The sequence below is a fragment of the Silene latifolia genome, chromosome 2 (assembly GCF_048544455.1).
Source record: "Silene latifolia isolate original U9 population chromosome 2, ASM4854445v1, whole genome shotgun sequence".
In the NCBI taxonomy this organism is placed as follows: Eukaryota; Viridiplantae; Streptophyta; class Magnoliopsida; order Caryophyllales; family Caryophyllaceae; genus Silene; species Silene latifolia.
In genome coordinates this window covers 194,471,408-194,615,586 of record NC_133527.1, presented here as the reverse complement: position 1 = coordinate 194,615,586, position 144,179 = coordinate 194,471,408, and the positions used below count along the sequence as shown (strand labels likewise).

At 38.9% G+C, this 144,179-nt stretch overlaps 12 protein-coding genes across 13 annotated transcripts; 4 read left to right on the top strand and 8 right to left on the bottom strand.

The window, feature by feature from the left end:
• Nucleotides 1-3,070: 3,070 nt before the first annotated feature.
• LOC141632340 (indole-3-acetic acid-amido synthetase GH3.4-like) lies at nucleotides 3,071-5,190 on the bottom strand. Its single transcript, XM_074444896.1, has 2 exons — nucleotides 4,790-5,190; nucleotides 3,071-3,875 (listed from the first exon to the last, which is right to left on the bottom strand). Exons 1-2 carry the CDS (start codon nucleotides 5,107-5,109, stop codon nucleotides 3,305-3,307), a joined length of 891 nt encoding a protein of 296 aa, XP_074300997.1. The 5' UTR covers nucleotides 5,110-5,190; the 3' UTR covers nucleotides 3,071-3,304.
• Nucleotides 5,191-16,484: 11,294 nt separating this feature from the next.
• On the bottom strand, nucleotides 16,485-18,167 carry LOC141632334 (putative F-box protein At3g51171). The gene is made up of 3 exons (XM_074444891.1): nucleotides 18,068-18,167; nucleotides 17,896-17,953; nucleotides 16,485-17,775 (listed from the first exon to the last, which is right to left on the bottom strand). Exons 2-3 carry the CDS (start codon nucleotides 17,949-17,951, stop codon nucleotides 16,611-16,613), a joined length of 1,221 nt encoding a protein of 406 aa, XP_074300992.1. The 5' UTR covers nucleotides 17,952-17,953; nucleotides 18,068-18,167; the 3' UTR covers nucleotides 16,485-16,610.
• Nucleotides 18,168-44,174: 26,007 nt separating this feature from the next.
• On the top strand, nucleotides 44,175-47,118 carry LOC141632328 (uncharacterized). Its single transcript, XM_074444884.1, has 5 exons — nucleotides 44,175-44,373; nucleotides 45,486-46,069; nucleotides 46,177-46,248; nucleotides 46,433-46,652; nucleotides 46,762-47,118. The coding sequence occupies exons 1-5, from the start codon at nucleotides 44,322-44,324 to the stop codon at nucleotides 46,896-46,898; spliced, it is 1,065 nt and encodes a 354-aa protein (XP_074300985.1). The 5' UTR covers nucleotides 44,175-44,321; the 3' UTR covers nucleotides 46,899-47,118.
• Nucleotides 47,119-47,700: 582 nt separating this feature from the next.
• LOC141644176 (uncharacterized) lies at nucleotides 47,701-109,335 on the top strand. The gene is made up of 3 exons (XM_074453647.1): nucleotides 47,701-48,073; nucleotides 106,298-108,245; nucleotides 108,337-109,335. Exons 2-3 carry the CDS (start codon nucleotides 107,928-107,930, stop codon nucleotides 109,195-109,197), a joined length of 1,179 nt encoding a protein of 392 aa, XP_074309748.1. The 5' UTR covers nucleotides 47,701-48,073; nucleotides 106,298-107,927; the 3' UTR covers nucleotides 109,198-109,335.
• LOC141644175 (indole-3-acetic acid-amido synthetase GH3.4-like) lies at nucleotides 48,062-58,688 on the bottom strand. Its single transcript, XM_074453646.1, has 4 exons — nucleotides 58,259-58,688; nucleotides 57,869-57,970; nucleotides 49,234-50,031; nucleotides 48,062-48,660 (listed from the first exon to the last, which is right to left on the bottom strand). Exons 1-4 carry the CDS (start codon nucleotides 58,558-58,560, stop codon nucleotides 48,099-48,101), a joined length of 1,764 nt encoding a protein of 587 aa, XP_074309747.1. The 5' UTR covers nucleotides 58,561-58,688; the 3' UTR covers nucleotides 48,062-48,098.
• LOC141641895 (putative F-box protein At3g21120) lies at nucleotides 60,192-61,539 on the bottom strand. Its single transcript, XM_074450539.1, has 2 exons — nucleotides 61,469-61,539; nucleotides 60,192-61,365 (listed from the first exon to the last, which is right to left on the bottom strand). Exons 1-2 carry the CDS (start codon nucleotides 61,537-61,539, stop codon nucleotides 60,192-60,194), a joined length of 1,245 nt encoding a protein of 414 aa, XP_074306640.1.
• LOC141641894 (F-box/kelch-repeat protein At3g23880-like) lies at nucleotides 61,995-62,843 on the bottom strand. The gene has a single exon (XM_074450538.1). It carries the CDS (start codon nucleotides 62,841-62,843, stop codon nucleotides 61,995-61,997), a length of 849 nt encoding a protein of 282 aa, XP_074306639.1.
• Nucleotides 64,706-67,575, bottom strand: LOC141641893 (putative F-box protein At2g02030). The gene is made up of 3 exons (XM_074450537.1): nucleotides 67,519-67,575; nucleotides 66,189-66,271; nucleotides 64,706-66,081 (listed from the first exon to the last, which is right to left on the bottom strand). Exons 1-3 carry the CDS (start codon nucleotides 67,573-67,575, stop codon nucleotides 64,836-64,838), a joined length of 1,386 nt encoding a protein of 461 aa, XP_074306638.1. The 3' UTR covers nucleotides 64,706-64,835.
• Nucleotides 85,268-86,808, bottom strand: LOC141632323 (F-box protein CPR1-like). The gene is made up of 2 exons (XM_074444880.1): nucleotides 86,730-86,808; nucleotides 85,268-86,622 (listed from the first exon to the last, which is right to left on the bottom strand). The coding sequence occupies exons 1-2, from the start codon at nucleotides 86,801-86,803 to the stop codon at nucleotides 85,404-85,406; spliced, it is 1,293 nt and encodes a 430-aa protein (XP_074300981.1). The 5' UTR covers nucleotides 86,804-86,808; the 3' UTR covers nucleotides 85,268-85,403.
• Nucleotides 109,336-122,198: 12,863 nt separating the features above from the next.
• On the top strand, nucleotides 122,199-127,742 carry LOC141644173 (ubiquitin-conjugating enzyme E2 2-like). The gene is made up of 6 exons (XM_074453644.1): nucleotides 122,199-122,407; nucleotides 123,160-123,293; nucleotides 123,940-123,965; nucleotides 124,565-124,654; nucleotides 125,588-125,676; nucleotides 127,434-127,742. The coding sequence occupies exons 2-6, from the start codon at nucleotides 123,169-123,171 to the stop codon at nucleotides 127,560-127,562; spliced, it is 459 nt and encodes a 152-aa protein (XP_074309745.1). The 5' UTR covers nucleotides 122,199-122,407; nucleotides 123,160-123,168; the 3' UTR covers nucleotides 127,563-127,742.
• A 1,277-nt stretch (nucleotides 127,743-129,019) lies between these two features.
• Nucleotides 129,020-133,186, bottom strand: LOC141644172 (putative LRR receptor-like serine/threonine-protein kinase At1g14390). The gene is made up of 6 exons (XM_074453643.1): nucleotides 131,745-133,186; nucleotides 130,747-130,877; nucleotides 130,412-130,652; nucleotides 130,128-130,321; nucleotides 129,895-130,038; nucleotides 129,020-129,433 (listed from the first exon to the last, which is right to left on the bottom strand). The coding sequence occupies exons 1-6, from the start codon at nucleotides 132,970-132,972 to the stop codon at nucleotides 129,179-129,181; spliced, it is 2,193 nt and encodes a 730-aa protein (XP_074309744.1). The 5' UTR covers nucleotides 132,973-133,186; the 3' UTR covers nucleotides 129,020-129,178.
• Nucleotides 133,187-140,265: 7,079 nt separating this feature from the next.
• Nucleotides 140,266-143,931, top strand: LOC141644171 (uncharacterized). 2 transcript variants are annotated; one of them, XM_074453642.1, is made up of 3 exons: nucleotides 140,266-140,394; nucleotides 140,596-140,830; nucleotides 142,307-143,931. In XM_074453642.1, exons 2-3 carry the CDS (start codon nucleotides 140,600-140,602, stop codon nucleotides 143,672-143,674), a joined length of 1,599 nt encoding a protein of 532 aa, XP_074309743.1. In that variant the 5' UTR covers nucleotides 140,266-140,394; nucleotides 140,596-140,599; the 3' UTR covers nucleotides 143,675-143,931. The 2 variants fall into 2 exon arrangements, with proteins under 2 accessions (XP_074309743.1, XP_074309742.1); XM_074453641.1 differs by having other exon boundaries at nucleotides 140,380-140,509.
• The last annotated feature ends 248 nt before the right edge of the window (nucleotides 143,932-144,179 follow it).

Genomic DNA, 144,179 nt, shown 5'->3' with positions numbered 1-144,179 from the left:
CGACGGTGGATCTACAAAAAATTTACACAGAGCATCCATGTCACAATGCATTGACACGTCAGAAAGTCTGTCATCAGGAATGTCCAACGAACCGGCTAAATCCGAACCACAAGTTAGATCCGTACCAGTCTGGACCCTCTTAGTTGGAGGGCCGGCTGAGGCAGGCTTCTCCCCAGCAACGGTGGAAGCAGACGGTGGCTCTTTCCTCTTCTTCGGAGAAGGGCCCCTAGCAACGGTCACCTCCCTCTCAGTAATATCGATGACCTCCACATGATCCTTTTGGACCACTGGGGTCGAAGAGGGAGTCGTCATTGATACCGCCGCCAACTTGGACGCTGCCTTCTTTGCTCTCTTCGGCACGCCTCCGAGTACTTTTGCATGGGCCGTCTCCGGATCCAAGGCCCTCATCTGTTTCTCCATCAGTTCGTTGGGGGCCAGTCTGCGATCACGCCCGTCAGCCGTAGGATGCCGCTGGACAACCTTCCCGTCCTTATCAAGCCCTAACCTCTTCAAGTCCTTCTCAGACAGATCCTGACCAAACCGATCTGCAAGAAATCAAACAAGAGTTACATAAAAGAAGTAAAACAAAGCTCTAAAAAAGGAACATAACAAGCAAAGGTGGGCCTCACACCGACCCCACTCACCCCAGTTGAGGGCCGGTATGAGGCCGACGCGGCATAGCAGCTCATCCTGAAGAATAATCTGAGTCGGGGCAGCCATCCCTTCTCAAAGATCAAACAAACCGCATTGCCCGCTTCTCATCCGCAGTAAGAGGGACCAACGAAGCGTCCATCTTGACCTTACCCCGGGAGATACATTTCTCATATTCTTCCCGGGTCTCACACCGCAAGTAAACGGGGCTCTGGAAAGACCGAGGCAATGGATAGTCCTCCGGCACTCGGACGTATACCCATCGCTGTTGCCAGTCTTTGCAAGAAGTAAGCTTGTTCACGGAGACATATCCTGGCTCCGTCTGCACGCTGTATCACCCCACCTTACCGGCGATTGACGGCCGAAGACTATGAAGTCGGCGGAATAAGTTAACCGTAGGGGTATCCCCCTTAAAGAGACAGAGCCACACAAAGCCGACTATCGTCCTCATGGCCAACGGATGCAGTTGGGCCACGGCGAGGTTCATAGCTTTGATGATGGCCATGACGTGTTCATTCAAAGGAAACCGGAGCCCGTACTCCAAGTGCCTGATGTGCACGCCGATATGACCCGGGGGAGGGCAACAGACCGCCTGACCCTCCTCAGGGATAAAAATTTTGTACCCCTCACCGAAGGAGAAATGACCTCCGAAAAGAGTCCCTCCGGAACAGCTTGCGAATTTATTTGTCCAGACACGGTCGAGGCCAGTCGTGCAGGCCTCACCATGATCCGGGATAGTCGTCCTCTCACCATCAACAGGAGTCCTATCATCATCATTAGCATCATCAGCATCATCCTCATCCTCCAACTCCTCCAAAATGGGCAGATCAACTACGGGAGAAGGAGACCTAGGGCCCCCAAACCTTAGCGGGATGGCATCTAGTATCCCCTCCTCGTCAAAACGCGACGGGGAACCCCCCGGCGCAGAAGTACTAGTCCCGGCGTCAGCAGAAGACATGTTCGCAACAATTACTAACAAAATAAAAGAAAACTTGTTTGTTTACCTTGAAGAAAAACACTCGCCGGATCAAAGACTCTGAAGATTAGAAGAAAAGGAAGCCCTTGAAAGTTTAGAAAGATGAAGATTTTGGAGAAAATTTGAGAAAATGAAATTGGTGGCCAAAATCACGGAATAACTGCCCTATTTATAGGGAAAAGCCCATGAAGAAGGACCAATCAGGGCACAGCCCATGAAGCGTCAGCCAATCAGCGAACAGACACGTGTCAGACATGCAACCACGGAATGTCAATCGTTGCAACAGTTGAACGTCAATCAATGCAACAGTGACCAAGCGTCTTCAACACGCCCATTCACATCTCTTCGCCTATTCATCTTCCTCAACAAATTCCTAGGTATCTGCTCTCCGCCGGCCACATGATCAACCAAGCTAGGAAGCACCGGCCGGGGGCAATCAAAAACAACCGGCACTCTCAACCCTGGTCTCAGCCAGCGTCACTTTCTTTTCCACAACGGATGCCCATTACGCATCCATGTGGAGGGGGGATATGGTACGGCCTAATAAGAATCAGGCCGAAGTAGAAGAAGCCGATACAGTAGAAGAAGCCGATGCAGAAAAATTTTCAGAAATCACTTGCGCAGAATATACGCTCAACATACATCGGAGCCCATACCACGGCATAGACTACGCTGGGGGCAAATTGATGGGGCATATTCTGCACCGCTGACCAAGTCAACATATTGAGCAAGGTCAAGGGTATCCACAAAGAAAGTCAACGACTCGATAGTCTAGCCGATCAGACCCATCGGCTGTCACCTGGTCTCGGCATGACAACCGGACCAGTAGGGGCACATATCCGCGTGCTCATATCCAAGACCCCTCGGCCGGCCTGCCATAGGTCCATCGGCCGAGGGTAGAACGGTCTTTCCACCTGCTAGCCATCCCACCCCACTACGTGCCAAAAGGTGAAAGTCTATAAATACTCCTCAACCTTCATTGAGGAAAGGATCCACAATTTAACCTAATAATCACTATTCATCTGGTAATATCCTCCTTATCTCTCTACAATATACTCTTAGCCAAGTTATAACAACTTACCTCTCTAAGTTTACTGACTTGAGCGTCGGAGTGAGTACGCTCGGCCAAAGCCGAGCCCTCAGTTTGTTCATCGTTTCACGAGACCGAAAGGAGGATTCAAGCAAAGACGTCATTCTACAAGCTACGAGTGGTAACAAATATCTGCTCTGGAATCACACCCGGAACACTTATATTTACCGCGCATTTGGGCGGGATCTACACTAGTATGAGAAGACAAGGTTAAAAGGTTTATCAAGATTTATTTGTTTCAACACTAAAACTTAGAAGAAACGTCTTTTAATTAGTAGTCATGATTTATACCTAATTTATTACCTTTAATACCATTTTTTCTTAAAATTGTAAAATGATCTCTCAATAAACTTATTGAAAGACCGTCTCTCAGGAGACCTACTATTTTATTTTCATCTTACATCGAGGAAACACAAATTTATTATTATCATCATAAGACATACGTTGAGGCAACAGATTTATTTGTTTTCGTCTTACATTGAGGAAACACAAATTTATTAGCTCTCATCGATACTAAGCCAATAGCACGAACACAAACATTGGAACATGACTGATTGTTCGATTGCACCACATACGACATATTTCTTTTAAACGTCAGAAGAGCCCCAATTCGGAAAAGACGGGCTGAAGTGAGTCGAGATCACTCCCGAGTCCATCAATTGTACCATTGGCAATAGTTTCAAACATCTTGGCACCTTATACTGGCTAAGGGATGTCCCTTTTGATATAGCATACTCCCTCAACTTTTCAAAAGAACCATTTTTCACAACTCGAATTTCTAGTGGTCCAATCGACTTGAAAAGACCTCGACAACGACGATATAGAGTGTTTAAGGAATTCTCCATTGCCAAGCAACATTGTTCCAAGACTTCTTCAGTCAGCCCGATTTTCCGCGGGTCCTTCTTAGACAACAATTCCAAGTATATGACATAGTGGCCGGGGATGGTAGTCTTAATATGGGCGTAGCTTGTGTACTCTAGCACCATTGTATCAAAGGGCTTGAGTATGATGGATACATTTTCGATTGCTTTTAGCAACCCGGATTCAGTTGTTTCCTCTACATCAATGCTAAGTACCATATGCTTTCTCCCCATGAACTTGAATTGTGGGGTAGAATTGTAAATGCTCATTGGGCAAACAACGTCCTCTACTCGGTACCTATAATAATGTATATACGGATCGGAGTTATTTTTAATTGTATGCCAACAAAATTAAATTACCATAAAATTTACTTCCTCGGTTCACTCCAATTTCTTTCATTTGGGTAATTTACTAGAGGCATTGTAATCAAAGAATTTGAATTGGAGTTAACGGAGGTTGTAGTATTTATTAATATATATTTATACGACACTTTCATGGATTGGAAGTAGAGTTGGCAAGTCTGACTCGACCCGAACTCGAGCAAACCCAACCCGACCCGAAAATATTGCGACCCAAAACTGACCCGACCCGATTCAATGACAACCCGTAACCCGACACGACCCAATTATCAGCGACCCAAAACCGACATTGACCCGACCCGATGCTGACCCGATTAAATTGAAGACCCGACAATTATTAAGCTTAATTTTGATCAAAACGAAAGTGATTTTGTGTTTAGATTGATATGTTTGACTTAGTAATGAAGTAATTAAACCAAATAATAGGTTAAAAACTAAATTTAATGGTAAAAAATTGTAGTAGTGCGATTAAGTTATCGGACCCGATAATGACCCAACCCAAACCCGATACATTATTTGACCCGAAATGACCAGACCCGATAACGGCCCGAACCCGACCCGACTCAAACCGAAAGGGTATGCTGACCCGACTGACCCGACCCGACGTAACCCGACCCGACTGACCCGATTGTCACCTATAAGGCTATAATTGGAAGTGACCGAATAATTCTAAAGAGACACGAGGACAATTTGATATAACCGGGTTTTATTTAAGATCACGAGTATTATCTCATACGGAGTAGTATGTAGCTAACATCAAAGATATGACCCGATATCACTAGTTACGCTAAGGTCACTAGCTAACATCTGCAAAAATTGGCGGAAAAAAAGAAAATAGAAAATGAAATGTACCTATACAAACCGGTGTAGGTGGTCACCAAAAGCTCATACTCCTTACCAATTTCGACGTTGGCGAGGTCCACAGGTTGATCACATTTTACAGAACCCGACTCGGATCTGGATGAATCAAGAGGCATAAACTCAAAGTAGGCCATATTTGGTATCAATGTGAAAGTACGCCTTGGTCCTTGATCATCGGGCTTAAGATCCCGGTCGCAATGTCCCGACATATCTCCTTGTAATGTTCCTTGAGAAAGTGAATGACGGTGATAAGGGTCGGGGCAAAAGCGGTTCCAACCCGAACCACGTCGTGTCGTTGGTAAAACCCACATAGGAGTTGAGTGTAGATGGATTGGAAGTGATCAAAGCAATGGATGGATTCAATAGGACTTGAGTAAATGTCTCGGGCCGAGTCCATGAAATAATGGGTCCTATAGTAGGCTGTTGAGACAGGTCGGACTAATAAACCACCCGGAGTTGTTGATTGGATCCTTGAAATTAAAAACATCAATGATTTTCCTTTGTCTACTCCTTCAATATTTCTGCATCACACAATTATCTGTTATCATTAATTAATTCACTTGTAGTATGGAAACTTTTCACTTAGATGGTTTAGATTTTGTCCAAAATTTTTAGTAATTTATAACTGGAAAATGAGATGACATCATCGATTGTACCGAAACTCGGTACCATGGCTAGAGCTGGTAAGTTTGACCCAACCAAACCCGAGAATATTGCAAACAGAGACCGATTGGACTCGACCAGATGACGACCTATAACTCGACACGACCCGATGATCAGTGGTGGGCCAAACCCAAACCCGACCCGACTCCACATGAACCCGTCCTGATACTGGTCCAATTTAATTGACGACCCAACGATTATTAAACTTAATATTGATAAAAATGGAAATGATTTAATTTTTAGTTTGATACGTTTGACTTAATAACGAAGTAACTAAACCAAGTAATAGTTGAAAAGTAAACTTAATAGTCAAAAATTGAAGTAACGCGATAAAGTAACCCAAACCTGATAATGACCTATCTAAACCTGACTGACTCAATACATCATCTAACCTAAAATGACCCGACCTGATAACGACCCATTCCGAACCTGATGGACATATTTGACCCATCTTATCTATATTAATACAAAAGACAATATTCAATCCTAAGCGCGCCACGTCATTAATGAAGTTTTTTTTTTTTTTTTTTTTTTTTTTTTTTTTTTAAATTCATGTTATGGTGGGACCCCTGAGTGTGCAATATATTTATTTGTTCAGATTTCCGTCTTTTCAAACATGCGATAAATTCCGTCTTACACAAATTCTATGAAATAATATTATGAAAAAAAATTTATGAATTAATATTATGAAATAATTTTATACATTCCGTGTAAATAAAATTAATAACATATACGCAGATTGAATTACAAATGCGAGTAAATGAAATTGAATTACATAATTTTTAAAACAAAATTACATAATAATAAAATTACATAATTTCAAGAAGGAATTATATTTATATACGGGATCGAACGTAAAACGGAAATGAATTATATACATAATTTTTTAAAACTACATGGTACAATAATTTTTGTTAAAAAAATAAATCTTGACGGAGTATTTACTTGGAGTATAAAATATTCATTTATTTTGGTTAATATTATTGTACCATGCAACAACAACATCCCAACATAATTTTTTAAAAGTACATGGCACAAAAAATTTTGTTTAAAAAAAAAATCAATTATGACGGAGTATTTACTTGGAATATAAAACTCGGCAACTTAACTATCAGCCGCACACACCGAAAATGGTAGGTGACAATGATAGGCAACCGAGTTAATTTAGTCTTCAACTAGAATTTAAAGCAAATTTTATTTTTTTTTAACTGTAAAAAAACAAATGAATTTTAATTTAATTTACAAGTGATTAATTTTTTTTTTAATAAAATTTTTATAATAAATAATTCGCAATTGTTGTAATAAATATTTTTTTAATAATAACAACACGATAAGTTAACAGTCGAAAAACTTTAAAATATGTTCTTTTTAGAAAAAATAATCCTCTTAGATCTGTATAGAAAGCCGTTCATCACCGAGGATTTATGTACTTGGAGCAAAAATTCTGGCAATTTTACCATCAGTCTCGCACTCCGAATTCGGAAGATGACAATGATAGGCTACCGAGTAATTTCTACTTCTACAAGTACGAATGATAAGCAACGTTAATATCATCATGATAAATTATGTAGATCGTAGATTTAAACCAACTAGATAAGTACAATAGAAATGCAAAAACAAATATACATCCAAAAACATTAATACTGGCCCAAATACATATCCGTGCAATTTTGCACGGGTTTAACTAGTCTTAAACTTAAAGATGGATAAACCTGTCTTAAATCAATACTATATATTAATTCCAGAAACCAAGGGACTTCCATGTAATTAAATAAATCTATACACATTAATTATATTATATAGTTTTAAATCGCTAGCGCCGTGTGATGGACCTGAACAAAGGACTTCAATGTAAATATTATATAATTTTGGTTAAAAGTATAAATTTAGAGAATATTAGATTATGGCGATTTTCCTTAAATAAACGGGCCCACTTATGATATTAATTAGTATAAATATGTTAATTATTTAACATACATAAATATAATATAAATATATGTTATATTTTGGAAACTATTAAAAGGTAAGTAAATCAATTCAGATTTCCAAAAAATATAATATTCCATAATTCATTAGATTTGTAATTTAATTAGTAAATAATAATGATTGCTCTTAAATCAATACTATATATTAAATCCAGAAATCAATGGATTTCAATGTAATTAAAGAAAGTTATACAAATTAATTATACAATATAGTTTTAAATCACTAGCACCGTGTGATGGACCCAATTAAGGGATCTCAATGCAAATATTATATAGTTTGGGTTAAAATTAAATTATATAGAAGCTTGGTAATTTTCCTAAACATTTGTAAGAGACTAAAACATGGTCAATTTCCTTAAAATAAAATAATTTAATATGGTAAATTCCTTAAAATAAATAATTAATTAAGATGGTCAATTTCAAGGAGACTAAAATAAATAAGATGCTTGGTAATTTTCCTAAATATTTATAAAAGACTAGAAGATGGTCAATTTCCTTAAAATAAAATAATTAATTAGTATAAACATGCACACTTATGGTATTAATTATTATCATCATAAAATTATATATTAAATTTAAAATTTATGTAATTTTATTAAACTTTATAGTTTATTAGATGTATTAATTAATTATTTAACATAAAAAAATATAATATAAGTAGGTTAAAAATAATTCAAGTTAGATTCCATAATATATAATATTGCATAATTCTTTCGATTTGATTTAATGCATATATGTAATATATTTATATAAATATATAATCCTCTTAAAATTGCATGCCTAAGTAGTAAAAGTGATTTCGTCAGTAATATGATAGTAATCAGTCATTTGAATAGTAAAAGTAACAATATTATCAGCGAGATTAGTGAAAGTGGTAGAAACAACAACATGAATAGTAAAATAATCAATATTAATGCGACAATAGTGAAAGTAACAACAATAATTACGGCGGGAGTAGTGAAATTATCATATTAATGCGGCAGTAGTGACAGTAACAATAATTACGGCGGGAGTAGTGAAAGTAACAATGATTACGGGCAAGTAGTTAAATGTTATTACTGTTATTTCATTAATAAGAGTAAAATATTAATAGCGGGAGTAGTGAATTTGTCTCAAAATTTATTTCATCGTAATTTTAGGATATGTCATAGAAAAATATATTAATGATAAATTTATGGGTTATGCAACTTCAAGTAATTTTATTTAATGAAAAAAAAAAATAATGGTAAGTAGAGGTAGCCCGGGCGAAGCCGGGCACCAATACTAGTAATATTCTAATCTAATATTTCAGATTTATTTAAATATATAACTCTAATACAACTAGATAATCAACTATTATGATAGCAACATTCCATGTGAGTAGTAAAAGCAACAATAATATATAGCAACGGGAGTAGTGAAAGTCATACTAACAGCAACGGGAGTAGTGAATTTAACAATAATAAATGCGGGAGTAGTGAAAGAAAAAATAATGACGCCGGGAGAAGTGAAAGTAATAGTAGTCACAACACATGTAATGAAAGTAACAGTAAGAACAACGCAAAGAGTATGAAAAATTGATTAACAATTCGATTTTAAGAAAATATTAATTTATTTAAATATACGAGCTTGATAAAACTAACGGGTTAACCGTAAAAATAGCAGGAATAGTAAAACAAATAACAGTAACCGAACAAGTAGTGACGTAATAGTATTAAAAAGGGATGTAGTGAAAGTAATAATATTAATAGTGGGAGAGGTAAACGTGTCTTATAATAATTTGTTGATTAATTTACCTCTCATCATAATTTCAATATATAAATTGTAAATGTATGTGTTAACTAAATATAGAGAAATCATATTTCATAGAAAATAAAATTTAAATGTTAAATAAAGGTAGCCCGGGCGTAGCCGGGCACCAAACCTAGTGAATATATATTTCGTGTACAACAGCCTTATAGAAGAAGCGTTTATGTAGATCAAGTTTTTTCTAACCGGTTTTCAACTCTATACATAACGGTTTTACAAGAAACTAACTAAATAAATTCCGTGTTGAAAGAACTAACTTGGAGATAACAGGCAGAGGAAGGCTATAAAGCAAATGCCTCTTCACCATTGACTCCGCGGTTGTTGGTATTAGCTTTTGCACTCCTCCTGATGTCCCTGAACTTTATTTACTCATCATCAATAATCAATATTTCGTCTTTCACGTTAGTATTCATCCAATGAAATTAGTTGTGCACTTCGTCTCAGTCATTTGTTTATCTTTTTTTTTTTTTTTTTTTTTTTTTGTGAAAAGAGATTCGTTTCTCTCATATTATACTATTAGGAATATACTCCGTAAAATATACATATGCATGATAGCTTTTACTCCGTATTAATTTTGATAATCTTATGATGGTAAAACAGAATAAGGGTAATATGCTGTCTTGGTGCGTACTACGGAAACGTACCCGAGTAGCCGAGTATGATTCGAAGTCTATAAGTCATAGTCTTAGCCCTTAGCCTATAAATAACTTCTTCAAAATTACTGCTGGAGGAGCATTAAAATGAGACACTTAGAAATCTCATCTAATCATGATGGTAAGAAATGGCATACGAAATATATTTTATAAAATTAAAATTTAAAATGTAAAAATATAGGTAAATTGGACCACCACATCCAATACCAAAACTAATAACCATTATTAAAAAGAACGCTCTCGGGTCTCATTCCTCTTTCTTTTCCCTATCCTAATTCATCCCCCTCTATTAAATTCGCACATGTGCTTGGGTTGGATCCATCAAGGAGGAAAAATAATCGACTTCATAAGTCCAAAAAAGTTTCATCCAAAACCAAAATTACTTGTAAATTACTCCTATTATTGACCTTTTGTTTTTCTTTTACAAGTCAAAATCAGAAAGGAAAGTACATAGTCCATTTCCGAAAACGTGAAGCTATTAGTATTAAATAAATAAATATAAATACTCCGTACGTCTTAAACATAAGATAAATAGCTGTGCTAAGCTGTTCTCATTAATGAAAGAACAAAGCGTCTTGCTTGTGACGGACTAATCCCGTCACAAGCTGAAGACCTCTTACAAAAAGGGAGATGAGACAAGGTGTGGCACCCCCCATGTGCTGTAAAGAATAGGTTTAAAGATGATTGTATTGATGATTATATAAGTTACAGGAGCTTGGTATATATACTACTATACATTAACAAATAGCTAGGGTTAATGCTAGAATATAGGATAGTTACAACTACATTTGACTAGGTAAATAACATGTGCTACAATCAGTTTGTTAAGCTCTTGCGTAAGACTAGGATTTACTGACTTTCAATCATTGACTTGATTTTGTATTGTCAACATTCCCGCTCAAGATGGACGGTCGAAGACGGAGACCAATCTTGGATGACAGCTCGATAAAACGTGGCTTTGAGAGAGGCTTAGTGAGCGTGTCCGCGAGCTGGTCCGTGCCATTAATATGTTGTATTCGAATGGTACCTTGGCGAACTTGTTCTTTGACGAAGTGAAAGGCGATGGCAAGGTGCTTCATTCGCGAGTGAAAAACAGGATTTGCGGAATAGTTCGTGGCACTTAAATTGTCACAGTAGATGGATGGTGCACTTGTAGTCTTGACACCGAGTTCATGAAGAAGGGAGTGCAACCATAATAGCTCGGTAGTGGTAATTGCAATAGCACGGAATTCAGCTTCCGTTGAGGACTGAGAAATGGCTCGTTGCTTTTTAGAGGACCATGATATCGGATTGCTTCCGAGATAGACTATAAAGCCGGTTGTTGAGACATAGTCGGAGGGATCACCTCCCCAATCTGCATCACAATATGCGTGAAGTCGAAGAGGAGAGGAGCGATTAAGATGAATGCCTTGGTTGAGAGTCCCTTGAAGGTATCTAAGTAGTCGTTTTAGTGCAAGCCAGTGGGTTGATGTTGGGTGCGTTAAAAATTGGGCTAGCTTGTTGACTGGAAACGCTATATCTGGTCGGGTCAATGAGAGGTATTGAAGACTACCAATGATTGAACGATAGTCGGTCTCATTGACAGTTGGTTGTGTGGGTTCGGCGAGAAGAGGAGGGTGAGAAAGCATTGGTGTGGAGGCGGGTTTGCACTCTTGGAAGTTGTAGGAGTGGAGAAGGTCAGACAGGTATTTAGTTTGATTGAGGTGTAAGCCATTTTTTGTGGGTGTGACCTCAATCCCGAGGAAATACGATAGGGGTCCGAGGTCTTTGAGTGAAAAGGCTTTTGAAAGATGAGAAATAAAGGACATAATGTGGTTTTTGTTGGGGCCAGTAACAATTATATCGTCGACATAGACGAGGACATAAATTTGGACTGGTGGTTTGAGTAAGATAAAGAGAGATGGATCCGAGAGGGAGTTTCTGAAACCGTGAGTGACGAGGTGGGTTTTGAGAGCGGTGTACCAAGCTCTCGGGGCTTGTTTGAGACCATAGATGGCTTTATTTAGTTTGCATACATAGTCGGGGTTGTTTGTATAAGTGAAACCAGGTGGTTGAGTCATGAAAACGGATTCGCTTAAATGACCTTGAAGAAATGCGTTGTTTATATCTAGCTGGTGAAGATGCCAGTTTTGTGTGACCGCAATAGTGAGAACAAGTCGAATTGTTGTTGGTTTAATGACGGGACTGAAGGTTTCGGAGTAGTCGATGCCGGGTCGTTGATGGAAACCTTTGGCAACGAGTCTCGCTTTATGTTGTTTGATGCTCCCATCGACATTATATTTGACCCGAAATACCCATTTACATCCAACAATATTTGAGGCTTGAGTTCGGGGTACGAGGGTCCAGGTTTGGTTACGGGAAAGGGCTTGGTACTCCTCGGTCATGGCTTGGCGCCAACGAGGGTCGATAAGGGCTTGTTTAGTGGTGTTGGGGGTCGTGTGAGCTGAGGCAAGGGTCGCGGTTTTGGCAGTTTTGGTGTATTTGGGATTTGGTTTGATGATGTTGTTACAAAGGCGAGTGACGGGACGGCTACTAGAAGGTGGAGGTGGAGGTGGCGGTGGGGGGGGGGGGTGGAGAGGTGGCTGGGGAGGAACGAGGAGAGGTATGGGCAGGGGAGGGTGGAGTAGTGGGCGGGTTGGGTTCAGGTGATGGCTCGGTGTTGGGAGGAGGAGGAGGGGGTGGCGTGTGAGGTGGTGGTGTGGCAGCGGAGGTGGGTTCGATGAAGGGAGGAAGTAAGGGAAGTGTTAGGGTACACCATTTATCTGGAGAAGGAAGAGAGGAGGGTGTAGAGTTGGCGAGTTCGACAAAGGGGAAGACTGTTTCAACAAATTTCACATGTCGAGAGGTAAAGAGGCGCTTAGAGACGGGTTCAAGACAGAGGTAGGCACTTTGGGTGTTGGAATAACCCACAAACACGCATGGTTGGGATTTGGGTTCGAGTTTGTGGTGATTATAAGGCCGTAACCAAGGGTAGCACAAGCATCCAAATGGTCGAAGCTTTTGATAGTTGGGAGGTTGATGAAAAATGATTTCATATGGTGACTGATTATTTAATGTTGGGGTGGGTAACCTATTAATTAAATAGGCGGCAGCGGAGAAAGCTAACGGCCAAAACGTAAGGGGCATTTGGGCTTGGGTGAGGAGAGTGAGACCGGTTTCAACGATATGTCGATGCCGTCTCTCAGCAAAACCGTTGTGTTCGGGAGTGTGTGGTGGAGAGGTGAGATGGGCGATGCCCGTGTCTAAGAGGGTAGGGGTGAGTTTTTTGTACTCACCACCATTATCGGAGTAGAACTGTTTAATTTTTTGTTGAAAGTGATTTTCGAGAATGGCTGTGAATCGATTAAATGTTGTTAGGGAGTCGGATTTATTTTTTAACGGATATAACCAGAAGTAGTGAGAAAAGTGATCGACGAATATGATGTAGTACTTAAGCGAGTCATAGGAGGGTATGGGCGATGACCAAACGTCGGAAAATAGAAGGTCTAGGGGTGCTTTGGACGTTAAAGTAGAAGCGGAAAATGGTAGCTTATGACTTTTATTAATGGAGCAAGCATTACAGTGCATAAAATTGGAAATACGGAAATTAAATTTGGAATTCAATAATTTGAGAGAAGCTAGAGAAGGGTGTCCTAGACGGGTGTGCCATAAGCTGCTGAGGTTTGAGACGGCCGAGTGTGCAGTTGGCCGTGGTGGAGACGGTGTCCATTGATAGGAGCCTTCATGGTATGGCCCGAGAAGAAGGTTCGCCCCCGTCGTAATTTCCTTAAAACAAAAAGAATTGTGTGAGAATGTGACGGTGGCATGGTTATCAAGACAAAATTGGGAAACTGAAAGCAAATTGCGTGAGATAGTCGGAACTACAAGAACATTATTAAAAATAAGAGTATGAGTAGGAGTGGAAATAGAATATGAACCAATATGAGTTATCGGAAGCGAGGTGCCGTCTCCGATAATAAGATCGTCTGGTCCATCGTAGGGCTGATGCATAGAGAGGGTTTGAAGATCATTGGTTACATGGTGGGAGGTCCACTGTCGATTAAATAGGAGGAGGTAGGTGGGTGAGACACGGTTGCAGTGTTGGCGTAAGGGCGGTTTTGTCGAGTTGGTGGTGGAGGAAAGGTAACATTGGGGTAGTCACGTTTGAAGTCGGGACAATCACTTATTACGTGACCAACGGATCGACAGTATTGACCCCTTCCTTTAAACGGTTTTGGTTGATTGTTTGAGTTGTCACGGTTGGAGTTGTTGGAGTGGTAGGGTTGACGATTTTGGTGATAGTTGTTGTTGTGGGTGTTGTGGTAGGAACGGGTTTGGTTGGAGGTGGTATAGGGTCGGGTTGTGGCGGCATGGGCAGTAGGGATGACGGGGGTGATAGGGGCTTGGTTTTTGTTAATTAATTCTTGATTAATCAACTTCTCATGCAGTAGTTCGAAACTAATTGGTTCATCTCGAGCATGTACCGCATCGATAACGGATTTGTAAAGGGTTTGGTCGAGGCCATTGATAATGTGAGTGGTGATATCTTCTTGGTCCATGGGTTTACCTAGTTGGGCAAGTTGGGTAGTACAAGCTTTGATGGAGAGCATGTACTCGGAAATGGTTTTGTCACCGAGCGATATGTGTCGGAGGCGGTCTTTTAGTTGAAGGATATGGCCACGTGATGGGTTGGCGTAGGTTGTGGCGAGTGTTTGCCAGGCTTCATGGGATGTGTTCGCGTCAAGAATGATTGATGAGACGGACTCATCGAGTGTACCAGCTAAGGCACCAAGGATGAGCTGATCTTGACGGAACCATGTGTGGTAGGCCGGGTTGGGAATGGGGCCGGGGTTGGGTTTGGCATCGGTAGGGGTGGGAGTGATGGTGGAAGATGGGGCTCGGTTGGTGCCATCAAGGTACGAGAATAACCCGTAACCTTTAAGAAGGCGGGTAATTTGGTATTGCCAAGAGCGATATGTGGTGGCTGTGAGTTTCGTGCACGTGGGAAAGGAAAGGGAGACGAGAGGTCGATTGGGTTCGTCGGAGTTGGGGATGAGGTTGTTGGTGTTGGATGCCATGGGTGAAGCGAGAGCAAAAACGAGAGCAATAAGGGTGACGATGGGTTGGATCGAATAGGATCGTGATACCATGTAAAGAATAGGTTTAAAGATGATTGTATTGATGATTATATAAGTTACAGGAGCTTGGTATATATACTACTATACATTAACAAATAGCTAGGGTTAATGCTAGAATATAGGATAGTTACAACTACATTTGACTAGGTAAATAACATGTGCTACAATCAGTTTGTTAAGCTCTTGCGTAAGACTAGGATTTACTGGAGCAAGGATCCTCTCCATTTCCTTCTCTCCATTTCTTGTCCATTTCCTCTCACACTCCTATATTATATTAGTATTCCACATTTATCTCATCATTCACTTGCACCGTTTGATCGTTTTAAAATCTAATCTGAACCATTAAAAGGAAATGGAAGGAAATGGAGAGGAGAAGAAATGGAGAGAATCTAAATTGGATTTACTGACTTTCAATCATTGACTTGATTTTGTATTGTCAACATGTGCTTCCCCACTCACCTCTCATAGGTATTTTGTGAGAAAAAACGGTATCTGTCATAAGCTTGTGACAGATATCGCCATCTTCAATGAGATTTTGGGAGGAAAGAAAGGGTAGAGTTTAAGAATGTTAAGGGAATCCAAACTTCATTATAGAAGCCACGTGCCAGTATCAAAATATGATCTTCGTGTTTGTTTTCTCACAATTTGTACAGTTTCATTCGATTATTCATGAACACTTAGATCAACTGATAAAATAAAAAAAAAAGGTTATGATTACGGAGTACACCACTTTGTTTAAGAACATTTATTACTTCCTCCTAGTCGCTCATTTCTTCCCCTTCCATTTTGCACAAGAAATATGGAAATGATTTTGAACCATATAAAACACTCTACCTCACATGTAAATTGTGTAAATAAATTTGGACCACACAAAACCATTTAAGATATTTTTGGGCTTTTTTAAAAAAAAATCTTTAACTTTTAAATAATGATGTGTTTGGCCAAAAAAATATTTTTATGGCCAAAAGCATTTTTAAAAGTCAGACCAAACACACCGTATATGACTATATCCATGATTCAAGATACAATTTTAGGAGTTATTTGGTTTGTCAAAAAAAGATAAAATTTCCGGAAAGATTAATTTCATATGAACTTAAAAATCATGCAGCCCGTCTTGCTTCAGACCGCAAGTTCCGTCTGAAACAATAAGACCTCTCACAAGTGTGAAGCACATGGGTGGTGGGACACACCCATGTGCTTTCCCACTCACACCCTAAATGGGTTTTTTGTGAGAGGAAACGGTATCCGTCTTACATTTCAGACGGATCTTGCGGTCTGAAATAAGAATTTGTGAAAATCATGTTAACAAATAAAAACACTATGTTGTACAAGTTGAATAAAAGTAAATGTCTCGTCATAAAATTGATCAAGTTACTAACTCACATCTCATTAGTTAACGTATGAAATTAACTTGAACGGAAAGTACTAAATAATTAGCCAAACTAAATGGCAAGCAGTCTCCATAAAATTCTCATTTATATAAGCACTGTAATATCATCCAAAGCAACACTTTTTTTGAGAGGCTGATCATGCATTGCACCCTTTCGTTATAATTATAATAATACTTACAACCGTTATAAGCAAGAATTACCATCCTAATGAATGATTAATGAAGATGAATAATGCTTTCCTCGTAAGCACAAATGCCATTACACCAATAGTAAGGATCAGACTTACATACCTTTAAAACCCAACTTTTTAATGTGTCAAGGTTACAAATAATTAGATTTTGACAATCTTTACTTTCAAATATTAGAAGCCCATCTCTCCACTGGCCCAATGGTTTCCGGGCCATAAAATGAAGGCTCATTCTCAATTTCTCGACCCATTTTCTCTTCTTCAAAGCCCATACACAAAACAATCTCATTTTTTGATCAACCTTAACAAAAGCCATGTTTCCATGATACACCATTAGACACTCGTAATCGCAATCGTGTTCGTCGGACGGAGGCATCGGTAGTTGAATTTCACGACATTCATCGGTGGCCAAGTTGAACGCGATTATCGCTTGGTTACCCCAAGAACCTGGCTTAGATGCTAGCCAATAGAGACTTGTGTTTGCGAAAACATATGACTTGTTATCTCTCAATTCGTAATATTTAGGCAAATCAGCAACATATTTCCAAGAGTCGGTCCTTAATGAGTAGACTAACACACCAGGAGGCATTTCCAAGCAGTTATCGGACGCGTCCACAATATCTTTGATTATTACAACTTTGTAGTCTTGTGTCACGGGATCAAACCCAAACCCGTAATTATTATCCCAAAATGCAAAATATCGATTAGATGGAAGATCATGTTTGGAAACAATCGGAGGTAAAATTTTACGATGCTTCAAAGTCGGATTCCAGAGACGTCTACTGTCGTCCCTCCTATATGAGTTGCAAACGTAATATAATCCGTCACAAGGCCCACAAAATACATGACTACTTGGTGGGTGAGCATATATTTCGGTATCTGCTAAGACTCTCCGACGTTTCTCGTCGAGCAAATATTGATAATACCAAACTTCATTAGGAAGTTCGTTATATGCAACAATGAGGCAGTTGCGACATTTATCGTCTTTCTGGTAGTAGTAACGTTGTTGCATATGCTTGGATGCGAAACTCTTTGTTTTAATCATAATACGCCAAGACTTGCATACGGATTTAAAGCGTACCAAAGATTTTACAGGTAACCAAGATAGAATCTCGTAAATTAAACATTCGGGAAATTCTTTGGTAAATCGAATAGGGTTTACCTCGTTATGTCTCTTCCCTCGTTCTTTCACCCTGAAATTCAAATATTGATCGGAACATCGTTTAGAATCAATTATGAACTCTGGTACTTAATATTCGAATCGAATTGTCGAATGGATTTCAGTTATTAACAACAAATAACATAAATCTGACCTTTTTTGGATGGCTTCATAGTCCAAAAAGTCGTTACGATCCAACGAGAGAGCCATCCCTATCATACAAATAAACGTTTTGATTATTTTCCACGAAATATATTTTAATTCATGGAACGTGTAATTATTTAGAGAAAACAAAAGCAAAAAAAAAATAAAAAAAAATGACAAACCTGGAATGCCAAGATCAATTTTAGGTTCCCTCCGGCGTCGTAATCAGGTATAATAATGCCCTTTTGCGTCACTGGTTTTATAAGTGTCTTTGTACGATGCGAAGGTAGGTGTTGAACCCTATATATAAGGCATTGACCCTTTAAAAACCCATTAAATAAATCGATTTTTCTAACCTATGCCCACTAGGCATAGGATAAAAAATCAAAAAAGGAAAGAATTAAATGTGTTGGTTTGCAAATAGAAGTAAAAGTGATGAGATATTGCAATTTCTCATAAAAATAGCATTTAATTCTTTCCTATTTTAGTTTCTTATCCTATGCCTAGTGGGCATAGGTTAGAAAAACCCTAAATAAATAGTTAGGCATTGACTTAGGGATGGTAATTATGGCTCAAATCGAACAGAATCTGAATCGAAGGAAAAAATTCGATCCAAAATCACCCTTTAAAAACCCATCCCCGATCCACTATTTAAAAACCCATATCCATATCCACTATTGGAAAACCCGAACCAAATTCAAACATGATCCATTCATACCCCAAAAAACCCGATCCAATCGGATATTTTTGAAAATTTAGAATTATTAAACTTGTAATTTCAATCCTCCATTCCCCCTACGACTAAGAGAATAAAAATTCTCTTAGTTTTCCCTCCAAAAAACATCTACGTAAATAAGGTAATAAATATATTCTTATAAATAAACTCTAATTTTTTTTAAATAAATTCATAATTATGACTTTTTCATTAAAATAAAATAAAATTGATATTAAATTATAAAGTATAAGTTGCTAAAATTTTCAGTAATGTAATAATTATTACTGTAGATAATAACTTGACACATGCTTACTATTAGCTTTGTGACAAAAACCATTCGATAAAAAAATTCACAACTTAAATAATTTTTTTTATTAGTTTTCCATTTCAATTTTTTTATTTCATATCAAAATACAATGGAGTGAACTGATAAATATTATAAGGTGCAAATTTTAAAAGTATAAATCCTCTTATATATTAAGAGAAAATACAATTTCCCTAAAGTTTCCCTCTAGAGTGCTCAAACTTATATATGGAAATAAATTAGATTTTCATTTATCAGACTAATTTTCCATTTAAAATAATTTATACATAAAAACTGTATCTCCTATTATTATCTTCGTGACGAAAAAAGTTTTTTTTTTAAAAATTTAATGTAGTTAAATTATTTTTATAAAACCACAATTCATGGAATTATTCAATTCTTTTGATTAATTTTAATATTAGTTATCTTTTATAAAAATTCGCGAGATATAAATAAATCTATAACTAATACGGTAAAAATTAAAAAACCTATATTTACCGCGCATTTGCGCGGGATCTACACTAGTTTTCTTATATAAGAATATTTTTTTATATAGTCAAATCAAGTTTCGGATTGGGTTTTTGATTACATGGTGGATCGGGTATGGATTTGGAGTGGGTATGTTTTTAAAAAAAGTATAATGGATCGGGTATGGATTTTAAAATTTTGGATATGGATCGGGTATGAATATGGATGGCAATTATGGAGTTTACTATTCTTGTGAATTTCTATTTTATAAATTTTATGGCACATAATAACTTGTAAACCTAAATAGTGTTAAAATCATTAAGAAAAGACATTTGTACCTGTTCCGGGTGTAAATTCCAGAGCAGATATTTGATACCACTCGTAGCTAGTAGAATGATGTCCTTGCTTGAATCCTCCTTGCGGTCTCCTGAAACGATGAACAAACTGAGGGCTCGGCTTTGGCCGAGCGTACTCACTCCGACGCTCAAGTCAGTAAACTTAGAGAGAAGTTGTTGTAACTTGGCTAAGAGTGTATTGTAGAGAGATAAGGAAGATATTACCAGATGAATAGTGGTTATTAGGTCAATTTCTTGGATCCTTTCCTCAATGAAGGTTGAGGAGTATTTATAGGCATTCACCTTTTGTCACGTAGTGGCCAAGTGGCCAAGTGGCTTATTAGGTGGAAAGACCGTTGTACCCTCGGCCGATGGACCTGTGGCAGGCTCGCCGAGGGTCTTGGATATGAGTACGCGGATATGTGCCCCGGCTGGCAGGTTGTCAGGCCGAGACCCAAGTGACAGGCCGATGGGCTCCGTCGGCTAGACTGTCTGAGTCGTTGACTTTGCTGTGGATACCCTTGACCTTGCTCAATATGTTGACTTGGTCAGCGGTGCAGAATATGCCCCATCAATTTGCCCCCAGCGTAGTCTATGCCGTGGTATGGGCTCCGATGTGTGTTGAGCGTATATTCTGCGTAAGTATTTTTGCAAAATTTCTGGTATCGGCGTGGTTCTTGTTAGGCCGTGCCATATCCCCCCTCCACATGGATGCGTAAAGGGTATCCGATGTGGGAAAGAATGTGACGCTGGCCGAGACCAGGGCTGAGAGTGCCGGTTATTTTTGATTGCCCCCGGCCGGTGCTTCCTGGCTTGGTCGATCATGTGGCCGGCGGATAGCAGGTACCTAGGAATTTGCTGAGGGAGATGAATAGGCGAAGAGATGTGAATGGGCGTGTTGAATACGCTTGGTAACTGTAGCATTGATTGACATTTAACTGTTGCAACGATTGACATTCCGTGGTTGCATGTCTGACACGTGTCTGTTCGCTGATTGGTTGACTCTTCATGGGCTGTGCCCTGATTGGTCCTTCTTCATGGGCTTTTTCCTATAAATAGGGCAGTTCTTCCGTGATTTTGGCCATTACTTTCATTTCCTCAAATTTTCTAAAATTTTCTCCAAGATCTTCATCTCTCTAAACTTTCAAGGGTTTCCATTTCCTCTAATCTTCAGGGTTTTTGATCCGGCGAGTGTATTTCTTCAAGGTAATCAAACAACTCTTCTTTTATTTCGTTAGTAATTGTTGCGAACATGTCTTCTGTTGATGCTGGACCTAGTAAACCCGCGTCGGGGGGCCCTAGGTCTCCTTCTCCTGAAGTTGATCCTCAAATTCTTGAGGAATGGGAGGATTCTGATTCCTATGGTGATTTTGGTGATGATTTCGGTGATGAAGTGGAAAGGCCTCGTCCTAATGAAGGGAGGCGAAGACGTCCCGATCACGGCGACGCTTGTAAGGTCCGTCTTGACCGTGCTTGGACTCATAAGCTCGCCAGTTGTTCAGGCGACAAATTTTTCGAGGGCCATTTTTTCTTCGGTAGGGGATACAAAATTGTTATCCCTGAGGAGGGTCAGGCCGTCTGTTGCCCTCCACCGGGCCACACCGGCGTGTATATGCGGCATTTGGAGTATGGGCTCCGGTTTCCGCTGAATGGGTACGTTATGGCCATTATTAGAGCCACGAACGTTGCCGTTGCACAACTACACCCGTTGGCTATGAGGACCATAATTGGCTTTGTCTGGCTCTGTCTCTTCAAGGGAGAGGCCCCAACGGTGAATTTATTCCGCCGGCTTCACTGTCTCAAACCATTCTCTGGCCGCGTCGGATGGTACAGTGTGCAAATGGAGCCGGGTTATGTCTCTGTCGACAAACTTTCTTCTTGCAAGGACTGGCAAGGCCGGTGGGTGTACGTTAAGGTGCCGGATGACTATCCGCCGCCGCTTCTCTTTCCAAAGACCGAGTTAACTTGCGGTGTGAGACTCGGGCGAGCACGACGATGGGTTTCCCGAAAGAAGCTCAAAATGGATGCCAGCAGTGTCTATCTCAAGGAGGATGAGAGGCTGGCAATGAGGCTCTTTGAGGTGGACAAGAGTGGGGTGCCGAAAAGATGGATTCCCCCGACGCAGATCATCCTTCAGGATGAGCCGCTCTGCCATGTCGGCCTCATACCGGCCCTAGCACAGGGTGAGTGGGGTCGGTGTGAGGCCCATCGCCGCTCTTAATGATCTTGTTCCTCGAATTTCGATTTATTTCCTCTACTTTAACTCTTGCTTTGTTTCTTTCGCAGACCACTTTGGAAAGGACTTGTCTGAGGATATTCTCCGGAGAATGGGGCTGCACAAAGATGGAACCGTTGCTAACTTGCATCCCAAGGCTCTGGCTCACGACCGCAGGACGTCGCCGAATGACCTTATGGAACAACGGCTGAAGGGCTTGAGCGTGGAGGAGGCTCAGGCGAAGGTTATTAGTGGCGTAGTGCGCCGGACGCGGAAAACAATGTCTTCGGCGGCGAAGGCGTCGACGTTGGTTCCAGCTCCCACCCCCCCACCTAAAAAGGAGACGGTGGAGGTTGTTGATATTCCTTCTGAGGGGGACTCCGATGCGGAGGAATCTCCCCTTATCCGAAAGAGGAAAGAGACAGCCTCTACCGCTGGCAGAGAAGTGCCTCCTCCGGCCAAGAAGGCCAAGCATGGTACCCAACTATCCAGTGGCTCAAATTTGGCCAAGCTTTCTGATACGTCGGTACACGTTGATACTGATGTTTTTATTAAATTTTTGCAGACCAACCGCAGTCGGCTTTTGCTCTCGTTGGGCAGCAGTTGGAGGGGTCCTCTGCGCAGGTTGGTGATCAAGGTGCCACCGTCAACCCTTCATCCCAGAAGGCTTCCTTCTCCCAGCCGCAGGCTGGTGGTCAAATTGTTACCACCGTCCCTTCATCCCAGAAGGCTTCCGTCTCCCAGCTTATAGAGGAAGGCACGAAGCTAATTAGGGAGCTGGCAAGGTGGAACGTGGCTACCGATGCTCGTCTCAGGGAGCAGGAGAAGGCCGTGGCTCGAGCTGTTCATGAGCGTAATGCCACTAAGTAGGTGGCTGCGTCGGCGAAGCTGGATCTCCTCAAAGAGCGGGAGCTTAGGGGAGATGCTGAGAAGGCGCTCTTGGCTGAGAGAAAACTCAGGGAGGACGCTGAGAAGGAGGTCCTTGCTGAGAGAGCCAAGGCCGAGGCTGCGGCAGCCGAAGCTGCGAAGCTGCTGGGGAAGTGTGACCTTGTTCAGGGGCGTGCCGACCTCTATCTCCAGCAGAGGAATGAATTCAAGGGCCTGTTTAAAGCCCAGGCGGAGGTGATTCGGGGCAAAGAGGCCATCATCAAGCAGAAGGAGGAGGACATTGAGATGCTCCAAACCGTCATGCTCCCCAATCTGTGCGCTGAATTCCGGGACTTGGCCGAAGGAGCTGCTAGGGAAGTGATCGGGGAGCTTTTCCCTCTTGATGGTTCCTTTCCGTGGGGCAAGTATGACGAGCTGCTTGATGACAAGCTTGATGCTAAGGAGAAAGCCGTGGCGGAGAAGGCCAAGGAGGCGGTGAGGGCGAAGATGGAGAAGGAGGCGGCCGCGGAGAAAGCTGCTCTTGCTGAGAAGGCTAAGGCGGCCAAGGAGGAAGCTGAGAGAATGAGGGCGGCTGATGACGCCGAGGCCAAGGCTGAGGCTGCTAGGAAAGTTGCTGGTTTGCCTATTGAAGAAGATGCGGCTACCGCTACTGATGGTACGCAGCATCAGGCATAGGCTGCTTGACGAGAACAAGTTTACAGCAGATCTGCTTCAGCTCCTCACACGCCATCATGTGCTGCTTGATGAGAACAAGTTTACAAAGAGATCTGCTTTCACTGTCGGGGCCGATCATTAATCCCTTCCTCCCCGCCATCTTTTGGTGCTCCAAATGACATAATTGTAGCTTTTGCTTTTCTCCTTGTATTTTGTACCACTTTGGTAGGTTGTGTTTTGGTTTATCCTAATGGGGACGGTTGTCGTCTCCATTCTTTTCGCCTGAAAACTGTTATTATAAATAAGAGTTCGTTTCTTTTGCCTTCGGCATGGCCGAGGTCTTTACCTTATTCCTTTTGAGCGTCTCAACGGTATTTAGTGTTTCCACTTTGCCTCTGGCTTGGCCGAGGTCTTTTCTCGTTTTTGTCTGAGTTGCTCTCGCGTTATTAATTGAGCGTCTCTTTTTGTTTCCGCTTCGGGTTGGCCGAGGCAGTTTAGAGTGTGTATCTCAGCTGTTTTTAACGCTTTCAAAGCATTTTGATTTGTTTATTAACCGTGCTGGCCGCGACCGTCGCGGCATCTGCTTTCTGATGGAGACCGCCGCTCTTGTCGGTACGACAGCATGAGTCGGCGTTTGTTACCGGATAGCGTGTTACGCGGCGTCTACCACTTGGGTGACTGCCATAGCGCTACATTTCTTCATGGAGACCACCGCTCTTGTCTATGACAGTGTGAGCTGGCGTCTGTTACCGGATAGCGTGTTACGCGGCGTCTACCACTTGGGTGACTGCCACAGCGCTACATTTCTTCATGGAGACCACCGCTTTTGTCTATGACAGTGTGAGCTGGCGTCTGTTACCGGATAGCGTGTTACGCGGCGTCTACCACTTGGGTGACTGCCACAGCGCTACATTTCTTCATGGAGACCACCGCTCTTGTCTATGACAGTGTGAGCTGGCGTCTGGATAGCGTGTTACGCGGCGTCTACTACTTTAAGTGACTGCCAAAGCGTCTACTATTTGGGGTGACTGCCACAGCACTACATTTCTTCATAACGACTGCCGCTCTTGTCCAATTGACAGTGTGAGCTGGCGTCTGGATAGCGTGTTACGCGGCGTCTACCACTTTAAGTGACTGCCGAAGCGTCTACTATTTGGGGTGACTGCCACAGCACTACATTTCTTCATAACGACTGCCGCTCTTGTCCAATTGACAGTATGAGACGGCGTCGACCTCTTTCTTCATAACGACTGCCGCTCTTGTCCAATTGACAGTATGAGACGGCGTCGACCTCTTTCTTCATAACGACTGCCGCTCTTGTCCAATCGACAGTGTGAGTCGGCGTCGGTTTCTTCACAACGACCGCTGCTCTTGTCCAATCGACAGTGTGAGTCGGCGTCGGTTTCTTCACAACGACCGCCGCTCTTGTCCAATCGACAGTGTGAGTCGGCGTCGGTTTCTTCACAACGACCGCCGCTCTTGTCCAATCGACAGTGTGAGTCGGCGTCGGTTTCTTCACAACGACCGCCGCTCTTGTCCAATTGACAGTGTGAGTCGGCGTCGGCGTCTTTCTTCATGCTAGTGACTTATGGGGAAAATGGACATCTTCATGGAAGACTTGGTCGATTTTACATTAGATATAAACATGCGTCGGGGTGCCCACAACTGTTTTGGACACCTCCGCCGCTATACAAGGTCTACCAGTTTCCTAATGCCTCACTAGAGGCACTCCTCCCCCGTCAGCCGTCGGTCGCATCCATGAGGTCGCCCTCCCGCTTTGAAGACGAGCTCTTCCCCTTCTCCGATTGCTTTGCCACTTTGAGGGATTGCATGTTGCATCCTCTGGCAGATATCTGGACGTTGACTACCTCGTCCTTCTCTTCATTGGAGACGAGCTTATGCGCTTCCCCCCGGTCCGAGACGTACACCAGTGTGAGGGCCCGGATGGACATTACTGCGTCGGCATCGCTTAGAGTGACTCGGCCTATGAGAACGTTGTAGGCGGACGAGCCGTCAATGACTACGAACTCGGCTAAGACATTCTTAGCCGCATTCCCTCGCCGAACATCACCGTGTCCCCATTGAACCCGGGGGTACCCAGGCCACCCCGGAGAAGTCGTATAGTGGATTGGTGCGGGGCTCAAGTCCTTCATTCTTAGGCCGAGGCCGTGAAAGCACTCCCCGAACATGATGTTTGTGTAGGCGCCCGTGTCAATCGGGCACCTCTTTACCAGTGGTTGGATATGTCCAAGTTGACCACCGGTGGGTCGCCGTGGGGCGATGACTCCCTCGTAGTCCTTCCCTCCAATAGTCATATCGGAATGCCGGAGGCGGGGTCGCCGTGTTGGGCACAAAGTTGATGGCCCGATACGGCTCGTTCAGTGCCGTTTGTGCCCATGAGCCGACCCACCGTTCTCGTTTCCTCCGATGACTACATGGATAACTCCTATCCGTTGAAAAACGGATTTCTTATCCGAGCCGCCGGGCGTCGCTTCTGGCCTTTGGCCACATACTTGTCGAGGCTTCCTTCCGGATTAGCTCTTCAATGGCATTCTTCGATGCTTAGCTTGTCGATGAGGTGGCCGGTGCTACCGTGGTACCCGCAGATCGCGGCTTGAGTCACCGTCTCCTTTTTGGCTTGGGAGGCCGTTCCCACTTCCCCCTCGCTTCGCTCGGGCGAAGACCTCGGCGGCCGATCGACCGAGAGGGGTTTTGTCATGGTAATGCCTTTGGTAAAACATTCCCGAACTCCCCCGCGCCCGTCGAGTCCTTTCTTGGCGAGATCTATCCGACCGTGACCCGTTATTGTCACGGCGTTTCTCATCGGACCGTGACTGTTATTGTCACGGCGTCTCTCATCCGGCCGTCATCCCGGCGGCTTTTCTTCTCGAGGGCTCGGCCTCGCCGGGGCCTACCCAGTCTTGTGGTAATCTTCCACCTTGATGGCCTGGTCGGCCATCTTCCTCGCGGCGTCTAGGCCCGTGCCGCCGTGCTTGATGAGCTCGTCTTTTAAGTTTCCCTTTGGGAGGCCCTTCATTAGTGCGAAGCCGCCGATTCGGGGTTGATCTCCCGAATCTGTGCCACTGCCGTCGAATCTTTTCACATAGCTTCGTAGAGACTCGCCCTCCTCCTGTTTGATAGTTAGGAGGTCCGATGTCTCCACGGCCTTCCTCTTATTGCAAGAGTACTGGGCCAAGAAGGCGTCCTTTAGGTCGGCGAAGCAGTATACCGAACCGTCGGGAAGCCCCTTGTACCAACTCTGAGCCATCCCATGCAGAGTCGTCGGGAAGACCCGGCACCAGACCTCATCGGGCTGCTCCCATACCGACATGTAAGACTCAAAGGCCTCGACGTGGTCGGTTGGGTCACTGTCTCCTTTGTACGTGAACGCCGGCAACTTCAGCTTGGGCGGCACGGCGATGTCGAGGACATAATCGCTGAGGGGCTGCTTGACCACGTGTCGGATGATACGTGGCGACCGACTCCTCGCATTCCTAGTCCGGCCTCTCTCCTCGTAGCGGGAAGGACTCCTTCTCCGGCTTGGGCTTCTTCTCCGACTCTCCTGAGTCGGGCTTCGCTGGTTCCCCCGGGGTGTGCCTCGTCGGTGTTGCGGCGGCGATGTCCTCTCCCGAGTGCGAGAAGGACTTATGTTTACCACGAGCACCTTGGGCTCCTCCGGCGTCTTGATAGGGTCTGCTTCTGCCAGTGCTCCGTTCAAGTTTCTTGGAGTCACGCTCTGGGCCCTGGTCTCCTGGACGGCTTCCGCCGCTCGTGTCGGCGTGCCTGTGTGAGCTGGTGTACTCCCAATTAGGTCCAGGAGTGTCTTCAGTTTTGCCACGTCAACCACCTGTCCCATGGTGATGACCTGGTTGATGGGCGGCGGTGTGTCCGGTATTATCGGCATTCCGAATTCCGGTTGGACTACTCCGCCGATGGAGGGTTGCACTACTCCAGAATGGTGGAATGTATCATCTTGGTGTAGCTCGATTTCGTCGGTTACGACTACTTGTTGTTTTGACATCTTCTCAGCTTTTTGGGTGGGTTTTTTGTGTTTTTGTTTTTGTTGTTTGGGAATGGATATGACTAGCTTCTAGTGTCTTCCCCACAGACGGTGCCAATTGTTCCGGGTGTAAATTCCAGAGCAGATATTTGATACCACTCGTAGCTAGTAGAATGATGTCCTTGCTTGAATCCTCCTTGCGGTCTCCTGAAACGATGAACAAACTGAGGGCTCGGCTTTGGCCGAGCGTACTCACTCCGACGCTCAAGTCAGTAAACTTAGAAAGAAGTTGTTGTAACTTGGCTAAGAGTGTATTGTAGAGAGATAAGGAAGATATTACCAGATGAATAGTGGTTATTAGGTCAATTTCTTGGATCCTTTCCTCAATGAAGGTTGAGGAGTATTTATAGGCATTCACCTTTTGTCACGTAGTGGCCAAGTGGCCAAGTGGCTTATTAGGTGGAAAGACCGTTGTACCCTCGGCCGATGGACCTGTGGCAGGCTCGCCGAGGGTCTTGGATATGAGTACGCGGATATGTGCCCCGGCTGGCAGGTTGTCAGGCCGAGACCCAAGTGACAGGCCGATGGGCTCCGTCGGCTAGACTGTCTGAGTCGTTGACTTTGCTGTGGATACCCTTGACCTTGCTCAATATGTTGACTTGGTCAGCGGTGCAGAATATGCCCCATCAGTACCCATGGAACAAAAGATTTTTTTTTCTTTGATGGATAGTTTTGAAAAATAAATAAAAAGTAGTTTTACATTAAGGTAACTTTTATGTGAACTTAGCTTGTTGGCTCCGATATCGATTAAAGTCCCAACCAAAAGCTTAAGCTGAGGGTTCGAGTCTCAATATCGATTTTATACTCTAATACGATTGGCTCTGATATCATGATAAAAAAAATTAAAAATCTTCTCAAACAAAAACTTAAGCCAATGATTAAAATCACAAGATCAATTTTATACTCTAACAAATTCCACCGCATATTGTATCCGATTAGTCCCAACTCGGGAAAGACGGGCTAAAGTGAGTTGAGATCACCCCCAAGTCCATCAGTTGAACCATTGGCAATAGTTTCAAGCATCTTGGCACCTTATACTGGCTAAGGGATGTCCCTCTTGATATCGCATAATCCCTCAAATTTTCATAAAAATCCATTTTTCACAACTCGAATCCCGAGTGGCCCAATCGACTTATATAGGATACGACCACGCCGATATCTAGTGCTTAAGGAATTCTCCATTGCCAAGCAACATTGTTCCAAGACTCATATTCGGTCTTGGGATAAACTTAGCCTAAATACTATGTAATTACTACACGGCATTTTCATGGATTTTTCGCACCTTAAGCTATTATCTACTCGACTCCGTTGTGATTTTTCGCCCTCGTTAAAGTTACTTCATAGCTCTGCCACTCATTGAAGATGATACAACAATATAATAAGCATCGTCTAATTAGGAGACCACGTGTTGCAATCTATCTTTTTCTTTTTCATTTTTATAATCTAAATGATTGGTTAGAGATGAGCACAAATATAATTTTGTCATGACAAGATGAATAGTGGATACATATACATATACAAATTTTGTTATGACTACTTGACTAGGCGGATAAATACATACACTCATGACTCATCACCCCTGTTTCTAATTTTTTGAGACTCTAGAGTCTAGACAAAATAGTACGAGTATATCAAAGCCTTGTAGATGTACTAGCTATCACGGGGCCGCGCCAAAATGCTGATAGAACCAACTATCCATGACTACAGGTATTAAAGTGGTCGAAGACAACTGGACAAGCTGAAACGGCGTTGTAGTGATCATCCAGAAAGAGCTTGTGAAATGTCTTCTCAGGGGACGAAGACATGGACTTTCCAAACCCACCATTGCCAAGAGCTGAACTTGGAAGATCACATGATGTTCGGGAGAGTTTTTATCAAAGAGATCCGGGTTATTTTTAAAGGGACGAGCGACTCAAAATTGGTGTTGAGTATTCATTATACGATACCGAGTAGGGCTGGTCACTAGTGCGGGCCGGCCTTGCTAACCAGGACTCGGCCCCATGTGACCCATGGATGAACATGGCCCGTCTGACCCGGTCCCGGCCCGGCCAATATTCGGGCCGGTTACGGGTCCCCAAATGTCAAACCCGGCCCGTCGAAACCCCGGCCCGCCTATAAACCCGCCTCAACCCACCCTAGACCCGCCTCACGGGTCACTTTTGACCCGGACCGGCCCAACCCGCCTCAACCCGCCCCGTCCCGACCCTTAACCCGGGCCGGTTCCGGGTCTCCTAAACCCTGACCCAGCCCGGACCCGACCGAGCCACACTGATGACCAGCCCTAATACCGAGTAATGAAAACAAAACCAAAATACAAATTTAATTAAATGTTAACTCTGGGTTTTTCTCCTTTTAGGTAAGTTTTATGCTACTTCTTCTTATCCCATCCAAAGGTAATATGGACCCACTTTTTATAAGGAGAAAAGTAGATCCATGTTAGCGTAAGTCTTATGCTACTTCCTCTTATTCCATCCAAAGATAATATGGACCCACTTTTTATGAGGGAAAAAATAAATTCATGCTAGCGTTGGTTATTCGTAAGTTGTGGAGAGGGTTAAGGAGAACACTAATGATAGTTAAAATATTGAGTTCTTCTGAATAGTACCCTTGTGTCTTTTCCAAAAAAAATTGATGGTTCCCTCGTTTTTGAAAACATCACTGGTAGTCTGGTACACCTGAGCCTATTATTCAAAAGAAAACATTTTATTGAGGTTCCTATCCAACTCATGTTGATGGGGCATATTCTGCACCGCTGACCAAGTCAACATATTGAGCAAGGTCAAGGGTATCCACAGCAAAGTCAACGACTTAAACAGTCTAGCCGATGGAGCCCATCGGCCTGTCACCTGGGTCCCGGCCAGACACCTGGCCAGCCGGGGCACATTTCCGCGTACTCATATCCAAGACCCTCGGCGAGCCTGCCACAGGTCCATCGGCCGAGGGTACAACGGTCTTTTCACCTGATAGCCACTTAGCCACCTGGCCACTACGTGACAAAAGGTGAAATGCCTATAAATACTCCTCAACCTTCATTGAGGAAAGGATCCAAAAATTAACCTAATAATCACTATTCATCTGGTAATATCTTCCTTATCTCTCTACAATACACGCTTAGCCAAGTTACAGACTACTTCTCTCTAAGTTTACTGACTTGAGCGTCGGAGTGAGTACGCTCGGCCAAAGCCGAGCCCTCAGTTTGTTAATCGTTGCAGGAGACCCCGAGGAGGATTCAAGCAAGGACATCTTTCCACTAGCTACGAGTGGTATCAAATATCTGCTCTGGAATTACACCCGGAACAATTGGCGCCGTCTGTGGGAAAAGAAAACTAGAAGCTAGTCACATCCAATCCCAAACAACAAAAACAAAAACACAAGAAAAACCCACCCCAAAAGCTGAGAAGATGTCAAAACAACAAGTAGTCGAGAATGACGAAACCACATTCCACCAAGATGATACATTTCACCACTCTGGAGTAGTGCAACCCTCCACCGGCGGAGTAATCCAACCGGAATTCGGAATGCCGATAACACCGGACACACCGCCGCCCGTCAACCAGGTCACCATCATGGGACAGGTGGTTGACGTAGCAAAACTGAAGACACTCCTGGACCTGATTGGGAGTGCACCAGCACACACGGGCACGCCGACACGAGCGACGGAAGCCGTCCAGGAGACTATGGCCCAGGGCGTGACTCCAAGAAACTTGAACGAAGCGCTGGGAGAAGCAGACCTTATCAAGACGCCGGAGGAGCCCAAGGTGGTCGTGGTAAACATAAGTCCTTCTCGCACTCGGGAGAGGACGCCGCCGCAGCATCGACGAGGCACACCCCGGAGAACCAATGGGCCCGACTCAGGAGAGTCGGAGAAGAAGCCCAAGCCGGAGAAGAAGTCCTTCCCGCTACGAGGAGAGAAGCCGGACTAGGAATGCGAGGAGTCGGTCGCCGCGCGTCATTCGACACGTGGTCAAACAGCCCCTCAGTGACTACGTCCTAGACACCGCCGTGCCACCCAAGCTGAAGTTGCCGGCGCTCACTTACAAAGGAGATAGTGACCCAACCGACCACGTAGAAGCCTTTGAGTCACACATGTCGGTATGGGAGCAGCCCGATGAAGTCTGGTGCCGGGTCTTCCCAACGACTCTGCATGGGTTGGCTCAGAGTTGGTACAAGAGTCTTCCCGACGGCTCGATATACTGTTTCGCCGACCTAAAGGACGCCTTCTTAGCCCAGTACTCTTGTAACAAAAGGAGGGCCGTGGAAACATCGGACCTCCTAACTATCAAACAGGAGGAGGGCGAGTCCCTACGAGGCTACGTGAAGAGGTTCGAGGACAGGGTACAGCAGATTCGGGAGATCAACCCCGAACTGGCGGCGTTCGCACTAATGAAGGGCCTCCCAAAGGGAAATTTACAAGACGAGCTTATCAAGCACGGGGGCCTGGGCCTAGACGCCGCGAGGAGGATGACCGACCAGGCCATCAAAGTAGAAGACTACCACAAGACCTGGGTAGGCCCCAGCGAGACCGGGCCCTCAGAAAAGAAGAGCTGCCGGGGGGACAGCCCCGATGAAAGGCGCCGCGACGACAACAGGGCACGGTCCGATAAATCCACCAGGAAGCAGAACTCGGCGGGCGCCGGTGGGAGTTCGACACCGTACTACCGAAAGCAGTACAATGATCACACCCCCCTAGTCGTATCCGCCGCAGAAGTCTTCGCCATGAGCAAAAGCGAAGGCCAGAAGTGGGAAAGGCCCCCTAGGCCGAGGGGCGACGGTGACACAAGCCAATACTGCGAGTATCATAGCTCCACCGGCCACCTAACAAACGATTGCCGACATCTGAAAAATGCCATCGAGGAACTGATCCGGGTGGGGAGCCTAGGCAAATATATTGCCGGAGGCCGAAGAACAGATGCCGACGGATCAAACAAGAAACCCGTCTCGGAACGGAGAGGAGTAATTAATGTCGTCATCGGGGGCAACGATAACGGCGAGCCCACTCGTAGGTACAAACGACACTTGAATGAGCTATATCAAGCCATCAATTTTGTGCCCAACTTAGCGGCCCCCGCTACCAACACCCCCGACATGACCATCGGGAAGAAGGATTATGAAGGAGTCGCCGCTCCTCACAGCGATCCACTTACAGTCCACCTAGACATAGCCAACCACTTGGTGAAGAGGTGCCTAATTGACACGGGTGCCTACACAAATATTATGTACGCAGAGTGCTTCCTTGGCCTCGGTCTGAAGGTTGAAGATTTGACCCCCTGCACCAGCCCGTTGTACAGTTTCTCTGGGGCCGGCATGGTACCCCTGGGGTCAATCAGGCTGCCGGTAATGTTCGGGGAGCGAGGTGCAGCCAGGAACGTTACGTCGGAATTCGTGGTCATTGACGGTTCGTCCGCCTACAACGTCCTCATAGGCCGAAACACCCTGAGTGAGGCTGACGCGGTGATATCCATCCGGGCTTTGACATTGATGTATGTCTCGGACCGGGGGGAAGCGCATAAACTCGTCTCGAAAAACGAGAATGATGAGGTGGTGAATATCCAAGAGTCCGCCAGAGGGTGCAACCTGCAATCCTTCAAAACGGCGAAGAAATCAGAAAAGGGGAAGAGCCCATCCTTACGACAGGATGGCGAACATACGAATACCACCATCGGCATGGTAGGGGGAGCGGAGACCGAGGAAGTAGAAATTGACCCAGGCCGCACCGTGACTATCGGTGTCGACCTAGAACCAAAGTTCAGAGCCGCTCTCCTAGATCTGCTGAGGGAAAACAAAGACGTCTTCGCCTACTCAGCGGCCGAGATGCCAGGCGTGAGCCGGGAAGTAATCATTCACAAACTAAACGTACTCCCCACCGCTCGCCCTATCAAGCAAAGGATGAGAAACTCCTCAACCGAGAAAGATGACGCCATCAAGGCCGAGGTAGATAAACTACTTGAGGCGGGCTTTATTATGCCTTGTACTTATCCTGAGTGGTTAGCCAACGTCGTAATGGTGAAGAAGTCATCGGGAGCATGGAGAATGTGCGTAGATTTTACCAACCTTAATAAAGCATGCCCCAAGGATTGTTACCCTTTGCCTCGGATAGATAGCTTAATCGACGCCACGGCAGGCTACACCATGCTGAGCCTGCTAGACGCCTTCTCGGGATATCATCAGGTATTCATGGATGAGGAAGACATGCCTAAATGCGCATTCATCACCGCGAACGGCACGTACATGTACAAAATGATGCCGTTCGGTTTGAAAAACGCCGGTGCAACATACACCAGACTGGTGGACAAAGTGTTCCAAGGTCAAAAAGGACGAAACATCGAGGCTTACGTCGACGACGCTATTGTGAAAAGCAAGTCCGACGGCGAGCACCTGGCCGATTTACGGGAAACATTTTGTTCACTAAGGAAATACAAGATGAAGCTCAACCCAATGAAGTGCAATTTCGGTGTCCGGGCAGGTAAATTCCTCGGTGTGCTCGTCAGTGCCAGAGGCATCGATGCCAATCCAGATAAAGTCCAAGCAATCTTAAATCTGCCGGAACCAAGGAATCGAAAAGAGGTTATGATACTGACCGGGAGAATGGCGGCTCTCGCCCGTTTCATCTCTCGATCAGCCGACAAAAGCACCCCATTCTTCAAAGTGTTGAAAGGGAATAAAGACTTCAGCTGGGGGGAGGAACAGAGCGCGGCTTTCAAACAGCTAAAATATCATCTTCAGACTCTCCCGACTCTGTCCAGGCCGATACTAGGGGAGACGCTATACCTATACATAGCAGTTACCTCGGCCACGGTCAGCGCCGTGATCATCCGGGAAGAAGATAAACAGCAACATCCAATCTACTTTGTCAGCCACACACTGTTACCGGCCGAAAAGAATTACCCGCTGATTGAAAAAGCAGCTTTCGCCGTCGTCATTGCCGCAAGGAAGTTAAAACCCTACTTCGACGCTCATCCCGTGACGGTCCTAACCGACCAGCCTTTGGAAAAAGCTTTGGAGAAATTCGAACAATCCGGTAGGCTTATCAAATGGGCGGTAGAACTCTCTGGCTTCGGCATTCAGTACAGACCAAGACCTTCGATAAAGGGGCAAGCACTTGCAGATTTCCTGGCCGAGTGCACATATCAAGAGGAGCCAGACCCAGGCGTATGGGAGGTTTACACCGACGGCTCCTCCACGATGAACAGCTCGATAGCCGGCATCCTTATCATCAGCCCAAACGGAGACGAGTTTGAGTACGCCTTGAAGTTTACCTTCTCGGCCTCGAACAACGAGTCCGAATACGAAGCGGTGATAACTGGAGTCGAGATGGCCAGAGCCGCCGGAGCAGAACACGTTGTGTTGAAGACAGACTCACTTTTGGTTACTAACCAAATCAGAGGAGAGTTTGAGGCTCGGGATGACGGGATGGTAAGATACCTGGAAAGGGTAAAAGCTGACATAGCCAAATTGAAATCGTTCCAGATCCAATGTGTCCCCAGGTCCGAAAACAACCGAGCCGACGCTCTCTCAAAACTTGCCAGCTCAACCGTCAAGAACGTCAGCCGAACCGTGCTGGTAGACATCAGGAATGCGAAAAGCATCACTGAGACCATCGGCATGGTGGGAGACGTAGAAGCCGAGACGACGTGGATGACCCCAATAATGAAATACAAACTCACAAGTGAGTTGCCGGATAACCGCAATCTCTCGGCTAAGCTCAAAAGGATCGCCGCCAGGTACTTGGTGTTCGAAGGGGAGCTGTACAGAAGGTCCGTAATAAGACCACTCTTGAAATGTGTCGGCCCAACCGACGCAGAGCTAATACTGACAGAGATTCACGAGGGCATATGCGGACACCACATGGGGGCAAGAACGCTAGCCCACAAAGCTCTCCGAGCCGGCTACTTCTGGCCCACCATGCTTCAGGACTCCAGAACGAAGACCAAGAAATGCGCAAACTGCCAGATGCATGCCCCGGTGATACACGCTCCTTCCCGAGACCTGCAACCGGTGCTTAGCCCCCTCCCTTTCGCACAATGGGGGATGGACATGCTAGGGCCATTTCCAACGGCCTCCGGTGGAAGGAAGTTCTTAATCGTCGCCGTTGATTACTTCACCAAATGGGTTGAAGTCGTAGCGATGCGGCGAAGACCACAACGGCCGTCAGAAAGGTGATCTGGGAAAATGTTATAACCCGTTTCGGATTGCCCCAAGTCATGGTATTCGACCACGGCCGAGAGTTTTGGAGTGACCTGATAATGAACTGGTTAGAAGAGCTTGGCATCAAGTACGCATACTCCTCCGTCTGCCACCCACAGAGCAACGGACAAGCGGAGGCAGCCAACAAAACTATCCTCAACGGTTTGAAGAAGACAGTGGAAGACCTTAAAGGAAGGTGGGCCGATGAACTACCCGGCGTCCTGTGGTCCCTACGGACCACGGAGAAAGAAGCAACGGGGTACTCCCCTTTCCACTTAGTCTATGGATCAGAAGCAGTCCTACCAATTGAAGCGACGGTGCCAACATTCAGAACGGCCACCTTTAACCCGGTCGAAAATGAGGAAGGCCTTAAAGCCTCCCTAGATCTGGTCGAAGAAAGCCGAGATACAGCGCGCCTCAACTTGGCAGTATACCAAAACCGTATGAGAAGAGCCTACAACCGAAGAGTCCACAAAAGGGACTTAAAAGAAGGAGATCTAGTCCTAAGAAAGTCGGCCGCCACCAACAAAGGAAATATCCATGGTAAACTGACGGCCAACTGGGAGGGTCCCTACAAAGTGGTTGAAGAAATGAGACCGGGTACTTACCGGCTGACAGACATGGAGGGTGTGCCTTTGATGAGCCATTGGAACACCGACAACTTAAGAAAGTACTTTGTGTAGTGGCGGAGGTGTCCAAACCCAATGTGGACACCCCGACGCGTGATCCTAAATAAAGAAACAACCAAGTTTTCCATCCAAGTGCTTGTCCCCTCCATGGTTGCCACCCAAAGAGAAGAATTGCTGCCGAGCCATAACCCCGTTACCTTGGCAATTGGCCGAGAGCGACGGGGACACAATGACCGGTACGCTAGAAGATTTGCTGCCGAGCCATAACCCCGTTACCTTGGCACTGGCCGAGAGCGACGGGGACACAATGACCGTGTACGCTAGAAGATTTGCTTTGCCGAGCCATAACCCCGTTACCTTGGCACTGGCCGAGAGCGACGGGGACACAATGACCGGTCGTTGGAAGATTTGCTTCGCCGAGCCATAACCCCGTTACCTTGGCAATTGGCCGAGAGCGACGGGGACACAATGACCGGTACGCTAGAAGAATTGCTGCCGAGCCATAACCCCGTTACCTTGGCAATTGGCCGAGAGCGACGGGGACACAATGACCGGTACGCTAGAAGAATTGCCGCCGAGCCATAACCCCGTTACCTTGGCAATTGGCCGAGAGCGACGGGGACACAATGACCGGTACGCTAGAAGATTTGCTGCCGAGCCATAACCCCGTTACCTTGGCAATTGGCCGAGAGCGACGGGGACACAATGACCGGTACGCTAGAAGATTTGCTGCCGAGCCATAACCCCGTTACCTTGGCAATTGGCCGAGAGCGACGGGGACACAATGACCGGGACGCTAGAAGATTTGCTTTTGCGAGCCATAACCCCGTTACCTTGGCAATTGGCCGAGAGCGACGGGGACACAATGACCGGTACGCTAGAAGATTTGCTGCCGAGCCATAACCCCGTTACCTTGGCAATTGGCCGAGAGCGACGGGGACACAATGACCGGTACGCTAGAAGAATTGCTGCCGAGCCATAACCCCGTTACCTTGGCAATTGGCCGAGAGCGACGGGGACACAATGACCGGTACGCTAGAAGAATTGCTGCCGAGCCATAACCCCGTTACCTTGGCAATTGGCCGAGAGCGACGGGGACACATCGGTCGGCACGTAAAAGACGCCACTCAGTTAAATATGCATTCAAACCGCCTCGGCCATACCAAAGGTAAAAACGAAGGCACTCAATTAATAAAGCAAAAGGACAAACAACGGTGGTTGATCAAAGCCCCGGCCAAGCCAAAGGCCAAAAGGATAAAGTTTGTTAAAAGAGTTAAAAGAAGAATACAGACGACGGCCGTCCCCATAGGGGCAAGCCTAAACGCAACCTACCAAGAGAGTTTTTTACAAACAAGGAAAAAGCAAAAGCAAAAGATTACAAACATATCAATTGAAGCGCCAAAAGATGGCAGGGAGGAAAGGCTCAATAGTTGGCCCCCGAACAGCTAAGGCTATCCGAGACGCCGGGTGAATCTGGTGACGACCGCCCGTCTCCCTATGCCTGATGCTGCCCTCCATCGGAGGCAGCAGCGTCTACGGTGGCCGGCTCAAAAGAAGGCCCGACATTCTCAGCCTCCTTCTCGGCCTCCTTTGCCTCATAGGCCGCCTTGGCCAACGCTATCTGAGCCGCCTTCGCCGCCTCCTCTTTCTCAGCAGCCGCTGCTTCCGCAGCCTCAGCAATCTCATCAAGGAGCTGGTCATATTTATCCCACGGGAAGCCGTCGGGGACAGAGCCTGCCTCCACAAGCTTCCTGATTGCCTCCTTAGCCGCCTCCTCAGCCTGCTCCCGGAATTGAACGCACATTTTAGGAAGGAGATCATCTTGAAGCATTTCAATATCCTTCTCCTTTTGAGCAATGATAGCCTGTGCGTCCCCGAGCGCCTCCGCCTGTTTCTGGAACTGATCCTTCCACTCGTCCCTCTTGGCAACCATGGCGTCATAGGTTTCCTTATACCTATCCCGCTCCGCCATCATCTTGGCCGTGGCACCATCAGCCTCCTCAACTTTGGCCTTCTCGGCCTTCAGCAACTTCTCAGCCTCCTCCACACGCTTCTCGGCAGCAGCGAGATCGCGCTTAGCCTTCGCGGCTTCCCCCCTCGCAGCAGAAAGATCAAGCTTGAGCTTTGCAATCAGTGGCCCAGTTTGGGCCGCGGCCTTTTCCCCGCTCCGTGACGAGGAGCGGGTGAACGGATCCACCTCCCCAACTTCTTGTATAATCTCTCACCCTCCGCCACAAGCTCGGTGGGAGGAATTTGCTGAGCTGAGGAGTCAACGGTGATATTTCTATCACCCGCCTTTTCAGGGACCTTCTCAGGCTGCTTCTCTGATGGCCGTTCAGTCAGAACGCCGGCAGCCGATGGTGGATCTGCAAAAAATTTACACAGAGCATCCATGTCACCATGCATTGATACATCGGAAAGCCTGTCATCAGGAATGTCCAACGAACCGGCTAAATCCGAACCACAAGTTAGATCCGTACCAGTTCGGACCCTCTTATTTTGAGGGCTGGTGGAGGCAGGTTCCTCCCCGGCGACGGTGGAAGCAGGCGGTGGACCTTTCCTCTTCTTCGGAGAAGGGACCTTATCAGCGGCCACCTCCTCCTCAGTAATATTGATCACCTCCACGTGATCAATCTGGACCACCGAGGTCGAAGAAGGAGTTGGCGTCGATACCGCCGCCGACTTGGACGCTGCCTTCTTCGATCTCTTCGGCACGCCTCCAAGAACCCGTGCCTGGGCCGTCTCCCGATCTAACCCCCTCGTCTGCTTTTCCATGACTTCGTTGGGGGATAGCCTGCGATCTTTCGAATCGGCCGTAGGATGCCGGGTAACAACCTTCCCGTCTTTATCAAGCCCTAGCCTCTTCAAGTCCTTCTCAACCAGATCCCGCCCAAACCGATCTGCAAGAAATCAAACAAGGGTTACATAAAGGAAGGAAAACAAGGCTCTGAAAAAGGAGCACAACAAGCAAAGGTGGGCCTCACACCGACCCCACTCACCCCAGTGAGGGCCGGATGAGGCCGACGCGGCATAGCACTCATCCGAAGAATAATCCGAGTCGGGGGCAGCCATCCCTCCTCAGCATCAAATAGCCGCATTGCCCGCTCCTCATCCGAGGTAAGAGGGACAAACGAAGCGTCCATCTTGACCTTGCTACCCTGGGTGACGTGTCTCTCATACTCTTCCCGGGTCTCACACCGTAAGTAAACGGGGCTCTGGAAAGACCGAGGCAACGGGTAGTCCTCCGGCACCCGGACGTACACCCATCGTCCCGGCCAATCCTTGCAGGAGGTAAGCTTGTTCACGGAGACATAGCCTGGCTCCGTCTGTACGCTGTACCACCCCACTTTGCCAGATTTTGACGGCCGAAGACTATGGAGGCGACGAAACAAGTTAACGGATGGGACCTCCTCCCTAAAGAGACAGATCCATACAAAGCTGACTATCGTCCTCATGGCCAACGGATGCAGTTGGGCCACGGCGACGTTCATAGCTTTGACAATGGCCATGACGTGTTCATTCAAAGGAAACCGGAGCCCATACTCCAGATGCCTAATATACACGCCGATATGACCCGGGGGAGGACAGCAGACCGCCTGACCCTCCTTAGGGATAACAATTTTATACCCCTCACCAAAGAAGAAATGATCTCCGAAAAGAGTCTCTCCGGAGCTGCTTGCGAATTTATTTGTAAAAGCACGGTCGAGGCCGATCGTGCAAGCCTCACCATGATCCGAGATGATCATCCTTCCACCATCAACGGGAGCCCTCTCATCACCATCATCATTGACAACATCAACATCATCCTCATCCTCCAACTCCTCCACGAGGGACAAATCAGCTACGGGAGAAGGAGACCTAGGGCCCCAGTGTCTTAACGGGACGGCCTCTAGCATCCCCTCCTCGTCAAGGCGCGGCGAGAACCCCCGGCGCGAAGCACTTTGGTCCCAAAGATCGCGAAAGACATGTTCATAACAGATTACTAACGAAATAAAAGAAGTTGGTTTGATTACCTCGAAGAAAAATACTCGCCGGATCAAAGACCGAAGATTTGCAGAAAAGAAAGCCCTTGAAAGTTTGGAGAGATGAAGATTTTGGGAGAAAATTTTCGAAAATTTGAGGAAATGAAAGTAATGGCCAAAATCACGGAATAACTGCCCTATTTATAGGAAAAAGCCCATGAAGAAGGACCAATCAGGGCACAGCCCATGAAGCGTTAACCAATCAGCAAGCGGACACGTGTCAGACATGCAACCACGGAATGTCAATCATCGCAACAGTTGAATGTCAATCAATGCTACAGTTACCAAGCGTATTCAACACGCCCATTCACATCTCTTCGCCTGTTCACCTTCCACACCAAATTCCTAGGCATCTGCTCTCCGCCGGCCACATGATCGACCAAGCCAGGGAGCACCGGCCGGGGGCAACCGAAATAACCACTCTCGGCCCGGTCTCGGCCGGCATCACATTCTTTCCCACATCAGATACCCTTTACGCATCCATGTGGAGGGGGGATATAGTAGGCCTACGAATGATCAAGCCGATGCTGCAGAAGAAGCCGACGCAGAAAATTTTTGCATAACACTTGCGCAGAATATACGCTCAACGTACATCGGAGCCCATGCCACGGCATAGACTACGCTGGGGGCAAATTGATGGGGCATATTCTGCACCGCTGACCAAGTCAACATATTGAGCAAGGTCAAGGGTATCCACAGCAAAGTCAACGACTTAAACAGTCTAGCCGATGGAGCCCATCGGCTGTCACTGGTCCCGGCCGGACACACGGCCGCCGGGGCACATTTCCGCGTACTCATATCCAAGACCCTCGGCGAGCCTGCCACAGGTCCATCGGCCGAGGGTACAACGGTCTTTTCACCTGATAGCCACTTAGCCACCTGGCCACTACGTGACAAAAGGTGAAATGCCTATAAATACTCCTCAACCTTCATTGAGGAAAGGATCCAAAAATTAACCTAATAATCACTATTCATCTGGTAATATCTTCCTTATCTCTCTACAATACACGCTTAGCCAAGTTACAGACTACTTCTCTCTAAGTTTACTGACTTGAGCGTCGGAGTGAGTACGCTCGGCCAAAGCCGAGCCCTCAGTTTGTTAATCGTTGCAGGAGACCCCGAGGAGGATTCAAGCAAGGACATCTTTCCACTAGCTACGAGTGGTATCAAATATCTGCTCTGGAATTACACCCGGAACACATGTATTACCAAACCGCATCCTCCGCTTAGCGGAGTATCTCCAGAAGTTTTCATCAAGTGAGGGGCACTGTTGATGTTTGTAAAAAATGAGGGGTACCAAGGTGAATTTGAAAAAAATAAACCGAGCATACGACGTAAATAAACTCTAAAATATTTTTGGGTTGACGAGTATTCTTTAATTGGTGGTGCTATTAAATACGATACAATAACCGCTGGTAGCATCTTATGTACAACTAGCTTTGTGCCAGTTATTATATACAACTAATTATGGCCCGTACATGCTCGCTTGTGTCATGTGTTAGGAACCTAGGACTATAAATGCTTTTTATAATACATGACACACATCCACCCAGTTTTTTATATTTTCCGTTCTATGCTGTTTCTCCTGCTTTTGAATCCGCATTTATTGGCTGTACTAATCATTTTTTTTTTGGCCCTATGAGGATGAAATGACTGAGTTTGAATCCTTTGAGGTTGGCTCATCCATTGCTTTTAAACATAATTCGTTTATATAGTTATGTAATGTCGTGAATATTATGAGTAATAATGTTTATTCGTTTATCTTTGGTGCACCTTGGTCTGCAGGAAGCAAAGAAACCTTCCTCGCAGAGGCTTCGATATCTTGAGGGTCTGATGAAAAACAGGTAAAGTTGCTTTCTTACAATCTTTCTGAAACAATATCTGATTTACCAAGCGTGGGAACAACTCTTTGATTTTTACACTGAGAGGCCAAAGGCCATAGATTGTTGTTTAAGATGAGCATATCTATTTGAAACTTAAAATGAGTCATATAGAATAGATTAGACAAAAACAGAATACCTAGGGACTAACCTGCTAAAAGAAATAGGGTTTGAAACTCATAAACTGTATATATAGTCACACTAAATGTCCATTAATGAAACATAATTTTGTGAAATTAGGGACCTTTTCAGAATAGACCGGAGTTAATAATATATAGCTGAGTAGCTGATATATCTTTTACTTATTTCTAAGACTAGAAATGTTATTAGTAAGTTGTGGAGAGTGTTAAGGCGAACACTAACGATAGTTAAATAATTATTTCTGGTTGTCAAAGTATCATTTGTATTCAAATTAAAATGGAGAACATAATTTCTCATTTTCTATTGAAATTAAAAGAAATAGGGTTTGAAACTCATAAACTGTATATATAGTCACACTTTAGTTTCTTTCTATTGAAATTAAAATGGAGAACATAATTTCTCATTTTCATTCCATTCCAGAATGTATTCGTATCCTCTTGCATGTGTGTATATACAAACACAACTGTTGTGCTACGCTTCATCAATACAACAAAGATATGCAGCCTTTATCCTTTACGTAGTTGGCGATTATATTATTTCTGGTTGTCAAAGTATCATTTGTATTCAAGAAGGAATATGTGTTGATTTGCTTATACATTCGCTTAACTTCTTGCAGGAATAGGAATACATAGTTACTGGCAAGTCTCACGGTGATTCATTATCGGATCAGTTGTTTGGTTTCAAGGAGTAGCGGCTTTATTGAAGTTCTAGAGGCCTGAAGGGAATTTCACATGCTTGTGATTCGTAAACTTTGATCTGTTGCCTTTTCTGCCAACGCTCAGAAATTTGCGAAAACTTTACTCTTTAATTCAAACAGGTCAATCGAGTAAGATATCGGTTGGTTCAGTTCAAGTTCTGATAATCTTTAGGTAAAAAGAATACTGGTAAGATGGGGCTATTCTGGATGCAGGTCATTTTCGGTAGAGGTGAGCAAAACCCGATATCCGATACGGTTTCCTTGGAAACCGTATCGGATATCCGATTTTTAAAATCTCCTTTCTTAGTATTCTTATCCGATACGGTTTTTTCGTATATTCGGAAACCGTATTGGTTTTTTTAGTAACTTAAAATGTGTTAAAAAATTATAAGAGTAAATAACTTATAAAGTTTAATAATAATAAGGTTTAACCACCTACATATTGAATATTTTGTGATTTATATATATATTTTAATATTTTATTCTAGAAAAGAGGCAACCGTATCGAATACCGTATATCCGGTTTCATATTTTGCCGATCCTGATTCGATACGGTTTTTAAAGAACCGTATCTGAAATTCATATCAGAAATCCGTATAATTAAATCCGTTTAGCGTATCAGATGCGTATAATAAAACCGTATCGTATAATTTTGCCCAATCCTAATTTTCGGGCCAGTTATTATCAAGTTGTTTAGGAATAATAAATGATGTGCAACAATAAATATTCGAGTTAGGCTATTTTAATTGGGTCAATTCTAGAATCCTTAGTCAGGCAGGATTAGGGATGACATGTGACCCAAACCGAACCAAAACCGAATTGATCAAAAGGAAAAAAAAAACTCGACCCAAATCCGACGCTTATTAACCATACCCGGTCCACTATATAAAAACTCTTATCCGAATTTATTATTGAGAAATCCGAACCAAATTCAAATCCGGTCGATACGTACCCGAACCCCATCCAATCAAATATTTTTGAAAAATTAGGCAGAGTTGAACTTAAAATTTCAATTTTCTCATAATAAAATAATTTTTTTATATAGTAAAATTTCACACATGCTCGGATTCATACTTGTATTATGGTTACCAAAAAAACCCAATTAACATTGTAGTAGTACTGTATAAACCGATTGAGTTGTATTATGAAAGAAAGCAAGGATTACCATTGATTGAAATTATCAATCCCTCTCTTACCAAAAACCCTAAATATTCTCGAAAAATCATCGCCTAAGCATCAACTTTATGGCCGACGATCTTCAATCGAGAGTTGGAATTTCCGATTCTGAAACCAAACGTATGTATTCTTTTGATTATTTATTATTACTTCTACAACTCACTCCGTTTCTGATATCGCAATATAATATAATTATTCTAATAGTGATATTATTCCGATTACGGTATATTATAATATACCGTAATATCTTCTATCAGTTTCAATTATTTGTTAATTTATATACATGCATCATGCATGTCAATTAAAGTTCATGATTATGTTACCTTTAAATTCATGATTATGTTACCTTAAGATGTTGGTCGTAGATTGAGCGCGATTTACCAGAATGCAATTGAAGCCCCATCAGATAATTTGTTGTTTAAATTTGTTTCTCATAACTAGGGATGCAAACACGGATACATTACAATTTGAATTTGAAAGATGTTGAGCTACTTGAGTGATTTGTTTTGCCAGGGGGAATTCCAGATTTTGACTCATGTTACACGTACGGCCTAGGTTGAATCGCTTGAATAACAAAATCGTATTTGTGGTTGCTTCACACTAATACAAATTTTATGCCCTTTATAAAAAGAATATAATTTGGTATTGATTTTGTTCGATTAATGATTGATTATCTGGTCATATATTTGTTGTTGTTGTGATAGGTTTTGAGTTTCCCAAGGATTTCTTCGTAGATTCTTGTCACAGTCAAGAAAAATGTGAGTTTTTACAATACGAGTCTAAAGATCTATTGAGTAGTTCATTTGCGCTCAAAGCCACTGATTTTGAACTTGTCGTTGACAAACCAACTGATTACGGTGTATATTTTATTGACGACCAATATTACACCTTAACTTTGTGAGTTTTTAGAATACGAGTCTAAAGATCTATCGACGATTTCATGCTCTCCTAATTGATTATTGATTCATCTGGTTGTCATATATGTTGGGCATAGACTTGGAATTTATATAGAGATAGATTATTCCGCTTAATTAAGCGGATATAATTTGGTATCAATGTTTGATTGATGTTCGACGATTTCATGTCTCTCCTAATTGATTATTGATTCATCTGACAGTCATATATGTTGGGCATAGACTTGTAGTTTATCTTACGATTTGTAGTTTCAATGATGTTTGCTTATTTTTGGTCTGATAGCTTAATTTTATTTTGTCAATTTGTTGTTGTGATAGGTTTTGAGTTTCCTAAGGATTTCGTTGTGGGTTGTCGTCGTCATCACAGTGAAGAAAAATGTGAGTATTCAGAATCTGAAGATCTATTGAGTAGTTCATTTCCGCTCAAAGCCTTAGAATATTTCAATTCTAAGGAACAAACTGATTTTGAACTTGTCGTTGACAAACCAACTGATTACGGTGTATATTTTATTGACGACCCAATATTACACATTAACTTTGTCGCGCAATCGCGTAGTTCTGGACTTTCCAGCCTCTTCTATGCTGAAGTCCAAACTACCTCTTTCTCTCCTGGTGAAAATGATGATATCAAATTGTTTGGTTGCTCGATGTTACTTCGCGTTGATTCCCAAAATCCAATGGGATTTGGTTGCGATATTTGTGATTCAGAGACCCTTATTCATCCAGGCCCGTTAAGTGGCTATTGCGTTCAGAAAGGCGATATGTTTAAGGAATCTCTGTTTTGCAAATATAGATCTTATAGTACAATCAATGTGATTTCTTTCCGAAAAATGCTCGAAAAGAATAAGGAATTCTATACTGTTTGCTCGAAGAAAGCTATCCAGCTCCTTAACTCTAGGGTGGTAAGAATTTTTGAAACTTTTCTTTCTAGTTTTATAATTAAATTCACAATTACATTTCTCTAGTTTATATTTTCATTTATCCTTTAATTAATGCTTGGATTTTTTAGATGGATGCGATGACGGATAAAAGCGGTGCTAATGTATCTCATGCTACACTATTGGATGCGAGTTTAAAATCGGTGAGTACTTCCCGTATCCCTTTTTTTAGCATCTTTCTATTGTGTTGTTTACTTGTGGATGCATAGTCACGACTCTAATTATGTACATCAGCTACCTTTGTATTTTGTAACATGAACATGGCAGCCAGAAATGTAGATTTTTTTTAATCTATGGGACAATTTACAATTTTTTGTTGCATTTCAGATATGCAATTGGGAGCTTTTGGAAGTGGTTGCTGCTATGGATGGTGATGGTTCTGCTATTCATGTTAACTTCACAGTAAAGTCTAGCGAAATAAGTAGTCCGATGATGTGCTTTGCAGAGCTATCCCTCCCGGAAGAACTCTTTTATGCAAATTGGACTATGGACAAAGAGCCCCTCTTGGAAGTTCGCGGTTGCTGTATCATGAAGAAAATAAAACCAGGCAAGTGTTGGAAGAACTTTTCTACTTTTTTATGCAAATTGAACATGTACATTACATGCTTGTAATCTGTCAGAATGCATGGGTAGTAACTAAGTCTGATTTTGTGCAGAGACTCAATTTGGCAGATTATGTGGTATGTGCCTTGATCAGCTTATTCATCCAGGACCGGCGTACGATTATTGTAGTGTTGTTGGAGATGACTTTGCTGGAAAAGACTTCAAGCTCGTAGGTTCTGGGTTTTTTTAGAAGTCGTTTTAAAGACCCGGGTTTTGTTACTTTGTTGTCATCATGATTAGTGAGAAATGCTTGCACAATGCTTCGATTGTCATTTAAATGGAAATAGATGTATGAAGGATTTATTGAGATTGGTCGTATATTTTTGGATCTTGCATTGTTTTGAATGTATTAAACGAATGTAAATTCTGATTTATGCCCGGTAGAATGTGATTGTCAGTAAGTTTTAGTCCTACCAATTTGTTTTTACCCTATTCCAGGAAACTTTATTCATTGTCATTTGTCAATTTGATTTATGCCTGGTAGACGTGTGTATTGTGCGATGCGCCTCATTGACCCATAGTTTAACCTGCATTTCGGCCTCAAAGTTCCATCAAATGGCCTAGGCTCATCGGCCATCAACAATGGGTTGGGCATCGGTCAAAAATTGGACCGGACCGGACTGGGACCGAAATCGGCAAATATTGGACTGGGACTGGGTCGGATTACAAAAATTTGTCATTACATGCCAGTTTTTCAAATTCCGGTCTAAAACTTTCGGTCCATTGAACCGGATTAAAAAAATTTGCCCATCAAAATTTTGCATTATTAATTAAAAATGGAAATTTTAATTGCTTATTTTATTTATTATTTTAATTGGGTGATACCGAAATTCATGCCACCCGCTCGCGCCCTATCATCGTCCTAATTCTTTTTAAACATTTATTTGTCTCAAACTTCCAATCATACGTTGAGGAAACACAAATTTTTTTATTTTCATCATACCTCATTCGTTGAGGCAACCGATTTAATTTTCGAGGAAATACAAATTTATTTGTTTTCATCTTACATTAAGGATACACAAATTTATTAGCTCCCAACAATACTAAGCCAGTAGCATGAACACAAACACGAACACAAACATTGGAACATGACTGATTGTTCGATTGCACCACATACGACATACTCCCTCCCATCCAAACTAAAGGTTACATTTGACTTTATTACGCTTGTCGAGGCGCATTTTGCAACGTGAATATATTTAGTTACACATTATTAAAAATTATAAAAATTTGATATTCTTATAGCATTCATGACGATGAATCAAACAAGATCTCGCATGACTATGTTTTCTTTTATACATTACTAATAATACCAAAGATTCTCTACAATCATGAATAGTGCCAAAAAGTCAAATGTAACCTTTGGTTTGGATGAGAGGGAGTATTTCTTTTAAACGTCAGAAGAGCCCCAAATCGGGAAAGACGGGCTAAAGTGAGTCGAGATCACTCCCGAGTCCATCAATTGTACCATTGGCAATAGTTTCAAACATCTTGGCACCTTATACTGGCTAAGGGATGTCCCTCTTGATATCGCATATTCCCTCAATTTTTCAAAAAACCCATTTTTCACAACTCGAATCTCGAGTGGCCCAATCGACTTATATATGACTCGACCACGACGATATCTAGTGCTTAAGGAATTCTCCATTGCCAAGCAACATTGTCCCAAGACCTCTTCACTTAGCTTAATTTTCGGGTCCTTAGCGAACAATTCCAAGTATATGACATAGTGGCCCGGGATGATCTTAATATGGGCGTAACTTGTGTACTCTAGCACCATTGTATTAAAGGGTTTGAGTATCATCGATACGCTTTCGATTGCTTTTAGCAACTCGGATTCTGTTGTTTTGTCTGCGTCAATGCCAAGTACCACATTCTTTCTTCGAACGAACTTGAACTGCGGGGTAGAATTGTAAAACCCTGTTGGGCAAAGCACGTCCTCAACTCGGTACCTAATGAAAAATTGTATGTCAACAAAATTAAATTAACACGAGCGTATCTTATTATAGTCTTAGTACAGTTACACTACCTAACATCTCCAAAAGCTGGCAAAAAAAAAACGGAAATTTTACATGGTATCCCTTTAATTTTGTCAGATTTTCCACGGTATCCATGCTTTTAAGAATCTGCCTATGATACCTGTAAAGTTCTATTTTTGTACTCATAGTACCCCTAGTGTAACGGTTGTTAGATGGACGTTAAGTTTTGATGATGTGGCAATGAATTAGTAATTAAAAATTATTAAAAAAAAAAAATGGAAAAGTAAGGGTACCATGGAAAATCGGAAAAAATTAAAAGGTACCACGAGAAATTTTCATAATTTTTAATTACTAATTTATTGCACATAATGAAAACTTAAGGCACATTTAACGACCGTTACATTAGGGGTACTATAGGCACAAAAACGGAATCTCAAGGATACCATAGGCAGATTTTTAAAAGCGGATACTATGAAAATCTGACAAAATTAAGGTATATTATGGAAAATTATCGGGAAAAAAAAAGTTGTAGTAAAAGAAATGTACCTATACAAACCGGTAGAGGTGGTGACCAAAAGCTCATATTCCGTCCCAATTTCAACATCGGCAAGGGCGACAGGTTGAGAATCCGATTCGATTCCCGAGGAATCAAGAGGCATAAACTCAAAATAGGCCATGTTTGGTATCAATGTGAAAGTGGCCTCATCATAAGGCTTACATATTGGGTTTAAATTGACCCCACAAGCACACTCCGCCGAAGCATATCTATGGCTCACCAAAGGTAGCCCACTACTATAATACTCCAAGGCCGATATGTATTGGGCCATCGAGCCCGTTACCCGGGCCTCCAAATACTTAGTATTAGGCCAAATCTTCGGGATTATTCCTTCCCAATTCTCACCATTGCACGCCGAGTTTATAAACTCGGCGAGCTCAGTATTAGGCCGACCCATGAATGAGTCGGTTATCTGGGCCCGTAGGCCCGGGTCTGTAATCTTCGGGCTTAAGAGCCCGGACGTGATGTCCTGGCATATTTCCGAGTAATGGTCCTTGAGAAAGTGAACGACCGTGACAAGGGTCGCGGCAAAAGAGGCCCCGACCCGAACCACGTCGTGTCGTTGGTAAAACCCACATAGGAGTTGAGTGTACATGGATTGGAAATGATCAAAGCAATGTATGGATTCAATTGGGCTTGTGTAAGTGTCTTGGGCCGAGTCCATGAAATAATGGGTCCGAAAGTAGGCTGTTGAAACTGCATGGGTTAATAAACCACCTGGAGTTGTTGATTGATCCTTTGAAATTAAAAAGAACAATGATTTTCCTTTGTCAAGTCCTTCAATGCTTCTGCAACAAACATAGTCACAATTGTTGGTTTATTAACCCATTCATGAGCAAAATGGCTCATCTGAAATAATAAGACGAGATTTTTTAATCAATTTACAGTTAAATGTGATAACTATTTAAAAACAAGTTATCATAAGTTGTAATACTAATTGTACCATTGTGGTTACATTTAAGCATAAAATGGTCACATATGCCCGTCTAAAGTTTCAAACGAAAAGTGGCCGTTTGAAACAAGAATTTGCGTAGTCACAAAGGCACAATTTTTAGTTGATGTCAACTAGTTTAATTATTGGTAAAATTATGATAGTAATACTTATAACTTGGGTTCGAACTCCGTCAATATCAACATCATCATCCTTGAGGCTTTATAAAAAAAAAAAAAATTTATATTCACAATTTTCATTAATTCACTTGAGAGTATTGAAAATTTTCAGTTTGAAAAGCTCAGGTTACTTTAACATTGATTAATTATTTTATGTTTGTTTATTAAAGTTTAAATTGAGTTTGAAGGTGTATTTATCATTGTAAAAGTATATCTCAAATTAAAATCTAAATAGACTAGAAATGTTGCACGTAATTTGGTATCGAATTTCATTACGCAAAGTTTACATGATATGTCTTAGACTTGTTAAAATCACTTTGGATGTGATACCCTCGTTTTGAACTTGAAAGCTTGGTGTGTCATATCTCTAGGACTCTAGGCTAGAGGTGGTAAATGGGTCCAATCAAGTGGGGGTATAAGTCGGGTCATTTTAGGTCGGGTTGGCTCGGGTCAGGTCATTTTGAATTTCAGGTCAATTTAGGGTATGAGTCATTTTGGGTCGGGTTGTTTTCGGGTTAACGGTTAAAACACTTTAATTAGTACTATTTTGATTATGAAATACTATTTCACAAATTTAACTATTTATTAAGAATGGTTGTAACCAATGAAACTCTATTTTGATGCATGTAACATTAATATGATCTAGTACTTGTAGTTTCAGGTCATTTTGGGTCAGTTTTAGTCATTTTGAATCGGGTCATTTTTGGGCCGGATCTTTTCGGGTTGGGTCATCTCGGTCGGGTCAACATTGGGTCAATCAAGGTTTGGGTTGAGTTAATTTGAGTTTAAGGTCATATTCGTGTCAAGCAAGTTCGGGCCATTTTCAAGTCTCGAGTGAACCTTATCAGGCGGAGTCATTGGGGCGGGTTAGCTTTGTAAGATCTACTCTAGGCCATGAGTTTAGAATGGACAATTTGCTTTTTATAATCCATCGCTTTTACGAAAACTATGATTTGGAAAAAAAAGTTTGATGAATTATTAACTTGTGGTTCTCAGTCTAAAAAAATTTGACAAAGAAAAACTCCCAGCAACGAGTTCATTAGATAAGTCTTTTCAAATCATACTTCTCGAAAAAATATCGATTTAAAAAAAAATCATTATTCTTTGAACTTGTCTAGAAAAGTTATGGTCAATTACAACAAATTCTCAGTTTAGGTGGACACTATTCGACTAAAGCCGTAGTCGGATAGTGTCTCTCTCACAAAATGAGAGTAGATAGTGCAAATGAGTGGGAAATGAATATCCCCATTTGTATTTTATGAGAGGGCCACTATCCAGTGACGGAGCCAGGATTTAAACTTTGGGGGGCGAAAAATTTTAGAGGGAGCGAACGACTAATTTCATAAGGTACACTCGAATTTTTTTTGAAAAATTTAACTAAAAACTTCGAAAATTTCATCCGTCAAGGGGGCGACCGCCCCTGCTAGCGCCCTTCCCCCCCTACTATCTGTTTATAGCTATAGAGAGATAGTATCCGTCTACAATGAGACGGATGATTAAAATTTTTGGTTAAAAACTAGGGATATGACCAGTCATTTTCCGATTTAATTATGATAATGAGTTTTGACAATTGTTGTCCGTAGGACCGATGAAAATCAAACTAGAGTAGAAAATGGACCATTATAGATCTTGATGTAATAAAGGACATATAGCAACCCTCAAAATGAGACAATTATTGAATTGGAAAGACACAAAGTGGTCACACCACATTAACAGGATCCTGATGTTTAGGTTTTCATTTTATCATCAGATTATTTTTTTTTTAATTTTTTTTAAGGTAAGGAAACTAGGATGATTATATATCAACCTAGACCTGTACTCGGGCCGGGCTAGGGCCGGGCCGGGCTGGCCAGGGGCGGGCCGGGCTCTCCTGGTCAAACCCGGGCCAGGCCAGGGGGAAGGGACGGGCTTGGCGGCCGGCCGGCCAGATATCTTGGCCGGACCAGACCGAGGCTAAGGCTAAGGTCGGCCGGTGGCGGGCCTTACCATTTTATTTTTTTTATTTTTTATTTTTGCTAAATTGGCGGGCCAAGGCCGGGCCGGCCGAATTTCGGACCGGGCCAGGCCAGGGTTAACGGCGGGCTAAGGCCGGGCCGGGCCGGTTCAGGCCAGGCTGCATAAAATAACGGGCTAGGGCGGGCCGGGTCCGTGCCGGGCCGGGTCAGCCCGTGCTGATGGCCAGCTCTATATCAACCTATAACATTTTTGCGGATGTGAACGGTAAGCTAAATTCAAGAATTTCCATTTACCACGAGTAACCATGAGATAAAAGGGTCCAAAGAAAGACTTTCCTCCGGAAAGTACGCATTTTAATAACCCAATAAGGAATTAAAAAATAAACTTAGCTAAAACTTAAAACAATACAAAATTTTACATAAAAAAGAGCATAAATTATACTCCCTCCTATTCCGAATAACTGTCCCATTTGCCATTTCCGTCTATTCACATAACTGTCCCATTTGCCATATTTGGACATGTTTTTCGACTTTCCTACCCTTACTCTTTTCTTTATTTACCACCCAAACCACCCCTAAACCATCATAGTCAATACTTTTCATTATTTAACTCCTATATTCTTACCCCTATACAATACTTTTCATTATTTTAACTCCATTCCTTAATTTTCGTGTCATTGTCCAAATGGGACAGTTATTCGGAATAGGAGGGAGTAGTATAAGACGGTCTCACACCGTGAAACGGTGCTCAATTATTGCTAACAAATGAGTTATCTTTTTATATAATCTCTAGATCCACTTTTATCATCTTTTTTACGATCCGATCCCCTTTTATCATCAGATGTTATTTCTACCAATTTCAGAAATCTCTAAATTTCAACGAAATTTGAGGAAAAAGGTTAAACGTAGACATCACAATCAATGATCATTGATCCGACTTGAAAATTGGACATGTTAGGGATAAACGATTTGACTTATTTATGTTGTTGGGTTATTACAAAGACCGGTACATTATATATAGATTTTTACCTTTTATTTTATTGGGTTTTTCTAACGTGTGTCCTAAGGGCACACATTAAGAAACCATAAAAGGAAAGATTTTCAGGATAATTTCATTAAAAATGGCAACAATGAGTTCATCTCTAAATTTATCATGAAATTATCCTGAGAATCTTCTCTTTTATGGCTTCTTAATGTGGGCACACGTTAGAAAAACCCTTATTTTATTACTTGTAGATTTTAAATTGTCATTTTTCATTTATTTTCATATCTCACCTTATTATATTTTGATATAAGATAAATTGATCTGCAAATATCGAATAGAGTAATAATGAAATATTTACTTTAATGAAAATATTTATCTACATAATATAAAAGCTGAGTTTTTTCTTGACTTCTGATTGGCTGCTGAGTTTTTACATGTGGGTCCCTCATGTTTTCTTATTCTATTAATTACCCTCTCTCCTCGACACAATTCTTATTCCTATCTCTTATTCTTATTTTAATTATTATATTAAAACATAAGTTAAAATGTCACAATTTACATAAAACTAGTTTTATACTCGTACAAAAAATATACGGGTCGTAATAGCAGACGCTATCATTAGATACATGAGCATATAATTGAGAGTGATTAAGTGTTTAATACCGTGACAATATAAATAGTCATACTTGGAGATTCGAATATTTGATAAATATTAGATTTAAATACCAGATCATATACAACCGTATTTTATCAGAATTATATTAAAGGTATTTGACATGTTAGACCCGTTGAATGTATGTAAATTGTAACATTTTAACTTATGTTTTAACATAAGTAATTAAAATAAGAATCCCCCTACTACTAAGAGAATAAAAATTCTCTTAGTTTTCCCTCCAAAAAGCATCTAGCTAAATAAGGTAATAAATAATTTTTTTTTTTCATTACATTACTATCTTTTCAATGAATATATTCGTGTTAGTCCAGTGGTAGCTGGTTTAAACATTGAAGCTTGCAGAAATGCAGGAGTTGAGAGGTCCCAGGTTCGACTACCAGCTGGGGCGATGATCACTTGGCCACTGCAGCCCCCGAAGGGGGTGGCTTACATGGTCCATGTGGTGGTGCGGGAATGTATGGGCCCGGGGGGACTCAACCCCCTCGTCATCAAAAAAAAAAAAAAAAAAAACTCTAATTTTTTAAATAAATTCATAATTATGATTTTTCATTAAAATAATATAAAATTGATATTAAATTATAAAGTATATATAAGTCGCTAAATTTTTCATTAATGCAATAATTATTACTGTAGAGAATAATTTGACACATGCTTACTATTAGCTTCATGACAAAAAAACATTAACTAAAAAAAATTCACAACTTAAATAATTTTTTTTATTAGTTTTCCATTTCAATTTTTTTTGTTTCATATCAAAATACAATGGAGTGAACTGATAAATATTAATGATGTGCAAATTTTAAAAGTATAAATCCTCCTATATACTAATAGAATATAACTTTTCTAAAATTTTCCCTTCATAGTGCTCAAACTTATATATGGAAACAAATTAGATTTTCATTTATTAAACTAATTTTCCATTTAAAATAATCTATACATAAAAACTGTATCTCCTATTATTAACTTCGTGACGAAAAATGATTTTTCTAATAAATTTGATGTAGTTAAAACATTTTCATAAAAAACACAATTCATGGAATTATTCAATTCTTTTGATTAATTTTAATATTAGTTGTTTTTTTATAAAAATTCGCGAGATATAAATCTAAAATCTATAACTAATACACTAAAAATTAAAAGACCTTTATTTACCGCGCATTTGCGCGGGATCTACACTAGTATGAGATAGAAATAGGAATTGAGTTGAGGAGAGAGGGTAATTAAATAGAATAGAAAACATATTGGCCCACATGTAGAAACTCATCGACCAATGAGAAGTCTTTAAAAAACCCAACTTTTATACTATGTAGATGTTGCAATTTACATACATTTAACGGGTTTAACATGTCAAATACCTTTAATATAATTCAAAGAAAATACGATTGTACATTATCTAATATTTAAATCTAATATTTATCAAATATCCAAATCTCCAAATATGGACTATTTATATTGTCACGGTATTGAACACTTAATCACGCTAAATTATATGTTCACGTAATATAGCCCCTGCTATTACGAGTTTATGACCCGTGCATTTTTTGCACGGGAATAAAATTAGTTTTAGTTCAAAGTAGTGATTTTATTTTATGAATTTTCTTAAATCATTCTCACTCAAATAATAGCACCAAAGAACGGTTTAGCAGTTTGTAATTTATATTTTTACTTTATTTTAATTAAAATATTGGCTCTGTTTGGTAAATGACATATTAGCCAAATTTCAGCATATTGGAGAGGTTTAGCATGTTTGACTTACGAATATGTTATTTAGAGCGTTTGGTTAATGGCATATTGAAATAGCATATTGGGGTCCAATATGCTATTTTGCAATATGCTGCTACTACTAGCATATTAGGTTAGCAGATTAGAAAGAAAAAATATTGTCTTATTTACCCCTTAAAAAATACTAACCTTCCTTTTATATATTTAATAAATAATTTAATCATATCCTTATTTGTCATTTTACAAAGAATCTAAACAATCTGCTAATCTAAAACTGTCAATTACCAAACACCTCTAAAACAATTCTGCTAAATAAATCTGCTAGTCAAACCCGCTAAATCATTATGCTAGTCAAATCTGCTTTCTAAATCTGCTTCTGCTAATATTAATCCGCTGTTTACCAAACATGGCCATTGTATTTTTGATAATGAAAAGATTATATTTTAATTTTAATGAAATGATAAGAATTTAATGAAGAAAAATCTCATTTGTTTCCTTATTCGAGTGGATGCACTTAGAGGGAAAACTTTTCATAATCCTTATTCTTGCTATACAACTAGTGTAGATCCCGTGCTAAAGAACGATTTTTATAGATTTTTCTATTTTGTGATAGAGATGTCCTCAAGTACTTTTAATTTAATGTTATAATCTACTAAATATAATATTAGTAAGAGGTACAAAAAGAAAGTTTGCTACAATCGAAAGACAAGCTAGTTAAGTTAAGCTATTTTTGTCTTAATTTATATTATATTAAAAACAACTAGTGTAGCTCCCGTGTTACAGCACGGTATTTTTCAGATGTGATTGTTAGATATATTTGCATTTAAAGTATTACTTTCAAGTTCAACTCATTTTGAATTTGTTGAGGGCTCATATTGATAATATATCGTATTAGAAAGATCAACATTGTCGATCCGAATGAATTAATGAATTTTCCATAATATTTCGTATTTGAATGGTTGGTCATACCTATTTCATTTCTATAACTAAGTGATACATACTCGACCTATAATTTTTATACTTGACCTATATATTTTTTTTTTCTAGTAAAAGGTAAGTATTGTATTGATAAAATTATTGTAACCATATGAAGAATTTTCCAATAATATTTCGTATAGGAATGATGAGGGTTAACAATTTTAGAAAAGATTGCATAATATATTAGGGATATTGATTGTTTCTTTGAATCAGTAAAATATAAGTGTAATATAAATAGTGATTGTTTCCATGTAATTTTTATACTTGACAGGTGAAGTTGCAAATTTTATTTAATAAAACAAGCCTAACTTAGAATACGTTTAAATTAAGGGGCTATAATATAGTGATGATATTCAATAAGACAGACCCAACAAAGAGTAGTGAATGTTAGGCGGGAAAACTACTTTGAGATTTTATTCTCTTAGTAGTAAAGGGAGAAGGGAGATTCTACATCATTACATACAATTAATTTATGACATTAATAATACAATTAAGTTAGATGTAAAATATAATTAAAACGGGTACCGATCTTACAGCAAAAATAGGTAAAAACAGTATAGCACGCATCTACAAAGATGATTTACGAACTACTAAAGAAATATTTTCACTTTTACATTCATATAACCGATTGATTTTTTTAATAAACTCTTAGAGTGTTATAGTCAAAAAAAATATTTATATACAATAATTGCTATTTTTTTATGCTTTTCTACTTTTCAAACTTAGATTCATAATTTTAAAATTTGTAACACTTACTCCCTCTGTAGTCAATAGTTACACTTTTTTTGTGTGTTAATTTTACTCTACACTTACTCCCTTATAAACTTATGATGCAGAATATGGTAATATAGTGATAGTGTAGACTAAAATATACGGAGAAAATTTAGATAATATGGAGTAATTTAGAAATAATATAAATCCTAGTTGAGTGAAACTTCCAATGATACCAAGTTCAAGCTTATCAAGAGCAATTTTTGGATGGATTTATGGCTTGAGAGTTCTATCATCCCTTTAAAAAGATGGTTGACTTGGTATATTTGGTTTGTAAATTATCACATATATACTCGAGAGTTTACCCATGCGCACTGGAGATAACGATTGCGAATTCCTCTTCATCCAAAAAAATCTAAGTGGTAATTTTCTAGGTTGTGTCAAATATGTTATCAATTCATTGAAGAATTATTTTCTTAAAAAGAACTAACTTGGAGATAACAGGCAGGGGAAGGCTATATAGCAAATGCCTCTTCACCATAGACTCGGCAGTTGTTGGTATTAGCTTTTGCACTCCTCCTGAAGTCCCTGAGCTTCATTTACACCGCGAAAACAATCCAAGTTTCATGTTAGTAACGTAAAAAATTCGACGAAACAAGGTAAGCAAAAACAGAACAGTTTTAGTCTCTCTTTTAAACAAGCCAAATAACATCCCATTTGTATAAATATTACAAGTTTTTTTTTTCTAGTATCTAAACATTTTGCTTTCGTCTTATAAATGTTGTTTAACCCGTTTTAAATTTAAGACGGGATTGGATACTTTTCTTTTAAACAAGAATTTGTGAAAGAAGAAATTTAAATTTAAAAGGCATGCTACATACCTACGAAAAAATTCAGTGACACGATGAGCACAAAGAATAGGGGAAGTATCACCATTAGCGATACGTAGGATGTCCGGTTTCAAGTCTTCATAGGACACAATAGGTACCTTTGATTTGAAGGTCTCCTTATCTTTAGGACACCCATGTCGTTTCAAGTATTCTACCTCTGCGTTTTGGCTAAGTATCTCCGCCAACACCTTGTCTTGCTCTTCTTCGCATTTGCTAGTCACTTCCTCTATGAAATTCAGTAATGTAATTGCATCATTAGAGTCGGTAACGAGATCATTTTCTGTTCTCCCCATTGTTTGAACTACAAAATGATTTTAGAAATTGAAATGAATTGAAGTGAGTTTGATGATGAATTTAAGGGTATTTTACATGGTCTTGCTTTGTATAATAAGCTTTTATAAGGAAATTGAGGGTTGGGGTAGGTTGGATTGAGTGTAAGGGAAGGAGACAAAATTCATTAATTTTTGGAACTCGTAGACGCTATGTTGTCTTTGGTGCGTACTGAGAAAACGTACCCCGAGTATGACTCGAAGTCTAGAAGTCATAGTTTCAGGCCATAAATAATTTATTCAAAATTGCTATTGGAGGGGCTTTAAAACGAGACACTTAAAAATCTCGCTGAAGTTTTCATCACTAGACTTCAACCTTGCAGGCCGAATTTGCTCTTTGAGGGGCTTGATGGATGAATTTAAGGGTATCTTAATCATGATTGTCAGAAATGGCATACAAAATGTATTATAAATTTTAGATGTATGAATTATACAGCTATGGAGGCATGGAGCTATTAGTATTAAATAAATAAATATAAATACTCCGCACGTCTTAAACATAAGTCGAATAGCTGTGTTAAGCTGTTCTCATTAATGAAAGAATATGGGTAACGTATAAAGAATGTAAGGGATCCAAATTTCATTATAGGAGCCATGTGATAGTATCAAAATATGATCTTCGTGTTTGTTTTTTTACAATTTTGTACAGTTTCATTCGATTATTCATGAACATTTAGATCAACTGGTAAAAGGGGTTGTTGTACTCTGTTAAGCCGAGGTTCATTATCTAAGGAAGGACCTTTATTTTCCTAATTAAGCTTCGCAAAACTAAACTGAAAACAAAGTTAAAGCAGTCGGAATGAGCTGTGAGTTCGGTTATATATTAAAAACAATGTATAAATTATACACGGTAGAATAACACCGTCAAACATGGAAACTTAAACTAAAGTAAATCAAACAATTAAATCATAATACACCATAAGTTCATAAAACAATCGGACCGAATACAATCCGGTCCGGTCTCCGGTTCTACATAAATATTGTGACCGGTCACCGGTCCGGTCCAATCACAAAAAATCACCTTTAAAAATAGAACCAGTCCGGTCCAAACCCGACATAAAACGGACTTAAAGGGATCCGGTCCGGCCTCCGGATTTGGGAAATAGGGTTGTCCAGTCCGCGGGTCTATGTGGTCCGGTCCGGTCCAGATAGACTAACGCTAGCATGAGTATAGGTTGGGACAATCTCCATCGAGACCATCCCGTTCAAGAATGTTTTCTAAAATCGACTAACGCTAGTATGAGTAGCAGCGAATGTAACAAGTAACAACTCAGTACCTACAATTAAAATACAGATTACAGAGTAACAATTGTGAAACTAGACTAAAATTTGCTAAACTAGACTAAAATAATGAATGAAACTCAACTGAACCGAATTAAACAGAAATGAGTAGAAATTAAGTTTAAATGATTACTCTACAAGTAAACGTGGGCGGATGGAGCATATAAAGATGAAGGAATTTATAAAATATCGCATGTCCAATACAATGAAGAGAAAATTGACATTACTAATCCGGCGACAGGACATTCGGTACAGAAACATTGCTGAATCTTTCAATGGCATGCTTCAGCTCATAAGGATATCAGAGTCGGTCACTAGGTAACATTCTTCCCAAAATCCTTGATCGATACTAAACTTTCTTTGTACGCACATATATTTTCACATCCACTCGCTTGCGGATCATCAAGAACGAATATTTCTTTTGTGTTTGTGTCACACAAGACTAGTTTTCTGTATCTTTGGCTGAAAACAAGCATATTATCCCTCAAAAGGGTAAATGCTCCCATAACTCCAGAATCCAGTTTCATGCTAAATTTCCGTGTCCAAACCCCCTCGTTCCACGTCCATACACAACAAATTGTGTTATCCTTAGGAACAGAAACAAAAGCAATCGAGTCACGATAGACAATCAACTGACTTCCATAGGCGGGCCTAGTCTCGAATTTTGGCATTGGAATCTCTTGACATGTATCAGCACTAATGTCAAATGAAACTATCATATCGAAACTCCAACCACAAGGTAATAGCCGGGATGCAAGCCAGTAATAGCATCCGGTCACAAAAACATAACTTTTGTTCGACTCAAAATTGTAGGAACGGTCCATATCCCCCCAGTATCTCCAAGAATTAGTTCTCAATGAATAGATTAAGATCGACTTAGGATTATCGGTCGTTTCAGAATTTTCTTTTGTGGTGGGACTTCCATAACCCAAAATTATAATAACTTTGTAGTCTTTAGTCTTGGAGTCATATCCAAAACCATAGCCGTTTTCATAAACGTAAGCTGAATTAGTTGCGAGATTTGGGTTCCAGCAGGTGATATCCGGTAACCTCTTGAACTCGTTAAGTGCAGGATTCCATAAACTACGTTTAGGAATAGAAGAGCGAAAACTGCATACATAGTTCATCCCATCACAAGGGCCACACAAGTATGAATTGTCGAAAGGGGTGTCTATCCTGTTATACGAAAAAGCTCTATTCTTCGTATCGTCTATCAACAACTTAAACACGTCTAGCTTACCTAATTGTGTTACGGAATATTGAACAATGAGGCAATCACGCCAGTTGTTGGTATCGTAGTAGTTTCTCAAATGTTTTGATATAAAGTGAGAGCTTTTAATGATACCATACCATAATTTGCATACGCTTTTGAATTGCAGCAATGCTTTGACTGGTAACCGAGATAATATCTCAATTATCAAATGCTCGGGGATTTGATCTCCGTTCTTAATTGAAACCCCAAACAACTTCTTTCCTTGCCTTTTTGTCCTTCAAAAAAAGAAACTAAAAAAATAATCAGTATTTATTCTATAAAAACTAGTGCTCCGTATCTTCATATTTCATGGGAGAGCTGAGGTTTTAAAGAGTTCACCTTTTTGTAAGAATATCTTTCTCTGTATTTGCAGGCCTTCGAGTCCGATATTGTTCCGGGTAAAGAGCCATTTCTCCCGATTAAGGTGAAAGGCAACCGGAAAGCGATAAATGCGCACAAATTAAATCAGTAGATAGACTGAGATCTCATATAACAAGTAACAACCGTCGATGATATAATACTTAAAATCATAACGATTGCTATCAATCATCTCATTTGCGCGAAATGTACTTCAACTCCGTATCAATTTATGAAATACCGAGTAATTAACTCCGTATCAATTTGTTTCTAATCAAAAAAAGGGAAAGTAGAGTAAATAAGAGTACCTGAATCTCAACGGAGAGAGAAAATTATACTCCGTAGAAGTTAACATGGGAGCAGGTAATTGAGTAGAAGGATGAGAATGGAACGAGCTCTCAGCTCGGTCATATAATAAAAAATGTACTCCGTATAAATTATACTCCATAGAATAATACCGTCTTACAAAGAAAATTAAAATATAATAAATCAATCTCAAACAATTTAATCATAATACACCAGAGCCGTTATGCGTAATGTCCTTGCCAAAATCATTGATCGAGACTAAACTTTCTTTATAAGCACATATATTTTCACATCCACCCATTTGCGGATCATCAAGAAAGTATATTTCTTTTGTTTTTGTGTCGAATAAGACTAGTTTGGAAGGCGCTCGTCTAAAAACAAGCATATTATCCCTCCATTGACTAAATGCTCCACAAACTTCAAAGTCTAGTTTCATCTTAAGTTTCCGAGTCCAAACCCCCTCGTTCCATGTCCATATGCAAAAATTAGTGCGATAGTTTGGAAGAAGAGAAACAAAAACAAAAGCAATCGAGTCTTGATAGACAATCAGCTGACTTTCAAAGTCAGGCTTACTCTCGAATTCTGGCAATGGAATCTCTTGACATGTCTCAGCACTAATGTCGAAAGAAATTATCATTTGATAATTCCAATCAGAAGTTATTCGCGGGGATGCAAGCCAATAATAACACCCATTAACAAAAACATAACATTTGTTCAGCTTCAACTGGTAGGAATTGTCCATATCTCCCCAGTATCTCCAAGAATTAGTCCTCAATGAATAGATTAAAATCGACACAGGATTATCGGTCACTTTAAGATTTCCATATCTATATCCCAAAACTTGAATGACCTTATAGTCGTTAGCCTTGGAGTCATATCCAAAACCGTAACTTTCTTGTATGTAATGTAACTCAGTTGGAAGATTTGGCTTCCAGCAGGTGATATCGGGTAAGACCATGAACTCATTAAGCGCGGGATTCCATAAACTACGTTTAGGAGCATTATATGAAAAGCACCATAGAAAATAGATCCCGTCACAAGGGCCACACATGTGTGTATTGTAGACGGGGGTGTTTATACCTTTATATGATAAAACTCTATTTTTCTTATCGTCTATTAACAACTCATACACGTCGAGCTTACTTGCGAGTGGTATGGGATAGTATTGAACAATGAGGCGATCACGCCAGTTGTTGTTGTCGTCATAATAATTTCTCAAATGCTTTAATATAAAGGAGGAGCTTTTAATAATATAATACCATGACTTGCACACACTTTTGAATTGCAGCAATGCTTTGACGGGTAGCCAAGACAATATATCAAATATCAAATCCTCGGGGATTCGATTTCCGTTCTTCATTGAAACCCAAGGGAAATAGCCAAGTGAACTTCCTACAATCAAACAAGTTCATCTCAGAATTAGATCATCGTATCCGGAACTACAGAATAAGTTAATCTCAATCGATAGCGCCCCGTTTAAGAATGTGTTCTAAATCGACTAAGGCTAGAATGAGTCGCAGCGTATGTAAACAGTGATAATTTTCATTGAGACCGTCCCGTACAAGAATTAAAATAACAAACAAGTAACAACTCAGTATCCACAATTGAAATACAGACTTCAGAGTACCAATTCAGAAAGTAAAGTAAACAAAGTTACCTGTAACTCAATCGGTAAGATCGACGCAGAGCGAAAACTCGGTCCAAGTTGTTACCTCAACGGCAATTGTGCCTTCGCCTTTTCTTTTTCTTTTTTTTATTTTTGGTAAAAAAACTATTCTGACACAATTGTGATGGGTTTAATCGATTTTGGATATGGGTCAAGTAGGGGTTGTGCAACCCTGACCCGGTCCTACATACCTCAACCAACACTACAAAAAACGCGTCGATAGCTACAACCATATTTCGGGTGTGTTCGGCCTAGCTTGAAAAAGTGTTTTTGGGCTCAAAAACACTTTTTGGCCAAACACACTATTCTCTAAAAGTTAAACAAAAAATTCTCAAAAGCTAAAAATCCATATTTTTTCCCATAGAAATAGAAGCAGCAATTTGTTGTTTCTGTTTTTGAAAAACACTTTTGAAAAATTAAATTTGAAAAACAAACTCATTTTTGAGAATCGAGTCCAAACATGCTCTTCGTGGCAAACCAGGAAAAATTCGTCGTATAAGGCCATTTTGCGATGGACTTTTCGGTGAACAACGTTTGTCGTAAACTAGTTGCAAATGGCTCTTTTGCGACGGAATAGGTTGTCGTGACTCGTGAAAGAATTAGCTACAAAATTTTATTCAAAAAAGCAAAAAAAAAAAAAAAATTATTTTTGTGACGGAATTTAATTAAAAATAATTTGTTTTTTCAAGTTCATTGCTGACCAAATATCCTTATAATAAAAACCATATTTACAAACTTAAACATTAACGAGAACCAACATATATAAACATAGAAAATAATTTATTCTTTTTCCCTTCGCAAAAATCCGTAACTACTAATTTTTAATTTTTTTCTTATTTTCCGTCGCAAATTCCGAAGCGACCAATTTTTCCTTTTTTTAATTCCATTTTATGTTGCAAATTATTGATCCGGTCGCAAAATCTCTTGCAAAGAGCGCTTTTTTTTAGAGCAACTGATCTACTGTAGCTTGTTGTACACATAAGATACTTATAAATATTGTTATAATTTTTTTTAGCTCAACTCCATAAAGTTCAATTCAGCCGAAAAGAACAGGGCCTAAATTCGCCCATTCCTAATACCGCAACTTTTATCGTGAGAGCAGATTGTTGAGACAAAGGTGACGAAGGTATGATCTCTTAGTTCAGTTACTACATACGGAGTATTAAAGAAAACTTTAAAATTATACTTCGTAGAATAATAATACCGTCTTATATATAAGGAAAATTAAACTAAAGTAAATAAAACAATTAAATGATAATACACCAGAAGTCCGATCCATAGGACCCTAGGAACTCGAGACATGGATTACCAATCTTCTGCAATATCGATAACCGGAGATAATCGCATTGCTGATAAGTTGAATCATTGAAGACATGGTTAATCTAAGACGGGTACGTTTGGAAGCAGTTTGTTGTTCAAGTATCTAACATCCTCGCAAATTTGTCTTCTGCATAATGTCCTCCCAAAATCATTGATGGATACTAAACTTTCTTTGTAAGCGCATATATTGTCCCATTGACACGCTCGTGGATCCGCTTTTGCAAGAATAAATATTTCTTTTGTGTTTGTGTCGAGTAAGACTAGTTTCAAATCTGAATGTGTAAAGACAAGCATATTATCCTTCCATTGACTAAATGTTCCCCAAACTTCAAAGTCTAGTTTGATGCTAAGTTTCTGCGTCCAAACTCCGTTGTTCCATGTATATACATTAAATCTCGTGTTATCGTCATCAGGAACATAAACAAAACCAATCGAGTCTTGATACACAATCAGCTGACTATATTTGGGTTCACTTTCGAATTGTGGCAACGGAATCTCTTGACAGGTCTCAGCATTAAGGTCGAATGAAAATATCTTTGTATCCCAACCATGAGTTAATAAGCGGGATGCAAGCCAATAATAACACCCGTTAACAAAAACATAACTTCCGTTTGGTTCCAAATAGTAGGAATTGTCCATATCTCCCCAGTGTCTCCAAGAATTAGTCCTCAATGAATAGATTAAGATCGACATAGGATTAATGGTGATACGAGAAATATCATCTAGAGTATCACCATAATACAAAATTAGAATAACCTTGTAGTCGTCAGTCTTAGAGTCATATCCAAAACCGTAAGCTTCACCTATGTAAATTGGATTGGAGGGAAGATTTGGCTTCCAACAGTTGATATTAGGCAATATTTTAAACTCGTTAAGTGCGGGATTCCACAAACTACGTTTAGGATTAAAAACAGAAGAGGACCATACCAAGTAGATCCCATCGCAAGGGCCACACAACAAGGAATTGTAGACAGGGGTTTCAATCCTTTGATACGATACAGTTCTATTCTTCGTATCATCTATCAACAACTCATACGCGATTAGCGCACCTGCTTGTCCTACGGAGGAATACTGAACAATGAGGCAATCGCGCCAATTGTTGTTGTCGTCGTAGTAGTTTCTCAAATGCTTTGATATAAAGTGGGAGCTTTTAATGATATCATACCATAACTTGCACACGCTTTTGAATTGCAGCAATGCTTTTACGGGTAACCGAGACAATATCTCAATTATCAAGTGCGCGGGGATTTGATTACCAATGTTAATTGAAAACCCGAGTGCCTTCTTTCGCTGCCTCTCAATCCTTCAAACACGAAAATAATATCAACATTTTTGCTCAAGAAGAATTTAATCATATTTCACACGGTTTTATTATCTAGTAGTCATACAAGCTAGATTCGAAGAAATAACCTTTTTGTAAGAATATTTTTGATAGTTGGATTCTCTTTCCAAATATCTCGATATTGTTCAAGGGAAAGAGCCATCTCAGTTTCCTACAACCAAACAAGAAGCTCAGTATTAACAATGTCGTAAACTCGTAATAGGTCAATTTTAACAATGTCTATGTTTACCGCAACCTATTTTTGTATCGATCATATACATGTATGTACTCCAGGATTGATAGTAATAGCTCAATATTGGCCAAGTACGGTGTTGACGAGGAGTATCCTTTATTGATAGTCGGGCCAATCTTTTTCGAGTAATTAAGGCAACTTAATGGGTGAACCCTCCCAAGCTAAGTATAGTTACACATAAATAACAGCAAGGTTAGTTTATCTCATTATCTGTCACTTGTAACGGTCACAAGCTTGTGACCTCTCACAACCCTCCTCCCACTTACTCTCCCACTTGCTCTTTGTGAAAGGTCACAAGCTTGTGATGGAATAGTGTCGTCACAAATGAGAATTTGTGTATTGTATTAACCTAAGTGCACGCAACCCTAATTTTAAACTTTTCAAAATGTATTTCTTATATGTGACGGTCTGATATTGTATTTGTCGCAACAACTCGGTGCTATCTAGCATTGCTCATTCAAAAATCAGACTTTTCAAAATTTGTCTTATATGCGACGGTCTTATGTTGTAATTATCGCAACTACTCGGTGATATCTAGCATTGCTCATTCAATTCAAACTAGTATCTAGTTGGGACTTGGAGACTGACCGTTATGTACAACAATGTCTTCTAAATAGACTAACAATTAAAAGTACAGAGTAACAATTGAAAAATTAGGGTAAACAAAATTACCTGGATCGGAAGCGGTAACTGTTGACGGCGAGATAATAATTAATTCAAGGGAGAAAAACTAAAATACAAGGACAAGTTCGAGTTTTATATTAGAAGAATTTCACTTTCCTAATATTACTAGTTTTAAACCCGTGCAAAAAATGCACGAGTCGTAATAATAAACGCAATTATTGCATACAGGAGCATATACAGAATTGTATAAGTGAGCGTGATTAAAAATGTTCAATATTGTGACAAATATGATAGTTGATATACTAATAATTGTTGCATACAGGAGCATATACACATTAAATTGTTATGTCGTAATGTCATGAATTTTTAGTAGATTTATATATTAGACGAAATAATAAGCATATATGGATTAGATAAATCTCATAATATAAATTGGGTTACATTATCATTTTTTCCTGAACGGGCCGATCTGACAGAGGTTTCATAATCCGTAAAAACAATGAAACACTCGCCCCGTAACATAATACAATTTAAAACCATACCCATTTTACCCCATATATATGAATCTCACAGCAAACTCTATCTCTATCCCTCTCCATATTATTATTAAATATACACTTACTTCTCTCGTGATTTCTAAACGATTTTATCGTCATAAATAAACGGTGTTTTATTTACCAAAATAAAAATAAATAAATGACTAAAATGGTTAAAAATTGAATTTTTAGTTGTTGAAAATGAAAATGTGTCAATGTAGACTTGACTTTTAAAGTTGCTAATTAACTCGGTCAACGATTTATTAGATCTAGAAATCTTATTAATCCTTAACATATATTATGGGCCAAAAAACTTAAATAAAAGTAGCAACCCAAGACAAAATTAAACAATACAAACTTATTATCTACTCCGGTATTTCCCAGCCACCCTCAACCCCCAAAACAAACCCCAAGTACATACGGATTATTTACTAATGCATATCGTCTACCTTGTCCGCATCCCACTTTCATTCATTCCCCTCTCTTAAAAAACTCCAAATTAAACCCACGTATTTAGTGTCACTCATACCCTCACTCATCTTCCTCAAATATGGGTTTTCATTGTCTACCTTCATCCAATCGTCCTCCCATTTTTTTATTAAACCCATTTTTTTTATATATTTAAGAGGTTTTTGGTCAATAATGAAGATATTGGGTTAAAATATTGTAAAAAGATTCTTGTAAGTAATAACTTTAAATATTTTTAAAATCAATTTTTAAAGCAATAATTCATTTCCATGTCATTTAAAATTGTTAGATCTGCAGATAATTATGATCGTAACATTGTTATTTTCTTAAATAAATATACTATTTTATAAAAAAAAATTACAGTTATCGGGACGACTTTATTCAATTTATATATATGATTACTTTACTGATATTACTGATATCGTATTTATTTGACTCCTTATATCATTTTCTCGATTGTTATACATTTATGATTAATTTCTTTTTGTCCAACTATTATTTGTTTCGATTTTTTTTATTACGTTCAAATTGTAATTAAAGCCCAAATTTTTTCATTTTTTGAATTTATGGATTTGTAGTCATAGATCTAAAAATCTTATTTTTTTTAATTATGTTCGTATTGTAATTTACTGTTATTATTTAATATTTAATATTTATATATAATGATACTTGCAAAATATTATATATAAATCGGAGAGATATTAAGTTTTAAGAATTGAAGTATATATGATTTCAATTGAAGTATATATGATTTCAATTTACTATTATTATTTAATATTTATAAATTTTTTTTATTTTTTTGGTTTGAGATAATATATTCGTAGTATTTGATTTTTTTAATTTAATCTTGTATTTAATAGCTCATAATTTAATTTTCATGGAAATGTAATTTTGAGATTTTAATCTAATTTTGTTGGAGTTTAAAACAAAGGAGGAGAGAAATTGCTTATAATAACCAGTGAAATAATGGAATGAATATAAGTTAGGAGAGAGGATAATTAATTCACTCAATGATCATGGAGGACCCTACATCGCCAAAAAAAATTTCCAAATTCCTTAATTTCAGCAGCCAATCAAAAGCCAAGAAAAAACCTGGCTTTTATACTATGTAGACTAGTTTACTACGGAGTACTTTCTACGTGGTATCCTATTTTACACGATACTAGTATTGGTGTCCGGCTTTGCCCGGGCTACCTCTACTTACCATTAAATTTATTTTTTCATTAAATAAAATTACTTAAAGTTGCATAACCCATAAATATTTATTATTAATATTTTAATATATTTTTTTATGACGTATCCTAAAATTACGATGAAATAATTTTGGAGACAAATTCACTACTCCCGTTATTAATATTTTACTCTTATTAATGAAACAACAGTAATAACATTTCACTACTTGCCCGTAATCATTGTTACTTTCATTACTCCCCCTGTAATTATTGTTACTGTCACTACTGCCGCATTAATATTGATAATTTCACTACTTTCGCCGTAATTATTGTTACTTTCACTATTGCCGCATTAAATATTGATTATTTCACTATTCCCGTTGTTGTTTCTACCACTTTCACTAATCTCGCTGATAATATTGTTACTTTTACTATTCAAATGAGTGATTACTATCATATAACTATATCCAATGTTACTACAATTTTTTTCTTTACTGACGAAATTACTTTTACTACTCAGGCATGCAATTTTAAGAGGATTATATATTTATATAAATATATCACATATATGCATTAAATCAAATCGAAAAAATTATGCAATATTATATATTATGGAATCTAACTTGAATTATTTATAATAACCTACTTATATTATATTTTTGTATGTTAAATAATTAACATCTCTATACATCTAATAAACTATAAATTTTAATAAAATTGCATAGATTTTAAATTTAATATATAATTTGATGATGATGATAATTAATACTCCTTCTTATTCGCTATAATGTTCCCTCTTTCCCGAAACGGATTATTGAAGTAATGTTCTCATTTCCTTTTTTGGTAACTTTTATTCTTATTTTATTCATCCCTCTCTCCTATCACCAAACCCCACACAACTTTTTTACTCCTATTTTATTACTTTTCTTAATATTTTGGCCCCACAACTCCTTATTTAACTCATAATAAATCATCTCTCTCTCCTAACACCAACCCCACCAATGTCCTTTATTCATTTTTAATAGTATTCCTTAAGTATCGTGCCAAAGACAAAGGGGAACATTATAACGAATTGGAGGGAGTATTATAAGTGTGCATGTTTATACTTGATGGGGCATATTCTGCACCGCTGACCAAGTCAACATATTGAGCAAGGTCAAAGATATCCACAGCAAAGTCAACAACTTAGACAGTCTAGCCGATGCATACCATCGGCTGTCACACTGGTCTCGGCCAGACAACTAGCCAGCCGGGACACATATCCGCGTACTCATATCCAAGACCCCTCGGCCAGCCTGCCATAGGCCCATCGGCCGAGGGTAGAACGGTCTTTCCACCTGCTAGCCACTTGGCCACTACGTGACAAAAGGTAAAAGCCTATAAATACTCCTCAACCTTCATTGAGGAAAGGATCCACAAATTGACCTAATAACCACTATTCATCTGGTAATATCTTCCTTATCTCTCTACAATACACTCTTGGCCAAGTTACAACAACTTCTCTCTAAGTTTACTGACTTGAGCGTCGGAGTGAGTACGCTCGGCCAAAGCCGAGCCCTCAGTTTGTTCATCGTTTCAGGAGACCGCAAGAAGGATTCAAGCAAGGACATCATTCTACAAGCTACGAGTGGTAACAAATATCTGCTCTGGAATTACACCCGGAACAATTGGCGCCGTCTGTGGGGAAAGACACTAGAAGCTAGTCACATTCATTCCCAAACAACAAAAACAAAAACACAAAAAAAAAACTCACCCAAAAAGCTAAGAAGATGTCGAAACAACAGGTTGTAGTGACCAACGAAACCGCACTCTGCCAAGATGATACTTTCCACCATTCTGGAGTTGTGCAGCCCTCCACCGGTGGAGTAATCCAACCGGAATTCGGTATGCCGATAATACCAGACACGCCGTCGCCCGCCAACCAGGTCACCATCATGGGACAGGTGGTTGACATAGCAAAGCTGAAGATGCTCCTGGACCTAATTGGGAGTACGACAGCTAACACTGTCACGCCGACGGGAGCCGCGGAAACCGTCCAGGAGACCAGGGCCCAAAACGTGACTCCAAGAAATTTGAACGGAGCGCTGGGAGAAGCCGACCCTACCAAGACGCCGGAGGAGCCCAAAGTGGTCGTGGTAAACCTAAGTCCTTCTCGTACTCGCGAGAGGACAGCGTCGCCGCAGCACCGACGAGGCACACCCCGGAGGAACCAGAGAAGCCCGACTCAGCAGAGTCGGAGAAGAAGCCCGAGCCGAAGAAGGAGTCCTTCCCGCTACGAGGAGAGGAGCCGGACTAGGAATGCGAGGAGACGATCGCCGCGTATCATTCGACACGTGGTCAAGCAGCCACTCAGTGATTATGTCCTTGATACCGCCGTGCCAACTAAGCTGAAGTTGCCGGCGTTCACGTACAAAGGAGACAGCGACCCAACCGACCACGCCGAGGCCTTCGAGTCTTACATGTCGGTATGGGAGCAGCCCGATGAGGTCTGGTGCCGAGTCTTCCCAACAACTCTGCATGGGATGGCTCAGAATTGGTACAAGGGGCTTCCCGACGGCTCGGTATACTGTTTTGCCGACCTAAGGGACGCCTTCGTAGCCCAGTACTCCTGCAACAAGAGAAGGGCCGTGGAGACGTCGGACCTCCTAACTATCAAACAGGAGGAAGGCGAGTCTCTACGAAGCTATGTGAAGAGGTTCGACGGCAAGGTTCAGCAGATTCCGGAGATCAACCCCGAGCTGGCGGCTTTCGCACTGATGAAAGGCCTCCCAAAGGGAAACTTAAAGGACGAGCTCATCAAGCACGGGGGTTTGGGCCTAGATGCCGCTAGGAGGATGGCCGATCAGGCCATCAAGGTAGAAGACTACCACAAAACCTGGGTAGGCCACAGCGAGACTGGGCACCCAGAGAAGAGGGGCCACCGGGAGGACAGCCCGGTTGAAAGGCGCCGTGACGATAATAGGTCACGGTCAGACAAGTCCGCCAGGAAGCAGAACTCGGCGGGCGCCGGGGGGAGCTCGGCACCATACTACCGAAAGCAGTACAATGATCACACCCCCCTGGTCGTATCCGCCGCAGAGGTCTTCGCCCTAAGCAAAAGCGAAGGTCAGAAGTGGGAAAAACCCCCTAAGCCAAGGGGCGACGGTGACACGAGCCAGTATTGCGAGTACCACGGCTACACCGGCCACTTAACGAACGATTGCCGACATCTGAAAAATGACATTGAGGAACTAATCCGGAAGGGGAGCCTAGGCAAATATATTGCCGGAGGCCAAAGAACAGACGCCGGCGGATCAAATAAGAAATCCGTCTTAGAACGGAAAGGAGTAATCAATGTCGTCATCGAGGGCAACAAGAACGGTGAGTCCACTCGTGGGTACAAACGGCACTTGAATGAGCTATATCAGGCCATCAACTTTGTGCCCAACACAGCAACCCCCGCTTCCAAAATCCCCGATATGACCATCGGGAAGAAGGACTACGATGGAGTCGTCGCTCCTCACAGCGATCCACTTACAGTCCACCTGGACATAGCCAACCACTTGGTGAAGAGGTGCCTAATTGACACAGGGGCCTACACGAACATTATGTATGGAGAATGCTTTCTTAGCCTCGGTCTGAAGATTGAAGACTTGACCCCCTGCACCGGCCCGTTGTACAGATTTTCTGGGGCCGGCCTGGTACCCCTGGGGTCGATCAGGCTGCCAGTAATGTTTGGGGAACGAGGTGCAGCCAGGAACGTTATGTCGGAGTTCGTGGTCATTGACGGTTCATCCGCCTACAACGTCCTCATAGGACGAGTCACTCTGAGTGAGGCCGACGCAGTAATGTCCATTCGGGCTCTGACGTTAATGTATGTCTCGGACCGGGGGGAAGCGCATAAGCTCGTCTCGAAGAACGAGAACGATGAGGTAGTCAACGTCCAAGTATCCGCCAGAGGGTGCAACTCGCAATCCTTCGAAGTGGCAAAGAAATCAGAAAAGGGGAAGAGCCCATCCTTGCAACAGAAGGGCGAGCGCATGGACACCACCGTCGGTATGGTCGAAGGAGCGGAGACCGAGGAGGTAGAGATTGACCCAGGCCGCACCGTAACTATCGTTGTCAACCTGGAACCCAAATTCAGGGCCGTTCTCCTAGACCTGCTGAGGAAGAACAAAGACGTCTTCGCCTACTCAGCGGCCGAGATGCCAGGCGTGAGCCGGGAGGTAATTATTCACAAGCTAAACGTACTCCCCACCGCTCGCCCTGTCAAGCAAAGGATGAGGAACTCCTCAGTCGAGAAAGATGAGGCCATTAAAGCCGAGGTAGATAAATTACTTGCGGCGGGCTTTATTATGCCTTGTACTTATCCTGAGTGGTTAGCCAATGTTGTGATGGTGAAGAAGTCGTCGGGGGCATGGAGAATGTGCGTAGATTTCACCAACCTTAATAAAGCATGCCCCAAAGATTGTTACCCTCTGCCTCGGATAGACAGCTTAATCGACGCCACGGCAGGCTACACCATGCTGAGCCTGCTGGACGCCTTCTCAGGGTATCACCAGGTATTCATGGCTGAGGAGGACATGCCTAAATACGCATTCATCACCGCGAACGGTACATACATGTACAAAATGATGCCGTTTGGTTTGAAGAACGCCGGAGCAACATACACAAGACTGGTGGACAAAGTGTTCCAGAGCCAAAAAGGGCGAAACATTGAGGCTTACGTCGACGATGCTATTGTGAAAAGCAAGTCTGACAGTGAGCACCTGGCCGATTTACACGAGACATTTTGTTCACTAAGAAAATACAAGATGAAGCTCAACCCCATGAAGTGCAACTTCGATGTCCGGGCAGGTAAATTCCTCGGCGTACTCGTCAGTGCCAGAGGCATTGATGCCAATCCAGACAAAGTCCAAGCAATCCTAGACCTGCCGGAACCAAGGAATCGAAAAGAGGTTATGATGCTGACCGGGAGAATGGCGGCTCTAGCCCGTTTCATCTCTCGATCAGCCGACAAGAGCACCCCATTCTTCAAAGTGTTGAAGGGGAATAAAGACTTCAGTGGGGAGGAAACAGAGCACGGCGTTCAAGCAACTAAAAGCTCATCTTCGGACTCTCCCAACTCTGTCCCGGGCCGATCTGGGGAGACGCTATACCTATACATAGCAGTTACCTCGGCCACGGTCAGTGCCGTGATCATCAGGGAAGAAGACAAACAACAACACCCAATCTACTTTGTCAGCCATACACTGTTGTCGGCCGAGAGGAATTACCCACTAATTGAAAAAGCAGCTTTCGCCATCGTCGTTGCCGCAAGGAAGTTAAAACCCTACTTCGACGCACACCCCGTGACGGTCCTAACCGACCAACCGTTGGAAAAAGCTTTGGAGAATTCGAACAATCCGATAGGCTTATCAAATGGGCAGTGGAACTCTCTGGCTTCGGCATTCAGTACAAACCGAGGCCCTCGATAAAGGGACAAGCACTTGCAGATTTCCTGGCCGAGTGCACATATCAAGAAGAACCAAACCCAGGTGTATGGGAGGTTTACACCGACGGCTCCTCCACGACGAACAGCTCGGGAGCCGGCATCCTGATCATCAGCCCAAGCGGAGACGAGTTTGAGTACGCCTTGAAATTTACCTTCTCGGCATCGAACAACGAGTCCGAGTACGAAGCGGTGATAACCGGAGTCGAGATGGCCAGAGCCGCCGGGGCAGAACACATTGTGTTGAAGACAGACTCACTGTTGGTTACTAACCAAATCAGAGGAGAGTTTGAGGCTCGGGACGACGGGATGGTGAGATACCTGGAAAGGGTAAAAGCTCACATAGCAAAATTGAAATCTTTCCAAATCCAATGCGTTCCCAGATCTGAGAACAACCGGGCCGACGCTCTCTCAAAACTTGCCAGCTCAACCATCAAGAATGTCAGCCGAACCGTGCTGGTGGATATCAGGAATACGAAGAGCATCACCGAGGATGTCGGCATAATAGGCAACGTAGAGGCCGAGACAACGTGGATGACTCCGATAATGAAATTCAAAGTTACAAGTGAGTTGCCGGAGGACCGCAATCTCTCGGCCAAGATAAGAAGGATCGCCGCCAGATACTTGGTGTTCGAAGGAGAACTGTACAGAAGGTCCGTAATAAGACCACTCTTGAAATGTGTCGGACCAGCCGACGCAGAGCTAATACTAACAGAGATTCACGAAGGCATATGCGGACACCACATGGGGGCAAGAACACTAGCCCACAAAGCTCTCCGAGCCGGCTACTTCTGGCCCACCATGCTTCAAGACTCCAGAACGAAGACCAAGAAGTGCACGAACTGCCAGATGCATGCCCCGGTTATACATGCTCCTTCCCGAGACCTACAACCGGTGCTTAGCCCCCTTCCTTTCGCACAGTGGGGGATGGATATGCTAGGGCCGTTTCCAACGGCCTCCGGAGGAAGGAAGTTCTTGATCGTCGTCGTTGATTACTTCACCAAATGGGTTGAAGCTGTAGCAGTACCGGCGAAGACCACAGCGGCCGTCAGAAAGGTAATCTGGGAAAATGTTATAACCCGTTTTGGATTGCCCCAAGTCATGGTATTTGACCACGGCCGAGAATTTTGGAGTGACCTGATAATGAACTGGTTAGAAGAGCTTGGCATCAAGTATGCATACTCCTCCGTCTGCCACCCACAGAGCAACGGACAGGCGGAGGCAGCCAATAAAACGATCCTCAACGGTTTGAAGAAGACAGTGGAAGACCTTAAAGGAAGATGGGCAGATGAACTACCCGGCGTCCTGTGGTCCCTACGGACCACGGAGAAAGAAGCAACGGGGTACACTCCTTTCCACTTAATCTACGGATCCGAAGCAGTCCTACCAATTGAAGCGACGGTGCCAACATTCAGAACGGCTACCTTTAACCCAGACGAAAATGAGGAAGGCCTTAAAGCCTCCCTAGATCTGGTCGAAGAAAGCCGAGACACAGCACGCCTCAACTTGGCAGTATACCAAAACCGGATGAGAAGAGCCTACAACCGAAGAGTCCACAAGAGGGACTTAAAAGTAGGAGATCTAGTCCTAAGGAAGTCGGCCGCCACCAACAAAGGAAATATTCATGGTAAACTAACGGCCAACTGGGAGGGTCCCTACAAGGTGGTTGAAGAAATGAGGTCGGGTACATACCGGCTGACAGAAATGGAGGGTGTGCCTTTGATGAGCCATTGGAACACCGACAACTTAAGAAAGTACTTTGTATAGCGGCGGAGGTGTTCAAACCCAATGTGGACACCCCAACGCGTGATCATAAATGAAGAAACAGCCAAGTTTTCCATCCAAGTGCTCGTCCCCTCCATAATTGCCACCCAAAGAGAAGAATTGCTATCGAGCCATAACCCCGGTTACCTCGGCAATTGGCCGAGAGCGACGGGGACACAATGACCGGTACGCTAGAAGAATTGCTATCGAGCCATAACCCCGGTTACCTCGGCAATTGGCCGAGAGCGACGGGGACACAATGACCGGTACGCTAGAAGAATTGCTATCGAGCCATAACCCCGGTTACCTCGGCAATTGGCCGAGAGCGACGGGGACACAATGACCGGTACGCTAGAAGAATTGCTATCGAGCCATAACCCCGGTTACCTCGGCAATTGGCCGAGAGCGACGGGGACACAATGACCGGTACGCTAGAAGAATTGCTATCAAGCCATAACCCCGGTTACCTCGGCAATTGGCCGAGAGCGACGGGGACACAACGACCGGTGTGCTAGAATAATTGCTATCAAGCCATAACCCCGATTACCTCGGCAACTTGTCGAGAGCGACGGGGACACATCGGTCAACACATCAAAGATGTTACGTAGTTGAGATATGCATTCAAACTGCCTCGGCCATACTAAAGGTAAAAACGAAGGCACCCAATTAATAACGCAAAAAGACAAACAAAGAATTGTGATCAAAGCCTCGGCCAGGCCAAAGGCCAATAGGACAAACTTTGTTAAAAATGATTGAAAGAAGAATACAGACGACGGCCGTCTCCATAGGGGTAAGCCTAAACACAACCTACCAAGAAAGTTTTTACAAACAAGGAAAAGAAAAGCAAAAGATTACAAGCATGTGAATTGAAGCGCCAAAAGATGGCAGGGAGGAAAGGCTCAATAGTTGGCCCCCGAACAGCTAAAGCTATCCGAGACGCTGGGTGAGTCTGGTGACGACCGCCCGTCTCCCTATGCCTGTTGCTGCCCTTCATCAGAGGCAGCAGCATCTTCGGTGGCCGGCTCAAGAGAAGGCTCGACATTCTCAAGCGCCTTTAGCCTCTCAGCCTCCTTTTCGGCCTCCGTTGCATCATAGGCCGCCTTGGCCAACGCTATCTGAGCCGCCTTCGCCGCCTCCGCCTTCTCAGCAGCCGCTGCTTCCGCAGCATCAGCCATCTCATCCAGGAGCTGGTCAAATTTATCCCACGGGAAGGAACCGTCGGTGATGAGCTGTCTGATTGCCTCCCTGGTCGCCTCCTCGGCCTGGTCCCGGAATTGGACGCACATTTTAGGGAGGAGATCATCTTGAAGCATTTCAATATCCTTCTCTTTTTGAGCAAGGATAGCTCATGCGTCCCCCGAGCGCCTCCGCCGCTTCCTCGGAATGATCCTCCCACTCGTCCCTCTTGGCAACCACAGCGTCGTAGGCGCCCTTATACCTCTCCAGCTCCTCCATCATTTTGGCCGTGGCGGCATCAGCATCCTCAACCTTGACCCTCTCGGCCCTCAGCAGCTTCTCAGCTTCCTCCACACGCTTCTCGGCAGCAAGGAGATCCCGCTTAGCCTTCCCGGCTTCCCCCCTCGCAGCAGAGAGATCAAGCTTAAGCTTTGCAGTCAGTGGCCCAGATTGGACCATGGCCTTTTCCTGCTCCATGATGAGGGAGCCGGCTAGACGGGTCCACTTCGCCAATCTCTTATATATTTTCTCACCCTCCGCCACGAGCTCGGTGGGAGAAATCTTCTAAGCTGAGGAGTCAACGGTGACATTTCTATCACCCGTCTTCTCAATAGCCTTCTCAGGCTGCTTCCCCGATTGCCGTTCAGTCAGAACGCCGGCTGCGGGTGGTGGATCTACAAAAAATTTACACAGAGCATCCATGTCACCATGCATTGACACATCAGAAAGCCTATCATCTGGAATGTCCAACGAACCGGCTAAATCCGAACCACAAGTTAGATCCGTACCAGTTTGGACCCTCTTAGTTGGAGGGCTGGTGGAGGCAGGCTTCTCCCCGGCAACGGTGGAAGCAGACGGTGGATCTTTCCTCTTCTTCGGACAAGGGACCTTAGCAACGGTCACCTCCCCCTCAGTAATATTGATGACCTCCACATGATCCTTTTGGACCACTGGGGTCGAAGAGGGAGTTGGAACTGAAACCGCCGCCGACTTGGACGCTGCCTTCTTTGATCTCTTCGGCACGCCTCCGAGAACCCGTGCTTGGGCCGTCTCCCGATCCGGCCCCTCGTCCGCTGTCCATAATTTCGTTGGGGGCCGCCCTGCGATCACGCACCTCAGCCGTAGGATGCCGCTGGACAACCTTCCCGTCCTTATCAAGCCCTAGCCTCTTCAAGTCCTTCTCAGACAGATCCTGACCAAACCGATCTGCAAGAAATCAAGCAAGAGTTACATAAAGTAAAACAAAACTCTGAAAAAGGAACATAACAAGCAAAGGTGGGCCTCACACCGACCCCACTCACCCCTGTTGAGGGCCGGTATGAGGCCGACGCGGCATAGCATCTCATCCTGAAGAATAATCTGAGTCGGGGGCAGCCATCCCTCCTCGATCAAACAGCCGCATTGCCCGCTTCTCATCCGCAGTAAGAGGGACAAACGAAGCGTCCATCTTGACCTTGCTACCCCGGGAGACGTGTTTCTCATACTCTTCCCGGGTCTCGCACCGTAAGTAAACGGGGCTCTGGAAAGACCGAGGCAATGGGTAGTCCTCCGGCACTTGGACGTACACCCATCGCCCTTGCCAGTCTTTGCAGGAAGTAAGCTTATTCACGGAGACATAGCCTGGCTCCATCTGTACGCTATACCACCCCACTTTGCCGGATTTTGACGGCCGAAGACTATGGAGTCGGCGGAATAGGTTAACCGTAGGGGTCTCCCCCTTAAAGACACAGAGCCACACAAAGCCGACTATCGTCCTCATGGCCAACGGATGCAGTTGGGCCACGGCAACGTTCATAGCTTTGATGATAGCCATGACGTGTTCATTCAAAGGAAACCGAAGCCCATACTCCAGGTGCCTGAGATGCACGCCGATATGACCCGGGGGAGGGCAGCAGACCGCCTGACCCTCCCCAGGGATAACAATTTTATACCCCTCACCGAGGGAGAAGTGATCTCCGAAAAGAGTCTCTCCGGAGCTGCTTGCGAATTTATTTGTCCAGACACGGTCGAGGCCATTCGTGCAGGCCTCACCATGATCCGGAATAGTCGTCCTCCCACCATCAACGGGAGCCCCCTCATCATCATCATCAACATCATCAGCATCATCCTCATCCTCCAACTCCTCCAGGAGGGGCAGATCAACTACGGGAGAAGGAGACCTAGGGCCCCCAAACCTTAGCGGGATGGCTTCCAGTATCCCCTCCTCGTCAAGACGCGACGGGGAACCCCCCGGCGCAGAAGTACTAGTCCCGGCATCAACAGAAGACATGTTCACAACAATTACTAACGAAATAAGAGCTGAGAATTTGTTTGTTTACCTCGAAGAAAAACACTCGCCGGATCGAAGACTGAAGATTGGGAGAAAGAGAAGCTCTTGAAAGTTTAGAAAGATGAAGATTTTGGAGAAAATTTGAGAAAATGAAATTGGTGGCCAAAATCACGGATGAACTGCCCTATTTATAGGGAAAAGCCCATGAAGAAGGACCAATCAGGGCACAGCCCATGAAGCATCAACCAATCAGCGAACAGACACGTGTCAGACATGCAACCACGGAATGTCAATCGTTGCAACAGTTGAATGTCAATCAATGCAATAGTGACCAAGCGTCTTCAACACGCCCATTCACATCTCTTCGCCTATTCATCTTCCTCAACAAATTCCTAGGTATATGCTCCCCGCCGGCCCCATGATCAACCAAGCTAGGAAGCACCGGCCGGGGGCAATCAAAAACAACCGGCACTCTCAGCCCTGGTCTCGGCCAGCGTCACATTCTTTTCCACATCGGATGCCCTTTACGCATCCATATGGAGGGGGGATATGGTACGGCCTAACAAGAACCACGGCGATGCATCAGAAGGAGCCGATGCAGAAAATTTTTGCAAAAATACTTACGCAGAATATACTCTCAACATACATCGGAGCCCATACCACGGCATAGACTACGCTGGGGGCAAATTGATGGGGCATATTCTGCACCGCTGACCAAGTCAACATATTGAGCAAGGTCAAAGATATCCACAGCAACGTCAACAACTTAGACAGTCTAGCCGATGCATACCATCGGCCTGTCACCTGGGTCTCGGCCAGACAACTAGCCAGCCGGGACACATATCCGCGTACTCATATCCAAGACCCCTCGGCCAGCCTGCCATAGGCCCATCGGCCGAGGGTAGAACGGTCTTTCCACCTGCTAGCCACTTGGCCACTTGGCCACTACGTGACAAAAGGTAAAAGCCTATAAATACTCCTCAACCTTCATTGAGGAAAGGATCCACAAATTGACCTAATAACCACTATTCATCTGGTAATATCTTCCTTATCTCTCTACAATACACTCTTGGCCAAGTTACAACAACTTCTCTCTAAGTTTACTGACTTGAGCGTCGGAGTGAGTACGCTCGGCCAAAGCCGAGCCCTCAGTTTGTTCATCGTTTCAGGAGACCGCAAGAAGGATTCAAGCAAGGACATCATTCTACAAGCTACGAGTGGTAACAAATATCTGCTCTGGAATTACACCCGGAACAATACTAATTAATTATTTCATTTTAAGGAAATTGATCATATTCTAGTCTTTTATAAATATTTAGGAAAATTACCAAGCATCTTCTTTGTTTTAGTCTCTTTGAAATTGACCATCTTAATTAATTATTTATTTTAAGAAAATTGGCCATCTTAATTAGTTATTTTATTTTAAGGAAATTGACCATGTTTTAGTCTCTTACAAATGTTTAGGAAAATTATCAAGCTTCTATATAATTTAATTTTAACTCAAACTATATAATATTTGCATTGAGATCCCTTAATCAGATCCATCACACGGTGCTATTGATTTAAAACTATATAGTATAATTAATTAGTGTAACTTTCTTTAATTACATTCAAGTCCCTTGGTTTCTGAAATTAATATATACTCCCTCCTATTTCCTTATATCTTTCCCTTTCTTTTGGGCACAAAAATTAAGAAAGGGGAAGAAAGAAGGAATAAAGTATTGTAAGTTGTGAAATTTATAGGTGAGAGAAAATAATAAAGAATGAATGATGAATAAAGAATAGATAAAGTAATGAAAATTGTTGATTTTTTAGGAGAGATAAATTAATAAAAAAAATGAATGAAACTTACCAAAAAAGGAAAGAGGGAAGATAATCAAACTTGTGTGAAAAAAAAAAGATGGAAGATAATAGAAAATTGGAGGGAGTAGTATTGAAAAGTTTTCCTTCTTCTTTTTATGTCGTTACTTTATTATGCATTGACTGACGAAACTAAATTCAAATTCTACATGGGGCAAAAATATCAATCTTAACTACATTTCTAATCATAATAATTAATTTTTTTTAAGAAAAAGTTATAGTTTAATATTTTTACCCCCAAAACTCGCTCGAGGCATGGCCTAGTCAGCTTGTTCTTAATTTTGCTCCTTTCTACATTCCAATTTTTTGTGCCCCCTTTTCCCCTTAAATTTATCGGATACTAGCAAAGAAAAGTTGTAATCTCCAATATTGCCCCTAGATAATTTAGGTACAACCATCCTCATCCCAGTGATAGTCTCCATTGCCTTTCATTCAAGGGGTAAATTTCGTATTAAAATATCTTTTCTTAAATCATCAAAAAATGGAACGAGAACAATAAAAGTGAGATGGAAAGAGTATTTCATTTTTTTAGAAAATTATAAAAATCCCAAAATTATGATTATAGCTCGCTTAAGAGGTTAAAATATCTACATAGTATCTACATAGTATAAAAGCTGAGTTTTTTTTAAACTTCCTCATTGGCCGAGAGATTTTAAGAAAACATGCATTTGTTTTGTTAGTGGTGAGCCCCATTTGAAAAAACAAATTAATTAATTTCAGTTCTTTTCTTTTGTATGTTTTACAAATTTATATATCTATTCACTAAGTTTTACGAAACAATATACCAAGGTTGCATTATTATATTAATAAAATTGTTATTTCAAATCTACTTTATGCGCCCCGCACTATAAATTTTAAGAAATTACTTTACAATACCCAACAAAAAATCTACTTTTAATTTTGTACAAATTTAAGTCAACAAATAAGATTAACTTGTAAAAGGAAAATCGATTTTTGAATATAAATAATATAATGTGATTTCAGATTATGTATAATATATATTTTACAATTTTGTAAGTCAAAATAATTCAAAATCCGAACTTTAATTTAACTCAAAATAAATCATACTATTACCATCTTCTTCTCATACTACACTTACGTCTTTTTTAACCTGTGAAATCCAGAAAACTAGCAGGTCATCCCCATTTTTTGTTTAGGCCTCCTCCCTCCATTAATAAGCCTTATTAGTTATCACCAATCACCAACCGACAACCACCACCATCACTCCAGCACCTCAACCCAGCCAATTACTACGACACAAATACGATACCGCACCACGCACCTTCACCATTACAGCATGTTGACCAATTTTTGAGCCGCCGAAAATCATATATCTTCTGATATCTCCCCCTCTAAACCGCTAACCTGAATGAATACAAAACTAATTTAATCTCATAATTTACCCCTAACCCGAATGAATTTTGTGGAGTTCATACAATATCGATCAGAAGACATTTAATCTCCTACTAGTATAGATCCCGCGCGAATGCCCGGTTTTTAGATAGGAATATTAAAGAAAAGTGTAATACGAAGTAGTAACAATTATAAAACCTGATACTCAGTATAACTCAATTTGATATTTAATTGTAAAATTTTTTATTATTATGATTTTGTATTAATCAGTGGAAAAGAAAAAGTTCAGCATAATCTAGTTGTAGATATAATATAATGAAAACCCAATTACAAATATGATATAAAAAAAGCCCAATTACAGATATGATATAAAGAAAGCCCAATTATAGCCAAATTCATTTAGGCGGGAAAATTTGGAGATTTCTTATTCTTGTAGTATAAGGGGAATGACAAAATAAAATTGAGAAAATTTTAGAAATTGAAATCATTAATTTATAGCATAAAAATAAAAATAATTTCATCCATTTCAGCTTATTGCTCAATTTTTCTTGATTAATTTTCAGTTTCAACATTTTTTTAGAAAACAATGATAATAAATATATAAATAATTAAAAAAGTGCCAATTTTATACAAGTAATTTTGTAAAAATAGAAAACTCTATATAAGCACGTATTTTTCAAATCACACCCACCATAAGACTAGTCGGGGGGAGCATCTAGCCTTTGTGTCAAATAAGGGGGGCTGATTTATATCGACGACGTTTTAGTAAATATCGATGACGTTTTTTTTAAAAAAAAAGACGATAACTGCCCTTTCACTCATCCAACCCTTTCTCTCTCTAAAAACTTTCCTCTCAACTTCAACTAAATTAAAAAAAAAAAACAATTAACAACACGACGGATCTCGAATCACCGGTACTTGAACAACTTAGTCGCTTCATTATTTGGTTAATTATTTTTGTTTGCGCACCGTTAAATCTATTCGATAATTGATTTACGTAACGTATTGTCTAAGTAATAACAAACATTGAGATTTTTCTGCGTAAATCTGAAATTTGTACCCCCAAAATTGAACCATGGACCAAACTTTGAGATCTAACGTTTTGCCATGGACCAAACATTGGAAACCAACGTTTGTCGTGGTCCAAACGTGGGAAACCAACGTTGGCCGTGGTCCAAACGTTAGAATCCACGTTTGGCCACGGAGATTTTTTTTTTAAACGTATTAAACTAAATGTTGAGATTCAACAATGCGACCATGGACCAAACGTTGAAAACCAACGTTTGCCATGGTCCAAACGTGGAAAACCAACGTTGGCCGTGGTCCAAACGTTGGAATCCCACGTTTGGCCACGGAGATTTTTTTTTTTTTTTTGCCGATTTTTTTAATTTATTTAAGTTTTCTAGTCGATGTGCGTTAATTTCTAACATCTTTTAATTGGTTTAATGCAACGAGAGATCGAAATGTAGTTGATTTTTAGTAGAATTTGAGAGAAAATTGTTTAGAGAGAGAAAATAGTGTAATTATGCAAAGGGTATTATCGTCTTTTGGAATGAAAACGTCGACGATATTTACTAAAACATCGACGATATTTACAAATTGGGCAAATAAGACTAGTTTCCTGTACCCTAGGCTAAAACCCACCATATTATCCCGCCAAAAGGCTAAATGTTCCCCCACTCCGGAGTCTAGTTTTATACTCCATCAGTCTTGATAATTTGATCTTTCACATTCAATTTGGTTTACTTGTCCTTAATAATTGGTTCTCTGTTCTTTTCTCGGTCTTAATCCACTTATCATTAATAATTGGTTAACCAAAGGATAACAATTGATCGGAACGAAGAGTGTACCGAATTAAACTAGCGTAAATAAGAATTTGAGAAAACAAAAAACTTTGGAAGTTAATGTGGGAGCAGATTGTTGAGTGCACTTTGTGTAAATTAAGACAAGTTCAGTTACTCCCTCTGTCCCAGTGATTTGTTTATCTTTGTTTTTTTGGCCCAAAAACCAAGGAAATAGGAAGGGGTCGATTGTTAGATAACATGTGAGCCAAATAGAGTGTGTGTAGGTTCAAATTACCCATCAAAGCATAAGACATTCCTAGAATAGAAAGTTAGAAACGTAAAGAATTGGCTGAGACGCCCCAAAATAAAATAGGTAAACAAATGACCGGGATAAAGAGAGTGTATAATAAAGAAAACGTATAAATTAAACTCTCGTAGAATAATACCGTCTTACAAGGAATTAAACTAAAGTAAATCAAACAATTAAATCATGATACATCAGAAGTTCGATCCATAAGACCCTAACATTGCTGATAAACAATTAAACAAATGCGGTTTATTTGCTGGTCAAGTACTTAACATATACTTGGAAATTTATCAGGTTTTTCTTCCCTTACGCTAATTTCCTTTCCGAAATCATTGATCGAGACTAAGCTTTCTTTGTACGCACATATATTTCGACATGCTCCAGCTCGCGGATAATCAAGAACGAATAATTCTTTTGTGTTTGTGTCGAGTAAGACTAGTTTCGAACGTGCTTCTCTAAAAACAAGCATATTATCCCTCCATTGATTAAATGCACCCCAAACTTCAAAGTCTAGTTTCATCTTAAGTTTTTGTGTCCAAACCACGTTGTTCCACGTCCATATGCTAAAATTAGTGCGATCGTTTGGAGGAAGAGAAACAAAAGCAATCGAGTCTTGATAGACAATTAACTGACTCCCCAAGACGGGCCTACTCTCGAATTCTGGCAATCGAATCTCTTCATATGTATCACCACTAATGTCGAAAGAGACTATCATTTCATAGTTCTTAACATAATTTAACTTGCGGTATGCAAGCCAATAATAACATCCATTAACAAAATCATAACTTTTGCTCCATTCTAAACCGTAGGAATTGACCATATCTCCCCAGTATCTCCAAGAATTAGTCCTCAATGAATAGATTAAGATCGACAAAGGATTATTGGTGTATTCAGAATTGTCATCTCGAGTATCAATATAATACACAATTAGAATAACTGTATAGTCATCAGTCTTGTAGTCGTACCCAAAACCGTAGCTTTCTACACACATCATGTTAGTTGAATCGGATGGAAGATTTGGGTTCCAGCAGGTGATATCGGGTAATGCTTTGAACTCGTCAAGTGAAGGATTCCACAAACTACGTGTAGGACGATTAACAGAAAAACAATTTAGATAGTAGATCCCATCACAAGGGCCACACATGTATGTATTGTAGACCGGGGTTTCTATCGCTTGATACGACAAAGCTCTATTCTTCGTATCATCAATCAATAACTCATACACGTTTAGCTCACCTGCCTGTGTTATGGCATATTGAACAATGAGGCAATCACGCCAGTTGTTGTTGTTGTCGTAGTAGTTTCTCAAATGCCTTGATATAAAGTAGGAGCTTTTAATGATATCATACCATAACTTGCACACGCTTTTGAATTGCAGCAATGCTTTGACAGGTAAGCGAGACAATATCTCAATTATCAAGTGCTCGGGGATTTGATTACAAATGTTAATTGAAAACCCAAGTGCCTTCTTTCGCTGACTCTCAATCCTTCAAACACGAAAAAAATATCAACATTTTTGCTCAAGAAGAATTTAATCATATTTCACACGGTTTTATTATCTAGTAGTCGTACAAGCTAGATTCGAAGAAATAACCTTTTTGTAAGAATATTTTTGATAGTTGGATTCTCTTTCCGAATATCTCGATATTGTTCAAGGGAAAGAGCCATCTCAGTTTCCTACAATCAAACAAATTCATGAATTCAAGACATGACATCTAATTAAATCGACTAACTCTCGCAAGAGTCGCAGCGATTCTAACAACTAGCAACTCAGTAACTACAGTTCAATTATTACCTGTAACACAATCGGTAACCGGTCAACGGAGAGAAAAAATTAGGTCGGAGATATTTATACGTGAATGATTAATGATAATTAGTTAGAACAACGGCGGAGGAGAAGAGTCCAAGAACAACTACGAATTTTATATTAGAATAGGTTAATTGTGCTTTGACGTCTAAGGCAATCTCGTAATTTTTTTTTTTATTTTGTTATTTAAATAATATAGTCTGGAGCTCTTCTTCCCCTCTTTTAAATGACATGAGGGATCTTATTTACCAATAATAATATGTAATAATAATATGTATTTCGAATTTAATATGAATAAATATAATAGTTGGCCTTCAATCATGCATGACCTTAAGATTTTGGTTGAGATGATTCATATATCATGATATTAGAGCCTTTGTGACCGAAGGTCAAGGATTCGAATCTTGGCAACTCCAATAATTCACGAAGTGGAATTTCAGCACACGGTACGGGGGAGCGAGACTGTGCATTAACCACTCTTCAAGCCCAATGGACATTCGAGTGTGGGGCGTAATAGAAATAAATATAACAGTTGAGCCTTAATCATACATTAACCACTCTTCAAGCTCAATGGACATTCGAGTGTGGGGCGTAATAGAAATAAATATAACAGTTGAGCCTTAATCATCGCCTCTCTTCGAGCCCAATGGGCATTCGAGTGAGGCGTAATAGGAATAAATATAATAGTTAAGCCTCAACAATCATCTTAAGATTTTGGTTGAGATGGTTCATCTATCGGAATTTTGTCCAAATCCAATGAGTTTGATTCAGGCCAATATTTTGGATCTGATGGATAAATGGATCTAATTTATACCAGAAGCGAATATGAATATATGAAGGGTTTTCTAACATGTGCCCTAAAGGCACATGATAAGAAGTTAAGAGGATCCTATACAGATTTGGCCTTTTGCCCTCCATTGCTACCACCCTAATCGCCCGTTCACCGACGGCTTCTCCTAATGCCACCCCGTTAAACACAACAAACTCACAACCTTGCAAAACCCTTCACCAAACCCAAACTCCTCTACCTATCCCCCACCTTCGTCACAATCCCCCACCCACACCCCTCCGCCTCGGTAAAGACCCACATGCCCAAAACTCGTAACATCACTAACTAATTGCCTGTATTTTATTTATATTGACCCAGGCAGGACTTTTAATTGGCCCGGGTACGGGTTAAGGGCCGGTCGAGACAAATTCAAGGTTATTTTAATTATTAAAGTTTTTTTGGAATGAGGTTAATAGATACCTAAATGGATTTCTAAATTCTAACCCAATTCCAATTTTCTTGATTAGTTTGGCAATTCAATTTTTTTTTTTTTTTGAGGGAATTGGCAATTCAATTTTTTACTCATATCAAAATACAATGTCCTCCTCCTCCTCAACCCTCAGCTCGCCACCCCCCACGAGCAGTGGCGGATCTACCTTGTAGAAGTACTAACATATTAGCTATGGATTAAGTGAAATACATGGTAAGTAATAAGAATATAATTTGAGAAAGGACAAAACTTTCGAAATACAAAGGGGACAACGGAACGATCTCTGAGTTCAGTTATATATTAAAGAAAACGTATAAATAAATAATAATTCGTAGAATAATATTGTCTTACAAGAAAAATTAAACTAAAGTAAATCAAACAATAAAATCATAATGCACATGAAAGTTCAATCCATAAGACCCTCGGAACCCGAAACAGGGATTACCCATCTCTGCAAATCTGCAATATAGATAGCCGGAGACAATAACATTGCTGAGAAGTTGAATCCGAGAAGGCTACCTATCAAATGCGGTTTATTTGCTGGTCCAAGTACTTAACATATACTCGGAAACTTATCAGCTTTTTCTTCCCTTATATGCTATAATGTCCTTTCCGAAATCATTGATCGAGACTAAACTTTCTTTGTACCCACATATATTTAGACATCTTCCAGCTCGCGGATCATCAATAACAAATATTTCTTTTGTGGTTGTGTCGATTAATATGCTCCCACATAAAACAAGCATATTATCCCTCCATTCAGTAATTGCTCCCCAAATTCTAAAGTCGAGTTTAATGCTAAATTTCTGCGTCCAAACCACCTCGTTCCATGTCCATATGCTAAAACTAGTGCTATCGTCAGGAATATAGACAAAAGTCACAAAAGCAATCGAGTCTTGATAGACAATCAGCCGACTTCTATATTTAGATTCACTTTCTAATCTGTGATTGCTTAAACCTGCAATTTATTTACTTGTTGAATTAGATATACAATGAATGGTAAAAATCATGAATCGACGAAAGTATCTCAATATATACTGAGTTCATGGATTATTTATTTCCTCTAGTATGCATGTAATCTGGTAGCCATTCTGTACCATTTTTATTACTCCAAATTTTTTACCAATATTGTGCATTCTATAATCTATATGCAGATGGTAAACTATCAAGTATGAATGTATAATTTTCGAGATTATGATTACATTATGCATTTAGAAACATTTTTGAGAATGAGATTACATTCATCCACTTGAAAATTGCATTATGTACTTGTCAACATATCGGAAGTATTACTCATGAGCTCTTAGATCAACCGGTAAGGGGGTTGTAACTTAGCTAAAGGCCTCGGGTTCGAACTTGGGAATGCAGCAACATTAAAACTAATAAGGAAGAATATTATACCATCTTAGTGGTCCTATCAAGCTCGAATGACACTAAACTCAGATAAGGGTATGACACTTGGACTTTTTTAAGTAAAAAAACTGCACCAACTTGAGGTTTTTAAGTAAAGCAATCGAGTCTTGATAGACAATCAGCCTTTTAAAAATCACTTTTTGAAAATTACAGCCTTATATAATTTTTTTTGAAAATTACATCCAAAATATTACTTTTCTTCTAAAATTGCACCAACTTGAGGTTTTTGGTGATTTTTGATGATGTTTTTATGATGTATCCTTTATTATTTGAGAGCCTACTTACCCAGATTTCTTACCTCTCCTTGATACAAACCAATTAATCACCCCAAACATCATAAAAACATCATCAAAATTCACCGAAAACCTCAAGTTGGTGCAATTTTAGAAGAAAAGTAATATTTTGGATGTAATTTTCAAAAAAAATTATATAAGGCTGTAATTTTCAAAAAGTGATTTTTAAAAGGCTGTAATCAACAATTTTCTCTAATATATATAGATTATTCATGTTCCAAGTATAATAAACCATGGAGCGAAACCGAAATTATTTGTAAACGGCAATATTGCGAGTCGTTTTTTGCACAAACCATGAAGCTAATAAGTCAAACAACAATGTGGATTTGATAAGGGAAGTGAGAAGAAGAGAATGGTGGTGGTATTTAATTATTTGGTAGTCGGAGCAAGGAGAACGGAGACAACGAAAGTAGCATGTCAAGTAACTTAATATGAAAGCAGCTGTTGCATTTTTGCCCTCTGTAGATTCTCGCTGTCCCGGACAGCGAGATATGGTGAATTTCTTAAAATAAAAAAGAAAAACGCGGAAATGATGACGTGGACCCATTTTTGGTAAATAGTTTGGAAGCCGCCCTATTTTGTTAAATAGTTTGCGTTTGAACCCCATTTAAGCAAAAAGTTCTTGGTTAAGAGTCCGTTCAAAGTTAAGACCTTCAAGATAAAGTAAAGTTAGAATTGAGTTAGGGGACGTGAACGAAGGGTAAGGTTAAGTAGGGGTTGTGAAAACCAGACTCTGACTCGGCCCTGGTTGGGACGTGTATAACAAGGTTAAGTAGTTTTCTACTGTATGTATTTTTTTTTCTTTGTACCCATAATAAAACACATATACTTCAAATTGCTTGGACTTTGTCTTGATTATTCTAATTAACAATTTAATTGTACGGTTAGTTATACGCTATTCGTATGTGACTTATTTGATTTATGATTGGGGGTGGCCTAAGGCAATCAATTTATGGCCATCAGGCTAATTTATGGCCTAAGACTATTTCTTCTAGCCTTCAACCATGTCACCCTCGCAAAAAAAATGTGGTTGACCTGGTACACACGTTTGAAGGCTACGAGTTCTCTTGTCATAAAACAATATATAACAATTTGGTTTTGATGAAACAATACTATATACTGATGACTATACATGAAAATGTATTGGTCATCTAAAAATATTTAAGTTATGAAAAAAATTAAAATTTGAATAAATATTATCGATTTTTAATTGAACCTTCTATTGTTATTTTGGCCTTACTCATACGACCTCTTCTGAACCAATTTATAAGCAATCAAATCAAGACTATGCTGTAAACTTGGATCGACTAATTAAACTAAATTAAATCAAACAATAAATCATGATAATGGTATCAAATCGGTTTTCTACTCAAGAACCTAATATCCTCCGAAATTTATTAGCTTCTTCTTCCTTTATGCCTAACATCGTTCCCAAAATCTTTGATCGAGACTAAACTTTCTTTGTACGCACATATATTTCGACATGCTCCAGCTCGCGGATCATCAAGAACGAATATTTCTTTTGTGTTTGTGTCGAGTAATATGCTCTCACGTAAAACAAGCATATTATCCCTCCATTCAGTAAAGGGTCCACAAACTCCAAAGTCTAGTTTCATGTTAAGTTTCTGCGTCCAAACCTCGTTGTTCCATGTCCATATGCTAAAACTAGTGTTATCCTCAGGAACAGAAACAAAAGCGATCGAGTCTTGATAGACAATTAGTTGACTCCAAAAGTCGGGCCTACTCTCGAATTCTGGCAATCGAATCTCTTGATATGTATCACCACTAATGTCGAAAGAGACTATCATTTCATAGTTCTTAACATAATTTAACCGGCGGTATGCAAGCCAATAATAACGTCCATTAACAAAATCATAACTTTTGTTCAATTCCAAATCGTAGGAATTGTCAATATCCCCCCAGTATCTCCAAGAATTAGTCCTCAATGAATAGATGATAATTGACATACGATTATTGGCGATTTCAGAATCGTCATCTGGAATCTCATTTTTATAATCCAGAATTAGAATAACCTTATAGTCGTCAGTCATGGAGTCATATACAAAACCGTAACGTTCACGAGTTTCCTTCAAGGTGATATTAGGTAATTCTTTGAACTCGTCAAGTGCAGGATTCCACAAACTACGTTTAGGACCACCAGAACAAAAGCGCCATAGATAATAAATCCCATTGCAAGGGCCACACATGTATGTATTGTAGACGGGGGTGTTTATCTCTTGATATGATAAAACTCTGTTTTTCTTATTGTCTATCAACAACTCATACACTTCAAGCTCACCTGCCTGTGTTATGGAATATTGAACAATGAGGCAATCACGCCAATTATTGTTGTCGTCGTAGAAATTTCTTAAATGCTTTGATATAAAGTAGGAGCTTTTAATCACATCATACCATAACTTGCACACACTTTTGAATTGCAGCAATGTTTTGACAGGTAATCGAGACAATATCTCGATTATCAAATGCTCGGGGATTTGATTTCCATTCTTAATTGAAAACCCAAGTGCCTTCTTTCGCTGCCTTTCAATCCTTCAAACACGAAAAAAATAATCAATTTTTTTACCCAAGAATTTAATCATATTTTACATGATTTTCTTATCTAGTAGCCGAACAAGATTCATAGAAATAACCTTTTTGTAAGAATATTTTTGATCGTTAAATCCTTATAAAACGTATCTGTATATTGCTCCAGGGAAAGAGCCATCTCAGTATCCTACAATCAAACAAGCAATTCATTAACAATGTCTATGTTTACCGTAGATGGAGTTTAGAAGGAAAACTTTTGAAAATTTTTATCTCTTAGTCGATAGAAGATTGGACAAGTGCGAGTTGTATATGTCTTTTTGGTTATATTATCCGATTTGATTCAGATTCGAGTAGTATCAATTACTTGGGACAATCTATTTCGAAATGGTCCCGATCAAGAATGTGTTCTAAATCGACTAACGCTCGCAAGAGTTGCAGCGATAATAACAAGAAACAAGTCCGTACGTACCAAAAATTAAAATTAAAATTAAAATACAAAGTAACAATTGATAAAGTAAGAGAGTAAACAAAATTACCAGTAAATCGAGACGGTAACGGTTAACGACACAGGAAATTACGTGACTGAATAGTGATAACTATTAGTTCGACGGCCAAGGACAAGAGTCGAGTTTTATAATAGGAAAAGTCGACCGTGCCTTGGCGTTCAAGGAGAACTTAAATTGCTTGAGATACCAAATTTCTGTTGGGAGAACTATCAGATAAGATCTCGTTTTGGAAACTTATACTCTTTATATTTAAATTTCTGTTAGGAAAACTATCAGCAGGTTTGGACCAAATTAATTACACAATCCGATCCTATTTTTGGTCCAGACTACCAGATGAACATTCCTAGCCGCGACCAACTAATTCTATGGGTGAATTGGGTCGAGTTAAGTTAGCATAGGCAAGATTTTTACTTGGCCCACAAGACGGTTCCTAGTAATTTCTTTTTTATTTTATTAAAACATTCCATTAAAAATTTAGAAACGACTCAAACGAGTTAGGGGAAGTGAAGAATTAGGTCGGATTCAGATCCGGGTTAAGGGTTATGTAACCCTTACTCGACCCTAATTGGGAATTGGGACGGGGTAAGCGAGGATTTATGTGAATCATTTGAGTAATTAATCATGCATGTGGTAAAATAATGCTTTAAAAAAATATAAGCATATTTTATTTTGAAATTTTAGCTTATTTTAATCAGTTTTTTATCATTTTTTTATCTGTTTTCGAAAAATTACCTATTTAAGGGTCCGGTCAGGGATTAGACGGGTCTTAATTGAAATTCTACGGATTATTGTCTGTTCGAGTAGTTTCCGGGTTAAGTGTTTGTTTGGCAAAAATAAAGGTTTCATACCCATACCTCAAACCCATGAGGTATGGGTTTCTCATACCTAAGGGAGGCGGGGGGGTGGGTATGAGATTGATACCCATGGGTATTGGGTATCAAGTAATAAAACCAAAAAACATGAAAAAAAAACTTAAATGTAACATTTTAAATGAATTTCTTTACATTTATTTGATCAACTCTTCATTTTCATGATTTTTTAGTATAAAAAATAATTATTAATGTTGTATTTTAGATTTTTTTAACTTTGATGAAGTTCGATCTCATTCCACCCAAAACTAAAACAAACACATGATATGAGGAATCAAGTTCCAAATCCATACCACCCGAGTATGATTCCTGATTCCAAACCATACCCACACGCGAACCAAACACCCCCTTAATAACGACTAATATAAAAGGCGCACAAAATTCATGTAAAACGAGTAAGAAGTAAGAACGAGAAAATGGATAGCGATCATATATGGATCAGGTTGATTAGTCTTTTGATTAAGCGTAACTTTAAATATGCTACCAATGTTGTTTATCTTGAAATATCCGCAAATACTATCCTACAACCAGTTGTAAAATAACATTGTACAATCGGCTCAAAGTTGTTGAGCTCTTACACAAAACTGATGAGCTATTTTACAAGTTATTAAGCTATTTTACGAAACTATTGAGTTTAATAATTATTCTGTTAAACTCAATAACTTTGTACCGTAGCTCGGTAATTTTGTTAATAAAGCTCGACAACTTTGTAATAAAACTCAACTACATTGAATAAGTTGTATATACAACCGGTTGTATAATACATTAACTGAAAATATCGGGTTATCAAAATAACATTGAACTATTAAAGTATCCTCAGGGGGACATGCTTCATCTAGGAATGGTATCCTTGAAATTTATTAACTCGATTTTCCTTCATGCTTATTATATACAGTATCCTTCCCAAAATCCTTGATCGAAACTAAACTTTCTTTGTAAGCACATATATTTCTACATCTGCGTAACCCTTGCGAATCATCAAGAAAGAATATTTCTTTTGTGTTTGTGTCACATAAGACTAGTTTCTGGTAATCTTCACGGAAAACAATCATATTATCCCGCCAACTGCTAAATGCTCCCCAGACATCGTAGTCTAGTTTGATGCTAAATTTCTGTGTCCAAACCACCTCGTTCCATGTCCATATGCTAAAACTTGTGTTATCTCTAGGAACGAAAACAAAAGCAATCGAGTCCTGATGGACAATTAGCTGACTTACATGCATGGGACTACTCTCGAATTCTGGCAATGGAATCTCTTGATATGTATCACCACTAATGTCGAAAGAAATTATCATTTCATAATCCAATTCGCGAGATGCAAGCCAATAATAACACCCGTTCACAAATGCATAACTACTATTCAAATACCAATTGTAGGAATTGTCCATATCTCCCCAGTATCTCCAAGAATTACTCCTCAATGAATAGATTAAGATTGACCTACGTTCATCATCGGTGATTCTAGAATTACCATCTCGAGTATAATAATCCAAAATTAGAATAACCTTATAATCGTCAGTCTTGGAGTCATATCCAAAACCGTAATTTTCATCATTGAGATAAGCTGAACAAGGTAGAAGAGTTCCCTTGGTGAAATCGGGTAATATTTTGAACTCGTTAAGTGCAGGATTCCACAAACTGTGTTTAGGAGCAGCAGAGTAATAGCACCATAGCAAGTAGATCCCATCGCAAGGACCACACAAGTATGAATTGTCGACAGGGGTTTTTATCCTTTGATGCGATAAAGCTCTATTCTTCTTATCGTCTATCAACAACTCATACACGTTGACCTCGCGTTGGTCTGTTTCCTCATATTGAACAATAAGGCAATCACGCCAGTTGTTGTTATCGTCGTAATAGTTTCTCAAATGCTTTGATATAAAGTAGGAGCTTTTAATCACATCGTACCATAACTTGCACACACTTTTGAATTTCAGCAACGTTTGGACGGGTAACCGAGACAATATCTCAATTATCAAATGCTCGGGAATTTGATCTCCATTGTTAATTGAAACCCCAAGTATCTTCTTTCGCTGCCTTTCAATTCTTCAAACAGTAAAAAAAGAAAACATCAATTTCACATGGTTTTTACTATCCGTCATTCCATCACGTTCAGTAATGCGACGAACAATAACGTCTATGTTTACCGCAATTGTCGGCAACTGATTTTTGTATCGGTCATATTAGTCTAGTCTGAGATCGGATCTAACAACTCGGCATTAACAACTCTTCCTAGAAAAGATAAAAAAATAAAAAAAACATTCGACACCTTTAAGTAACAATTGAGAAAGTAGATGAGTGAACAGAATTACCTTAAGAATGCAACTCAATCGGTAACGGTCGACAAAGGGCGAATTACGTGAATGAACAATGAAATAAAGATGATTGTTGTTTCGAGTTTTATATTAAAAATAAAGTCAACGGTGCCTTGACGTCCAAGGAGAACTCACATTGCTTGTGAATTGTGATACCAATTTATTTTTTTATACGTCCAAGAGAGGGTCGGTCGATTTGGATTTACCCAAGTGCGGCCTTAAGGGCTGGTCGAGACAGTTCAGGACTATTTATTTATTTTTATTTTTATTTTAACCTTCAAAATTAAATTAGGCAAGGTTGGAAACGAGTTAGTGGTAAGGTCGAGATCAGATTGGGGTCTAGGTCAAGTCGGGGTAAAGTATATCGATAACATTACTAGTCATTAGTAGAGAGTCGAGATCCATGAGTAGTACATTACCACAAGATAGGAATAGAATAAATATTATGCTCTAAGCTTACAGCAACTTTAAACTAGAATAAATCAATTAATCAAACAATTACGTCGATAACATACTTCGAACAAAAATACGGATTACCAACCTCCGGCGATATAGATAATTCAAGACAGTAACATTGCTGAATCAAAAGGTATCAAACCATTTGTTAGCTTGTTCTTCCTCTATGCTTAACATCGTTCCGAAAATCCTTGATCGAGATTAAACTTTCTTTGTAACCACAAATATATTGACATACACCCGTCGGCCGTCCATCAAGAACGAATATTTCTTTTGTGTTTGTGTCACATAAGACTAGTTGCTGATTAATTGATGTAAAAACAAGCATATCACCCCGCCAAACGCTAAATGTCTCGTTCCATGTCCATATTCTAATAAAACTACTACAGTAATCATCTCTAGGAACCAAAACAAAAGCAATCGAGTCTTGATAGACAATCAGCTCGCTTACATAGTTGCGCCAACTCTCGAATTGTGGCAATGGAATCTCTTGGCATGTCTCAGCACTAATGTCAAAAGAAATTATCTTATCAAATTTCGAACCAAAAGGCACTAGCAGCCATTCAAGCGCTGCAAGCCAATAATAACACCCGTTAACAAAAACATAACTTTTGTTCGACTTCAAATCGTAGGAATTGATGTCAATATCCCCCCAGTATCTCCAGGAAATGAATAGATTAAGATTGACGCAGGATTATCGGTGATTTTAGAATTATCATCACTATAACCCAAAATTAGAATAACCTTATAGTCGTCAGTCTTAGAGTCATATCCAAAACCGTAATTTTCAGTTATGTAGGTTGAATCGGGTGGAAGGTTTGGCTTCCAACAGTTGATCTCGGGTAATATTTTGAACTCGTTAAGTGCGGGATTCCACAAACAATGTTCAGGAGCTAAATCATCACTGCTGCAAAGATAGTAGATCCCATCACAAGGGCCACACAGGTATGTATCGTTTACTGGGGTTTCTAACTCTTGATACGATAAAGCTCTATTCTTCGTATCGTTTATCAACCACTCAAACAAGTTTAGCTCATCTGCTGCTGAATATTGAACAAGGAGGCAATCACGCCAATTGTTGTTGTTATCGTAGTAGTTTCTCAACTGTTTTGATATAAAATAGGAGCTTTTAATAATATCATACCATAACTTGCACACGCTTTTGAATTGCAGCCAGAGGCGGGCCCAGGATTTTTCATTTGGTGTAGCAAAATTCTAATGTTGATAATATTATTTAAAAAATGTCAACAACAACACCTCTATATTATTGGACGAGTCTCATCTCTAAAAATTGCTTCACAATTTCATCTTTGGTGATGTTCATATATACATTGCATTCCCCAAAAGTAACCAAATAATCATTCAAGTATTATCGCTCATGCTATTAAGCTCCGTCTCTCTTGTTCTTATTTTTATCTACAATCTAAAATTGAATATCAAATAATGTACAATTAATTTAATGAAAGTTAAAACTATTAAAAAAGAAAAAATCAAAACAAAAACAGAATACTAGCTTTGCCGTAAGAATACAAAGCACAAATAATGAATTCAATCAAAGGAAAATTTCTATACATAACAAAGACCACTTTAATATACAAATTTATTCGTCATACTTAGATTGCAAAGTTTTCCGAATACGGTATTATTCAATAAAGCTATTATTAAACTGTAAAAAAATCAATCGGATACAAATGAAATTGCTGGAAACACAGAAAAGGAGTAAAAGTAAAATTACGCGTTGGGTTTGTGACGGAGCGGTGATTTTCAGCGGCGAATTAGGGGATGTTTGATGAAACGGCGGTTTGGTAACCAAGTACACTTGACATTGTTTGACATTGTGATACTTGAAAGAATTTGAAATTGAGAAATTTTAGAGTAAAATTGAAAATGCTTGACAGTTTGACACTGTACCAAAATTGAAACTGAAATTGTAATTGTTTTTGTTCATTTGGTAATCAAGAGTCAAAATGGAAGTTGCTGAGATTAATTTTGGTAATTGTGGTTACTTAAGAAGTGATTAATGATTTCTCACCAAATTTTTAGGAATATAGAGAGATAAGTTTAGGAAAGTTGATTAATTGTTTTGGGAAGGAGAATATTAATTGCTGCCTGGAAAAAGTTACAGTGTAGCAGATCAATATTTTCCTCAAGATTTTTTCCCCTTTGGTGTAGCATTTGCTACACCTTAGCCTAGTGTGGGTCCGCCCCTGATTGCAGCAATGCTTTGACAAGTAATCGAGACAATATCTCGATTATCAAGTGCTCGGGGATTTGATTACCAATGTTAATTGAAACCCCAAGCGTCTTCTTTCGCTGCCTTTCATTTCTTTAAACAGGAAAAATATATCAATTTTTTTTACCTGATAAGAATTTCATCATATTTCACACGGTCCAAGATTCGTAGAATATACCTCTTTGTAAGAATATCTTTGATCAATGTATCCTTATTATAATCAAATTTATGTCGATATTGTTCGAGGGAAAGAGCCATCTCTATTTCCTACAATCAAACAAGTAGTTCATGACATTAATATGCTTTCATTTTACAGAACTGAACGAATATCGATGAAATATCTTGTACGGAGTATTAATTATGGGCATTCAACCCTAATTTTTTAACTTTTCTAAATTTACAAGACGATCGCATACTGTGACCATCCCAACTAATCTAAATGGAGACTGACCAATACAAGAATGTCAGGCGTAGCGAAATAGCGATTCGAACAAGACATTACCTGTAACTCGAGTAGTAACGGTCGACGGAGACAGGAAATTAGGTCAGGGCTTTAGCGATGACGGTCGACCGAGACAGAAAGTTGGAGTTTTATAATAGAAAAAGTAGAGTTAAAAAAATTACGTTCGACTCAAGCTGTATCGGTCAGCTGAGAGAGAACTCACATTGATTGTGAAATTGTGATACCTCGGAACTATTTTCTAAAGACCAAGGCAGGACTTTTTTTTGGCCCGGTTACGGGATAAGGGCCGATCGAGACACATTCAGGATTATTTCGATTTAAATTCTAAGTTTTAATTCGGTTTTCAAAATCGTTTTGATCTTTATTTCGATTTAAATTCTAAGTTTTTATAAAAGAAAAACGAACTTTGATTTTAAAAACTACTCTCTCCGTCCTGGTCATTTGTTATACTTTGGTTTTGGCACAAAGACCAAGGATAAAGGAGGAGATGGTCAATTACTAAATGACATGTGGATGAAATTGAGGGTGAATTACCAAATTGTTCATCAAATTCAATCCTAAAATAGAAAGAACAACAAATGACTAAGATACCCAAAAATGAAAAGAGACAATAAATGACCTGGACAGAGGGAGTATAAGTTTACCTGACTTTTGTATTTTGTTTTACTCCGCTTTTGTTTTCACTTTTTCTTTTCTATTTTTCGCATTTTTGAGGTGTGCGTTCATCCATGGACGGTCCTAAAAGATGATTCATGTCAGTCGACCCCCATGTTTTTGGGATTAAGGCACGGATTTGGGTCCACGCCATGTCGGGTTTGTGCAACCTTGACAAAGTTCCGATTGGGACGGGGTAGGCTAAGTTCGGTCTGGTTTGGACGGGTTTGGGGTCTTGAGATATGGCCAACAGGCCGGTCCGCCATATTGGCCACTTTTGGTGTTTTGTCGAGACGCGAGACTCGAGACTCATTGGTACACTAGGATATATATAAAGGCGCACAAAAATCATGCGTTCTAACGAGGAAATGGGTGACAATCAAGTATCAAGTAGATTAGCATTAAGAAAAGCGTACCTCTAATCTCTAAATATGCTGGTCGCCTTAAAATTAATTAGTCTCTCTTTAGACGGTCTTAAAATATTAAGTTATCAAAGTAAAACTAAGGTTAAAATAAATAAATAAATAGGTTTGTAATTTACCATTTTATCGTTCCTTTGGGATTATTTAAAGACCTTCTTCCGCACTATTATAATCAATTAAATCAATACTATGTTATAAACTTACACCGGTCTTAAATCAAACAATTAAATCACGATAAGCCACAACTGCATAAGACACGGATTATCAGTCCTCTGGCTATAACATCCTGGTAAATTTATTAGCTTGCTCATCCTTTACGCTTCATTATCCTTCCCAAAATCCTTGATCGAGACTAAACTTTCTTTGTAAGCACATATATTCTTACATTCACTTGTTTCGGGTACATCAAGAAAGAATATTTGTTTTGTGGTCGTGTCACATAAGACTAGTTTGTCCCATGAGGGTAAAGCAAGCATATCATCCCGCCAAATGCTAAATGCTCCCAACACTGTGAAATCGAGTTTCATGCTAAGTTTCTGCGTCCAAACCTCGTTGTTCCATGTCCATATGCTAAAACTAGTATTATCGTAAGGAACAGAAACAAAAGCAATCGAGTCTTGATAGACAATCAGCTGGCTTTCATATTGGAGGTTAGTCTCGAATTGTGGCAATGGAATCTCTTGACATGTCTCAGCACTAATGTCAAAACAAACTATCATTCCACCCCAAGTTAAAAAGCGGGATGCAAGCCAATAATAACACCCATTAACAAAAACATAACTTTTGTTCCGCCTCAACTGGTAGAAATTCTCCATATCTCCCCAATATCTCCAAGAATTAGTCTTCAATGAATAGATTAAGATCGACACAGGATTATCGGTGATTTTAGAATTATCCTGCCACCTATTAACATAATCCAAAATTAGAATAACCTTATAGTCGTCAGTCTTGGAGTCATATCCAAAGCCGTAACTTTCATGCAAGTAACTTGAAGAGACTGGAAGAGTTGGCTTCCAGGTGATATCGGGTAATATCTTTAACTCGTTAAGTGCAGGATTCCACAAACTACTCTTAGGAGCACGAGAATAAAAGTTCCATAGAAAGTAGATCCCATTACAAGGGCCACACAAGTATGAATTGTCGACGGGGTTTTTTATCCTTTGATACGACAAAGTTCTATTCTTCATATCGTCTATCAACAACTCATACATGTTGACGTGTATTATGGAATATTGAACAATAAGGCAATCACGCCAGTTGTTGTTGTCGTCGTAGTAATTGCTCTTTTAATCAAAGTAGTATTAGACCGTCCCATACAAGAATTTATGCTAAATCGACTAAAGATGACATGCCTCGCAGCGATTCTAATAAGTAACACTTCATTAGTACCTATAATTAAGATACAAAGGAACAATTGAGAAAGTATAGTGAACTAAATTACCTGCGACTCATGCGGTAACTGTCGACCGAGGGCGAAAATAGGTCGGAGAGAAACAAGAGTCTAAGAGCAAGTTCGAGGACAACTCACATTTCATTTATATTGACCCAGGCAGGTCTTTTATTTGGCCCGGGTCCGGGGTATGGGTTAAGGGCCGGTCGAGACAAATTCAAGGTTATTTTAATTATTAAAGTTTTTTTGGAATGAGATTAATAGATACTTAAATGGATTCTAAATTCTAGCCCAATTCCAATTTTCTTGATTAGTTTGGTAATTTAATTTTTTTTTTAATATCAAAATACAATAATAATGACGTGAAATATGAAAATTTGATGAGTTGTCAATTAAGCATGAATAAGTAATATACCCTAAAACAATAAAAAAAATTATAAACATCATACTAATCAAGTATCAAGTTGATTGGTATTTAGAAGACCCTGCCGCGTTTTTTCTCATATCAATTTTTTTTTTCTCATATCAAAATACAATGATAATGACGTGAAATATAAATTAGTAGGTAATTAACGTATAGCTAAAATTCAAAATAAATACAGAGATTTGTAATTGACATTTTATTGTTCTTTCGGGCATGCTCATAAAACCTTCTTCCGCGTTTCTATGTTGTAAACTTGTACCAATCATTAATCACTAAAGTGAAATTAGGCCAAACGTCGACGCACTAAAGTGAAATTAGGCCAAATCTCAAGACACCAAAGTGGAAATTTTCCATCCCAAAACATTGGATTACCAGATTTACCACTTTACCAGCCCTCTGGTGATATAAATAACACAAGACAATAACATTGCTCTAACATCCTTGTAAATTTATTAGCCTTGTTCTTCCTCTACGCTTCTTATCCTTTCCAAAATTCTTGATCGAGACTAAACTTTCTTTGTAAGCACATATATTTTCACATCCACCGGCTTGGGGATCATCGAGACCAAAGATTTCTTTTGTGTTTGTGTCACATAATACTAGTTTCCTATACCGCCATTGACTGAAAACAAGCATATTACCCCGCCAAACGCTGAATGCTCCACTGACTTCAGAGTCTAGGTTCATGCTAAATTTCCGTGTCCAAATCCCCTCATTCCATGTCCATACACAAAAATTAGTGTCATCCTTAGGAACAGAAACAAATGCAATCGAGTCTTGATAGACAATCAGCTGACTCCCATAGTCAGGCTTACTCTCGAATTGTGGCAATTGAATCTCTTGATATGTATCAGCACTAATGTCAAAAGAAAATATCATTCCATAATCCCAACCATAAGTTAATAAGCGTGCAAGCCAATAATAACACTCATTAACAAAAACATAACTTTTGCTCCGCTCTAAATCGTAGGAATTTTCAATATCCCCCAGTATTTCCAAGAATTAGTCCTTAATGAATAGATTAAGATCGACATAGGATTATCGGTCATTCTAGAATTTTCATCTCGAGTATCACTATAGACCAAAATTAGAACAACCTTATAGTCGTTAGTCTTGGAGTCATATCCGAAACCATAACTTTCACGTATGAAAGCTGACTCCGGTGGAATATTTGGCTTCCAAGTGATATCTGGTAAACCTTTGAACTCATTAAGTGAAGGATTCCATAAACTACGCGTAGTAGCGTTATAGGACCAGCACCATAGATAATAGATTCCGTCACAAGGGCCACACAAGTATGTATTGTAGACGGGGGTGTATATATCTTGATATGATAAAACTCTGTTTTTCTTATCGTCTATCAACAACTCAAACACTTTGAGCTCACCTGCTTGTGTTACGGAATATTGAACAATGAGGCAATCACGCCAGTTGTTGTTGTCATCGTAGTAGTTTCTCAAATGCTTTGATATAAAGTGGGAGCTTTTGATAATATCGTACCATAACTTGCACACACTTCTGAATTGCAGTAATGTTTTGACAGGTAACCGAGACAATATCTCAATTATCAAATGCTCGGGGATTCGATTTCCGTTCTTGATTGAAACACCAAGCGACCTCCGTCGTTGCCTTTGAATCCTTGAAACAGATCAGAAAAAAAGAATCTCATCAGAGTTCATACGGCCTTACTGTCTACAAAGAACTCGTACATAATAACAGAAATCACCTTTTCGTAAGAATAAGTTTTATATTACTTTCTACTTGATACATGTTTCGATAGTCTTCCAGAGTAAGGTTTCGATGCTGTTCCAGGGAAAGAGCCATCTGAAATTACTACTACAATCAAACAAGATGATGTCATAATTCTTATATAAGACCGTCTCAATCATAGTACATTTTCCATAGTCTTGCCGCCCTGTACAACAATTTGTGTTCTAAATCGACTAAGGCTTACATCGATTCAAAATAATTCTTATGGCAACCAAAGGCTGATCAAGGCCCTAACAATCCACAACCTGAAATAACAATACCGGTAAATCAGTTATCTCATTTAGCGGCGAATATTTACCCCGAGCATCATTTTTTTCTAATTTTCCGACTGGTTAAGTGACGATTAACGCGAGATTCCAATATTACCCTCATTTGCTTACATTGACTGAATCATTACCCAAATAACATAACATTTCCCCACTACTTCTCGATTTCCCTAAATTCCTCAATTTATTCCAAACCCTAAATCCTTAAATTCTTAAATCCCCAAATCAATCGATCAATTTCTCTCCATTCCTAAACCATAAATAAATAAATGAGAACGGAGCGAGTAATTAAGAATACCTGCAAGGCTGCAACACAGGAGATATATAACTCAACGGAGAAAGCAAAATTAGATCGGAGAAGCTTACGCGGGAGGCGGACCTGATTGTATTAGAGATACAAATAGACAAAATGTCAACCGTGTTTGTTTGTTAGAATTTGTTTTATTTAAAATTGTTTTCCTTATAATCATTTATTTATATTCTTAAATAATTTACGTAAATGTTAAATCTTACACATGTTTTTATTATATCTGGGATTGTTCACTCAGTGGTCCGGACCAAAGACCAGACCGAATTGGACCTTTTGGTCCGGACCAAACCGGACCGAATTTTGTTTGGTCCGTCCACGGTCCACCTATTTACTCTACTTTGGTCTTCGGTCCGATCCTGGACCAAACCGAATAAATTGCGGACCAGACTATGGACCGAAGTTTTGTAATAAAAGAATTTTTTAATTTATAATATTATTGATTTTATTTTCTACTTTGTTTACATGTATTATAAGATGTGTAATTATGTAGTTAAATTTGTTAAGAAAATAATGTTGTTTAGTTTGATCGTCATGAACTTCTCGAGTTCTAGTTTTATATGCTAAAACATGTCAATGCCAATAATATTTGGTCCACTTTGGTCCATTTGATCCGGTCTGGTTCGGTCCACGTGTTTTTATAGTCCAGACCGGATCGGACCAATATTAATATGATCTGGTCCTCAATCGACTTCTTAACCCTTCTTTGATCTTCGGTCCAGAGAGTTTGGTCCGGTCCGATCCGATCGTGGTCCCGTACCAATGAACACCTCTAACTATATCCTACACATTTTTCTTTTTTTTTTTCCAAACTAACCTCCTCAGAAAAATAACAAAAAGAAGTTCTCCCTTTTATTTCTCCTCCAAAACTCAATCAATTTGATAACAATTTGACAATTGTAGATCTTAATCTTTTCATATCACAATTAATTTTTACATTTTATTAACAATTTTATAAACAGTTGTGTTTTAATCGATTTCAAGCTCCAAAAAATACGGTCCGTTTTTCTTAAGACCATTGCTTTTGGTCTGAAATAAGACGGGTAACATGTCATCATTTTACAATAAAATGTTGTTATTTTTTGATAACATGTTACCATTATTATTCACATTATTTTTAGGGTAAAAAATGACACCTATAGTCATAACATTTTGTTAATTAATTAGTTACATTTTCTTAAAAAATTGCAACATTTTATCCGTCTGACAAATAAGACCAAAAGTGTCCATCTGAAACAAAAATTTGTGCAAAAAATGGAAGCAAGTGCTAAGGTATTCTTTAAACAAGTATTATTAAATAACTCGGAAAATACAGAATATTTTTTTTTCCTCCCCTTTTTTAACCGACCTTAAAATGAGTTAAAGTGTGCTCTGTTAGAAATGTTTTCTTTTACTAGGATTTGTACGTGCTACAAGTACGAAATATTTGATTAATCTCTTTGTTCTAATGGATAATTCATTTATTCCGTTTATTTATTTATCTATTTCATTTTGATGGTCTCAGTTAGTTATTTATATTTTTATTTTGAGAATGTTTTTCATGAACAATTTAATTCTTCACACTCAATTTTAGCATCTGATTATAATAGAACTTTTTATCCTCTTTTGGGCTTACTGGCCTTACTCATAACACCCTGTTTCGCATTGTTGTAATCACTAGTATCAAGGGTGGACCCACCTAGGAGCAAGGGGTGGTGTCCGCTACCCCCAAACATAAAAAAAATCATTTAAAAGACGGATTTTTGTTACCCCAATTATTGCTAAATAGTAAATAAGTAAATATTATCCCATTATATGTGCATTAAACATCTTGTTGTTCAATGGTAAAGGCTTTGGTTTTACATTAATTGTCCCGGGTTCGAATCCCTCTACAATAGAGTAAATTGTTTTTTTGCTAATGATATAAACTTACAACAAGACTAAGGCTCTGTTTGGCAGTACGCTTCAGGTACCTGATTTGTCTCAAGTAGCTTTTTTGCAAAAACTTTCAGGTACCTGATTTTTTTTAAAGTGTTTGGCAACTACCTTTTTTGACCTGAAAAGGTACATTCAAATAAAAAGCTACCTCATGTAGCTTTTGAGAAATCAAAAATTCGATTTCTTTTAACTACCTATTTTACCCTTATTTTTCTTTAATGTTACCAATTAAAAAAAACCTCATTCAATTCAATAGTTCTCCAAAAAAAATTACCATTGCCGTTTCACTGCACTCTCACAAGTACAAGACTTGAGTATCGGATTGCTCCGCCGACTTGCTTCTACGGATAGAGGTATTGTTAATTGTTTCTTTTTCATTAATTTAGCGTGATTCGGTCAAATTGGCTTAATTAATTATCTAGTATGAATAGAAAATCCAATTAAAATTTCATTATAGGTGGGTTTTGTAGAGGATGATCATGGTTTGATTAGTAGGAGTTATGTTATCAGTTTGATGGATGATTGGAGTCTTGGTTCTTTAGGAGCTTTACATAATTCAAATCAGCTAATCGATCGAAGAAACCTCAATTTTATTTTTTCTAAGAACCCTAGTAATTTGACCTTTGCATAAATTGATTCTTCCAACTCAAATGGGAAAATAGAGTGAAAACTTCACTCGTGCTAGGATATACAGCCAAGTAAAAATAAAGAGAAAATTTTGTGTGAAAGAGAGAGGTGGTCAGAGGACGAAAGATTTGGGAATGACAGCCTTATAGGTGGTATTTTAATATCACAAATTCTCATTTGTGACGACGATATCCGTCACAAGTTTTGTGACGGATATCGTTTCCTCTCACAAATGACCCATAGAAAGGTGAGGGGGAAGCACATGGGAAGTGCCTCACCTTGTCCCCTCTCCCTTTTTGTGAGAGGTATTGTGACGGGATTAGCCCGTCACAAGCAAGACTAGCTGTTTTAATATATGCTCCGAAAAATTTATTCAAATTCCTAATGATTTGTACTGGGTACTTTTATGGTTTTCTATATGGTTTTCTTTCATTGTTTTGTCTGCTATTCTGTACTACACTCCTTGCATCTAGGACAACCATTTATAGCGTCATAATAATGTGATGTTCAGCTACAGAAATTTGAGGTTGACAAGTGAAAAACACTAGCTGATCTACTAATAAAAGTAAAATGGTGAACATAATGTTTGCTTGAATTTGTAGCTGATCAACTACTAGAATAGTTTAGCATTTGCTCCAACTACTAATGATGTTGCAGGCTGGTAGGCTGTTGGCCTGCGTCTTGGTTCTTGTGGCTGTGTGTATATATGTCAACCGTGAGTCGAAAATTTGTATATCAGTAACATCACTAATTGTAATGCAACAACTAAAATACGTATCTCTAAAGCTTAATTTCATAATGGGATTTGCTGGTTTCATTATACTAATAAATTGGTTTCATGTTCAACGGTTAAGATGGAATTAGGTAATGAGAAAAAGGATGGAAACTTTAGATGGACGGATAATGATGTGACGGTGTTATGTGAGGTTTGTATTAACTACATCCATAAAAATGGGTGGGGACAAGCCTTTAGGTGGCATGAGATCCACAAAGAGGTGCAAGAGAAAACTGGTCGAAAGTATCAGTTTAAAAGTATGAAAAATAAATTTGATTCAATGAGAACTGATTGGTACCTTTGGAAGTTTTTAAAGAACGGAGAGACTGGGCTTGGGTTGGATCCTGCTTCAGGTAGAATAAGTGCTTCAGATGAATGGTGGAAGAACAAAATTGCGGTAAGTTTTTGTTGAATATTAATGTATCTAACTATTCTTAAAGTTATTTATTATGATATCATAGTTGTAATTGTATATATCATTTTTACAGGCTAAACCAGATGCGAAAAAGTTCAAAAACAAACCATTAAATCCTACCTTTGAAGATTTATATTTCCAAATTTTTGAAAGTAAACGTGCTACAGAAGAAGGCGTTGTGGCTCCAAGTATGGATCCTTCAAGCGTGAATGTAGTAAATGTAGAAGGTGATCTAGAAGGTGATCTAAATGAAGGGAATGATGAAGATGATGCTTACTATGAGTACAGTCAACATTCATCCGTCTTAGGAAATTTAGAGAGTCAAGAACAATCCTTTTACAGAAATTTTTTGAAGGAGGTCTCATCAGATACCCAAGCGCCAACTTCAAACCAAGGTTTGGATAACAACTTAGATACTCATGGTTTAAACAATTTCGACACTCAGGTACCACATATGGTGCATACTCAAAATACTAGTGCCACACAAGCCAACACGGGTGAGAAAAGAAGCACTTCATGTGGTTCTAAACTCCCTCAAAGTATTATTAGAAAGACTATAAAACCTACTCAAATGAAGCGTCGAAGAAGACAATCAGCTGGATCCACAATGTTATCCGGTCAGATTGGCGATATGGTGAACACGTGCACTCGTGCATTAGAAATTTTGGAATCTGATGTCAATCCTCCTACTACTACTACTGCTGAGGGTAGTTCTAATAATACTCAAGTTGGATCCAAAGATTCTAGTGTAGGTATGGCTATGAATGTTGTTAATCGGATGGTAAGTGAATGTTGGTTAGTGAAGGGTACTGAATCGTGGTGCTTTTTGATCCATTTACTTGAAGATAGTGTGAGAAGAGAGTTAATTATGAAGATGGAGGATGATAAAGATAGAATGGCTTGGTTAGACTTCATGCAGCGTAGAGAGAAATAAATTGCTCGACTATTGATTTTTTAGAAAGCACTCATGTTTAGACGTGTTTTTGAACTAGTACTTAAATTTATTATATCGTATCGAATTTTTTATTTGTTGGATGAACAACTATTATGAATAAGTAAGATTGTTTTTAAGTTTCTATTGTGTTTATGTTTTTTTTTTCAATTACGTAGGTTATCATGGACAATGAGGAAAGGAAAAGGAGAAAGCGTAAATTATTTTGGATTATGGCGACTAGTACTACTTCCGCCATATCAACTTACTTTTATAAATATATTTACAAGGAACCATGCATGACTTCAATTTATACGGGAGAGATTTGGATGCAAGAGGTTTTGAATGGACACCCTATTCGATGTGTAAATGCTTTTAGGATGGAATCAAGTATATTTAAACAATTGTGTTAAGACCTTCAATTGAACTATGGATTACGAGGGAGCGATAAAATGTCAGTTATTGAAAAAGTGGGTGTATTTATATATACCATGGCCTTGGGCATTTCTAATCGAGATGTGTGTGAGCGATTTCAACGCTCTGGTGAGACTATTAGCAGATCGTTTCATGAAGTGTTAGAAGCAATTAGTGGTAGAAGTAGAGGTTATATGAGCCTAGCACGTGACATCATAAAGCCAGAAGATGCTTCTTTTCCATATATACCACTTCATATTGCAAACGATGAAAGATATGCGCCATATTTTAAGGTATTGAATTTATAATTATCGTAAAAGAAATATTTTATAATGCTACATTTAATTAACCTTCTGAACATATTTTCTTTATTTGCATAATAGGATTGTATTGGATGCATTGATGGAACACATATAGCTGCTTGTATTCCGGAGGCGGACCAATTACGTTACATAGGAAGGAAGGGGATACCTACCTTCAATGTCATGGGTGTATGTGATTTTGACATGTGTTTCACATTTATATCTGTTGGGTGGGCTGGTACTGCACATGATACTCGTATTTTTACTCATGCAATTAATAAACCGGAATTGAACTTTCCAAAGCCACCGCATGGCAGGTATTATTTGGTGGATAAAGGATATCCTGATAGAAAGGGGTATATGGTACCATATCCGAAAACAAGGTATCACAAGTCTCAGTTTGAAAATGAGCCGCCAGGTAATTCTAAAGAAGCCTTTAATAAAGTGCACTCATCACTTCGAAGTTGTATCGAGAGGTCATTTGGGGTGCTTAAGAAAAGATGGAAAATATTACACTTTATGCCGCAATTTAGAGTGGAAACTCAAATTGATGTTATAATGGCGGCTTTTGCCTTGCATAATTACATCCGGAAAAACTCACCGGATGACTTATTATTTAGGACTCTTGAGGAGTATCCAGATTACATACCAGATGAAGAACTACCGGACATTGGTAATAATGTCACAAGTAATGAAAATGTGAACGAGTCGTCGATGGAAATGAAAAGCATCCGCGATAATATTGCTACTTTAATTTGGGATGCAACTTAATTAATTTCTTTTTTCTTATGTACGAGTTTAATAGAGAATTAATTTTTTATCCATAAAATACATTTTTCGATGATATATTGTTTTATTTTATTTTTTTTCGTTTTACCTAATGGTTGATATATTAATTATTGTTCTCATTTTTTTTGAAACATGTTGGAGACTTGTACATATATATTGAAAAAATTACATTATGACTTTATTACTAATAACGCCAACACCAATAACACAAAAATAATAGTAAAAACATAAACGATAACAATAATAAACCATGTCCTTTTACGTCATTTTGTCAAATATCACCTACCTTTTTCAGTTGTTTCCAAACATTTTAATAAAAATCAATTCCTTATCATTTTCTTAATTTTCAAATACCTTTTCAAATTACCTTTTCGTTTTCAAATACCTTTTCGTGTTTAGTGACCTTTTCGTGTTTCAAATACCTTTTTTTGGCTAGTTTTGCCAAACAGAGCTCCGTTTGGCACGACATTTCAGGTAGCTTATTTGACCAAAGTAGCTTATTTGACCAAAGTTTCAGCTACCTAATTTTTTTGCAAGTGTTTGGCAAGTAGCTTATTTGGTCAAATAAGACTGAAAATGAAATGCTTCTCCTCGGGTAGCATTTGAGAAATCAGTCCTAAAATGACTTATTTTCCATTTTGTACCCCTTTTATTCTATAATATTAAATAATTTTCATATCCTTTTACGTCATTTTACCAAAATCAAGCTTTTTCGATTAGTTTGTCAAACACATTTTTATATAATCGATTACTTATCAACTCCTAATTTTCAAATTCCTTATCGATTCCATTCCAGGTTTCGATTAATTTTTCGATTTTAATTATCTTTTTCGAGTTTCAAATTTATATTTTCGCGATCTTTTGCCAAACAGAGCCTTACCATTGTTTTAACTGCAAATTACATTCATATACTTCCATATCGGTGTGAAATCTAGACAGTTTGTGCATAAACGTGTATGCTCTTCGGTCAGCGGTCCGCGTTCCTCGTGACTCTCGTAGTTTTAGGTTAATTTTGTACACAAATTAATTACATTCCACTTTTACCCCCAAATTAATGAATTAATCCTTTTTTAGAAAAAGTGCAGAAATTAAAATTGTAGATCATTTTTCCTGAAATACTGTTACTGAATTTGGGTCATACAGGGTGTCGTTATCTCTTTTCCAGAGAGTGCCCTGTTTACCCTATTTATGTGGGTTGGATGATAATCGCTAATTTAAAGGTGACATAGGCAGAAATCTGATAGGAGTGATTTAACAATCCTAATAAATAAGGCTTCAAACTAGACCTCGCAAAACGGGTTAATGGGTCGGGCAATTAGGGCCGGTCAATTCGGGTCTCTCATATTATCGGGTTATTTCGGATCGAGTTGTTTCGGGTGTTTTTCGGGTATGTTGGTCGGGTCATTTTCGAGCTAAAGCGGGTCGGGTTATTTCGGGCTCGGGTTAATTTCGGGTCTACTATTAAGACAAAAAAAAGTACGTTTGGTATTATTACCTATTTTAGTTCAGTTTTGATAATTGATTCTTTATTTTTAACAATATCAGTATTAATTGTGTTTTTAAATTAGTCATTTTAAGTTTTTTAATTCAATTGGAGTTATGTTTTGTCGAGTCTTTCCGATCGGGTCATTTACGGGCAATTCAGCTCCGGAGTTATGTTTTGTCGAGTCTTTCCGATCGAGTCTAGTTTTTAAAATGTATTGGTCATCTAAAAATATTAAGTTATTATGAAAAAAATTTAAAATTTGAATAAATATTATCGATTTTTAATAGGACCTTCTATTGTTATTTTGGCCTTACTCATACGAGCTCTTCTGAACCAATTTATAAGCAATCAGGGACGAAGCTAGGATAAAATAGCAACCGGGGCCGATATTTTAGTTTTTTCGTATAAATAGATGTTTAATTTCAAGTAAATCTTACATCACTATTTTAGCGTTTTTAATATTTATTCGAGTTTATTTATCGCCGCGGGTATTTTAAAACTCCTATATGAGGATTACAAATTTATCTTATTTTCGATTTTTGAAATATGAGCTCATTATTCTCTTTAAAAACAATCGTTTTATAACATTATTAACATTTATATGGGCAGAAAAAATAAAAAAATAATATGAATAACAATATGTTTCTTGTAAAACGATATTACAGTAGCTTCGCACATATCATTTTCCAAACGGGAATAAAAGGTTAGTATATTACCATATTTGTAAAGCGCTCTCAATATAATTTTAAAATCTTTCTCTAAATAAAAAAGATTGTTTACAAAGTTACAATAATAAATGGATGTTTAATAAGAGTACGAAATTGGATATTACCAAAAATATGTTAGTGCAACTAAAGTCTAAAAATGCAAGATTTATTTTATAAATGTAATAATGCGGTCAACTTAAAACTAAAAACTAATGAAGGCAGAAAGTTGAATAAATGAAGGGCAACAGGAGTCGAACACTTGATTGATCCCTAGAACAAATGTAAGCACCCATCCAACTCTGCCAAACACAAGATATGCTTTATATATGCGAAAAATTCTATTAAGTCTTGCCCGGGCCATGGCCCAGTTGGCCAAAGCATAGCTTCGTCACTGGAGAGAGCAAATTAGATGGGAGAAGCTTACGATGGGAGACGGAGCTGATTGTACTAGACTACTTGAGCTCGAGGGACTATGTTTGAGTTCGGTTTTATACTAGAGATACAAAGACACAAAAAGTCAACCATGTTTGTTTGTTTGTTAGAATATTTTTTTATTTTTTTTTTTTTTTTTGAGGGAAATTGTTTGTTAGAATTTTTAAAATTGTTTTCATTAATCATTTTTTTTATTTTCTTAAAATACTTTTTTTAATGGTTATTTATTTAAATGAAATATAAATAGACAACTCGCTAACGGAAATCAATCAATCAATACTATATATTAAATCCAGAAACCAAGGGACTTCAATGTAATTAAAGAAAGTTATACAAATTAATTATATTATATAGTTTTAAATCAATAACACCGTGTGATGGACCTGATTAAGGGATCTCAATGCAAATATTATATAGTTTGGGTTAAAATTAAATTATATAGAAACTTGGAAATTTTCCTAAGCATTTATAAGAGACTAAAACATGGTCAATTTCCTTAAAATAAAATAATTAATTAAGATACTTGGTAATTTTCCTAAATATTTATAGAAGACTAGAAATGGTCAATTTCCTTAAAATAAAATAATTAATTAGAGTATAAACATGCACACTTATGGTATTAATTATTATTATCATAAATTATATATTAAATTTAAAACCTATGCAATTTTATTAAACTTTATAGTTTATTAGAGTATAGAGATGTTAATTATTTAACATACAAAAATATAATACAAGTAGGTTATAATTAATTCAAGTTAGATTCCATAATATATCATATCACATAATTCTTTCGATTTGATTTAATGCATATATGTAATATATTTATATAAATATATAATCCTCTTAAAATTGCATGCCTAAGTAGTAAAAGTAATTTCGTCGATAAAGAAAAAAATTGTAGTAACATTGAATATAGTTATATGATAGTATCACTCATTTGAGTAGTAAAAGTAGCAATATTATCAGCGAGATTAGTGAAAGTGGTAAAAACAACGAGAGTAGTGAAATAATCAATATTAATGCAGCAATAGTGAAAATAACAATAATTACGGCGGGAGTAGTGAAATTATCAATATTAATGCGGCAGTGGTGACAGTAACAATAATTATGGCGGGAGTAGTGAAAGTAACAATGATTATGGGCAAGTAGTGAAATGTTATTACTATTTTTTCATTAATAAGAGAGAAATATTAATATCGAGAGTAGTGAATTTGTCTCAAAATTTATTTCATCGTAATTTTATAATATATCATAGAAAAATATATTAATGATAAATTTAAGGGTTATACAACTTTAAGTAATTTTATTTAATGAAAAAAAATAAATGGCAAGTAGAGGTAACCCGGGCGAAGCCGGGCACCAATACTAGTACTTGTTAATTTGGTATCAAAATAAATGTCCTGAAATAGTGAAATCAGAGAGAAATAGACGGAATAAACATTTGATGTGTTGGTACTAGTTTTATTCAATATTTCTCTTATTTGAAAAAAAAAAGTTTTTTATTTTCACCTTTTCAATTGACCTTAAAAAAGTTAAAGAAAGCTCTATTAGAAATTGTTTCTGTTACTAGGATATATATGTGTTATAAAGTACTCGTGTGAATTATAAAATATTGGTTGTTTTCTCTGTTTTAATCAATATAGTTATTTTGTTGAAATTTCCTCACAGATTAAAGTCAAATAGACAATTATCGGTAAGTAGAGTTTGTCCGTGTTGACTAGAGATCAATTATACAAGAAAATGTGCCTTGGCGTTCAAGGCGATCCGACTTGATTAAAGATCTGAGATGATAATTAGTTCAATAATAGACTCGTGTGGAACAAGTCTTCACCAAGTCATCGTGATTCATGGCATGAGCTTCAAGCGGACAACAAGGGAAATAACACATGCTTGCATTTCATGTGCTTCGTGCTACAAATGTGCCTTAGTGAAAACATCGTTTAATTGAGAAATGGATCCTCTCTATTTCTTTTCTCTCCATTTCTTCTCACAATTCCCTTTAACTCCTATTTCTCCGTTATTTTTTTACGTAAATTTAGAACCGTTAGATGTTATCAAAATACGATCTGAACCATTTATAAGAACTTGCCTCTCCATTTCTTTTTAGGAAATGGAGAGAAAACGAACACGTTTAATTCATTTGAAGTCTTCGGCTGTTATCCTTCAAGATATTGTTATACTACATAGGCGATTTCGTTGCTAACGGGATATGAACTACTCCCTCCTTCCCGGTCATTTGTTGTCCTTTGGTTTTGGCACAAAAATCAAGGAAAGAGGAAATGACCAATTAGTAAATGACATGTGGACCAAATTAAGTGTGAATAGCCAAATTATTCATCAAATGCAATCCTAAAATAGAAATGACAACAAATAACTGAGACACCCCAAAATGGAAAAGGACAACAAATCACCGGAACAGAAGGAGTATCAACTATGTGATGACTGATGAGTATCAATTTTCATAACTTTACCGCTTCTAATAGCTGACATTTGTTGAGTGCTTGAGTCAATTTAATTTAATAATAGTATATACTCATATAAATTAGGTAGGATTGAGAAAATGCCAATAAATATGTCTAGTCATGAATTATTTTAACCACAAATAAAAAACTAAAAAAGAAATAAAGTATAATGTGAAACTTATTTTGAGACGATGTGGAAATAAAATTTCACGAACAAAAAAACAAAACAAAATATCAATGTTATTGGGCTCGAACATAGATTGAAGATCTACAAGTGCACTATAATGGAGTAGCAAACAGTCCAAATGAAGGCCCAAAATTCATGCAAATTAACAACCCAATGATAAATACTACTCCCTATATTCAATTCCACTTTACATGTATTCCATTTCCGTCCATTCAACTCCACTTTACAGGTTTTCTTATTTGGCTAAAAAAATGACAATTTTATCCTTATTGAAAATCTTTATTTACAAAAAATGTCACCCAAATCCCACACTAACCCACCATAAAACCCCACCTTTATGTTTTTTTTGTTGTGAAATTAAGAGTATGAAGAATTAGAGAGAGAAACTCAAGACAAAGTAAGGGAGACAGAACCGTATATTATTTCATTATGAGAGGGTATATATATACATTCAATGAGGGCAAAGTTTCCATAAGATAGAATATTCTGAGATATGGACATCCATATAATAATATTTCATAACACTCCCCCTTGGATGTCCATTACTGAAGAAGATGTCTCGTTAAAAACCTTACTAGAAAAACCCTATGGGAAAAATGCTAGAAAGGAAAAGAGTACAATAATCTTCAAACACGCATAATAATAGTTGCCTCGTTAAAACCTTTCCATGAAAAACCCAGTGGGACAAAACCATAGATAAGGAAAAAGAGTACAACTCGTGTCAACTCCCCCTGATGATTACATAACTTGATATATCTTGAAATGATTCATGCTTTGACATAACTTCTCGATTGTTGAAGTAGTACCCATTATGGTTGATAAACTTGAATCTTCGATCGATAGAAATCCATGACAGCTTCGATATCATATTTCTTTGAGAACTCACCGTCTGGATATAATCATTTCATAATAACTCTTTGATCTTCATTTCAAAATAATACTTCCGTAATAGTGATATAATTTCTCCTCAATAAACGACATAACATTATATGTCTAAAACAATTGTCATCTCAACAATCACGATGACATGACTATAGCGTAATAATGCGCTTATAGTGCAACCTCATTAAAAACCTTGCTAGGAAAAACCCGTCGGGACAAAAAACCTAGTCGAAGGGAAAAAGAGTGTAGTCATCATTCCTTAATTCCATATCTTAAGGGTAATTAATCCGATAATTATTGAATAAATCATCTAATTCCTTTGAGCGATTTTCTTTGCTAAACCATATATATGTATGAATTGACATTCTCATTGTAGACTTTAACTACATTATTTTCCAATCATTATGGTACTTCTGAACCATAAGTTAATTTCACATGTTTAGCAAGAAGCTCATTTAAATATGAATTCTCATATGCTCAAACTTCAAGTTGAGACAATAACTTTTCAAATAAACTCTATAAGAGTTTTGACTTTTGATGTTCCATTTTGAAACTAATCACGATATCTTTCAATCGTATTGTAGAGGTTTATATATTTCATCAAGAGTTTCACTAACTCAATTGATCAATCATTAACAATTGATGATCATTTATAAGAGGCTCATACAGGGAGTTATCCTCAAAGGAGTAGATCGTAATATATTCCTCCTTTCCAACATTATCCATTCTAAATTATATTATGAAACATGTGCATGCATATGATATGAAACTAAGTTCTAAATAACATATCCTAACAAATATGCAATAATAATAATGTAAATATTAAAACTAATATGCAATGATGAATTTACTCTGTATATGCACATGATGATGACTCAAAATGCAAACTGATCAGTTTTCTTTCCAATATTCATAATTTGGATTGACTTCAGGTCAATAATTGGACTTATAGTCCATGAGCTCATTTATAATCATTGATTATATGTCGACAATCAAAATGGACTTAAATTTACGATCCCCATTTATAAAGTCCATAAAATATCGCGCGAAAATGTATGTAGGTTCCATAAATATATCGATATAATTTCATCACTTCTTGATGATATCAGTACTGTTTGATGATATCTGAATCTGAATATGTATGTGGTACCATTATATTCATTTAAGCCATCTATTATCCTTCAGATATCGTGTCACTTCAGGGACACTTCAAATATAGCAATTATATGTCACCAACTGCTTGAACTTGTTACTTGCTATTTGACATTCATGGGAACCGCCAATTCATCTTGACTTTTATTATAATACACTTCAGGTGTATATACTTGTATTAATCTGGTAAAACATATGGTTATATCAAATTCAAAAACCTCTACTCAATGAATTTAACGTATAACCTTCTCTGAACTTTTGTTTCAGTATGGGATCAATTTTGTTTTTACCAGCTTTTAACTCACATTTCTCCCCCTAAGGTGGTAAAAATTATAACCAATGTATAGTCTAAATATTTATCATAACCACCTTAGATCTCAATTTCTCATATCATCGATGAGAATTTATATGGGCATATTTGTACTATAACAGATATTTCTGGAAGAAATGTGTAATGCAGTTGGATTTTTAATGTGCTGATTTACAATGCCCAATTTAAGAGATCAACGATTTTATAGAAAAATCTGAATGTGATTTTTAATCACGGGAACTACTCAGAAAAATCATTATATGTGATTACACTCAATATAATGTCAATCCATACACGAACATTTAAGTTCTTTATTCAATATCGAGTAGTGTTTAGATCTCCAACATCATACATACTCAATCTCAGTGTAGTGTCTTGCCTTTAATAAAATTTCTACACGAGAGAATTTCAGCACTTATCTTTTCTTGAAGATAAACTCAAGGTTTATCAAAACGGGTATAGTAAGAACCCGGATGGCTTTAATTTGTCACATCTGAATCATTTCATGTCAACTTTCTTAGTTTGCCAAAAATACACGGCAAACTTTAATCAAAATTGGATGTATCTCAATAATTTCACTTATCACATGCCATATTTTTGTTGACTATATTCATCACTCTAATCTTATGGTTAGTAATACTTTATCCAACCGGATAAATGATGTGACATATGACACAATATGTGTCTCATATATGTAGGCAAGACTCGTCAATATTCCAATGAGGAATATATTACTCTTTGAGTATTTTCATATGACCTTTCATGAAATATTCACTTTCATGAGATATTTTCATTTCTTTCAATGAACAACTTTGGCTCAATAAGGTCACATCATTAAGCTTAATTAAGGCTTCTTTACTTGGCTCAATAAGGCCACATCATTAGGCTCAGTTAAGGCTGCAACATTAGGCTTATCATAACGCCATATTTTCGATCTCTGCTACAGACAGAGTCTTTATGAGATGTCACATTCACTTTAAGGAATGGATCAAATTTCATATCTCATTATACTGTTCAACTTCAGGTGAACAAGAATCAATTCGCAAATAAATTTGCCTTGATAAAGACCGCTTTAAACTCAACAGCGGTACATATTCTCATAGAGGTGGACTTTCGGCCACTAGCATTTACACGTGGACTTCTGGCCACTTACACTTATACAACATGAATATATTGTACTGATGAGATGGTGTTAAATTAGCACACCCCCTTAAAACTTTGAACTTCAGGCCAAAGTTATAATATAGACATATCTGCTCATCATTATAAAATAAATCTTTTAAAACTTATAGTCCAATATTATCTGATATGTCCTTTTCCAAAACTTTTCACCACATATATAAAATTTCAGGTTCAATATTATACGTAAGTTTTATATGTAATCATCATGAATATAATATTATTATACATAAATAAAATTGTCAATAATGATTACTTTTATGTCACTTGTCCATATCGGAAGAAAGGCCTATAACAAATACGTCGTATGTCACTTGTCTATATTCAACATAAAAACTATACAGTGGATCGTACGAAACGCCGGTAAACACATGCGATTATATTGAAATCATTATTACTCAAAGTGACTAGACAATTGCAAAGCTTGTTCCATTACGCACAATGGGTTATAAGGAAAACGTTGTGGTCTAAAATCATGTTTAAATAATTAACAGTTTAACACAGTCAAATCACGTCATATACCAAATATAACCAAGAAATAATGAACTTTACAACCAAACAGCAGTAAAAAGAATTAAAGCTTTACGTTAGAACGAGGCGATTGCATGATTAAAATACACTCCCATGGTTGATAAATTTTAGTTTATACAATACCAAATTATGAAATAATTTTATTGGCGAGACCGTCTTTTTAAAGACTAAAACTTAATAAAGATGAAGACAAATATCCACCAAAGTAATAAACAAACAGTTTGTCTTTAAAACTCAGTTTATAATTACCAATAGATATAAGATGCTAGTTTGATTTAAATTGGTGTAGATCTTTTTTTTTTTTTTTTTTTTTATGGTAAACACAATTAACGCATGTATGAGGTAAGCAATATGCTATAGCAGACATGAATAAATTGTTAAAACACTACCTTATGCGTTTTATGCATGCACGGCTAATCATACGGATACCTTCGTAGATCTTAATAAATAATTATGGAGTATAACGTAAACAGGAAACATACCTTAATTAGCGGAATAAAATAATAAGATCTGATATGAACCTCCTGATTATCGGATCTAATTGATTCTAATTGATTGTACGAGATCATAATTAGAAATAATAAACTACGTTGCACCCGATGTAGAAATAATAATAAGGATGGTTAGAGACTCGTGCTGATAACGTGTTGTGAAATTAAGAGTATGAAGAATTAGAGAGAGAAACTCAAGACAAAGTAAGGGAGACAGAACCGTATATTATTTCATTATGAGAGGGTATATATATACATTCAATGAGGGCAAAGTTTCCATAAGATAGAATATTCTGAGATATGGACATCCATATAATAATATTTCATAACATTTTTAATATTTTTAACCTCTTCTTTCTCTTTCTCCATGTACTTTTAATACTTTTTTTAATCCGCTCCTTAATATTCGTGTAAAAACCAAAGTTGTAAAGTGGAGTTGAATGGAGGGAGTACTCCGTAGGTGTCTGACGGATAACTAGAGTTGATAAACTCGACCTAGTCCATCCGACATTCAATTCGATAGAATCTGAAAATATAATAATCCAAAATCGACCCAACGTTATTTGCGACCCGACACTCAATACAAACTATAATTAGTAGTTGGAAAGTGGAATCCAACCTAATTCGATATGAACATTGCCTAATATTCACCCGATAAGATTGATAGCACGACAATTATTAGCTTTATATTATATGTCTAACACAAGTAGCAAACCAACTAATGCTTGAAAACTAAAGTTATAGATAAAAACTGGAGTAATGCCATAAAAATACAATCATCAGACGCAATAATGACTCCATCTAAACCCAACCCAATCAATTAATTGAACCAAAATAAATTGACACGATAATAACCGGACATAAACCAAACTTGAACCAAGAGGACATGTTTGTTTGCTTTATAAGACGAAATATCACATATTCTCATTTAAGACAAACATTTTCCCGACTTTAAAAAGACCTCTCACAAGCTGTAAATGAAAAAGCAAGTTGGAGAGGGGTTGTGAGTAGACCTGACAAAATCAATCTGACCTGAAACCCGAAATTGACCTGACCTATAGCACCTCAATGTGACCCGAAACCCGAACATGGCCCAAGCTTTGTTGACTCGGAACCTACCCAATCCGAAATTACCCAAATCCGAAACACTTGAATCCGAAAATAACTCAACAAAACATCACTTTAATTGAAAAAAGACTTGAAATAACCAGTTTAAAAGCACACTTAATATTATTTACGTTACAAAAATCAATTATAAAAACTAAACTAAAAGTACATAATAATATACTAAATGTACTTTTTTCTCACTTAATAATTGGCCGGAAAATGACATACCCGAAATATTCAGAAAAGACCCGACCAACATATCCGAAAAACATCCAAAAACCCGACTCGCCCCGAACAAACCCGATGATATGACAGATCCGACCCGAACCCGATCCAATTGTCCTATTTACATGATCTAATTGTGAGAGATCTTTTTAAAAAGATAGACACAAAAAAAAAAGACTTATTGATCCAATAGAACCTATTCGAATCGGCCCAACCCAAAGTCGATTCGATTGATCTTACCGCCACTGAGTCGGTGGCCCACAGTTATAAAGCCGAATAGTAATCCTACGTGTCGCCGACAAGGAGAGGTAAAAAAGAAAGATAGAATCACACAATGCGGAAACTGGGTCCCACTTCCACCTCTAAACACTCTCATTCTTCTACTTCTTCTTCCTTCTCTGTTTTCTTCTCTCCGAATCTTTAAATATACTTACTTTTCTCTCTCCTCAATTTTCACTATTTTTTTCCCTTTTTTTCCGCACCTTTCTCTTCATTTTTTCATCAATTCCATTCATTTTTTCCGCACTTTCTCGCCGCAATTGTTCATCCTTTAGGTATGAATTCTAATTTCAATTTTTTTCTCTAATTATTAATTGTTTTGATTTATGTAGTTCGGAAACCCTAATTTTGATTGTTTGATTTCAATCGCTCTGTTAATTAATCGTGAATTTTTGATTTGGAAACCCTAATCTCTGATAGTTTGGTTAATTGTTTTGATTTCAATCGCTCTATAATTTGCAAATTATGGAAATCCCTAATTTGATTGATGATTGAACTTTAATTTGCGTTTTTTTTCATGGTGTCATTAGATTGATGGTAGTATGGTATATAGAATTGTCAACTTTAGGGTAAAATTTTGATTTTGATGATCAATTATGAATCTTGATGAGTGATCTTGATTTGATTTTGTATTGTTGTGTTAATGGCTTTGTGGGTTTTCCTGTTAGGGTTTTATGTGTGAAATTGTTGCTCAATTAGCAATCAATGGTTGATTCACAAAATTGAGAAGATAATTAGAAACCTGTAATATTGAATTATCCACAACAGCATCAATTATACGAAGAATATAGTTTTCTTGAAAGATGAAATTGTGATATTTGCCAGTTAAAGTGGAAGATGAATGCTCTCAGCTGTCTTCATCTGACACCCTTAATAAGTTGATCTCTTAAACGTATGTATCACAGTATTAGTGCAGTTTGTGAACTCTTCATTCGTCTGCTTTATGCAGTTCTCTTGTCACTTGTAAACTTGAGTTGCTTAAAAGTCTTGTTTGATATGGTTACCAACTTTGTGGTTTGTATTTTAGGCGGTGAGGATGTCGACCCCTGCAAGAAAGAGGTTGATGAGGGATTTCAAACGTCTGCAGCATGATCCACCTGCTGGTATTAGCGGTGCTCCTCAAGACACTAACATAATGCTCTGGAATGCTGTCATATTTGGGTAGGTTTGAGGATGATCAGCATTTTCTCGTTTCTTTTTATCTTTGGCAGTTTTCAAGCTTATAGATTGCCAATGTTTAGCAGTTAATAGATCCTACAACCAGTTGTACCCAGTTGTATGCTCTAGAACCCGAGCTATATAATAAAGTTTTCGAGTTTTGTTTTAAAGAAGTCGAGCTATACCATAAAATTTCTGAGCTCACTCATTTAAACATAAAAAAATTTAACTTTGAAAGCTCAAAAAAATTACACATAAGCTCGAAAAGATATAACTTGATTGTATGATGCTATTGTACCACTAGAGGTATGATGTTATTTGTGAATGTTTAGGGTTTGTTTCGGTTGATAGATTTGGAGGAAAAGGGAAGGGAGGAGAGGGAGGGATACCAAAACCCTTGGTTGGTTAGCAACCAAAGGTTGGAGGAGGAATGTTTGGGGAAGGAAATGGTGGCATCCATTTTTCCACGTCTAAGGCAAATCAAAGTCACTTTAACAGTTTAAGGTAGCAAAATATTTGTAGCTAAATTATATTAAACGGACCTAATACAGTTCTGCTCGCCTTCCCTCCTTCTGGACCTCCTTCCCTTTCCCTCTTATTTATGTATTCATATAAGGCGTTAATTAATTTTTTTTTGTTTCGATTGCAGACCTGATGATACGCCTTGGGATGGAGGTAATATGAAATTCCATTACAATGTTACTCGAACTTTTTCCTTATCTATGTGTCGGAATTCTGTCTTTTGTTGACTTCTCGCCATCCCTAACTCCTCTAAGCTGCCATAATTCTTCTTGAACATGTTCCTTACCTATGTGTTTTTTTTCGGGTACTCTTTTTTGTGTCTAAACTTATGTAGAAGCTTTCTCTAAACGTAGTAAATAATGGCAGTTCTGTCATGTAGTAGTCTCCCCTTTAACGCCTAAGTTCTACAACATGTGCACTTTCTTATTTACTATTGTACTTCTGCTCCATAGTTTTTTCTGTTTATAAGAATTCTACTATGGTCATTTTTTGTTGTTATTTCTACATGTTTTTTCTTTAAATCTATATCTATTGAAAAACCAGTGGGCTTTTTGAAATTTCGTCATATTTTAAACATGATGTATTACTAATTTACTAGGAGTGGCTTACGTGTTTGGAGTTTTGTAATATGGCTTTTGGGGACTCCTATTTAGGGGAATGTTTAACCCTCTTCCCTAGCCTTCTTTTGTCAATATATGTAGTTTTGGTATTCTAACTTCTAAACCTTTTCTCTGTAATATATTGACTTTCAGGGACGTTCAAGTTGACACTTCAATTTTCCGAGGATTACCCCAACAAGCCACCAACAGTGCGCTTTGTTTCTCGAATGTTCCATCCTAACAGTAAGTTAAAGATTCCTGGCTGTACTTTTCTTTATTGCTTTTATAATTATTTGATGTACACCTTCACATTTTAATTGCTTCAATAGTGCATTCTCCTTCATGGACATACTTGGTTGTGAGTGATCGATCCATGTCTTTCGAGGGTTTGTTCCAGCTTGGTCAACCTCTAATATTTTCATATAGTTGTTTATGGCTTAAGTGTGAGTTTGCGATTGAGACTGTATAATAGAATGCAAAAAAAGTCTCTCTGGTCAATACCATGTATGTTATATTGTTTACTGTCTGGCAAAGTTTTCAAACCCGCCAATTAAGATTATTTGTGAACACCGGTTATCATATCAATTACTCAGTGGAGTGGAGTCTTTGGGGGATCTAGAGTCATCTACTCATCTGTACCTACGTACCGTAACGCCAATGAAGGTAACAATAGCTAGTCAACAATGTCTAAGCAAATGTCCTCTTTATCAGATGAGTATTTGACTTGCAGTTTAAGGCCTTGTTTGGATAGAAGGATTTGGAAGGAAAGGGAGGGGAGGGATATAGAGGGAGGTAATTTCCATTGTTTGGATAGCAAAATGGGGGTGGAGGGATAATGGATCCCCCCATTTCCCTCCTCCCACCCATCATTTCCCCTCCTCTTCCCTTCCCTCTCTTTCCCTTCCCTCTTTCCCCCTCCTCTTCCCTTCCCTCCCTTTCCCTTCCCTCTTTCCCCCTCCCCTCCCTTTCCCTCCATTTTTAGTATTCAAACAAGGCGTAAGTGTTTATGGATGCCGTCATCTTCTTGCTGCCGGTGAAGGGTCAATTTATTAGTTCAAAAGGATGAGCAGAGAATGCCTGATCTGAATTTATATGGCTGTTTCTATTCTGCGGTGCAACAACTGTGATGTGTTCTGCTTTAGTATAATTTCCTTTTTTGCAATTATTTTTATTCAGTATATGCCGATGGAAGCATTTGTCTTGATATTCTACAAAATCAATGGAGCCCTATTTATGATGTTGCTGCTATCCTGACTTCTATACAGGTACAGAGCTATCTGTTACTTTTTAAGTTCTTTTTTATTATTTGTTATTTCGAATGGCTGCTGATTGTATTTGATATTTTTCAACATGCATGTTGGAATGTTAGGCCTTAGTGTGAGGTAACTGTCACAATTCATATAACAAGAATGAAATGTATGTATGAATGATTTAGGCCACCACGCACTATTGTTATTGCATGTGTTGATATAAAAAATGCTTTTTACGACCATTCTTGTATCTGTGTGCTGTTTTGCATCGTCAATTAGAAATTTCCTGGATCTTCAGACAACTGATTCGTGGATTTACTAGCTCCATGCCTCCATCTGTCAATAAAATATCTTGAAATCGATTATGTGATGTCCATTAGTATGTTATTTGTGGTCAACTGGTCATAATAGTTTCTGACCTACATTTGTCTCCAAATTTCATTTCTATCCACATATTTTTATGTTCCTAAATTTTTTGCAAAATAAATTGGGAAACCTATTTTTGACCAGAGGAAGTATATTTTATGATCGCCTTTTATTGTTCCAAGGGGATGTTCATGGTAGAGGCTACTTCTTAGGGCATTGTCTCTGCATGCTTTAGCTTATATAGACTTGAGTTCTGAAACTTCTTAGATTGCCTCAGGATTATGACATTATGTGGCAGGCATCTTGATTTTTGAACGGGGACAGAGGTGTACACCATCTTTTGGTGATATTTTTCACTCTTGATTATAGCTCCTAATTGGAACATTTTATGTAGACTCGCTATTATTCAGCTTTACGATAAGGAGTACAACAAAAACAACTTACTAGAGTCCCTGCACTTCATGCAGTCTGTTTATACAACTTTCCTTTTTTTCAACACAAAGATAAGGTTGTGTCCATCCGAGTTCTCTTTTTGCCAAACATAGGGTGGAACCTTGGAAGAGCTGGGGAATGTTGTGGTGCATCTCCTCAAAGTGACTCCGAAACACTTGGAAGAGAGTGATCTTGCCTACTATTTTTATACGGAGTACTAAAATCTAGCTCAGGAGATCAGGCTTACATTTTACCTGCTTAATGTGTGTTATTTCTATTCAAAGAAAGAAGGGGAAGCCACCCACGCCACCCACGCCAAAAAAAACTATGTTTAGACTTTAGATCCCCATTACTACTTGACTTGTCCTATTTGCGGGTTCCGTGTAAATTGCAATGACATTGTCATTAGTCTTTAGCTCATCTCTCGTGTTCTTAGGAATGGGAGGTACATTTAGATTTCATCTATTTTGTTTGCAATATAGTGATACTTGGTTTCTTGTGCTGATATGGGTATGGTGTTTACTAATTAAACATTCTATTCTCAGATTTGGGGGTGTCTGTTCTACGAATAGATGTCATTTTTATAGCTTTCTGTTGACAATGAATCTCCCTAGTGACGGGTATATCTGTCACAAGTTTGTGACGGGTCAAGTATACCCCACATGGGTAGATAAAATAAAAATTAAAGTGTCTAGGGAATCACAAATGATTTGTCTTATTTACCCATGTGGATTTTACTTGACCCGTCACAAGCTTGTGACGGATATCGGCCGTCACAAATGAGAATTTGTGTTCTGTTGAAGTTAGATACATGAAGCCTAATCGTCGTAGTACTGTGCAAGGAATACAGATCTATTTCGTCTATTAATCACTCAAAACCTAATATAATCCTTGTTGTCGATTACTATTGTTGTTTTTGTTCAGCCCATATATTGCATGTTTTGCTCAATTCTGATTTTTTTTCTTCCCTGTAGTCATTGCTTTGCGATCCCAACCCAAACTCTCCTGCAAACTCAGAAGCAGCCCGGATGTTCAGTGAAAACAAGCGGGAATACAATAGGAAAGTACGCGAGATTGTTGAACAGAGTTGGACTGCTGATTAAGTAAAATCCTGCTCAGGATGTGGGATTTGCAAGGATTATCCTCTGCTCCATCTGTAATAACATCTTAAATTAGTTTTATTACCTGTGCAATGCTATTTAAAATTCGCGTTGTTTGCTATGTGAGTTGACTATTTAACTACCATCTGATACTAAATTTTAGTCAATTCCTCCCTCTTATAATTTTCTTTACGCTTTCCTTTTTTAGTAAGTAAAACCATTGTATTCGTGTATAAGGTATATAGTGGTCTAGAGCAAACTTTGAGCTGTATATAGTGGTCTGGAGCAAACTTTTATTTCATAAATTGGAATGTTAGTAGGTTTGAAAAAAAATGTTTACCGCTGTTGAGTGCGGGATTAGAATCAAGTCTTAAAAAAGCGGTATTTGACGGAAATGTTATTTACCGCTCTACACAATGCACACTTTCCGTGTCCCATCTTTTTTACGCATCAATAATGCAGAAACGGTACAAGCTGCTGTACTATGAGGTCATGAGGATTTGACCTGTCCCCTTGTATCACCCTTGTAGACTGACTCTTTCCGTCTCTGTCATTTTTGTTGTTATGATTATTTTAATTAAAGATAAACAAATGAGTGGGACAGATACAAAATAAAGGTTTTCCATAAATCATTAGGACTAGTTTATTTCCTAATTAGATTATTACTAGTTTATTTATTTCCTAATTTCAGTTAGAATAAATAAGGTAATTGTATTAGCTTTAAGAAAGACAATTAGGAAGTTTTGGCTTGTTTAGCAAGTCGATCTATTGGTATAAATGGGGAGTCAGTTGTATTGTTTTAGATATCGATTGAGTTATTGAATAAAAACAGTGAGTTTTTCGTTTACAGTTGTAAACATCGATTCGACGCGTTCGTTCCAAAATTGTTCTTGTTTGACGCGTTTTCAAACTTTAACCTGAGTTATAATCAATAGGTCTTGATTATAGTTCACCATTGTTCGAATTATAGGTCTAATTCGCGCAAATATCCCATTGTTTCGATTTCTAGACAGATTTCGAAGCAAATATCCTTTTTAATTATTGTTCGTTATTCTATTAAACCGCTTCCGCTTAATTTTCGTATCAGGGACGGAACGAGTGTGAAAGCTAGTTGCGCATATTAATATTAATTGTTGTTAATCTTTGTGTACAGCCACTATTTGTTGATGTATCATATCGGAAAGATCATGCTTCAGGTATCGAATCTGATCCAGATCCAAATTGTTTTGAACGAATCAAATTAGCCCTATTATACAACGATGCACCTGCTTTTGTTGAATTGATTAATAACTTGCCATCTGATCTTGATCCTCTGGATGAAGAGATTGGGTTAGAGAATATATGGCTGAAGACTGCTCCTTTTTTGAGAACGATAAAAAGGGTGTTAAAGGCGCGGATAGTAATTACTCAGGTATTTGGCTTGGTTTGTCACCATACTGATGTATCGGGTAAAGCCCAGATTGATTAGGCGATTTAACTCTGACTGAATTTATTAGAATTATGTTGTCGGCTAAACGGAAAATTAACGAAGAATATACAATCTACAGTGTGGATTTGATACAACATGAAACTAACTGATAGCAAAACCAGATTATTATGTGTACATATATATAATGAGATCATTTGTGGAGGCCTAGATTACCGCTGTTAAGGGCGAGATTACCACTGGTCGTCCACGCCTGTTGAGCTTGAATTGAGTACTCTAAATGCCATACAACATCTTCCATTGGAGGCCGCCTGCTCGGGTCTTCATTTAGACAACTGATAGTGATTTCTGTCGCGGTTTTGATTGATTGGTATGCAAAAGTGCCTCTCATTCCCAAGTCTATTGCTTTCTGTAGTGCTGATGCTGATTCTACTAAGCTGCTTTCCAACTTCAGTACAAAACAATTTGGTTAGCAAAGGAAAAAATTTTGAATTTTCTGCAGACGGAACTGTCAGATAAATTCGCTGGTAAAATCATTGAACGATCCAATTTATGACAAGGGGACTGAAACCCCGTTAGCGTCTATATGGCACCCGGGTAAAAAAAAAAAGGGATATTCCCTTATATACCCTTGAACTTTTTCGTATTCTAAGGTGTACCCCTCGTTTTTCACAAAAAAAAAAACTTTGACAGACAATTCTCCTCTGTTACGAGTTCAGAAAACGGTAAATTTTTTTTTTCAAAGCAGTTATCTCGTCAAGGCTTTGAATTTGAAAAAAAAAAATTCACCGTTTTTTGAACTCGTAGCCGATAGTTATGGTTGGTCAAAGTTTTTTTAACGAATAAACTTTGACCGACCATCAACTTGGTTTTCCGAAGTGGCCCGTCTACCAGTTGGGGTTGAATTACCTCTAGCTTTAGATCATCAACTTGGTTTTCCGAAGTGGCCCGTCTACCAGTTAGTAACTCAAGCATGATCACACCCAGTTTGTAAATGTCATCTTTTTCGGGATTTTCTGAAGGCGAAGTGTTCTGACCATTTGATTCCTCCACCTGCAAATTTGGTAGAAGTGAAATAAGAAATCGACATTATCTTAATTGATGCATGTCAGTAAACTTTACGAAAATTAATCTTGCATTACCTTAATTGGTAAGGGGATTCTGTAATTGCTGATTTTCGGAGTAAGACTGTCATCTAACAAAATATTCTCCATTTTCAGATCATTTCCGAAAACTCCAGGTGCTATTCCAGTGTGCAGGAAATGAACTCCTCTCGCGATTCCCATTGAGATTGTCATTCTTTGAGGCCACTTCAGTTTATCTTTTCTCCTCCAATCTGTCATACATTTTTCAAACCGATATCAGTAACAATTAACAACAACAACAACTTCAGCGCCTTAATCCCAAAATGATTAATGAGTTGAACCTGATAGATGTTCCCGTAAAGACCCGTTTGCTACATGCTCGAACACAACAAATATCGAGCTGCCCCTATGTCGTTCCTGGTATGTAACAACACAGTGTCCAAGAACACTGACAAGATTTTGATGTCGTAGTTGCGAAAGTACTTCAATGTGGTTATTCAGAGCCTTGGATGAATGCTTCTCTTTCACTGTCATACATTTGATCAAAACTGCAGACCCACTTGGTAATAAACCTTTGTAAACCTGAAAATTTACAGTTTTTACTGTCAAATTATCGTTGTTTTGGCTCTTCTGCTACGGATTATTATCTTTTTGGTGCCGAAATATATGAACTAACCTGTCCTTGAGACTCTGAGACCAAATTTATCTGATCAAAGTTGTTTGTTGCTTCTTGCAGTTCTTCAAAGGTAAATGAATAGTATGGTGGGAGACCTATATTTGGCATTCTCATTGATCTCGCTACATACTCTGTTGCAACGGAACAGAATACGATCATTTAGATACTCGACTTCAAGTTCAAACCGTCATTCAAGTACAAATCAGCTAAACAAGCTTTAACTTCATCTCCGAGGTAGTTAACATGGATTTGTGATTGTTAACCAACGAAGTATATCAAAAATTAACCGGACAAGTTAATGTAAGATCGTATTACACGAGTATTACTGAAAATTTAAAGGCCATCAAAAAATACCTGAATTTAGCTTTGACTTTCTTTATACTTTTCGTTTTCTAAGGTGTCCCTCGTTTTTTACAAAAAAAACCTTTGACCGACAATAATTTTTTGTTACGAGTTCAGAAAATGGTAATTTTTTTCAAACCAATTATCTCGTCAAGACCTTGAATTTGAAAAAAAAAATCACCGTTTTTTGAACTCGTAGGAGGTAGTTATGGTTGGTCAAAGTTTTTTTTAACGAATAAACTTTGACCGACCATAATTCCCGACTACGGGTTGAAACGTCGTTCAATTTTTTTTCAAACTGAAGACCTCTTAAAGATGGTCAATTTGAAAAAAAAAATAAAAAATAAAAAATAAAAAATAAAAAATTATCGCATTCTGAATTTGTAGCCAAGAGTTATTTAACAGTCAAAATAGTTTTTTTTGTAAGAAAAGAGGGGCAAATCTTATATCCCAAAAATTAAAAATACTCCCTTAGTTTAGATCATTTGTTTACCTTTGATTAAAAAGGCCCTTCACGAATAGATTATGGATTTTATACAACAGTTTACGAAGAATTATGCACGAAAACATATCACCAAATTCATGAAATTAGAGGAAATATAACTGAAAATGATCACTTAATAATGAAGAAATAAAAGAGAGAAATGTTTTCTTACTGCTAGTTTCGATGATGGGTGACGGACGAGTAGCCAATTTCCGACCAACAGATTTATCATAATTATAATTAAGACCTCCATCATTTCTCTTCTTCTTACAAATCACCCAAATTATTGAACAACTAGTCCCAAACAACAATATACTTCCACCAATAATACCGAAAATTAACCCTAATCTAAACCCGGAAATCTTCTCTTCTTCTGCAATACTTTTACTATCATTTTTACCTGGCGGAATTACCGCAAGAGCTTGTCTTTGACAAAACTTTACCGGATGCTGAAACTTTAAACCGGAAAGACAATTCCAAGAACTCGAAACCTTTCTATATTTAGCCGAATCTGACCCAATGCAGCGAGGAAGTTTCCCAACTAACAAATTCCGCGAAATGTCAACAAACCAAAGTCTTTTCCCGCAGACTGTTGCATTACTACTAAGATCTCCTGTTAGCTGATTATCAGCTAAATTTAAGTACCATAGAGACGGAACCGCGAAAACATATGTAGGTAATGGACCAACGAGATGGTTTGAAGAAAGATCAAATCTTTCGAGTTGAGTAAACTTTTTTAGTATCGGAGGAATTGGAGATCTTATGGAATTATTTCGTAAAATAATACTTTTTAATTTCGTACCTAATAAAGGGAAATTTGGACCGATTTTATTATTACTTAAATCTAATTCTTGAAGTAAATTTAAACTACTTAAATTTGGAAAATTCCCAGTAATAAGATTATTACTTAAATCAAAAGTTTTAACTGATTTTAACGACGTGATTTCGTCAGGGACTTCACCATTTATGAAATTTGAGCTCATATTGAGAATTTCCAAAGACCTAAACCGGTCGATTTTCGAAGGTAAACCGCCCCAAATGCCTAAGGAAACAAGGGAAAGATTTTTCAAATTTGTGAGTTTTGTAAGGATAGTAAATAAAGAATCGATGGAGAAATTTTTCGACAAAGACGACGATGTTTCGTTACCTATGACAGTTAATTCAGTTACATGATCATTTGAACAAACTACTTTTACATTTGATGAAGGTTGAAGAAAACAGAAATTAGTCCATTTCTGCCATGATTGAAGTATTGATGGATATTCAAGAACTTGTTGAAGTTGAAGAAGAATTCTTTGTTCTTGTGATGTTAATTGTGCTTCTAATTTTGGTGTTAATTCAAGAATAATTAATGCATTAATGCATAAACTAATACAAATTAATAAATTTAAACTCTTCATTTTTTTGGGGTTTTTTTTTTTGGGTTGGGAAATGATGATTAAATGTTCATGTAAAAAGAGAGGAAAAGTTTTGATGTTTTTTTGAGAAAATAAGTGTTTGATATTTGCTTTAAAAGTTTCCTTAAAAACTTTATGAAAGTTTTAAGTTTTGGTCACAAATTCCAAGATAAAATGAGTAGTAAATGGCTATGGATGGAGTTTGGAGTAATGACTCAACAAACTAAAGCTGATATAGTGGACATTAAATAATAGAAAGACAAACTTGTCCTCATAGATTTATATGAAGAATTCGCTATCTTGGGTAAGATCGTTGTATGATTAAACAGATAGTTAGTATTTTGATTTGACGGTAAAATTAGAATGTACTCCTACTATGTAGTTGTTATACGAAGAATTATTTATTGCTCACATCAACCCTTAGTTATGAGTTCATGATTTCAATCTCTGCCCATGAAAATAGAGCAACTCTTTGACCGGCTGTTCCCTGATAAAAAAATTATACACTGTTATCGACATGGACACCCTCGTTTTACTCCAAAAAAAGAAAAAAACAGGGCAAAAGAACAGAGGAAGTAAATAAAGTAGTATTTGCTTTCAAGTGGAAACTGATGAAAAAGAATCAGACGTACAAAGTTGGGTGGGTGGGTATCAAGGACACACTGTCATCGCACTAAATAGCATGGGCAGAAAACCAGTGAATGTAAATGCTCTGATCTCATGCAAACTGTACAGCCTCCAGTCTCCACTGATAAGTCTCCTGACTCACATTTTTACTATTTATAAAAACGAGGGTAAGATCGTTTGTATGTTAGCTTGGTAAATGTGACCCAATTTGATAAAGCTAATCCGGGATTTGAAACTGATCCAAAAGGTGTGACATAAACTGACCTGATAAAAAAGAACATGACATGAACAGGCTCGGAATGATCTAATAAACCCAAAATGACTTATTTAAGCAAAACTCTAACTCAAAACAACCCATAGTGACTCGGCCTGGAGTGACCCGACTCAAAAATGACCCGAGCCGATAAATGACCGACCCGAATGACCATTTGTGAGGTCTAGGTATATGTATATGACGTTCTTATATTTTCGCCAATTTTATATTTATACTCTGTATTTATCATTATATAACGAATGGGTTCAATACTAAATATCCCCCTTTTTATCAATTGTGGAAGAGTTAAATCTTGCTGAATCAGCATTATATTCAGATTCATTTCTCTTCTTTCAATCGAGGATATTGTAATTTCTCTGGGATTTGTCAATCTAAGTAGAAGACAGTAGACTTTGATATTATTGAGCAATTTTTGATTCAAAGAACCCTCCCATCTCAATTGAAAAAGCAAATATCTTTTAAGGAAGAAATCGAGTTCTGCTTCTGTACTACTCTTGTTTTGGTTTTTTTGTTTCCTACGACCTTTAATATCCGATCCTATATAATTAATTACTTGATTGTATACATATTCATACGTAAGATGAGTCGGACTTCATTATATGTTATGTATATTTTGTATTTTTAATGATATTATTAATAAGAACTACAACCGTCTTACACACAACCAATCGCTAATGCAATGAAATGATTATCATATTATCACCTACATTATTCACACTATAAGATGCTCAAGTCAAACCTTAGCTGGCCAGATCTATAGGGTTTTGACTTGCATTACTATTGGTAAATCACAAGGATTTAAGCGCAGGAGAAGGGTATAGGAGAAATATTGAAGCACGTGAGGTGGTCACGTGGGATCATGAAACTTTATCATTTATTAATGTCTTAATCAAGAAATTAATGAATTTTAGTGACTATTATTCCTAATTAAAATGATGTTCAATCATTTATGATGACTTGATGAGTCATCTTATGGACATTATTTTGATTAGGACATTAGTGAGATGATGTTGATGTTGTACTACCACAATAGTGCATAAATGTGTCATTTCCTTGATTATTATTTAATCATTGTCTTTCGAAAGGTAATACGGCCTAAAACTATGTCTTCTTCGATTATAGTCTGTCGGCTTAATAGTTAATACTATTACCGCGACCTACTCTTTAGCTTTGCTCTACAAAGTTTTATATTTCATACGTTCTGTTTATTTACTTACCTTTAATTAAAGTACCGGTTACAAACAAATAAAAACAGCAAATAAATAATCGGGATTGAAGTGTAAAAAGTATTACAAAGCGTCTTGCTTGTGACGGGTTAATCTCGTTATAAACTGAAGACCTCTCACAAAAAGGGAGAGGGGATAAGGTGAGGCACCCCCCATGTGCTCCCCCACTCACCTCTCATGATTATTTTATGAGAGGAAATGGTATCCGTCACAAGCTTGTGACGGATATCGCCGTCTTCAATAAGATTCTGTGAAAGTATTATTGCATATACAAGAAGATAGGACTAAAGAAGCCATATTGATGAAAGGTCATAGTTAATGCACTTTGTCGGTGGAAGAGTGCTTAGCTTAGAAGGGTAAAAAAGGAGGGTGATTTATGAGGTTAACATGATTTAATCATTTGCTAATAGTAAGACTGTAATTAAGAGTGACGCCAAATCCTGAATTTTACTGTTTCTTTGTGTAGTGACTAGTGAGTGGTATCTTTAGTGAATTGTGCACGTTGTGACTTCTGGGTAAAGGACAACCAGCAGTTTTTCACATAAGTTAACCACTTTCAGAAATTATGGTGGAAGATAGAATATTTATCTTAAATTTAAAACGATTTAAATAAAATAAAATAGATAAGACAAAAGCGGAACTTAGAGAAAAGCAAAACACTAGTCCAATCTATACAAGTAGAGGTGTGCGCCGAACCAGGCTAGGTGGGTGCGCCACTGGCACGACACAAAATTAGGGCCGACTCGGATTGGGCGGAGTTGGGCCATTTTTCTCTACCACTAGGCTCGCCCAGTGAGTGCGGGCTAGGAACGGACCGAGTTGGGCCTTCATATTTGTTTTTAATGTTTGGACTTGGGCCGAGAGAAAGTTGCGGCACTAGCCCGGCTCCAGGTGATATGCGGGTTGTGTTGGGCTGGGCTTAGTATTGGCCAGGCTGCTAGATGTTGGCCCACGATGTCAGGCTAAATGAAAGAGCTTATATTAACTGAACAAAGTAGTCCTTAACCAGCATGTCTATCTCTTTTTTTTTTTTTGAGAAAAGATCATTATCATTAATAAAAAGTCATACGACATTTACAACATATGCCAAACTCAATCGGATACAAATCGATTACAATCATAGAAAATAAATTCTTGTTCAAAGAATGAAACACTGCAACAGAGTCTCTATCATCGATTCGCCGCAAAAGGCTTTCATCCATAAGAGGGTCTCCGAATGAAAAAAGTCAAATTTGGGAGGAGTCATCCCATTAAATTGTTTTTTGTTCCTCAGTGGAGATTACTCCAGCTGTTGTTAGTGATACTACTGATCAACACCAAAAAAAAAAAAAAAAAAAAAAAAAAAAAAAAAAAAAAAAAAGATGGTGGAGTGTGGACTGGTGGCATTCAAAATGAGATATCCTGCTCTATAAACTTACGAACTACTCCCACAGTTCCACTAACTACAAGAAAAATTAAGTAATTATATAGGACGTCAATTATTGAGAAAATGATAACCAATTACCAAAACAGCTGATTTAAAATGTTTGTATTAATAAGGTCGTTTTATACAAATATCTATATCATATATCGATACGAAAGTGAAAGCAAATTAGATTGCGATGTTAAAATAGTAAGGTAGTTAAAGGGGACTTAACAAAGGAAAGCAAATTAGATTGCGATGTTAAATTGAAAGTTAGTTAAAGTGGACTTAGCAAAGAAAATGTGTGATTGAAGAATAGAATGGCGGTGTGTATTTGGCATTTTTATGGAATCGAACATTTGATCAACACGCTTGTTGATCTTGGATGTCGCATGTCGGCTCTTCATTGTACATTGTATCATACTCGTATTTTATCAACTTGCAACAAAATTGATCGACACTTCATATCGTACTTCGTATTTTACTATTTTCTTATTGATCCTACACGTCTTTATAGTCTACGTTGACCAATTGACATAATAAGGGGTTTTTTTGTCAAACACAACATTTAAAAAACTTTTTTTTCTAAACTCTACCTTTAAAAAAAAAATTTTGTAAAACACAACCTTTAATAATTTTTTATTTGTAAAACACGACATTTTGGCAGAGTTTAACCACTTGCAATAGAGTGACTTTAAGTCGATATTTGAGGTAGCAAGCGAGATCGATTTGAGGTGTTCTTAGACTTTTTGGAAAGGTGGTAGTACAATCTTTCTAGGGGTTACCAATACGGTGGTGATAGGTGGCTTAATGTGGGGTTTATTGGTGTGTAAAGTAAGGCTGATCAATGAGTGAATTGGAGGTAAAAACAAATCAGAAAAACACCAATTCACTCATTGACCAGCCTTACATTACACACCAATAGACCCTACATAAGGCCACCTATCACCGCCGTATTAATAACACCTAGAAAGCTTATACTCCCACCTTTCCAACGAGTCTAAACACACCTCAAACCGACCTCGTTTGCTATCTCAAACATTAACTGAAAGTCACCCATTGCAAATGTTCAAGCTATAGCCAAAATGTCGTGTTTAACAAAAAACATTTTATTAAAGGTTGTATTTCACAAACTTTTTTTTAAAGCTGGTGTTTGGAAAAAAAATAAAAAATTTAAAGGTCGTGTTTAACAAAAAAACCCATTAACAAGACCTGATAAATGGATTAACTGGGTCGGGCTCGGGTTTGAGTCTGGTTAATTTCGAGTCGGGTTATTTGGAGTTTGCAGAGTTTAGGTATGGTCATTTCAGGTTCGGGTCGATTATTATCAAGTTATTTGTGGATAATAAATAGTTTACAATAATAAACATTCGGTCGGGTCATACTGGATCAGGTCAATTCAGGATGGGGTCAACTTCGGATCTTGAGTTCGGGTTTGGCTCTGGGTCAATTTTGCCAGGTCTATATATATGCAAGTTTCTTGATTATTATCCACAAATATTGGTTTCTTATATGTTGATTTACTTAATTTAGATTCAGACTCATTTAGGCTACTTAGATCAACTAATAAGGGATTGTTCTAACCATTGACGAAGCTATGTCCGAGCCAAATGGGCCATGGCCCGGGTAAGGTTGAAAAGATTAACATAAAAACTCCTATAATAATGCCGTATACCATAGGACTAGACTAACAAGAGAATGTACTAAATATTCTACGACTTTATCCGTCTCATCTCTCACAAAGAAAATAAAACTTAAACAAATAATTGAGACGTAGGGAGTAATAAATATTAACAGTACTAAATAATGGTGTGAGGTCTATAATGAATGGGTGTTGATATCGACGAAATTAATCAAATCGGCTTCGATCATTATTTTGTCCTAACTTCGTCCTTGATTCTAGCTCAACTAGAGATCTCGTGTTCGACCCCTAAGAATGCAACAGTATTAAAACTCATGAGGGAAAACTTTACCGTCCTAACTGAATCGAATCAACCTTAATCGGACGAATTTTTTTTTACAAAATTAGTTGGCTATACCATATTTTTTTTTCTTTTTTTTTTTTTTTCTTTTTTGAAACAAGGTATACCATGTTCTTAGGACTTGGGATTTTTTTTTTGAGGTTAGGACTTGGGATTTAAAAGTTCAACAAATGTCCTTAAGCTTTGGATTGGACCTAAATCATCTCATGGGCTTCAATAGCCATATAAGGCATCGGATGGCTTATGTTTAAGGGCTGGGTTGGTGATTTGATCATTAAGGCCTACGGACCGGCTCTTTTATAAGATAGTCTTAGGGTAATACGAGTCCAATTAAAAGTGCCCGGATCAAATTGTATACAACAATTCTCCTACAAGACCGTCTTATAGCATATAATTAATCTAATAAAAGAAAGCCCAGACACAAGTCATTAATATATCAAGCTTTTTATTTTATTTTGATAACTTAACAACTTATTTTAAAAACTAACATATTTAAATATGTATATTATCAACTTATAATATTAAGTTATTAAAATAAAAATATTATTTTATATTTTTACTAAGTAATTTTGATAGGCCTAATATTATTGGGTCAGTCTTATCTAAATTAAAGTCTTACACAACAATTTGTGAATTGCATATAAGACCATTTTATGTGAACTCAAGTCCAATTGCAAAAAGCCCAATAAAATTAATTGATAAACTCGTAATTTTTTTTTTTTTTGACAACCTAATGTTTTTGATGGGGCGTATATTCTCACCCGCGTGACCACCAACAACATATCGAAGCAAGTTCAAAGATATCCACAAAGAAGTCACACCTTGGGCGACCCTAACCGACGATCGATCGGCTGTCACTTGGGTCTCGGCTAGGCAACTAGCCAAGGGATCTGTTGTCCGCGTACTCACATCCAAGACCCCTCGGCATGGAGTCAACATGGCCCGCCGGCCTGCCATGGGTCCCTCGGCCGAGGGTAGAACAGTCTTTCCACCTGCTCTGTCACTTGGCCACTTGACCACTACGTGACAAAAGGTGAAAGTCTATAAATACTCCTCAACCCTCATTGAGGAAAGGATCCGAAAATAATCAGTTAAACACACTAATCTGGTATAAACTCCCTTATCTCTCTACAATATTCCTTGTGCCAAGTAACACACAACTTAATCCCTTTAAGTTTACTGACTTGAGCGTCGGAGTGAGTTCGCTCGGTGCCAAGCCGAGCCCTCAGTTTGTTCATTGTTTCAGGAGAGGCCGAAAGGAAGAGTCAAGGAAAGCCATCATTCTACAAGCTTACGTGGTAACAAATCTGCTCTGGAATTACACCCGGAACAGCTTTATATTGATAACTTAACTATTTAAATGTGTCAATATTACTCAGAAGATATCGAATTATTAAAATAAAATTAAAATACAAATACAATTAATGATCAGTTTGGGATATTCTCTTATTAGACAAGTATTATGCTATATGACAATCCTATACGAGAGTTGCGGCATAAGATAACATTCTTTTTTCTTTTTTTATAAAATATCCTTTCTCAATATTTGGTTGGGCGAGATTTTGGATATTTCTTGACAATAATATAAAAGTGGATATAATTATTTAAGTTAAATAGTCGGATTATTTTTGGAAGACTAAATAAAATTTGTGTTATTACGTACATTTGTTTGAGAATCCAGCTACAAATTAGCTCTAATCCAACTATCCTTCCTAGAAGCCCACCTTTCACACGTGCGTTACAACTCACCACTATAAATATTAACCCCCCCATCCTATTCTCACCGCCTCATCCATAAATTTACCTTTTCACTTTTCACGCGGTTAAAATCTTTAAATTATCCATACTGTAACTCCATTCAAATTCCGTATAATACCATCAACAGTTACCGAAAAAGGCACGGATATTACAGAGGTAGGTAACTCCTCATTTTAGGGTTTTTCCCTTCCTCCTTCCCCACCGCCTCTTTCTTTTCCTATTCTTCCTTGTTTACGTTTGATTAAAATACGCCTCCCTAATAATATTAAAGGTAAACAAATAATTAAGACGGATTAATATTATTATTTTTGACTTTTTGTATTATTATTGTGTTGTTAATTTATGTTTGTGTTTCAGATAAATGGTGGGGACAAAGGTGTTGGAAGAAGTAGCAAGTGAAAAGTACTTTGACCAAATTGACGACCTTCTTGACTTTCAAAACGACGACGTTGAGGACGGCGGTCTTTGGGATTGTGAAAACTTTGACGTTGACTCTTTTCCGCCGGTTTGGTTAGAGGAATCCTCTGCATTGCCCTCGACTGGCTGTAATAATCAGACGCCTGACTTCTCTGTTGACCGCTACACGGCTCCGGTTAGTCGTTTTGACTTTTTCCGTTTCAGTTAGTCTTGTGTAAAACCGTTTCAACTTCTTTGTTATTTGTTAAACGAGTTGCATAGCGTTACATTGCTCCGTCCCTATTATTTGTTTATCTTGAATTCTTGAAATACCCTTGGAATAAAATATGCGTAAATAAATGATTGAGACGGAGTGAGTATTGTCTATTTGACAATTGTATTCTCCATATGTGTTGAGATATAGTGTAAGTGTGACGCTATAATGGACAATTGGACATGGAAACTATTTGCTTCCTTTCTTTTAGAAGAATTACTCACTTTGTCTCAATCATTTACGAGTATTTACCTCTGATTAAAATACTTCTTCCATTGAATATTAAAGGTAAACAAATGATTGAGACGGAAAAAGTATGTTACATTGGGTCAATGTGGAGTTTATGAGTAGATGTTCGACGTTGTTGTTTGAGGCTGGAAATCCTAGTGTTTCTGTGTGCGCGATTTTTGGTAGAAAAAGCGACAATATACGCTTCTAGGTTTGGTTATTGACCAATGCAAGGTGTTGGAACATGACAGTGATTAGAAATTGGAATTATGACATGGTTGGAGTTTAATCCCGGGTTATAGTCTATGTCTGTTATTGCATGATTAACATGATTTGAGTATTTCAATTATGAGAGGAAAGAAATGAACATAGTCGCAACTGCGTCTAAAGAGGCATACCTAGATGCTAATACAAGTGGTGGATGTCTTGGTGGTTGTCGTGATGTTTACGTGTGAGCTGTGACGTGATTAAACATTCTAAATACAGACATGCAGTATATAATTTTGGTGCTGGCCTTTTGAATGCAGTGTTTGTTCTTGTTAAAACTGTACTGATAAGTCGATAAATCAGCACAATTATTCAGAATGCGAGATAATAGTGTTTCCTTCGTTTAGCTATTGCGTTTAAATGTGGATTCTGTTTGCTATGAATTTGCGCCCTTTTGTAGTTAATTCCTAGTGTTTTAGTGTATGCTGTTTTGGTAGAAAAGGCGACAATATACGCTTATAGGTTTGGCTATTGACCAGCACCAAGTATTGGAAGACGGAAAATGATTAGAAATTGAATTGTGACATGGTGCTAGCTTATGACACTAATCGAAGTATAATTTTTGAGTACAGTATGATGCCAATGGAATTTATGAGTACAGTATAATTAGCTGACATCAATAGTGGCGTGTTATAAGATTTGAGCTCCTAAATTGTGAGATGAGAGAATTGATCTAGGCGTTAATGCGTCCTAACAAGGGCAAACTTAGACGCTAAATAACTGGTGGATGTCGTTGTGTTTACATGTGAGTTACCGTATGATTGAACTTTATTACATACAGACATAGACTATATGAGTTTGGTACTGCCCTTTTGAATGCGCTTCTTTGTTGTTCATTGAGACGGCACTTTCTGTATGGGGAATGTCTGTTCTGTTCATGACAATTCTTCTTGATGTATGCAGTACGATGATACTCTTCAGCTAGAGTGGGTATCGAATTTATTTCAAGACTCCCTTTCTAAACCTAATACATTTCCCGTCTGTCACGCAAAACGTGCTCGGAGCAAGCGCCCTCGTCCAGCGACTTTCAACCCTCGTTCAGCTATCCATCTCACCCCGCCTAGCTATTTTCCTGTCTCTCAACCCTTGAAGAAGAGGCCTGGCCAGCCAAAAAAGAAACAGAAGATCGAATCATATGGACAAAGCAACAAACAGAATGAGCATCCGAATGCATATCCGCCTAGGAAGTGCACACATTGCGAGATCACTGAGACCCCACAGTGGAGGATGGGCCCAGCTGGACCCAAAACTCTTTGCAACGCGTGTGGTGTTCGCTACAAGTCAGGCAGGCTCTTACCAGAGTATCGTCCTGCTGCAAGCCCGACTTTTGTACCATCATTGCATTCAAATTCTCACCGCAAAATCGTCGAGATGAGGAAAAGCAAGAATGAGAATGAAACCGTCCAACCTGACCTTTTTGAGAAGTCAGACAGGCTCTTCTCAGAATACAGTCCAGCTGCAAGCCTAACTTTTGTTCCATCAGTGAATTCAAATTCTCCCCGGAAAGCCGTTGAGATGAGGAATAGCAAGAACGAGAATGAAACTATCCAACTTGCCCCTTTTCAGAAGTCGGACAGTCTCTTCCCAGAATGCAGTCCTGCTACAAGCCCAACTTTCGTACCACCAGTGAATTCAAATTCTCCCCGGAAAGCCGTTGATATGAGGAAAAGAAAGAACGAGAATGAAACTATCCAACTTGCCCTTTTTGAGAAGTCAGACAGTCTCTTCCCAGAATGCAGTCCTGCTACAAGCCCAACTTTCATACCATCAGTGAATTCAAATTCTCCCTGGAAAGCCGTTGAGATGATGAAAAGCAAGAACGAGAACAAAACCATCCAACCTGCCCTTTTGGAGAAGTCAGACAGTCTCTTCCCAGAATGCATTCCTGCTACAAGCCCAACTTTCGTACCATCAGTGAATTTAAATTCTTCCCGGAAAACCGTTGAGATGAGGAAATGCAAGAACGAGAACGAAACCATCCAACCTGCCCCTTTTGACAAGTCAGACAGTCTCTATCCAGAATGCAGTCCTGCTACAAGCCCAACTTTCTTACCATCATTGCATTCAAATTTTCACCAGAAAGTCGTTGAGACAAGGAGGATACGCGAGAATGAAGATGAAACCATCCAACCCGACCTTTTCCATAAGTCAAGCTCCTACGAGAAAAGCCTTGATATAAGTAAATGCACCTCGATGGTCGAGGTTCCTGTGATGATAGACTTAACTTACCTACCAGACCTTATCCCAGGGTCCGTAATTGTCATCGACTAGAGATTAGGGTGTATCAGTCAAGTCAGGGACGGCATTCTGGTACCTGTTACATTTAGTAAGTAAATGTTATGCATGTGCCTGGTTCTTTGGTTCTCTGTACATAAGGATCAATGCGATGAAATAGTAGAAGTAGCGGAACTAATTTTTTGTAAGAACAAAAATTAGGGTAGAAAATGCAGAGTTTGTAGGTCTTAGAATACAAGTTTTATTATGCTCTCAAGTTATATCGGGTAAGATCGTCTTTGTCCTTTTTTCCATTTTCGGTCGCTTTTCAAGTTTTTTTGTAAGAGTGGACTGAGGACTTGTTCACACTGATAGTCTGGTATTGTATCCTTTTGGTGTATAAAAGATGTTACAATGCCAGCATAATTTAAGGACACCGAGATTTGAACTTGTGACTTGTGAGCTATTATTCTCGGAACTCTACTCTTTACAATGGTCTCACTTGGTTAATTTTATTTGTAACACGACAACATTCGTTCCCGCCACGCTTAATGGGATCTCA

Excerpts from the sequence above, each read along its gene's own strand:
- LOC141632340 (XM_074444896.1), bottom strand. The coding sequence starts at position 5,109 with ATGTGGGTTTTACCAACGACACGACGTGGTTCGGGTTGGAACCGCTTT. Across the intron at positions 3,876-4,789 it reads ACCTACACCGGTTTGTATAG|GTACCGAGTAGAGGACGTTG; the intron begins GTACATTTCATT and ends ACATTATTATAG.
- LOC141632334 (XM_074444891.1), bottom strand. The coding sequence starts at position 17,951 with ATGGCTCTCTCGTTGGATCGTAACGACTTTTTGGACTATGAAGCCATC. Across the intron at positions 17,776-17,895 it reads TATGAAGCCATCCAAAAAAG|GGTGAAAGAACGAGGGAAGA; the intron begins GTCAGATTTATG and ends TTTGAATTTCAG.
- LOC141632328 (XM_074444884.1), top strand. The coding sequence starts at position 44,322 with ATGGCCGACGATCTTCAATCGAGAGTTGGAATTTCCGATTCTGAAACC. Across the intron at positions 46,249-46,432 it reads TGGATGCGAGTTTAAAATCG|ATATGCAATTGGGAGCTTTT; the intron begins GTGAGTACTTCC and ends GTTGCATTTCAG. Across the intron at positions 46,653-46,761 it reads CATGAAGAAAATAAAACCAG|AGACTCAATTTGGCAGATTA; the intron begins GCAAGTGTTGGA and ends GATTTTGTGCAG.
- LOC141644175 (XM_074453646.1), bottom strand. The coding sequence starts at position 58,560 with ATGGGGAGAACAGAAAATGATCTCGTTACCGACTCTAATGATGCAATT. Across the intron at positions 50,032-57,868 it reads CCCCTGCCTGTTATCTCCAA|AAGCATTGAAGGACTTGACA; the intron begins GTTAGTTCTTTT and ends TGTTTGTTGCAG. Across the intron at positions 48,661-49,233 it reads ACCTCTACCGGTTTGTATAG|GTACCGAGTTGAGGACGTGC; the intron begins GTACATTTCTTT and ends ATTTTTCATTAG.
- LOC141641895 (XM_074450539.1), bottom strand. The coding sequence starts at position 61,539 with ATGGCTCTTTACCCGGAACAATATCGGACTCGAAGGCCTGCAAATACA. Across the intron at positions 61,366-61,468 it reads AAAGATATTCTTACAAAAAG|GACAAAAAGGCAAGGAAAGA; the intron begins GTGAACTCTTTA and ends CTTTTTTTGAAG.
- LOC141641894 (XM_074450538.1), bottom strand. The coding sequence starts at position 62,843 with ATGTGTGGCCCTTGTGACGGGATCTATTTTCTATGGTGCTTTTCATAT.
- LOC141641893 (XM_074450537.1), bottom strand. The coding sequence starts at position 67,575 with ATGGAGAGGGATAGAGATAGAGTTTGCTGTGAGATTCATATATATGGG. Across the intron at positions 66,272-67,518 it reads ATATATATGGGGTAAAATGG|GAAACTGAGATGGCTCTTTC; the intron begins GTATGGTTTTAA and ends GTTTGGTTGTAG. Across the intron at positions 66,082-66,188 it reads AAAAATATTCTTACAAAAAG|GATTGAGAGGCAGCGAAAGA; the intron begins GTTATTTCTTCG and ends TCGTGTTTGAAG.
- LOC141632323 (XM_074444880.1), bottom strand. The coding sequence starts at position 86,803 with ATGGCTCTTTCCCTTGAACAATATCGAGATATTCGGAAAGAGAATCCA. Across the intron at positions 86,623-86,729 it reads AAAAATATTCTTACAAAAAG|GATTGAGAGTCAGCGAAAGA; the intron begins GTTATTTCTTCG and ends TCGTGTTTGAAG.
- LOC141644176 (XM_074453647.1), top strand. The coding sequence starts at position 107,928 with ATGGAATTAGGTAATGAGAAAAAGGATGGAAACTTTAGATGGACGGAT. Across the intron at positions 108,246-108,336 it reads GGTGGAAGAACAAAATTGCG|GCTAAACCAGATGCGAAAAA; the intron begins GTAAGTTTTTGT and ends TCATTTTTACAG.
- LOC141644173 (XM_074453644.1), top strand. The coding sequence starts at position 123,169 with ATGTCGACCCCTGCAAGAAAGAGGTTGATGAGGGATTTCAAACGTCTG. Across the intron at positions 123,966-124,564 it reads TGATACGCCTTGGGATGGAG|GGACGTTCAAGTTGACACTT; the intron begins GTAATATGAAAT and ends ATTGACTTTCAG. Across the intron at positions 125,677-127,433 it reads CTATCCTGACTTCTATACAG|TCATTGCTTTGCGATCCCAA; the intron begins GTACAGAGCTAT and ends TCTTCCCTGTAG.
- LOC141644172 (XM_074453643.1), bottom strand. The coding sequence starts at position 132,972 with ATGAAGAGTTTAAATTTATTAATTTGTATTAGTTTATGCATTAATGCA. Across the intron at positions 130,878-131,744 it reads ACCCATCATCGAAACTAGCA|AGTATGTAGCGAGATCAATG; the intron begins GTAAGAAAACAT and ends CCGTTGCAACAG. Across the intron at positions 130,039-130,127 it reads GAATCCCCTTACCAATTAAG|GTGGAGGAATCAAATGGTCA; the intron begins GTAATGCAAGAT and ends CCAAATTTGCAG.
- LOC141644171 (XM_074453642.1), top strand. The coding sequence starts at position 140,600 with ATGGTGGGGACAAAGGTGTTGGAAGAAGTAGCAAGTGAAAAGTACTTT. Across the intron at positions 140,831-142,306 it reads TTGACCGCTACACGGCTCCG|TACGATGATACTCTTCAGCT; the intron begins GTTAGTCGTTTT and ends TGATGTATGCAG.